Genomic DNA, 144,179 nt, shown 5'->3' with positions numbered 1-144,179 from the left:
TAGGCTGCCTTTCCCGTGACCCTCGCGTTGTACGCATTTTGGCCAACACCGATTACTTGTTGTTTACCCTTCTCGACCCCCGCTACAAAGAGAACTTCTTATCTCGCCTTCCTCTGGTGGAGAGGACGAGCAAAATGGTGCAATACCAGAAGATCCTTGTGGAAAAATAGGTCCAAATATTTCCAGCTGACAACGCTGCAGAGTACATAGTTCCTTGGCCAACTGAGGAGGGGAGATGAGGGGAACACCCAGCAGTTCCACCATAGGCAGGGCAACACTCTCCAAGGCCTGGGATAGTTTTATGACACCCCGCCAGCACCCTCAACCTGATGCGTGACCTAGTGTCAAAAGGAGGGAAAACATTTTGGAAGATGGTGAAGGAGTATGTAGCAGACCGTGTCAGTGTCCTCAGTGATCCCTGTGTGCCTTAGAACTATTGAGTGTCCAAGCTGGACATGTGGCATGAACGCCTTGGAGGTGCTGGCCTGCTCCACTGCCAGCGTTTTGTCAGAGAGTGTATTTAGTGCTGCTGGGGGCATAACCTGTCAACTGAAAATGCTGACCGGTTGACTCTTATAATAATGAACAAGGCCTGGATTGCCCCTGACGTCTCTACTCCACCAGAGGAAAGTGACTTAAGACAAAGGCATGCTAAATGTGGCTTTTATGGTGTATTCAATACACTGTATTCCCATGCATCCCTTCAACCACTAAAAAGGGTATATGGTTCAATCTCCCTTTTCTCGTCCTCCTCCTCCTCCATCATATCAACATGCTTATTAGCCTGCCCTCGCACCTAATGTTTTAGAGGGTCACCTCAGCAGCGGGCCCTCACCCATAATGTTTTAGAGGGTCAGCTCAGCAGCAGACCCTCACGCCAAAATTTTTAGATGGTCAGCTCGGCAGCAGGCCTTTAACCACAAAATTATTTTTGATGGTCAGCTTGGCAGCGGACCCTCACCCCTAATGTTTTATGGTCAGATCAGCAGCAGGCCCTTGCCCGTAATGTTTTTGAGGGTCACCAGCAGGCCAGCAATCATAATTTTTCATGGGTGTGTATGATGCCCTCCTTTATGTGTAATAAAGGGTGTATTGGAGTGCCGGTTCCTTGTATTTTTTGGCAGCCCTTTCCCTTAGTGCATAGACTTTATGAGTGTAGGAGTCCCACTACCTGAACAATTGTACCACAATGTGAATGAGGCCCTCTTTTATGTGATATACAGGTTGTATCGGAGTGCCTCTTCCTTGTAATTTTTGGTAGCACTTGCACTTTATATACAAGCAAATATACAGGAAAGAATGTTTCCTAACAATTTTCCCTCTAAAATTGATTTTATCTTCAGTTTGCTGCGTATTATTGTCAGTCTGTAAAAGTGGCGTACTGCTCGGACAACATCGTTCCCAGCAGCGTCCCGTGAGTCCAAGATGCATCCAGACATCCTCCCAATGCTGTTCCCGAACCATTTCAGTGGTGTTACCATCAATTTCTGACCTTTTACTATGAACCAGGCACCCTCCCCTCTTCAGAGCAGGGATTCTCCCTTTGACTTCCATTGTGCTCGGGTGCTCGGTAGAGTACCCGAGCATCCTGATGTGTTCTACTTGAGCACCCGAGCACTTTGGTGCTTGACCAACACTAGATATGACAAACTTTATTATAGGGGTTCCAAATGAGAAATGGTTCAAACTGTAATGACAGTCAATCCAGAGAAATGGGGTCTCTAAAAACAATGGCCAGCCTAATAGGAAAGTTAGTAATGATGAAGCCAGCTGTCAAAACCGCACTTTTATTGTGTTGCAAGATGCCAATTTTGTTAGCCAATCATCTGAAACACAAGAAAAAGTGGACCTGGAAGGTACACTTAATTCCTATGATAAGGAGAGAAATAGAAGAATTATTACATCTTACCATTCCAAACTCTTGTCCTATCAGGCAAGACACAGAAGACATCACTACAACCTCGGATCCCCTAAAACAGTGGGGAGCCTTTTTGCAACCGACAGTAGTGATGAGCGGCAGGGGCAACATTCGAATTTGCGATATTTTGCCAATATTTTGAAGAATATTTTTCATATATTTGCGAATTCGCTATTTTCTTGATTGCGAAAATCAGCAATGTAATATTCTCGTAATGCGCACGCAATGCATGCGTGGGTCACCTTTTGCTTTATTTCCCAAGCTGCTAGAAGTTTCCTGAGACTGGAGAAAATGGTTGGCATGGCAGAACATAAAAAATGGCCTTACATGAAGATAGAGTGCTCCAATATATTTGCGATTGCGCAATTTGGCACTAATGATGCGAATATTTTGGTGCAATACGCGAAACTTCACATTTTAGCAGGTCTGACTACATATTACTGATTGGTGCACTATGTATTGTTGTGACATCACAGCACTATGTCTGTAGCATGTATGTATGGACAGCAGAACCTATCAGCTACACTATATCAGGATATAACCTACACTGACTATATCCCACTAACTATCTGTAATATATATATATATATATATATAAGCTATCTAACTATCTATCTAATGTAATGAGTGGAAAACACAGAGCACAGCAATGACACTGCTGTCTCTCTCAAAACTTTAAAAAAAAACTGTAGAAAATGGCTGCTGGGGAGGTTCTTATATAGTAAGGGGGTAGGCAACTTTCCTATTGGTTGCTAGGGATGTTGCTAAGCTCAGACAAATACATTGCAGCCTTCTCATTGGCCCCCAAGCAAGAAGCAGGGACGGATTGTAAGAGGGTAAAACATCCACTATTGCTTAAATACTATTTCTAATTCTGTTGATGTGAATTTTTTACTTGTTAGTTGTCATTGTGCAGTTTTAACCACTAGAGGCTGCTGTTCCTCCACACAGTTAAGTTTTGCTAAGTGATTGAATATGCTTAAGAGGTGGAGCTGATGACTCATGCTGGTGCTGCTAGAAGAAGAACCAGGAAGTGTGAGAGAGAGAGAGCTAACATGCTGGAAGGATTTTTTGTGTGAGAATGAATGTCCTGGAGTGATTGGGGACGCAGTGGAGGGGGACTAGTCGTCCCTCACCTAGATCCGTCCCTTAGGAAGAGGGATTGTTTTAGGAGGACTGCTACAGTGTTTGGACAGAAGTCTATCTACCAAGCAAGGCCGCGTGTGCTATAAGGGACTGGTGGCCATCTCGGTTAAGAGACATTCTCTGACACAGAATGGACGCATGTCAGTAAATCCGTTTACTCATCGCTAAGAAATGGGGGTCATTCTAGATAAAAGTGGTACAATACCGACTATAAATGAGTAATGGAAGCTCTTAGCGCACATACGTGTCGGGCCCATCTACCAGGCATCAAGGTGGCTTCCGCAGATGGGTCCCTAACACTAAATATACTGCCTCACTTTGAACTTACTTAAGCCTACAATATTCAGGGCAGTGTAGGAACCAGTTACAAACGTACTCTGCTCAGAAGTCCCAGGTAGATGGGCGTGTTCAGTCTGCAGAAGCCACCTTGACGCCTGGTAGATGGGCCCGACACGTATGTGCGCTAAGAGCTTCCATTACTCATTTATAGTCCGTATTGTACCACTTTTATCCAGAATGACACCATTTCTTAGCTCTATTGTTTGTATATATAATGGTGTGCAGCCATTTTGTTTTTTGTAATTATGTTTGCTTCATGGATATGCACCTGTGATTCTGAAGGTTCTAGTCTAAATTTTCTTGCAATATATTGAGGGTAGCACCTCTTTTAGACTGAACACGCCCATCTACCTGGGACTTCTGAGCAGAGTACGTTTGTAGCTGGGTCCTACACTGCCCTGAATATTGTAGGCTTAAAGGGTTTCTACCACCACATTTTCACCTATTTAGCTGTCAGACACTAGCGATCTGCTAGTGTCTGCTCTACCTAACCATGCTATTGTAATCCCTTTCTGTGCAGCGGTTACCCTAAAAAAGTAGTATTATTGGTATGCTAATGAGCCTCTAGATGCTATGGGGGCGTCTTTTCAGCACCTAGAGGCTCCGTCCACTCACTATTTCCACCGCCCAGCGCGCTCCAGCCCGCTCCTCTCCTCTAGATTGACAGCCCACTCGCGCCTGCGCCGTGTGCTTCTGTATTTGGCGCAGTGACTGTTGGACTGCTCCCTGCGCCGTAATCGGCGCAGGCGCAGTGAAGATGCTGGCGCAGGGAGACAGTCACTGCGCCTGCGCCGAATACAGAAGCACACGGCGCAGGCGCGAGAATTCGGCCGAGATGCAGAGAAGTAGGCTGTCAATCTAGAGGAGAGGGGCGGGCTGGAGCGCGCTGGGCGGCAGAAATGGTGAGTGGACGGAGCCTCTAGGTGCTGAAAAGATTCCCCCATAGCACCTAGAGGCTCATTAGCATACCAATAAAACTATGTTTTTTAGGGTAACCGCTGCACAGAAAGGGATTACAATAGCATGGTTAGGTAGAGCAGACACTAGCAGATCGCTAGTGTCTGACAGCTAAATAGGTGAAAATGTGGTGGTAGTAAGTCCAAAGTGAGGCAGTATATTTAGTATTAGGGACCCATCTGCGGAAGCCACCTTGACGCCTGGTATAAGGGCCTGACACGTATGTGCGCTAAGAGCTTCCATTACTCATTTATAGTCGGTATTGTACCACTTTTATCTAGAATGACCCCCATTTCTTAGCTCTATTGTTTGTATATATAACGGTGTGCAGCCATTTTGTATTTTGTAATTATGTTTGCTTCATGGATATGCACCTGTGATTCTGAAGGTTCTAGTCTAAATTTTCTTGCCTTAATTGATGTCTGACATTATTTTTTCCTGGGCATGGAGATGCACTGACAGGTCTCCTTCACTCATCTTACACATCCACTGGAGGATTTCCTAAATCTGTCCATTCAGGTGTGGGTGTCATTGGGAGGACAGCCCTTTAGCACTGATGTGTAGTGATTGGCCAGGGGGGATGTGAGCACCTCCCATCTGGGTCTCAGCATATAGGGCAAGCATGTTCAGGTATACGGATTAGGTTCCAGCATCACTTCAGGGGTCACCATTCTCAGGGGGCGGGTGCTCCGCTTATGTCTGGCCATACGGCTTAGAAAATCAACTGCAATCCACAGCTAAGGATGTTATATTGACCCCGTTATGGTGCTATTTAAGGAACAATATTTAAACTCTTGTTCACTAATCCATTCTGGAACCACGCATGTTTATGACTTTAGTTTTATCATAAAGTTCAGTTTTTATCTTAATAACAATAAACATTATGGGAGTCATTTACTAATCTGAAATATGCCGAAATAAGACACAGATGGCGACACCATGGTTAGTTGCGCTGCTATCTGTGACTTTTCCCTGCCCATGCCAGGTCTAAAATTGTGGACGTGGCATGGGCAGGGAAGGGGATGGACCGGCAAGCCTGTCTCAGTCATCATTTTAGGCGTAGAAAATTGTATATATGTAAGACAGCAAGAACTGGCGCTGGATTTGCCGACGTTATGGAGAGGCATGCACCTCTTCATAACTAGTGATGAGCGGCAGGGGCAATATTCGAATTTGCGATATTTCGCAAATATTTGGTAGAATATTCGTCATATATTCGAGAATTCGCGAGATTATTTTCTTGATCGTGAAAAATCGGCAATGTAATGCGCTCGAAATACATGCTCTCCAATCGGCAATGTAATGCGCTCAAAATAGCTGCTAGAAGTTTCCTGAGACTGGAGAAAATGATTGGCACGGCAGAACATTACAATAGCTTTATATGCAGATAGAGTGCACCAATATATTCGCGATTGCAAAATCGGCGCTAATGATGCGAATATTTTGGCGCAATATGTGCAACTTCACATTTTAACAGGTCTGACTACTTATTAGTGATTGGTGCACTAAGTATTGTTGTGAACATAGGACATCACAGCACTATGTATGTATGTATGCAGCATGTATGTATGGACAGCAGAACTTATCAGCTACACTATATCACTATCTAACCTACACTGACTATCTCCCACTAACTATCTGTTATATATATATATATATATATATATATATATATATATATATATAAAAGCTAACTATCTAATGTAATGACACAGGAAAGCACAGCACTGACACTGCTGTCTCTCTCAGATCTGCAAAATACTGCATACAAGGGCTGCTGGGGATGTTCTTATATAGTAAGGGGTAGGCAACTTTCCTATTGATAATGCAAATAAAATATATATAAAATATATATATAAAAAGCCTTAGGTACGTTGCCTTTCTTTTAGTGCGTCGCGAGTCCAGTAGTGAAGTGGGCAAAGTTCACATCTATAGACATGTTTTCTTTGAATGGACCGCGCTGCACCCGGACAGAGCTGACAAATCCTCCCTTCCAGACCTCACAGGAATTTTCGGGATATGGGTAAGCGTTCAGTTCACTTGTGTTCACCTTTCCTCCAGGTAACCTTGTGAGAAATCAAGGTGCCACCAATAGTGAAGTACAATCACACGAGGTTCCAACTGCAAGGTTTTTATTATACTTACAAGATGGATAAAATCACATGCGGTGTATACAAATCAAATCACCCAACCCGGGTTTCGCTTTGTGAAGCTTCGTCAGGGGTGATACCACAGGGTCCATTCTGTAATCAGAATGCTATTATTTTCCCTTATAACCATGTTATAAGGGAAAATAATACAGTGTATAGACAGTCACCTAGCAACCGTGCGTGAAAATCGCACCGCATCCGCACTTGCTTGCGGATGCATGCGATTTTCACGCAACCCCATTCACTTCTATGGGGCCTGCGTTGCGTGAAAAACGCAGAATATAGAGCATGCTGCGATTTTCACGCAACGCATAAGTGATGCGTGAAAATCATCGCTCATCTGAACAGCCCCATTGAAATGAATGGGTCCAGATTCAGTGCGGGTGCAATGCGTTCACCTACCGCATTGCACCCGCGCGGAAATCTCGCCCGTGTGAACGCAGCCTTACTCTACTTTCCCAGATTATCTGAAACATACAAGAGGATACACTATAACAAATGGTGATGATCTACCCAGTATGACCTTGCAAGCCATGTTGTCCACTACTACAGATTGATAAAAGGCCAGAAAAATATGTTGGGAATAAGTACCTCTTACTACAGCTTCCACAATTAATGTAGATGGCAGCTCAAGTTGGCTCATCTCATTCTCATACCTCTCTAAACACACAACCTAGCTTATTAATCACTCCTTAAAACCTAAAACTAGGATAAGATATAAGCTAATCATCTCAGAGTTTTAAAAAAAGTGATACTCTAATAAAAGATCTTGTTTAGGATACCTTCCAGAAATGGAAGTGGCCTTAGAATTGCTGTCAGAAAAATGTCATTCAGGAATGACTTCCAGTACCATTTTGAACCTAATTATTCCAAACTTTACTGATAACAAAGTTTACCTGACATTGCAGCACTGGCTTCTGAGACCAATTCAACTAAAATATTCCACAACATGGGATAGATCTCCCATGGAGCATATAATATTATTTTAAAAGGCAGAACATAGAACATCTTCCAAGTGAACTAGATTTAGTTAAAGACCCCAATGAACCCCTTGTGTGTTTAGTAAACACAATAAGCATATACTTAGAAAAATCGGAATCATACAGAGAAGGAATCTCTAACCTATTTATATCATTCAGAGTAACCTATCGTAAAGCTTTGGCTAGCACTATGGGGGGGGGGGGAGAGTCTTTTCAGCATTAAAAAGCTTTGCTGGAAAAGGTGTTCCTCTAGAGATAATATTAAAGGCAGCAATATGATCTTCAGAACACACAAATGTATTAAGTTCTATTGGCATGAGAGATACAGTCCTGATCAAAAGTTTAAGACCACTTGAAAAATGGCAAAAAATCATATTTAGCATGGCTGGATCTTAACAAGGTTCCAAGTAGAGCTTCAATATGCAACAAGAAGAAATGGGAGTGAGACAAAACATTTTTTGAGCATTCAATTTAATGAAAACAACAAATAAACTAAGGCTACTTTCACACTAGCGTTCGGAGCGGGTCCGTTTGATGTTTCATCAGACGGATCCGCTCCTATAATGCAAACGCTTGCATCCGTTCAGAACGGATCCGTTTGCATAACTGTTTATTTCAGATCTGATTTTTCACTTCGGAAAACTCAGATCCGACAGTATATTCTAAACACAGAAGCGTTCCCATGGTGATGGGGACGCTTCAAGTTAGAATATACTGAGAACTGTGTACATGACTGCCCCCTGCTGCCTGGCAGATGCTGCCAGGCAGCAGGGGGCAGACCCCCCCCCCTCTTGTATTTAACTTATTGGTGGCCAGTGCGGCCCCCCCTCTCTCCCCAGTATTAATTGTAACCAGTGCGGCCCCCCTCCCTCTATATTCATCGGTGGCCAGTGCGGATATTAAATATGACCAGTGCGGTCTCCCCCTCCCTCCCTCCCCAGTATTAAATATGAGCAGTGCGGTCTCCCCCTCCCTCCCTCCCCAGTATTAAATATGAGCAGTGCGGTCTCCCCCTCCCTCCCTCCCCAGTATTAAATATGAGCAGTGCGGCCTCCCCCTCCCTCTATTCATTGGTGGCCAGTGCGGATTCAAAGTATTGTGATCAGTGCGGCCTCTCCTCTCTCCCCCCCCCTCCCCATCATTGGTGGCAGCGGAGAGTACTGATCGGAGTCCCAGTTTAAATCGCTGGGGCTCCGATCGGTTACCATGGCAGCCAAGACGCTATTGCAGTCTTGGCTGCCATGGTTACTTAGCAACAAATAGAATCATTATACTTACCTGAAGAGCTGCGATGTCTGTGTCCGGCCGGGAGCTCCTCCTACTGGTAAAGTGACAGGTCTGTGCGGCGCATTGCCTATAGACCTGTCACTTACCAGTAGGAGGAGCTCCCGGACGGTCACATAGATCGCAGCTCTTCAGGTAAGTATAATGCTGCTATTTGTTGCTAAGTAACCATGGCAGCCAAGACTGCAATAGCGTCTTGGCTGCCATGGTAACCGATCGGAGCCCAAGCAATTTAAACTGGGACTCCGATCGGTACTCTCCGCTGCCACCAATGATGGGGAGGGGGGGGTCGAGAGGAGAGGCCACACTGATCACAATACTTTGAATCCGCACTGGCCACCAATGAATAGAGGGAGGGGGAGGCCGCACTGCTCATATTTAATACTGGGGAGGGAGGGAGGGGGAGGCCGCACTGCTCATATTTAATACTGGGGAGGGAGGGAGGGGGAGGCCGCACTGCTCATATTTAATACTGGGGAGGGAGGGAGGGGGAGACCGCACTGGTCATATTTAATATCCGCACTGGCCACCGATGAATATAGAGGGAGGGGGGCCGCACTGGTTACAATTAATACTGGGGAGGGAGGGGGGGCCCGCACTGGCCACCAATAAGTTAAATACAGGAGGGGGGGGTGTCTACCCCCTGCTGCCTGGCAGCACCTGCCAGGCAGCAGGGGGCAGTCATGTACACAGTTCTCAGAATATTCTAACTTGAAGCGTCCCCATCACCATGGGAACGCCTCTGTGTTAGAATATACTGTCGGATTTGAGTTTCACGATGTAACTCAAATCCGATGGTATATTCTAACATAGAGGCGTTCCCATGGTGATGGGGACGCTTCAAGTTAAAATATACCATCGGATTGGAGAAAACTCCGATCTGATTGGAGAAAACTCCTAATCCTGACTTTACATTGAAAGTCAATGGGGGACGGATCCGTTTGAAATTGCACCATATTGTGTCAATGTCAAACGGATCCGTCCCCATTGACTTGCATTGTAAGTCTGGACGGATCCGTTTGGCTCCGCACGGCCAGGCGGACACGAAAACGCTGCAAGCTGCGTTCAGGTGTCCGCCTGCTGAGCGGAGAGGAGGCCAAACGGTGCCAAACTGATGCATTCTGAGCGGATCCGCATCCACTCAGAATGCATTGGGGCAGTACGGATCCGTTCGGGGCCACTTGTGAGAGCCTTCAAACGGAACTCACAAGCGGAGCCCCGAACGCTAGTGTGAAAGTAGCCTGAAACAGGCTGTTTTTCAGCTGATCAAAAGTTTAGGACCACACCTCCAAAAAAAAACTAAACCCCCCCAAAACAGAAATCCAACTTCCAAACATGAACTCAGTAATGAGTAGCTCCGCCGTTATTGTTTATCACTTCAAAAATTTGTTTCGGCATGCTTGATGCAAGCGTTTCCATGAGGTGAGTGGGAACATTTCTCCAAGTGGTGAAGACGGCCGCACGAAGGCCATCTACTGTCTGGAACTGTTGTCCATTTTTGTAAACTTCCCTTGCCATCCATCCCCAAAGGTTCTCAATTGGATTTAAAAGACAACGGACGGCTAGCCTAACTCAGCTGGTGCACGTGTGTATGTTGTCCGCTCTCTACCAGGAATAAAGGAAACTTTTCTGCAAGCATTGGTGTGTGCCGTCCGTTGTCTTTTTTATGTGCAAGATTATTGAAGCAGTAACTGCCTGGTTACATGTTGGACAGAGCACCACCAGCAGCAGTGATGTCGCATATATACTCCCGCTAAGTACCCTGGTGACGATCGTGTCAATACAAGGGATTCACTTCGATCAAGTGCAGTGCCACTCTTTCTTTACTACAACCGCATCTCAATTGGATTTAGATCAGGGGAATACGCAGGATGGGCCAAAAGAGTGATGTTATTCTCCTGGAAGAAGTCCCTTGTCCTGCGGACATTGTGTACTGTAACGTTGTCCTGTTGAAAAACCCAGTCGTTACCACACAGACGAGGGCCCTCAGTCATGAGGAATGCTCTCTGCAACATCTGGACATAGCCAGCGGCCGTTTGACGCCCCTGCACTTCTTGAAGCTCCATTGTTCCACTGAAGGAAAAAGCACCACAGACCATTATGGTGCCCCCTCCACTGTGGCGCGTAGAAAACATCTCAGGTGGGATCTGCTTGTCATGCCAGTAACGTTGGAAACCATCAGGACCATCAAGGTAAAAAAAATTCTCATCAGAGAATAAATCTTTCTTCCACCTTTTGAATGTCCCATGTTTGGTGCTCTCTTGCAAAGTCCAAATGAGCAGTTCTGTGGCGTTCAAGGAGACGAGGTCTTTGAAGACGTTTTTTGTTTTTGACTGCGTCCCACCTCAGCAGCGATGGCGCACTGTGAGAGACCCTGCTTATGCAGTTCAACAACAGACCACGTTCAAAAAGGGAGAGGTTTTTTGCCTTTGCCATCCCAACATGTGACTACCTGACAGAAAATGACAATGAATCCACATCTTTGCACAGATTTGGCATTTTAAAGGCATGTGGTACTAAACTTTTGATCAGCTGAAAAACAGCCTGTTTCAGTTTATTCGTTGTTTTCATTAAATTGAATGCTCAAAAAATGTTTTGTCTCACTCCCATTTCTTCTTGTTGCATGTTGAAGCTCTACTTGGAACCTTGTTAAGATCTAGCCATGCTAAATATGATTTTTTGCCATTTTTCAAGTGGTCTTAAACTTTTGATCAGGACTGTACCATCGTGTGTGCTACTCTACCTAATAGCTCGTGCAAAGTTGCTGCCTCCTGAAGAAGAAAGCACAGTTTACAGGAATCTACAATTTGCTTACTATGATTTTAGGTTGTCGAGGAGAAAGGAAAAGCCACCACACCTCTAAGGGAAAAAAAATTAAGGGAAATTCTCTCGCAAGACATTCCTGTGAGATCTTGCTTGAACGTTTGAACTCTCACCACTCTTCTTCCCAACGGCAGAGACAGGCAGCTGCCTACATGTAATTGTTGTTGCTAGGTGGCTGTCCTTTTCCCTAAAACATAAATCGTTTGCAGATCATAGATTCCCGCAAACTGTGTTTTCTATTCAGACCAGTATATCAGCTTCTATTTAAAAAAATGTGTGTGTGTCCGTGTGACAATGCTTTTAACTGGGCACTAGGAATGATAATATATTAATGATCCCTTCATGTAACACTTGATGGTAGAATAAATCTTTAGTTATTTTTTTCTTATTTTACTTTTGCCTACGTACCTTTTTACATTTTAGACAGGTAACCAATACATAAAAGCTACCTATTTTTTTAACTAAGACAACACTTTTCTTCTGTAAATTAAATAGCTATTCTGGAAGGAAAGAACTTCTGTAACTCTTGTACATGCAGAGCAGTGCATCGTCCCACTAGTGTACGTGGGCACTGCAAAATCTTATTGTATCACATGTTATATCATGCAATATTTTATCCTTATGTGAAATCCCTGTTACCAGGCTGTCGGGTGCACTACACACATTCCACCACTAGATGGGGACAGCACCACAGTATATATAGCACAGTTCAGGCCTAGTTTAGTGAGTGTTCAGAGTGTGGGAGTTGAAGAAGGAGATGGAGTGAGGAGCTAGGGGGAAGGAGAGGTCCCTTCTCCTCTCAGTTCTCTCTTGGGCTCCACGGCCTAGAGGAGCCAACTTGTATCTCAGTGTCAAGACAGGAAAATAGGCAGAGGTGAAGTTTGTATTCTACCATTCACTCTTCCGGAGTAGCAAGTGGATTTTGTAAAGTTTATTGTGGATAAAGACAATGGAAGGACAAAGCCATTATTCTAGGCTCTAGTCGCCTTTGTATCTAGGTGAAGGATTTATTAGCTTCCGGCAGCCTCACTGTTATTTTAAGGACAGATAAGATTTCTGTTGCATCACTTGTGTAGAAGAAAAAAGACTTGAACTACCTCTAATGAGACTGTAGTGAGGCAAAGAGCTGAAATATCAGTGAGTACACAATTACCTACTATAGCCTGAGGCATAACTACATGTACAGCCTGTTACTGGGATTCATCACATCCAACTTGCTTGTGTATCAGAGACTTATATAACTGGATACAAATTGTTATCAAGAACCTGGTTAAAGTAAAGTTCTCAGTTGGATTTAAACCTGCCTCTTCTAACTCCATACTACTACCACTCTCAACATTTTGCACCATCAAGGTGCTGGCGTCACAACATTACCTAAGTTAGGGGCCCAGCCGCACAAGCACTCAGAAACCCAATCACCATCAAGGGCCCCTCAATCACCACCTGGCCGGTGTCCCCTGTTAGAGTGTGCCCCGGAGGATCCAGTGCTGTTCTACCCTTTACTGCATTGCTGGCCCCGGGAGGCATCTGCTAAACTGCGAGTAACCGATGAACTGTTTGTACACTTCAGCCCACCATAAACCTCACGTGTTCTACCCCTGTGGACTGGCACGTTGCAGCAGGAGAAGAGGGAGATTGGAAGGAAGAATAATCCCTGCATAAGAATGTGCATTAGAGATGAGTAAATTGCTTCTACGAATTTGGAATTAATCCCAAATTTCATTTTTGGCAAAAAAAATATGTCTTTACTTCCAAAAGAAAAGAACACTAAGCTTATCTGATGCCAGCAGATGTAATATCTGCTAATTTACATATACTGTATATTTTCCAGAAACACAGAGCAGCATTTGCTAGACTACAATATCCCTCATGTATACTAGATGGTCTCCCTAATAAGAAAGAAAACCACCAAGGCCATTCAGCTAACCATGGTAATTTTCTCATGAGACACTCACTACTCCTTTCCTTTCCGAAAGATAGCTGACTTGCATGTATCTCTCAGAGAAGTGTAATTCTGGGATATTTAGTACTCTTGTCCTTTTGTAAAGAGAACTGGCTTGCACATTTCACACAGAGAAGTAGTATGTGTGGGTAATTTTCCTCTCTTCTAGGACTTATTTTTCTTTCAGGTTTTTGAGTGAAAAATAATACTAAGAGAACTAAGAGTGCTGCATATATTTTATACAGCAAGATGGCTCAGCACAGGTGTTTTGTAGCATTTGTGTCATGGGTTTTAATCCAATCAAGATAAACTTGTGCATGAAGTTTGTATGTATTGCTGTTTTTAAAGGCATTGTCTAAATATGGCTGCATTTTTTTCAAAGCCAACACCACGCTTGTTCACAGGTTTTAGGAGGTATTGCATACTTCAATGAAGCTGAGCAGCAAAACCAGGCACAACTTATGGACACGTGTAGTACTCTTTCTAGAAGAAAGCAGCAATGTTTTTTTTTTTTTAATCCTGGACAACCCCTTAAAGTGGGCTTCTACCAGGTACTCTGGTTTAGTTTTATTGCTTCAGTTGTCCCTATGTGTTTGAAATATGGAAATTAGATTGTGAGCCTCTTTGGGACAGGGAATGATGTGAATGGAGACCAACAACCCCTGTAGGATAGCTAATACTAGCATTTGTCACTTTTGGAAATCCAACATCGATTAAAACAAAATAGCTGAAGAATGGCTGTGTAGAATGTGGGAGAAATGCTCTTGTATGATAAGTAGGCCGCATAAAAAATGGCAGTTGTGACAAAATTTGGTGCAGGGAGATGATAAATCTCCTATTAGATGTGCTTCTTTTTGGACAGATTTTTTTGTGCATACAATAGTAAATCTGGACTAGTGTCTTTATCTTGAATATGGCCATGAATGTTTTTCTTCATACATTATACAGTGCATTCGGATAGTTTTCAGACCTTTTCCCCTTTTTCATATTTTATGCTGCGGCCTTGTGCTAAATAATAATAATAATAATAATAATAATAATAATAATAAAAAATAAAAAAAATGTTTTCCCATCAATCTGCACTCAGTCCCCTTGAATGATAAAGGGTGCAATGACACCTAAAATTTAGCTCTGGGGGCTTCTCATTTCTCTTGATAATCTTTGAGATGGTTCTACACCTTGACTGGCCATGATTTGAAAAGACACACCTCTCTATATAAGGTCTCACAGCTGACAATGCATATCAGAGCAAAAACAAAGCCACCAGAAAGAAAGATCTGCCTGTAGAGCCCTGAGACATGATTGTGTGGAGGCGCAGATCTGAAGAAGGGTACAAAAAACGTTCTGCTGGACTGAAAGTTCCCAAGAGCACAGTGGCCTCCATGATTCTTAAATGGAATAAGTTTGAAAGAACCAGGACTCTTCTTAGAGCTGGCTGGCCCACCAAATTAAGTAATTGGGGGAAAAATAGCTTTGTTAGAGAGGTAACCAAGAACCCAACAGTTACTCTGACTAAGCTCCAAAGATACTATGTGCAAATTGGAGAAATTTCTATAAGGTAAATCATCATTGCAGAACTCCACCAATCTGAGCTTTATGGCAGAGTGGCCAGAAAGAAGCCTCTCCTCATTAAAAGACACATGGAAGTTTGCAAAAAAGCATCTAAAAGACACTCAGGCTTTACACACCCCAGAAATTACATCTCATTTACCCAAATTGTGATTCTAAGTGCTGGAGGTGTCTTAATGCAGAAGGCTCCCTGCTACATATATGGTGGACATGCCCTACTATATCTGAGTACTGGAAACAGGTCTGCTCAATATGCTCACAGATCAGTAGTGTACAGATTACGCCCTCAGCTAAAGGATGTTTATTAGGATTGATAGAAAAAGTTAAAGGAAACAGATATATTACCTCCTTACTAGGCCAACTACTCGCGGCTGCGAGAGTTCTGATAGCATTCAAGTGGAAAAGTCGTAGGGCCCCGTCCATTTCCCAGTGGATTGCAAAGTGTGATGCACTTTATAGATTGGAACAAATTGCAGGGTGGGAGTCTAAAAGAACACAGGTGTTCGAAGCCACATGGTCCCCGTGGAAAAAATATAGAGATTTCTCCTCATAAGATGGATAAGTTTGTGTTTCAAGTGATATAGAGAAGTAGGACCCCCCCCCTCCCCACCTTCCTTCCCACTCCCTTCTCTTCTTTTCCTTTATTTTCTCCTCTCCCCCCCCCCTTCCTCATTATTGCTGGTACTTGAATATGTTTGTATCTCAAACTGAATGATATGGAAATAAGTACCCTATTGTGGGGTTGATGTATCTTTTGTATTTTCTGCTTAAGATTCACAATAAAGTATTTTAAAAATCAAAAAAAAAAAAAAAACACTCAGGCTCAATCATGGTTTCCTTAGACCAACCAATCTTGATTCTCACAGTCTATTGGCCTCAAATCTAAGTATTATACTTGGAGGAAATCAGACACTGTCCAATACCATCCCTACAGTGAATCATAGTGGTGGCATGTTGCGATTGTGCTTTTTAGCATGTCCTTGATGGACTAGCCAGTGCCCTGACTTGAACTCAGAACATCTGTGGAGAGACCTGAAAATGGCTGTTGCAGCGAGCCCCTGAGGGCTCGATGTGACCTTGATGAGGTGGTGTATCATGGTGTACTCTCCCTCGGTGCAGTCAAAAGGTAGTTTGAAAAACAAGGCCAGAAGTAAATGTATAAAAGTCTCTTTTTACTTAGTGCAAAATATAACTTGTTGCTCATCCTGCAGTATTAAATACAAAATGCAGATTGTGACACCAAATGAGAATGTATGGTGGCTGGTTGTATGGCAAGGGATTAGCACTAGCAGGCACTTCTGAAGGTAGGTGTCCACTGTGATACAGGCTTAAAGGGGTTGTCCGAGTTATAAAAAAAAATATATATATAGCACTGAAAATCTGATGCAATATATAACTAAGCTAAGCAAGTTTTATGCAAAAAAAAAATATATTTCCTCATTTCCCTGGTTATTTTCTGGCCCTTTGTTTACATGCAATAAAAACAATCTCTGCCCCTCCCCCTGCTCTGCTAAGGGAGTGGCTACAAGAGCTGCCCTGAGTGACATGTCTGCCTGCTGGGAGAATCAGCAGCATGTTGTATGGGTAGAACTACAAGTCCCAGCTGTATAATGACACTGCTAAGGGAGTGGATACAAGAGCTGCACTGAGTGCTGGGAGAATCAACAGCAACTTTTAAGTGTAGAACTACAAGTCCCAGCTGTATAATGACACTGCTAATACACACAGGATCTTCCCCCTACCTTCTTGTGCAATGCTTTCTCTAGTCTGTCAGCTCCTGTGCCTAGAATTGTCACTGCCTGCAGCTATCCAGTCTGTGCAGCTGAAGGGGTTAAGAATCCTAGGAGAGAGCAGACAGCCTGGCAGTGAAGGGGGGCGTGGCCAGCACAGTGACGTCTCGTTTACAGGCTTGTAAACTAACTTTATCAGAGCAGGGAGAGAAGCTGAAATCACAGGTCATGTGACCCTCAGTCAAATCTGATAAACCAGGCACTGCAGATAAAGTTAGTTCATTGTAAAGTTGTTATATTTGCCTTGTTAGGAACATAGAAAGAAAAAAAATAACTCGGACAATCCCTTTAAAGTTAGTCTGGACTAGTGTTTTCTTAAGTAGGTGATAGTGTGTGAGCTGTAGTCATCACCTTGCAGCAGTTTCTGTCAAGTTGTAATTTTGCTGTCTTGACCAACTGATGCTTTCTGGACTCTGCAGATCTCTCTGGAGTTTTGGTCCCATGGGAGGACTACATCTGAATTATGAATGTCTTTCTCTGGAGTATTGGTTTCACAAGAGAACTGATATGGTTCCTAGGAGCAGGAGCTCTACATGTGCTTCCTAACTTCTTGCTGTCTGAACTGAAACTCTCCCTCCTGGCAGGAAGCCGGACCGGCCCACTCCTCCCAAGAGGAGATGAACAGGGCAGTTAGCCAGGTTCTTGCCAACCATTGCCAATCATACCTTCTCTTGCTGGACTACAGGCATAAGCATGAAAATACATAACATTACAATACAAAACTATATACATTTGCAGATACTCCCAGATCTGGGGTACTGCACAGTCCACTGATGGCCCCAACCAACCTGATATGCAAACCTTGTGGCATCATACCAGAGAAGACTGGTGGCTGTAATCACTGCCAAAGGAGCTTCAATTAAGTATTGAGTAAAGGGTCTGTATCTGAGTACTTAAGTCAATGCAATATTTAAATAAATACTCATGGCACTCTCTGTTATATTGGCTGCTGCTTATGGTTCGAAACATGTTGATCTAACAGGAGGTATCGGGAGGTTACGTTTGTTGCGAGTGCTATGGAATAAAGACGAAGCAATCTTTTATTTTCGATACGTGCTGGAGAAGTTTTTTCTTTCAAAGTTTACTGCACATAGCTGGCCTGGGCTTGTCCGTTGCACGGTGGAGATTTGGTGAGCTGGGCTTTTTTATTTTTCCTTTTGTGTTTGGAGTATTGAGTAAAGGGTCTGAATCTGAGTAATTATGTCAATGCAATATTTAAAGAAATACTAATGGCACTCTCTGTTATATTGGCTGGTGCTTGGAATAGGGTTCCCACCCAAAAAATTCATAAGTGGAGAGATTCCAGCACTCCAAAGGATGTAAATGCAAATAGTGATTTATTTGAATGCGGATATGCAAGTGACATTTCAGTCTTAGTAGACCTTTATCAAGGTATTAAAAGATCTGCTCTAGAAGAGATGTGCATTCCTCTTCTGAATCCACATTTCTTCTAGCTCTGTTCTTTTGCTCTACTTTTCTCAAGCGGCAATAGTTTGATAAAGGTCTATTGAGACCGAAATGTTGCATGTCTAGCCGCATTAAAATAAATCACTATTTCCAATGTCATCCTTTGGAGTGCTTGCATTTTTTTCACTTTATGAATCCAATATTTAGTTTTTTGTTTTCAGTAAATTAACAAAGATGTCGAGGAGGCGTGGCTTGACCGGGAATATGAGCGGCAGTGGAACAAGTTAGCTCTCGCCACCTTACTCCATAAGCCTGCTTTGTGGGCTTACCTGAGCCTTCCTGGGGCTGACCACAGCACCTCCATTTCGGCGTTTGTAGCCCAGTGTCGCTCTGGAGGGGTTCCTTGGCCGGAGGCGCCGCCAAAAAGAGCAGGGAGACTGTGGGAGGTGCTGAACGCGATGCGCAAGATGGCGCCGGCGCGCTCCTCACTGTGAGGAAGCAAAGCAGATCTTGAGGTGTGACGGCACAGAGTATGATGAGCTGCAGGGCACCACAGAAGATGCCAGAGCTGAAGAGGCCTTATATGGCAGAGGATTTGGAGGTGGAGGAGACGATTCCTACTGAGGAGAAGACTACTGTAGGAGGAGCCCAAGATGAAAATATGGAGGTTGGTGCAGCAGGGGCTGAGGAGGCAGTTGTGGCAGAGGAGGAGGGGTCCATATCCCCCCAGAGTGCAGAGCCAACCTTAAAAGATGTCTTCAGGGCAGTTACCTAGTGTGGAGTGGCCCTGACAGCGTTACAACAGCAAATGGGGTCCCCGAAGCATGGGTCCCTGGGTTCTCCTTTATTCGCCATGACTTGCAGAAAGTTAATGAACAAATTGTAGAGGTGGAGGGCCGTGTAAGTGAGGTGGAAGATAAGTTGCCCCCTCAAACTAGGGCATCCCGCACTCATGAACAGCAGATCTCAGCATTAGGCTACTTTCACACTTGCGTTAGGTGCGGATCCGTCTGGTATCTGCACAGACGGATCCGCACCTATAATGCAAACGCTTGCATCCATTCAGAACGGATCCGTCTGCATAACAGCTTTTTCAGATCTGAGTTTTCACAATAAAAAAACCTCAGATCCGACAGTATATTCTAACACAGAGTCGTTCCCATGGTGATGGGGACGCTTCAAGTTAGAATATACTAAGAACTGTGTACATAACTGCCCCCTGCTGCCTGGCAGCACCCGATCTCATACAGTGGGCTGTGATCCACACAATTAACCCCTCAGGTGCCGCACCTGAGGGGTTAATTGTGTGGATCTCAGCCCCCTGATCGGGTGCTGCCAGGCAGCAGGGGCCAGACCCCCCTCCCTCCCCAGTATTAAAGGCATTGGTGGCCAGTGCGGCCCCCCTCCCTCCCTCCCCAGTATTAAAGGCATTGGTGGCCAGTGCGGCCTCCCCCTCCCTCCCTCCCCCTCCAGTATTAAAAGCATTGGTGGCAGTGGCCACAGGCTAACAACCCCCCCCCATCATTGGTGGCAGCGGAGTGGCATTTCCGATCGGAGTCCCAGTTTTATCGCTGGAGCTCTGATCGGTTACCAATGGCAGCCAGGACGCTACTGCAGTCCTGGCTGCCATGGTTACTTAGCTTATACTTACCTGCGCTGTCTGTGGCCGGCCGGCGCTCCTTCTACTGGTAAGTGACAGGTCTGTGCGGCACATCGCACAGACCTGTCACTTACCAGTAGGAAGAGCACCCGGCCAGCCACAGACAGCGCAGGTAAGTATAAGCTGGAAATGCCGCTTATCCATTCAGAATGCATTGGGGATGAACGGATCCGTTCGGGGCCGCTTGTGAGAGCCCTCAAACGGATCTCACAAGCGGAACCCCAAACGCAAGTGTGAAAGTAGCCTTAATCGCCAAGACTGACGATCTAGAGAAGCGCCTTAGACGCAACAATGTACGACTTCTGGAGATCCTACATCCTACTTTGAAAGCTGGCTTAAAGAAGTTTTCGGCAATCAGGTACTTTCCCCACTATATGCGGTGGAAAAGGCGCATCGAGTCCCAACCAGACCGCTGCCACCGGGATCGCCTCCACGATCCGTTCTGATTAAATTACTTCACTACAGAGACCGGGATGCCATTTTACGGGCAGCCAGAAATCGCCTTGACATCACCATTAATGGGCAAACAATTGCGTTTTTTCAGGACTTTACCTCAGAGGTCCAACAAAAGCGGAGCCAGTTCTTGGATATCAAGCGGTGACTTCGTTCCTTGCAAGTGTCCTATTTTATGATGTACCCGGCATGTCTGCGGGTGGCTGCTCTGGGATCTTTTTATTTCTTCAGTACACTGAAAGATGCGGCCTCGTGGATTGACCAGCATGGACGGCAGCTGCGACAGGAGGAGAGATGATGGACGTCCGTTTATTTCAAGTTTGTACCCTCGGTTAATACTGAGCGACCTGTTAGGAGGTTACCCTTCTAATGTTCTACTACTGAACTGCCCACGGAGAACGTGTATCCTTTTATGGCGGGGGACAATCTCGCTCAGCAGCAGTAGAGAGTTTGAAACGTTGCTTATACCGTATGTCTGTATGTTTCAAGGAGGACTTGTGCTTCGACCTGTTGGATGCTATGATGCAGGCACGATTTTTTGGTTTTGTTTTTTGTTTTTGTTACTCTCTTTTAAAGGGGACTTTTTATAGCATGTCCATATTGATGCTCTGTATTTGTGATATCATGCCTGCTTATTTGTACTGCACCGCCATTGTATTGCTTCCATCTACAATGCTCCTATTATGTTATGTTATCAGCTGGGTCATAGTTCTGATGTCTAAGTATGGCTAATGTATTTAATATTGTGAGCTGGAATGTGCGTGGCTTGGGTGACCCATCAAAACGATATGTCACTGCTTTACAGGGGGTGGATGGAACGAAAATTATGGATAGCCAGGCAATAGTGTCTGTCTTTGGCTCCTTTTATGCCCATTTGTACCAGTTACGTATAGGTTGTAATAGGGATGACATAGCATCATATTTACTGTGGGCAGTCTAAGGCATACCTGTGCAATATTCATGCTGTCTAATCAGCACCTTGATATGCCACACCTGTGAGGTGGAATGGATTATCTCGACAAAGGAGAAGTTCTCACTAACACAGATTTAGACAGATTTGTGAACAATATTTGAGAGTAATGGGTCTTTTGTGTATGTAGAAAATGTTTCAGATCTTTAAGTTCAGCTCATGCAAAATAGGAGCAAAACCGAAAGTGTTGCGTTTATATTTTTGTTCAGTGTAGTTGTTCTCCCTAAGCCAGGAAAATACCCTCTCCTCACGGATTCATACCAACCTATATCATTGTTGCCCACAGACATAAAGATATTGGCTAAGGTGCTGGCTATGCGCCTCTCTAAGGTCATATCCTCTATTATACTTATGGATCAGACAGTTTTTTTGCCATATAGGTCCACGACGGTTAATATCAGACGTCTATATCTTAATATGCAGATTCCAGTGGACAACCCAGGGGATAGGGTCATGTGTTCCATGGATGCCGCTAAGGCATCCGATAGCATATTGAGTGGGAGTATCTGTGGGAGGTACTAGAGAGGTTTGGGTTGGGGGATAGTTTCATAGCTTGGGTGCAGCAGTTATATGGCAAGCCTACAGCGCAGGTATGGGTAAACGGATGTCTATCAGAGGGATTCTGGCTATACAGGGGAACCAGGCAAGGTTGCCCTTTATCTCCGCTACTGTTTGCCCTGGCAATCAAGCCATTGGCAGCTATTATCAGGAGTCATAACGGGATTACAGGGTTTAGCCGAGGCAGGTCACAGGAGAAAATTGCATTATATGCGGACGATGCCTTGCTGTTCCTGGCTGAGGCTAGATCGGGGACTCAGATTTATTTTGTCTATAGGGCATGCCGTGTAATATTTTGTTTTGGAATGTGAGAGGGCTGGGAGACAGAGTTAAGAGGACAGTGGTGTTTGACTGTGTGGTTCGTCATCTGTCGGCAATTGTGGTCCTATTAGAGACCCATGCAACACTAGATAGGATCTATACATTGAAAAGGAAATGGGCTTCCCTTGAGTACCACGCTTGCTACTCTTCATATGCAAGAGGTGTCAGTGTATATATTCATCGTGGGATAGAGTTTCAACCTCTAGATAGTCTGATTGATAAAGAAGGGAGATACGTATTCCTTTACGGGTATTGGAAACGGCAGGAGATGATATTGGCGTTTATTTATATTCCTCCACCATTTAAATCAATGATTTTCTCACACTTAGCTAAATATATAGCCACAAAAAATCAATGTGCATTATTAGTGGCTGGTGATTTTAATGCAGTACCTGACCCTGAGCTCGATCGGTTCTCTTCGCTTTCTGGGCACGGTCGGACTGGATCCCCTTCGATTACTATTTGCCAGGAGCTGGCGCTAGTTGATATCTGGCGCCACCTCTATGGCAATAAGAAAATTTTCTCCTGTTTTATCCAGTCATATCGATCAATGTCCCGCATTGATATGGCTTTTGCAACTCGGGATCTGTGCCATTGTGTTCTGAGAATGAAGTATGAACCTCATGGAATCTCAGATCATTCCCCAGTCTTGATCGTGTTTGTGGAGGCTCAATCCTCAGGTAGAACCTTTAAACTGAACCCGCATTGGCTGGATGTGATAGGGGAGCAATCCCAAATAGACCAGGATATACAGGAATTCTGGGGCTTCAATTTGGGCTCAACACATATTCATTATGTGTGGGACGCCTTGAAGGCCCATATAAGAGGTTTATATTTTAACAAAATTAATAGGTTTAGAGTTGAATTGCGGCGAAGGGAACAACAACTGATGGAGTCAATAAGGAGTATACGCGCTGCTTTAGCTGCCTGCTATAAGGATCAATATATTAATCAGTTAAAGGAGGTTAATTTACAACTTAATACACTCTTGTATAGAAAAGCACAACATAAGCTCTTATTCCAAGGCCAAAATCGCTTTTGTGAATCTGGTAAAACGGGCAGGTTCTTGGCACGCTTGGTGGCCAATCAGAGAGAGGCTACCACTATAAGGGAAATTAGGAATGCACAAGGAAATAGGGTGGGTACTGCAGAGGAAATTAGGGAGGAATTTGTGAATTATTATTCTACGCTTTATAAGTCTGACACTTTGTTTAGTTGAACTGATATGGATCAATATCTTCAACAATTGGAGCTCCCCCAGCTATCTGTACAAGATAGAGAGATGCTGGACTCCCCTATTTTATTGGAGGAGTTGCAAGCGATACTCCCACTTCTAAAGTATAACTCATCCCCTGGCCCAGATGGATTGCCGTTTGAAGTGTATAGGTATCATGCTAATTCACTCCTTCCGATCCTTCTTCTAGTTTTGAATGAATCCTGTGCATTTGGCTCTCTACCTCCATCATTTAGAGAGGTAGTGATTATCCTGGTGTTAAAAAAGGAGAAGGATCCATGCGATATGGGGTCATATAGACCGATATCGCTCCTTAATACGGATTATAAGATCCTTGCAAAAATTTTGGCGAACCGTTTGAAGAGGGTTATAGCTTCTCTGGTACACCCCAACCAGACTGGTTTTATTCCGGGCCGCCAAATACAGATGAGTTTATATAGGGTCTATCTGAACCTTTCGGTTGGGGGTAGTATAGACCACTCCATCCTGTCTTTAGATGCCGCAAAGGCGTTTGACAGGATGGAGTGGCCTTTTTTGTTGGCTACTATGTCTCAGTTTGGCCTGGGGAACTCATTTTTGGAAATGACACAAAAGCTGTATGAACAGCCGGCTGCAAGTATTAATATTAACGGCATTAGTTCTCCGCCTGTTATGATGCGGAGGGGGATGAGACAAGGCTGTCCTTTGTCCCCCCTCCTCTTCGCCCTCTTTATTGAACCGTTAGCTTGTAGGATCCGTGCAGATAGCCGTATAGACGGCTTCGGGGTAGCGGGAGTGAGCGATAAAATAAGCTTATATGCCGATGATGTGATTTTGTTCCTGGATCAGGGATGGAAAATTCTTCCTTATGTGATAGAGGTAATAGAGAATTATGGTAAATTATCAGGTTATATGATTAATTGGTCAAAGTCATCGCTCCTCCCGCTGAACCGGAAGGCTGTAGATGAAGGGAGGGGAGTTCGTGTTCTGATCCCTAAAGATACTTTGGAATATTTGGGGGTTAAGATTGGGGTTCCCATAAATAGGTTTTATGAGCTCAACCTGGCCCCGGTACTGAACAAAGTTAAGATCAAGATAAGCGCTTGGCAGAAATTGATGTTGGCACAGACAGATCGAATAGCATTGATTAAGATGATTATTTTGCCTATTGTCTTGTTCCCGATCTGTGCTTCCCCTATTTGGATCGACAATATCTTTTTTCACAGATTGGAGACTCTGATCAACGATCTAATTTGGGGAAGGAAGAGGGTGCGTATAAAGCAGAGATATCTCTGGTTGGCGGAGGCAGATGGTGGGCTGTCACTTCCCTTTTTTCAAGGTTATTTTTTATGCGCACAGATACAGCGTTGTTGCTATTTGAAAGAGAGTTCACTTTTACGGTATTTGATTAAAGTTTTGGATAAACCAATAGACAATATTTTTGCATGTTTGGAGACCGGGTATATGGGATTGAGGAAGTCTTTGCTGATCCCTTGGTCACTACAGAGGGTATGGAATAAGCTGAAGGAGATTCTTAAAGTCTCCAGTCCTTTCGCTTTTACCCCTCTGTGGCAGAACAGGGGGTTGGTGGAATTTTTTTAAATCACAGATTTTGGTTATTGGTCACGTAGGGGTATCAATAAGGTGTCTCACCTTTTATATAGGGGCCATTTTAAATCGCTTGGAGAATTTGGTATTATTTATAGTTCACCATTAGATCTGTTCATGTATACACGTTTAAAACACACATTTGAAGCATCTAGGAATAGGGGCTGTTTTTTTCCACAAGAGAATTTATTTTTTGATTATTGTGACGCTCAGAAGAATGAGAAGGTGAAGATATCTAGATTATATGCTAAACTTCGATCTGCATTGGCAACTGTAACTCCTTTTAAAAGCCCAAGTAAGTGGGAGCAGGAGTTGAACTGCTCTCCACTACAGTGGTCCACTATCTATAGGAACGTGAGAAAGGCGACAGTTTCCAATGCTCATAGATTAATTCAATTCAAGATCCTGCATCGATTGTACTATACCCCAAAGTTACAAGGAAAATTCCTACAAAATAAAGCTCGGGACTGTGGTTGCCCTAAATGTGGATATGTCAATGCGGACTATGCCCATTTGCTTTGGGGTTGTAGTAAAATAAAAAAATATTGGGACCAGGTCTTTTCTACCTTACAAAAGGAGTCCGCGACGAATTATAACCCGGGGATCTCGACAGTGATCTTGGGAGATTATTCGTCAGAAACAGAAACCCCGCTCCGGGTTAGATTGATCTGGATGAGGGGTCTGATGGTGGCTAAAGCTATGCTGATCAGGCATTGGGGTTCTGTCTCCCCGCCCTCGATAAGTGAGTGGTGTTCATATCTCCAGCAAATTAGAATATATGAGGACATGGAAAGAAGGAAAAAGGAAAAAAAAAAAAAATGGAGGGTGGCACGCAAGACTACCTAGCTATACTTAATGTTGTTAATAGTCTATAGTTGATGGATTGGAGTAGACGGCAGCCAAAGGGGGGGGGGAAGGGGGGAGGTGATGATTGTATTTAATATTATATTAGGCGTGGACCTATACTGATCTGTATAACCTAGTTATAATGATGTTTATAAATGTCATGGTACTTTGATTTGATCAATATCGGATCATGTATTAATTTGTGATTTATAAAATAAAAATAAATATTTATTTAAAAAAATATTGTGAGCTGGAATGTGAGTGGCTTGGGTGACCCATCAAAACGATATGTCACTGCTTTACAGGGGGTGGATGGAATGAAAATTATGGATAGCCAGGCAATAGTGTCTGTCTTTGGCTCCTTTTATGCCCATTTGTACCAGTTACGTATAGGTTGTAATAGGGATGACATAGCATCATATTTACTGTGGGCAGTCTAAGGCATACCTGTGCAATATTCATGCTGTCTAATCAGCACCTTGATATGCCACACCTGTGAGGTGGGATGAATTATCTCGGCAAAGGAGAAGTTCTCACTAACACAGATTTAGACAGATTTTTGAACAAAATTTGAGAGTAATGGGTCTTTTGTGTATGTAGAAAATGTTTCAGATCTTTAAGTTCAGCTCATGCAAAATAGGAGCAAAACCGAAAGTGTTGCGTTTATATTTTTGTTCAGTGTAGTTGTTCTCCCTAAGCCAGGAAAATACCCTCTCCTCCCGGATTCATACCAACCTATATCTTTGTTGCCCACAGACATAAAGATATTGGCTAAGGTGCTGGCTATGCGCCTCTCTAAGGTCATATCCTCTATTATACTTATGGATCAGACAGTTTTTTTGCCATATAGGTCCACGACAGTTAATATCAGACGTCTATATCTTAATATGCAGATTCCAGTGGACAACCCAGGGGATAGGGTCATGTGTTCCCTGGATGCCGCTAAGGCATCCAATAGCATATTGAGTGGGAGTATCTGTGGGAGGTACTAGAGAGGTTTGGGTTGGGGGATAGTTTCATAGCTTGGGTGCAGCAGTTATATGGCAAGCCTACAGCGCAGGTATGGGTAAACGGATGTCTATCAGAGGGATTCTGGCTATACAGGGGAACCAGGCAAGGTTGCCCTTTATCTCCGCTACTGTTTGCCCTGGCAATCAAGCCATTGGCAGCTATTATCAGGAGTCATAACGGGATTACAGGGTTTAGCCGAGTCAGGTCACAGGAGAAAATTGCATTATATGCGGGCGATGCCTTGCTGTTCCTGGCTGAGGCTAGGGAGTACCTACCGGAGGTTATGGAGGTGATTGGTGCTTTTTGGCACTACTCCAGCTTGGTTATAAATTTGGGCAAATTGTCCCTCCGCCCTATAGATAATGTGGATGATTCTGTGACTTATACTCAGACAGGACTGCAAGTGGTAAGTGAATTTAAGTATTTGGGGGTGGTGGTGTCTAGGAGACACACGAAATATGAGAAGCTGAATTTATCCACCCTCATAGGCAGATTTAAACAGAAAATGCATGTATGGTCCAAGCTACTGCTGTCAGTGGTAGAACGAATAAATCATATTAAGATGATCTGGATGCCACAGCTACTTTATCTGCTACATAATTCCCCCATATGGTTACCTCTCAGGTTTTTTCACTCAATAAATAAATTATTTAGGGAGCTATGGAAAGGGGGCTTGGCGCTGGAGACACTGCGAAGGAGTAAAACCGATGGGGGATTGGCTCTTCCAAATTCATGGGTGTACTTTCTAGCCTCTCAACTTCAGCATATGCAGGGTTGGGAAAGGGGGGAGGGAGATACCCAAAATAGGTTACTAAGAGGATTCCTGGCGGTACCAAACCTGAACAAAGCATTAGGGGCAGATAAGCTGAAAATGTCAGGTCTGGCACTCCCTACGCTACTCCTCCTACATAAGACGTGGCAGAAAGTGAGGGACATGCAAGGCATAAGGGCATCACACAGTATACTTCCATATGGGACACTCTGTGGTTGCCACATCTAGGTTCCCTACAGGTTATGGGGGGTGGCGTCATAGGGGTATTACCAGAGTACATCAACTTCTTGATCAAAGTGATCTTAAAACTTATGAGTAACTTCAGAGGGAAACTGGTTTTATAGGTACTTACAGTTGCGCCATGCGTACCAGGCTGACCATGATGTCGGGATGTTGAGCTCTGTACATCAAAAAATTATTGCCCTGGTAGACCGGAGGAATTCTTCGTCTGGAGTTATTTCCCTGCTCTATCAGGCTATCTATATTGAACCGATTTCTGCAAGAATACCCAATGAACAGTAGGACAAAGTGGGAAGTAGAGATGGGGCCATTAGAGGAAAACCAGAGGCAGGAGATATTGGAGAGGGCTCCACAGCTCTCACTCTGTGAAGTCCACAGGTTGTCACAATTATACCTGATCCATGGGGTTTATAAAACCCCCGAGTTTCTGTTTAATATAGGACTTTGTTTGGACTCCAAATTTCCTCCATGTGGGGAGGAGGATGCAGGCAAATTACACATGCTGTGGTCGTGCTCGGCCCTGGAAGGCTTTTGCTATGCTGTGCTGCATCTTATTGATTCTCTATATGAAGTTACATTGGATGTGACCCTATTTGTTTGTGTGTTGGGATACGTGGAAGACCTGCCAATCACTGAGCCTAGAAAAGTAGCTGTGGCCAGAATGTTATATATGGCTCGTAAACTGATTACCCAGCATTGTCTGGACGAGTGTAGTCCTAGTAGAACGGAATATATAGCCAAGATTATTTGGCTAGTCAATTTGAAATGTGGGGTTTATAGGAAAAGGGGTGCGCTTACCAAATTTGAAAAGCTCTGGGCTACCTGGATTGATGCCCCAGGGCTTGCGTCCAGGAAACTTCAGAGATAACGCTTTGGACTGGTGTGAGGGTACTAATGCCTAATGTGTGTATTTGGCTCCGTGATTGGCGGCCTCTTGCGGGGCTTAGGGAATGTCAATACACTTTTTAATTAAGAGAAGACGGGTCGGATAACAAAAGTACTCTTATCAATAAGACCAATGTTTTCATTCAAGTGTATTGATGGGAGCTGTGGAGGGGAGGAGCATGTATTTGGCATGCTGAAATGATGGTGTGGTTGGGAGGTGAGGGGTGTGGCGGATGGAGAGCATCTTCAGGATATTATGTGGGGGAGGGAAAGGGGACGTTGGGGTTTTCTGTATGTAACATAAATAATTTGTTAATAAAAACGACTTTAAAAAGTTAGCAAAGATGTCCAACATTTTGTTTTGACTTTGTCATTATGGAGGATGCAGTTTGATGGTGAAAAATGTTAGCTTTTACTGCACTGTTTATTAGAAAAAAAAATGTTATGCATTTGTATGTGCCTTAGTTCTTGCTACTGGAAATGTTGGATTCCAAAGTAAATTTTTTCTTAGAATTTCATGAAACTAGAGCCCTGCAAGGATAAATACTGTATATGCAATGATAAAATTTGTTCTGGTAGGAATACAGGGGAGGGGGTATATAAGTTTGGTTTATGTGGTGTTTTATGTCCTCTAAATTACTATTGAGACGCTCTGGTCCTATATACAGTACTGCTGGGGAGAAAATCGGTGCTGACAGAGAACATCAGTGGGAGGGAAAGAATGACAGGCCTCTAAAAGTCCATTAGAGACAAGAAGCCATCTTCCTCCAGAGTGTGGTTTATCCATCAGGTACAATTGAGGACAACAGTGCCTGCAATTTTCAAACTTTCACTCCCAATCATATACGTAAGATTTCTGCACTCAAAGGGATGGTAGAGTAATTGTATCCCTAAGGTATTAGACTGACAACATGCACACTAATATGTCTGTGCTCTTTTTTACTTTCTACCTGATTGTTATAAATGATAAGCATGGATGGCACCATGGTATGGGACTGTGGGGGCAGATACTTTTTTGCTGAATGTTTTGCTATTGATTCCTGCTATTGACATAGCAGGATTCTTTAGAGTTAAATTCACCTGTTTTTTGCTTCCATTGTATTTTAAATAAAAATAAACTAACTTTCAATCACATTCCTACATCTCTTGTTCCTCCAGGTTTTCTCAGTGTAAGTAGACAATCTGCAGCCTATTTGACTTTTTGACTGTGCTAATCTTAAAGGAGTCAGTTTGCCAGATAAAAAGTTGTTTGGTGCTGGAAATAAAATTGATTCCACTTACTAATATACTTTCTATACCATAATGGTTCTACTGTTAGTGCCGATCCTGCATCACTTCCAGTTTAGACCCCACAGATTAGACACTTATCCCTTATCCTGTAGATAGGGGATATGTTTCAATCTTGGGACAAACCCTTTAAATCGCCTTGCTGCTAGGTGCTATGGTGTGTGACACACTGCTGAAGATTAGTGATGGAAGAACATTGGCCGGGACGGTTCGCGAACGCGATCAAATGTTTGCGAACCGTAAGTTTGCGGCGAACCCCATTTACTTTAATAGCAGGCGAACCTGAAAAACCTTCAGGTCAGATTTGCAGTCACCAAATACTTAGCAGAAGTGCACAAATAGTCCTACAACATGGAGAGTGACATTCCAGAGGGGGATCATTGGCAAAAATTCCCACAAAAAATATGTATTTTAATCAAGGGCCATTTTTATGCGTCTTAAAGGGAAATTCTCAAAAATGTGCCCTGCTGGAGCCTAGAAATTTTTTATTTCCTATCGGTTTGATGTATACAAATGTGCAGCACTCCACGTTTTTGTACCCTGCACTGTATCCTGAGTCTATTTTAAAAAATGCATACGTTAACGTAAATTTAATTTCTACCATGGAACTGTATGGTGAACGGACGCCACTGTACGGCATCAGTCTGATGCATCTGTTAACGCATACATTTTTGCTATGCATTAAATGGATAACAAAAATAGGATGTGAACCCAGTTCTAGTGTCAGAATAAGCACCAGTACACAGCGAAGCAGCGTGGCAGAGAGGGGAGGCCACCATGTACTGACAGAGCGCTAACTGGTCCTGGTGGTCAGGGATGAGGACTGTGTTTCCCAAGAATCATTTTCTACTGGGAAATACAGGGCACAGTATAATACACTAGTATCTATATAATATAAAGATATTATCCCTACCCCCGAATGATAATACAATTAGGTGATCATTTATTATATAGAAATACATCTATGTTAGGCGTATTTCTGACACAGATTGTGGCGCACAGGTCCTTAGCACCACAATCTGCATAATTTTCCCGCTCATGCCAGGTCTAAAATAGGATGTCGTGGGCAGGGAAAGGGATACAGTTATGGCCATCCAGATATTGGATACTACCGCCATACATTGACTGGAAAACACCTCTGCATAGTGACCGGATAACACCGCCATACCGTGACGGGATAAAAGAGTATAAGAGGGCACAGTACAGGGAATGACTAGGGGCACTGCACAGGGTGTGGTAAGAGGGCACAATGCAGGGTATAAGGGGGCACAGTACGGGATGAGGGGCACAGTACAGGGTGGGGGGCACAGTCACATGACCCTGTGATATTAGAAGGTCCTTATGGTGAATGTGGTTCATATGCCACCATAATAAGAGACAGAGGAGTGAGACAAGGGTGTGATTATGTGACTAGAGATAAAAAATGTAATTGTCAGCCAGTACAGGCCCCAAAAAATTAGCCAATAGGCATTCACCTGACAGCAAATAACTTTGGATTCTGTGGCTGGAGATACATTTGGCAGTCACAGGATAAAAATGTAACTGTTGGCCAGTACAGGCCCAAAAAATTTGTCAATAGGCATTCACCTGACAGCAAAGAACTTTGGATTCTGTGGCTGGAAGTAGGGGTGGGCGATATAGATGATATGCGATATAAACTAAATAAATCTGGCCAACGATAGAGATTTTGTTTATATCGCCATATCGCAGATCGCAGTAGAACATGGCATGCGCAGCTCTCGGCACTCACCATGTTCTCCTGAGCCGGCACAGTGGAGAAGGAGAGAGTCCCTCCCTCCCCACTGTGTGCGGCTGCCGCTGACCAACAATGAGAACAGACTAAGAGGAGGAGGGGAGGGACTGTGGCCACTGCACCACCAATGAGAACAGAGAGGAGGAGGAGGGGAGGGATTGTGGCCACTGCGCCAACAATGAGAACAGAGAGGAGGGGAGGGACTGAATACAAACGTACCCTGCATATGCCGGCCATATCCCATACCCGGCCTCTATTACTGCACACAGGTCCTGAGGTGTTAATTGCGGCTGATCACGGTGCGCAGTAATAGATGCCAGGTATGGGATATGGCCGGCACATGCAGGCTACGTTTGTATTCGGGCATATTAACTATATTCATTGGTGGCGCAGTGGCCACAGCCCCTCCCTTATACTCCCCCTCTTCGAAGTATTATATTAATTGCGCCCCCCCTCCACACGATTAAATCATTGGTGGAAGTGGCCCCAGGGTGGCAGCTTCTGATCGTAGCCCCAGCAGTGTAATTGCGGGGCTCCGATTGGTTACCATGGCAGCCAGGACGCTACCGAAGCCCTGGCTGCCATAGTCGGCTCCCTGCTGCTGTGTGTACTATGCACAGAGCAGCAGGGAGAGTGTGAGATCCTAGTCACCCTAATAGAGATCTATTAGGGTGAATAGGACAAGGGTTCTAGCCCCTAAGGAGGCTAATAGTTATTTAATAAAAAGTTTTAAAAAAATAAAGTTTAACCCCCCCGAAATATAGAATATATTGCGATATATATATCGCATATCGCACATGCTTAAAATTATATTGCAATATAGAATTTAGGCCATATGGCCCATCCCTAGCTGGAGGTACATTAGGCGGTCACAGGATAAAAATGTAACTGTCGGCCAGTACAGGCCCCAAAAATTAGCCAATAGGCATTCACCTGACAGCAAAGAACTTTGGATTCTGTGGCTGAAGGTACATTAGGTGGTCACTGGATTAAAATGTAACTGTCGGCCAGTACAGGCCCCAAAAATGATCCAATAGGCATTCACCTGACAGCAAAGAACTTTGGATTCTGTGGCTGGAGGTACATTAGGCGGTCACAGGATAAATATGTGACTGTCGGCCAGTACAGGCCACAAAAATTAGGCATTCAACAGACATAAAAGGCCTTTTATGCCGCTGTATTTATCTAAGACAGGGACCATGATTTGTTCTGGGTGGTGGCGGTTATTTGTGGGCTGTCATGAGGAAATTCAATCAAACGTGGTCGACTCGTCACATATGTTGAATTTCTCCAAGATCCATGCCTCATTCATTTTTATAAATGTGAGGTAGTCCACACTGTTGTGAGCTAGGTGAGTGCGCTTATCGGTCATGATCACCCCTGCTCCGTTGAACGTATTTTCGGACAGGACACTGGACAAGGGGCAAGCCAACAGTTCCATGGCAAATTGTGCCAGCTTTGGCCACAGGTCAAGCCTGCACACCCAGTAGTCCAGAGGTTCATCGCTTCTCAGAGCGTCCACATCGGCCGTTAACCCAATGTAGTTGGACACCTGTCTGTCTAGGCGTTCCCTGAGGCTGGATCCGGAGAACAGCTGTCGATGGGTTGGCTGCAAGAATGATCTCATATCCGAAGTCACCAACACATCTTCAAAACGCCCTCTTCTTGCATGCGCTTTTGGATTGGTACCCGCAACTGTTTCTCTGTGAGTGGAAATTCCTCTGCCAGTGCCCTCAAAAGCAGGACTGGGCTCATTACCCTGCCCTAAATTATCATATTTATGTATATGATTAAAGGGATTCTGTCACCACCTATAAGCCCTGTGAGCTAAACATATGCTCATGTCCAGGGTAGCATTCTGATTTCTAAGGTGGCCTTATAAAAGCTATTTGTGGCTTTATTCTGCAGAAAAACAGGTTTTACTAACCTGTCAATCATTGAATTAAGGTGCCCAGCAGGGGAGGTCTGTGGATGCATGGTGCCCGGCCGCACGCATCGCCGTTCGTGCCCAGCGCCGCCTTCTACTCCTCAGTGCTGCCTCTCCCTCCCTCCCCCTCCTCCCGCTTTGAGATCCCGCGCGTGCGCACAGGCTCAGCCTGATGCGCCGTTGCGGACTGCTTGCATCGGCTTCTTCTTGCACTGTGCGCACGCACCGAGAAGGGGACACTGTTACAGGTTGCCGGAAAGGTTTACTGCGAGTAAACTAGAGATGGGAAGTTCAGATCTTTCACATGAATCGGTTCATTTGAATCAGTTCATTCAAATGAACCGATTCATGAATCGAATCTTCGGTTCATTCACTGAGCTGACAAGAAGCAAGTGAACCGAAGCTTAGGATGCGCAATGCGCATGCGCGGATGCTTCGATTCACTTGCTGACTCGCTTAGTCAGGAAGTTTATTCTTTAAAACCCTGTGTGTAATTATTTACCCCACTGTAGGAAAAAAACAAGCATCCAGGGGGGGTGAATTTAACACTGGGGTAAATAATATAATTAAAATGGAGGGTTAAATGTGTAAATGTATTTTTTTTTTAAATACATCTCTCTCAATAGTTATATAGCTATTGAATGAGACAGAAGAAGGGATGCCTTTAACATATACAGTACAGACCAAAAGTTTGGACACACCTTCTCATTCAAAGAGTTTTCTTTATTTTCATGACTATGAAAATTGTAGATTCACACTGAAGGCTTCAAAACTATGAATTAACACATGTGGAATTATATACATAACAAACAAGTGTGAAACAACTGAAAATATGTCATATTCTAGGTTCTTCAAAGTAGCCACCTTTTGCTTTGATTACTGCTTTGAACACTCTTGGCATTCTCTTGATGAGCTTCAAGAGGTAGTCCCCTGAAATGGTTTTCACTTCACAGGTGTGCCCTGTCAGGTTTAATAAGTGGGATTTCTTGCCTTATAAATGGGGTTGGGACCATCAGTTGCGTTGAGGAGAAGTCAGGTGGATACACAGCTGATAGTCCTACTGAATAGACTGTTAGAATTGGTATTATGGCAAGAAAAAAGCAGCTAAGTAAAGAAAAACGAGTGGCCATCATTACTTTAAGAAATGAAGGTCAGTCAATCAGCCGAAAAATTGGGAAAACTTTGAAAGTAAGGGCTATTTGACCATGAAGAAGAGTGATGGGGTGCTGCGCCAGATGACCTGGCCTCCACAGTCACCGGACCTGAACCCAATCGAGATGGTTTGGGGTGAGCTTGACCGCAGAGTGAAGGCAAAAGGGCCAACAAGTGCTAAGCATCTCTGGGAACTCCTTCAAGACTGTTGGAAGACCATTTCAGGGGACTACCTCTTGAAGCTCATCAAGAGAATGCCAAGAGTGTGCAAAGCAGTAATCAAAGCAAAAGGTGGCTACTTTGAAGAACCTAGAATATGGCATATTTTCAGTTGTTTCACACTTTTTATGTATATAATTCCACATGTGTTATTTCATAGTTTTGATGCCTTCATAGTCATGAAAATAAAGAAAACTCTTTGAATGAGAAGGTGTGTCCAAACTTTTTGTCTGTATTGTATATCTCCTTGAGAAGCCAATTTGACCCTAAAGCGTTAATTCAACCTGTAATCTAAACTCTGTGTCCTGTCACTTCTCTTATCTCTCTGCTCTGCTATCAGTAAACCTTTCCGGGATATATTGTTTCACATGCGGGTGTCAGGGAGCCGCTATCTAATAGCGGGAGACTCCCTGAACGTCCGGGAGACTTGAGATCCCTGCTCTCCCTACACAGGCAAAAGACTGAATGTAAAATGGTGCCCAGATCAGGTTTATTTATGAGGTCCATGTGCTGAAACGTCTCAATTGGCTGTCCTGTACCACCTGATGGATGTGTCATGGGTCAAAGTTCTTCACAATGTAAAAGAATATGGTGGGCGCGAATATCGCCATATGTTTGCCCATTCGGCGAACAGCGAACGAGCAAAGTTCGCCGCGAAACGACCGCCGGGCGAACCGCAAGGCCATCTCTACTGACGATACTATGTACCAGGACCACAAGGGCATAACTTTTCCTCTCATGCTGCTGGGCTCTGGCTCTGACTAAGCACATACGGTATGAAGTCTCTGCACATGTGTGCACAGACTTGGCCAACTTTCCTTTTCCATTTTCTGTCGGGGATAAATTTATTTCCCTGCCGCTCTGACCAAGGATCTGGCACCCTCAGGGCTGAATTAACATGTTACAGCAAAATCTGACCGTTCCTTAATTGTTGAACAAACACTTGTAAACACCTTAAAGACTGGTCAAATTTTCACTTTTGTGCTTTCACTTTTTCATTTCAGCTTTCCAAGAGCCATAACTACTTAAATTTTCTGTACACATAGCCATAACATTGAAAAAAAGGTGGGGGGTTGAGTCAGCACAACCTGCCTGCAGGTGCAGATCACTCTGGCGAAATACATATACAAACAGAAAATGCAAATGTGATCGCACACTACATCCAGCACTCTGCCCTCCATGCTGGATGAGACATTGGTTTATATTTTGGCCAAAGCATAGTAAGCCACTCACTGCGTCAAGGTCGTCTCAATTGAGTGGTCCCTAACTCTTGTTCCTACCTGTTCATGGGCCATGACAGCCACATAAAATCCAGGGAATGTAGGTCAGCATGCAAGCCAAGTACACTTTGCTTGTAACCCCGTCCGGTGCCATTACAGCTTTCATCGGATCCAGAGATGCAAGTACCAACATGCATGCTGAACCCACCATATACTTCTCCTGGAGCCAGATGGCTAATGGTAGGTTCTATATAAGCAGACTCAGTTTTATACTGACTTTAAAACCAGCCTCCAGGACAGATTGACTGGTCAGGTGTGCTTGTCTGTACTGTATATCTCCTTGAGAAGCCAATTTGACCCTAAAGCGTTAATTCAACCTGTAATCTAAACTCTGTGTCCTGTCACTTCTCTTATCTCTCTGCTCTGCTATCAGTAAACCTTTCCGGGATATATTGTTTCACATGCGGGTGTCAGGGAGCCGCTATCTAATAGCGGGAGACTCCCTGAACGTCCGGGAGACTTGAGATCCCTGCTCTCCCTACACAGGCAAAAGACTGAATGTAAAATGGTGCCCAGATCAGGTTTATTTATGAGGTCCATGTGCTGAAACGTCTCAATTGGCTGTCCTGTACCACCTGATGGATGTGTCATGGGTCAAAGTTCTTCACAATGTAAAAGAATATGGTGGGCGCGAATATCGCCATATGTTTGCCCATTCGGCGAACAGCGAACGAGCAAAGTTCGCCGCGAAACGACCGCCGGGCGAACCGCAAGGCCATCTCTACTGACGATACTATGTACCAGGACCACAAGGGCATAACTTTTCCTCTCATGCTGCTGGGCTCTGGCTCTGACTAAGCACATACGGTATGAAGTCTCTGCACATGTGTGCACAGACTTGGCCAACTTTCCTTTTCCATTTTCTGTCGGGGATAAATTTATTTCCCTGCCGCTCTGACCAAGGATCTGGCACCCTCAGGGCTGAATTAACATGTTACAGCAAAATCTGACCATTCCTTAATTGTTGAACAAACACTTGTTCAACACCTTAAAGACTGGTCAAATTTTCACTTTTGTGCTTTCACTTTTTCATTTCAGCTTTCCAAGAGCCATAACTTTTTTAATTTTCTGTACACATAGCCATAACATTGCACATTTGTTGCAGGACAAGTTTTATTTTTTAATTGCACCATTTAATTTACCATAGCATGTATTGGAAATGGGAAAAAAATTCTCTGTGGGGTGAAATTGAAAAAAAAATATACAATTCCACCATATTTTTCAGATTTTGTCACTGAGGCTCCGATATAATGCCAGAGGGTGCCAAGGTCACTATTCACGACTGTATCTGAGGGTTTTAAATGACTGGGATGAGAGTAATCTCCAATCCCAGTTATTGCCAGTGGAGGTCTGCGGCAGCTGGTGAGCCAACTCCATGCATCCCTTTAATGCAAATGATGTACATAGTAAGCTCCGCAGCGGTAGCCCATGGGTTAAATCACCATGTCTTCATGCCGAGGCAAGGTAATTAAGTCTGCAGGGGTGTTTTTTTCCTACAGTCACAGCTCTGTCCGTTTTGTGTGCTGGTCGCCCCCCCCCCCCCCTATCACTCTTCCCCCTCCCCCCTCCTCTTCCTTCTGGTGCAATTTAGATGGGTGCCTCCTATCCCTCCCCTAGAGTTAATAAATAGAAGGGCTTACCCCTTTTGTTCCCTCTTTCACCGACACCTTTACCAGGAATGTTCACTCCTGCAGGTATGGCCAACGAAAAAGCTGTTTTGGCAGCTATTTCTGCCAAACTTCAAGCTGAGGGTCCGGGATTCATATCCCTCTTGTTGGCTGACTTGCAGGAGCCCCCTCCTGCTCCGCCAGCATCTTCCTCATTGGGGGCAGGTGGACTGCACAGTGCACCCGCCCTCCATGTCGCCTAAGCCCCAGCCACACTCCCTCTTCCTCCTCCATTAATAGGTTAACTCGTGCTGGTAAGTGGGGGGGTGCTGTGTCCAGCACGCCTGCCGGGACCTCTGCTGGCCTCCCGGCAGCGCTTTCTGTGCCCCTGCCCCCCGCTCCTGCCTCGCGCGCTCCAGCTACTGCCCCTAGGAAATCGAAAACTGCGCTCAACCGTATACTATTTGTTCACACTTACCATCCCACCACCAAAAAAATACTAAATAGTATTAGAAATCATTGGTCCATCCTACAGAAAGCCTTTCCCCTGGTACAAGAATTTAAAAACTCCATTCTAGCATGCACCCGCAGACCCAAGAACCTAAGAGATCTTTTGGTCAAAGCAGACATCGGCCCATTACACAATATTCCCAAACAGAGATTTCTCACAACACAAAAGACAGGGACTTTTCCATGTATTCATTGCCAACAATGCAGTAATGTCCTCAAGGGCACCCATTTCCACCACCCCCAGTCAGGAAAAAGTTTTCCCATAAAGGGCTTTTTTACATGCGAGTCATCTTTTGTTGTTTATTTGTTAAAATGCCCATGTGGCAAAATCTATATAAGAGAAACGACCCAAAAAATCTGTGATCGCATATGCCAGCACAAATCATCAATTAGGCGCAAAAACCTCCTATTTCCAATACCGGCCCACTTTGAAACAGCTGGTCATAATTTATCGCAACTCAAATACCAGGTTATCGAACAAATCTTACCCCACAGAAGGGGATACGATCGGATCACGCAATTAAAAAAACGTGAAGCTTTCTGGATTCACAAAATGGACTGTTTGGAACCAAAGGGGCTCAATAGGGACTATGAAATACAGTGTTCTACATAACTCCCTTGTATAATATGGACTTGTTACAATGAATAATATTAATATTTTGATCATATGTACATATACTACCATGCATCTGTTATAATATACCTTTCCCTTTCTCTCCCTAGGTTGTATAATGAGTATCGGGCTGTTTGATTACGGTTTGATATCCTTTTTATAGCTGTAGATTCATTCTATTATAACTATAGATGTCATATATTACCTTCTCGATTCTTGTGTAAAAACATACTCCCGTCATATAGTCTCCCCATATATCCGGCCATATATACCCTTTAGATTCTTGGATCATCTCCATAATACATATTGCCATACAGATCTCCCTTTATATAGGCCCTCTGTAGATTCGGCCAGATCCTCACCCCCCTTTTTCCACTTATATCTAAATATTAGCACCATTCACCTTACATGTCAGTACTACTGCTGGCATCTCCGCTTTGGAACGCAAGTGGTGGAACGCACCACTTCCGGTTTCCAATGGAACGCATAGGACTTCCGGCCTTGCATTACATCACATCCGCTCTAGTCTGGTGATGCGTGACACGCAGACGGTGGAGCGCATCACCTCTAAACCGGAAGAGAGCCTCTTGGCTTCCGTTTTGGGATCTACACGCCCCCCCCCACGCTACATATAGGCGGGCATTTCAAAGACACCACAGCGCATCCCCATTCAAGCGTGTGGACACACGCTACTATCTGATAGCGCAGCACTTCCGGGCGCACTTCCGGACAGCGGCATTAGGTAAGCTCCTTTATGGACATATAGATCCTGATCTAGCTAGAGCGCTTTGCTCAGTACATTTTGTTATATATATCCACCATGGCCCAGAGTTCTTTCAGTACTACAACACCAGATAATCTTGGACTTCAGGAACTTTGTAGATGTCTTCTCCCCACTACCCCTGACCTGACTTAGAAAGTAGGCGGTATTATGCACTATATACAGTGTTGTCCTTAACTGTTATATATCATTTCACCTTCTCAGGTTCTCTTGATATTTATGACTCATATATACTCTCACCACTGGGAATATCGACTTGAATTTTTCTTTTTCTTCGCTTTCCTTTAATGTGCTTTTTCCTTCTTTTTTCATGATGTTTTTCCAAAATAATGCTCCAGACTGTAATATTTGAAATTGATTTGTGGGATATATGTGTCCTCTATTATCCTATATTTACCATATGTATATTGTTACACCATGTGTTGGATACTTTGCATGACTGTAATTGTCACCCCTTTTTATTTTTTCGTTACATAGTTTGATAAAGGCCAATGTGGCCGAAACGTCACATCACGACGCCGCATCTCTAACAAACAAAAAATAAATACTAAATTTTGAAGCACAGTGCTGGAGTTTTCAATTTTGTTTACAGTAACACTCCATATGTGGTTGTAAACTGCTGTATGGGCACACGGCATTGCGCAGAAGGAAAGGAACGCCATATGGTTTTTGGAAGGCAGATTTTGCTGAACTGTTTTTTTGACACCATGTCCCATTTGAAGCCCCCCTGATGCGCCCCTAGAGTAGAAACTCCAAAAAAGTTACCCCATTTTGGAAACTACGGGATAAGGTGACAGTTTTGTTGGTACTATTTTAGGGTACATATGATTTTTGGTTGCTCTATATTACACAAGAAATAGCTGTTTTGGCACAGTTTTTTTTATGGTATTCACCTGAGGGGTTAGGTCATGTGATATTTTTATAGAGCAGGTTATTATGGACGCGTCAATACCAAATATGTCAACTTTTTTTATTTATGTAAGTTTTACACAGATATCATTTTCGAAACAAAAGAAAAATCATGTTTTAGTGTCTCCATAGTCTGAGAGCCATAGTTTTTTCAGTTTTTGGGCAATTGTCTTAGGTAGGTTATCACTTTTGCGGGATGAGATGACGGTTTGATTGGCACTATTTTGGGGTACCTATGACTTTTTAATCGCTTGCTATTACACTTTTTGTGATGTAAGGTGACAAAAAATTGCTTTTTTGACACCGTTTATTATAAAAAAAATAATTACGGTATTCACCTGAGGGGTCAGGTCATGTGATATTTTTATAGAGAAAGTTATTACAGATGCGCCGATACCTAATATGTCTACTTTTTTTATTTAGGTAAGTTTTACACAATGATATCATTTTTTAAACAAAAAAAATCATATTTTAGTGTCTCCATAGTCTGAGAGCCATAGTTTTTTCAGTTTTTGGGCGATTGTCTTAGGTAGGGTATGATTTTTGTGGGATGAGATGACGGTTTGATTGGCACTATTTTGGGATGCGTATGACTTTTTGATCGCTTACTATTACACTTTTTGTGATTTAAGGTGACAAAAAAATGGCTTTTTTGAGACGTTTTATTATTATTTTTTCACGTTGGTTACCTGAGGGGTTTGGTCATGTGATATTTTTATAGAGCAGGTTGTTACAGATGCGGCAATACCTAATATGTATACTTTTTTTATTTATTTAAGTTTCATACAATAACAGCATTTTTTTAACCAAAAAAAACATGTTTTAGTGTCTCCATATTCTGAGCCATAGTTCTTTTATTTTTTGGGCGATTGTCTTAGGTAGGGGCTAGTTTTTGCGGGATGAGGTTGCGGTTAGATCGGTACTATTTTGGAGGGGTATACTCCTTTTTGATCACTTGGTGTTGCACTTTTAGACTAATAGTGATGTAAGGTGACCCAATTTTTTTTTATTTAGCACAGTTTTTATTGAATTTTTTTGACAGTGTTGACCTGAGGGATTAGGTCATGGGATAGTTTTATAGAGCCGGACGATACGGATGCGGCGATACCCAATATGTGTACTTCAGTTTTTTCCCCTATTTTTTTTTTTTAAAATTCCCTTTATTTTGGCAAAAGGATATTATATTTTTTTTTTTACTTGAAACTTTTGATTTTTGGGGGAAAACTTAATTTTTTTCCACTTTATTTTTTGTCCCACTCTGGGACTTCAACTTTTTGGGGTCTGATCCCCTTTACAATGCATGACAATACTTCTGTATTGTCATGCATTGGCTGTAAGTGTATTACACAGTGTAATACACTTACAGCTTCCTGCCTGTGAGATCCAGGGGGCTGGATCTCACAGGCTCTCCCGGAAGGCAGCCACAATGCCTAAGGAAGGCATCGTGCTGCCCTCCATGCCATTGGGTCCCCATCAAAGCAGCTGGGACCCGATGGCTGCTTTCTCCCTGCACGGACATCGCACGTGCCGAGGTCAGCGCTGACCGTAGCTGTGCAGGGGTTAATGCACCGGCATCGGTGATTTCACCGATGCCGGCGCATGCAGCAGGGGTCCGGCTATTAGTGACTGCCGGACCCTGCCGCTGATCGGGCGAGCGTAGCTCCTGCACCCGCCCGATCAGCATGCCGTACCTGTACTGCGCTGGGATTTCTGTCCCGCATTTCTGCACCATACATGTACGGCGTTGGTATCCTAAGGGTTAAAGGTCTGGGCTATGATGCAGGAGCTGTGAGTTCAAATCCTGTTATAAACTTTTTCAGAAATAGAGGTTAAATTAGATTAATATATTGTATCGTTTTTTTTAGTAATTGTAAAAAATTTATGGCACAAAATAAATGTGTAATTACTAGAAAAAAACCGATATATATATATATATAGATTAAATCATACTTCTGATATATATATAAATGCATAATATGTGGGAAACTACTACTGATGTTTTAGCCATAATATATTTACTTATATTATAATATATTATATATTCTAAATATATAATATGTGTAAATATATTATAGCTAAAAACATACATATATATATTTAACCCCTTAGGGACGCATGACGTACCGGTACGGCATGTTTCCCGAGTCCTTAAGGACCCATGACGTATAGGTACGTCCTGGGTTTAAACCGCGGCGGGGGTTAATTGGAACAGGATGCCCGCTGAACACCGTAAAAAATAAAAACTGTGCTAAATAAACCATTTTTTGTCACCTTACATCACAAAAAGTGTAATAGAAAGCGATCAAAAAGTCTTATGCACCCCAAAATTAAGCCAATCAAGCCATCATCTCATCCCGCAAAAAATGAGACCCTAGCTAAGATAATCGCCCAAAAACTGAAAAAACTATGGCTCTCAGAATATAGAGACACTAAAACATGATTTTTTTTTTGTTTCAAAAATTATATTATTGTGTAAAACTTACATAAATAAATAAAAAGTATACATATTAGGTATCTCCGCGTCCGTATCGACCGGCTCTATAAAAATATCATATGAACTAACCCCTCAGATGAACACCGTAAAAATTTTTAAATAAAAACTGTGCTAAATAAACCATTTTTTGTCACCTAACATCACAAAAAGTGTAATAGCAAGCAATCAAAAAGTCACACACACCCCAAAATAGTGCCAATAAAACCGTCATCTCATCTCGCAAAAATCAAACCCTACCCAAGGTAATCGCCCAAAAACTGAAAAAATTATGGCTCTCAGACTATGGAAACACTACATATGATTTTTTTTGCTTCAAAAATGAAATCATTGTGTAAAACTTAAATAAATTTAAAAAGTATACATATTTGGTATCGCCGCATCCGTGACAACCTGGTCTATAAAAATATCACATGACCTAACCTGTCAGATGAATGTTGTAAATCACAAAAAATAAAAACGGTGCCAAAACAGTTATTTCTTGTTATCTTGCCTCACAAAAAGTGTAATATAGAGCAACCAAAAATCATATGTACACTAAACTAGTACCAACAATACTGCCACCCTATCACGTAGTTTCTAAAATGGGGCCACTTTTTTGGAGTTTCTACTCTAGGGGTGCATCAGGGGGGCTTCAAATGGGACATGGTGTCAAAAAAAACAGTCCAGCAAAATCTGCCTTCCAAAAACCGTATGGCATTCCTTTCCTTCTGCGCCCTGCCGTGTGCCCGTACAGCTGTTTACGACCAAATATGGGGTGTTTCTGTAAACTACAGAATCAGGGCCATAAATATTGAGTTTGGTTTGGCTGTTAACCCTTGCTTTGTTAACCACTTCAGCCCCCAGTGCTTAAACACCCTGAAAGACCAGGCCACTTTTTACACTTCTGACCTACACTACTTTCACCATTTATTGCTCGGTCATGCAACTTACCACCCAAATGAATTTTACCTCCTTTTCTTCTCACTAATAGAGCTTTCATTTGGTGGTATTTCATTGCTGCTGACATTTTTACTTTTTTTGTTAATTTGTTATTAATCGAAATTTAACGATTTTTTTGCAAAAAAATGACATTTTTCACTTTCAGTTGTAAAATTTTGCAAAAAAAACGAGATCCATATAGAAATTTTGCTCTAAATTTATTGTTCTACATGTCTTTGATAAAAAAAAAATGTTTTGGGTAAAAAAAAAAATGGTTTGGGTAAAAGTTATAGCGTTTACAAACTATGGTACAAAAATGTGAATTTCCGCTTTTTGAAGCAGCTCTGACTTTCTGAGCACCTGTCATGTTTCCTGAGGTTCTACAATGGCCAGACAGTACAAACACCCCACAAATGACCCCATTTCGGAAAGTACACACCCTAAGGTATTCGCTGATGGGCATAGTGAGTTCATAGAACTTTTTATTTTTTGTCACAAGTTAGCGGAAAATGATGATTTTTTTTTTTTTTTTCTTACAAAGTCTCATATTCCACTAACTTGTGACAAAAAATAAAAACTTCTATGAACTCACTATGCCCATCACGAAATACCTTGGGGTCTCTTCTTTCCAAAATGGGGTCACTTGTGGGGTAGTTATACTGCCCTGGCATTCTAGGGGCCCAAATGTGTGGTAAGGAGTTTGAAATCAAATTCTGTAAAAAATGACCTGTGAAATCCGAAAGGTGCTCTTTGGAATATGGGCCCCTTTGCCCACCGAGGCTGCAAAAAAGTGTCACACATCTGGTATCTCTGTATTCAGGAGAAGTTGAGGAATGTGTTTTGGGGTGTCTTTTTACATATACCCATGCTGGGTGAGATAAATATCTTGGTCAAATGCCAACTTTGTATAAAAAAATGGGAAAAGTTGTCTTTTGCCAAGATATTTCTCTCACCCAGCATGGGTATATGTAAAATGACACCCCAAAACACATTCCCCACCTTCTCCTGAGTACGGCAATACCAGATGTGTGACACTTTTTTGCAGCCTAGGTGGGCAAAGGGGCCCATATTCCAAAGAGTACCTTTCGGATTTCACAGGTCATTTTTTACAGAATTTGATTTCAAACTCCTTACCACACATTTGGGCCCCTAGAATGCCAGGGCAGTATAACTACCCCACAAGTGACCCCATTTTGGAAAGAAGAGACCCCAAGGTATTCGCTGATGGGCATAGTGAGTTCATGGAAGTTTTTATTTTTTGTCACAAGTTAGTGGAATATGAGACTTTGTATGAAAAAAAAAAAAAAAAAAATCTGCATTTTCCACTAACTTGTGACAAAAATAAAAAATTCTAGGAACTCGCCATGCCCCTCACGGAATACCTTGGGGTGTCTTCTTTCCAAAATGGGGTCACTTGTGGGGTAGTTATACTGCCCTGGCATTTTCCAGGGGCCCTAATGTGTGGTAAGTAGGTAAATGACCTGTGAAATCCTAAAGGTGCTCTTTGGAATATGGGCCCCTTTGCCCACCTAGGCTGCAAAAAAGTGTCACACATATGGTATCGCCGTATTCAGGAGAAGTTGGGGAATGTGTTTTGGGGTGTCATTTTACATATACCCTTGCTGGGTGAGAGAAATATCTTGGCAAAAGACAACTTTTCCCATTTTTTTATACAAAGTTGGCATTTGACCAAGATATTTCTCTCACCCAGCATGGGTATATGTAAAATGACACCCCAAAACACATTCCCCAACTTCTCCTGAGTACGGCGATACCAGATGTGTGACACTTTTTTGCAGCCTAGATGCGCAAAGGTGCCCAAATTCCTTTTAGGAGGGCATTTTTAGACATTCGGATACCAGACTTCTTCTCACGCTTTGGGGCCCCTAGAATGCCAGGGCAGTATAAATACCTCATTTTGGAAAGAAGACACCCCAAGGTATTCAATGAGGGGCATGGCGAGTTCATAGAAATTTTTTTTTTTTGGCACAAGTTAGCGGAAATTGATATTTTTAATTTTTTTCTCACAAAGTCTCCCGTTCCGCTAACTTGGGACAAAAATTTCAATCTTTCATGGACTCAATATGCCCCTCACGGAATACCTGGGGGTGTCTTCTTTCCAAAATGGGGTCACATGTGGGGTATTTATACTGCCCTGGCATTCTAGGGGCCCTAAAGCGTGAGAAGAAGTCTGGAATATAAATGTCTAAAAAATTTTATGCATTTGGATTCCGTGAGGGGTATGGTGAGTTCATGTGAGATTTTATTTTTTGACACAAGTTAGTGGAATATGAGACTTTGTAAGAAAAAAAAATAATAATTCCGCTAAGGCTACTTTCACACCTGCGTTCAGGTGTCCGCTCGTGAGCTCCGTTTGAAGGAGCTCACGAGCGGTCCTGAACGCAGCCGCCCGGCCGCAATGCATTCTCAATGGAGGCGGATCCACTGAGAATGCATCCGCCTGCCAGCGCTCAGCCTCCGCTCCGCTCAGTGAGCGGACACCTGAACGCTGCTTGCAGCGTTCGGGTGTCCGCCTGGCCGTGCGGAGGCGAGCGGATCCGTCCAGACTTAAATGTAAGTCAATGGGGACGGATCCGCTTGAAGATGACACCAAATGGCTCAATCTTCAATCGGATCCGTTCCCCATTGACTTACAATGTAAAGTCTGAACGGATCCGCTCAGGCTACTTTCATACTTAGAAAATTTTCTAAGTTTTAATGCAGACGCATCCGTTCTGAACGGATGCGAACGTCTGCATTATCGGAGCGGATCCGTCTGATGAAACATCAGACGGATCCGCTCCGAACGCTAGTGTGAAAGTAGCCTAACTTGGGCCAAAAAAATGTCTGAATGGAGCCTTACAGAGGGTGATCAATGACAGGGGGGTGATCAATGACAGGGGGGGTGATCAATGACAGGGGGTTGATCAATGACAGGGGGGTGATCAATGACAGGGGGGTGATCAGGGAGTCTATATGGGGTGATAACCACAGTCATTGATCACGCCCGTGTAAGGCTTCATTCAGACGTCCGTATGCGTTTTGCGGATCCGATCCATCTATCAGTGCATCCGTAAAAATCATGCGGACATCTGAATGGAGCTTTACAGGGGGGTAATCAATGACAGGGGGGTGATCAGGGAGTCTATATGGGGTGATCACCACAGTCATTGATCATGCCCCTGTAAGGCTTTATTCAGACGTCCGGATGCGTTTTGCGGATCCGATCCATCTATCAGTGGATCCGTAAAAATCATGCGGACGTCTGAATGGAGCTTTACAGGGGGGTAATCAATGACAGGGGGGTAATCAATGACAGGGGGGTGATCAGGGAGTCTATATGGGGTGATCACCACAGTCATTGATCACGCCCCTGTAAGGCTTCATTCAGACGTCCGGATGCGTTTTGCGGATCCGATCCATCTATCAGTGCATCCGTAAAAATCATGCGGACATCTGAATGGAGCTTTACAGGGGGGTAATCAATGACAGGGGGGTGATCACCACAGTCATTGATCATGCCCCTGTAAGGCTTCATTCAGACGTCCAGGTGCGTTTTGCGGATCCGATCCATCTATCAGTGCATCCGTAAAAATCATGCGGACATCTGAATGGAGCTTTACAGGGGGGTGATCAGGGAGTCTATATGGGGTGATCACCACAGTCATTGATCATGCCCCTGTAAGGCTTCATTCAGACGTCCGGATGCGTTTTGCGGATCCGATCCATCTATCAGTGCATCCGTAAAAATCATGCGGACATCTGAATGGAGTTTTACAGGGGGGTGATCAGGGAGTCTATATGGGGTGATCACCACAGTCATTGATCATGCCCCTGTAAGGCTTCATTCAGACGTCCGGATGCGTTTTGCGGATCCGATCCATCTATCAGTGGATCCGTAAAAATCATGCGGACGTCTGAATGGAGCTTTACAGGGGGGTAATCAATGACAGGGGGGTAATCAATGACAGGGGGGTGATCAGGGAGTTTATATGGGGTGATCACCACAGTCATTGTTCACGCCCCTGTAAGGCTTCATTCAGACGTCCGGATGCGTTTTGCGGATCCGATCCATCTATCAGTGGATCCGTAAAAATCATGCGGACGTCTGAATGGAGCTTTACAGGGGTTGATCAATGACAGGGGGGTAATCAATGACAGGGGGGTGATCAGGGAGTCTATATGGGGTGATCAGGGGTGATCAGGGGCTAATAAGGGGTTAATAAGTGACGGGGGGGTGTAGTGTAGTGTAGTGGTGCTTGGTGCTACTTTACTGAGCTACCTGTGTCCTCTGGTTGTCGATCCAAACAAAGGGGACCACCAGAGGACCAGGTAGCAGGTATATTAGACGCTGTTATCATAACAGCGTCTAATATACCTGTTAGGGGTTAAAAAAAACACATCTCCAGCCTGCCAGCGAACGATCGCCGCTGGCAGGCTGGAGATCAACTCTCTTACCTTCCGTTCCTGTGAGCGCGCGCGCCTGTGTGCGCGCGTTCACAGGAAATCTCGCGTCTCGCGAGATGACGCATATATGCGTGACTCTGCGCAGGGCTGCCACCTCCGGAACGCGATCCTGCGTTAGGCGGTCCGGAGGTGGTTAATGGGAAAAATGGATTAAAATGGAAAATTTGGCTAAAAATTTAGATTCTGAAATTTCATCTCCATATGCCAATGTAAAATCAGTTTTGAATACCTTGAGGGGTGTAGTTTCTTTGATGGGGTCACTTTTATGGAGTTTCTACTCTAGGGTTGCATCAGGGGGGCTTCAAATGGGACATGGTGTCAAAAAAACTAGTCCAGCAAAACCTGCCTTCCAAAAACCGTATGGCATTCCTTTCCTTCTGCGCCTTGCCATGTGCCTGTACAGCGGTTTACGACCACAAATGGGGTGTTTCTGTAAACTACAGAATCAGGGCCATAAATATTGAGTTTGGGTTGGCTGTTAACCCTTGATTTGTAACCGGAAAAAAATTATTTAAATGGAAAATCTGCCAAAAAAGTTAAATTTTGAAATTGTATGTCTATTTTCCATTAATTCTCGTAAAACACCTAAAGGGTTAACGACATTTGTAAAATCAGTTTTGAATACCTTGAGGGGTGTAGTTTCTTAAATGGGGTCACTTTTATGGAGTTTCTACTCTAGGGGTGCATCAGTGGGCTTCAAATGGGACATGGTGTCCAAAAAAAAGTCCAGCAAAACCTGCCTTCCAAAAACTGTATGGCATTCCTTTCCTTCTGCGCTCTGCCGTGTGCCCGTACAGCGGTTTACGACCACATATGGGGTGTTTCTGTAAGCTACAGAATCAGGGCCATATATATTGAGTTTGGTTTGGCTGTTAACCCTTGCTTTGTAACTGGAAAAAAATTATTAAAATAGAAAATCTGCCAAAAATGTGAAATTTTGATATTGTATCTCTATTTTCCATCTATTCTTGTGGAACACCTAAAGGGTTAACAAAGTTAGTAAAATCAGTTTTGTATACCTTGAGGGGTGTAGTTTATAGAATGGGGTCATTTTTGGGTGGTTTCTATTATGTAAGCCTCGCAAAGTGACTTCAGACCTGAACTGGTCCCTAAAAATTGGGTTTTTGAAAATTTCTGAAAAGATTTGCTTCTAAACTTCTAAGCCTTGTAACATCCCCAAAAAATAAAATATCATTCCCAAAATGATCCAAACATGAAGTAGACATATGGGGAATGTAAAGTAATAACTATTTTTGGAGGTATTACTATGTATTATAGAAGTAGAGAAATTGAAACTTGGAAATTTGCAATTTTTTTAAATATTTGGATAAATTTGGTATTTTTTTATAAATAAAAATTATTATTTTTTACTTCATTTTACCATTGTCAGGAAGTACAATATGTGACGAAAAAACAATCTCAGAATGGCCTGGATAAGTCAAAGCGTTTTAAAGTTATCAGCACTTAAAGTGAAACTGGTCAGATTTGCAAAAAATGGCCTGGTCCTTAAGGTGAAATAGGGCTGAGTACTTAAGGGGTTAAATTAAGTTTAGCCTCTATTTCTGAATAAGTTTGTGACAGGATTTGAACTCACAGCTTCTACATCACAGACCAGAACTTTAACTACTACTCTATATAGTACTAGTAGTAAGTATTCCTCTACAGTAGAAGTCAAATTTTATTTTATTTTTTTAAAGTGAATGGCTATGTAGCTATATAGTGTAGTGGTTAATGTTTTGGGCTGTGATGCAGAAGCTGTGAGTTCAAATCCCATCACAAACTTTTTCAGAAATAGAGGTTAAATTAGATTTATATATTTTATATTTTTTTTTTGTAATTGTAAAAAATGTATGGCACAAAATAAATGTGTAATTACAAAAAAATATATATTTTTTAAATTATAATATATATCTCAAGGCTTGAGAAAGGCTCTAGTGCAGATCCGAAACGTCGCCATTGCCACTGAGGTGAATAAAGAGTGTTCTTAATTTTTATTTTTTGGAGTGCTGCCTTTTTCTACCTATAATTGTAGGATTGGCTTTTTCCCAGCGGGCTGTGCACCCATATTTTAATTTAGGCTGTGCTCCCTTATATATTTTGTTACAACAGGCATCTCAAACTCGCGGCCCTCCAGCTGTTGCAAAACTACAGCTCCCAGCATGCCCGGACAGCCTACAGGTATCAGCCTACAGCAGGGCATTGTGGGAGTTGTAGTTTTACAACAGCTGGAGGGCCGCGAGTTTGAGATGCCTGCCTTACAACCTTGAATTAAAATGGATTTTAATTTAGATTTTATGTCAGGCCACTTTCACACAGTTAGTGATTGTCAGAAGTGATTGTGAGCCAAAACCAGGAGGGGATGCTACACAGAGATAAGGTACAATGGAAAGATTTAAAGGGAACCTGGCATCAACTTTATGATGCCCATACTAACGACAGCATTAAGTAGACAGGTGAGTTGATTTCAGCTGTCTGTCATTTAAAAGTAAAAAGTAAGTGGTTGCAGAGAACCAACATCACAATCATTGCAGACTGGGCCTGGAAAAGAGTCACGGCCACCATGGAGTCATGGTTATTCATGAATTCCTGCTCTCCCTGCCCACCTGCTGATGACTGACAGTCTTCTACCTAGTTTTATCCCTTTTTCTCTAGGAGACAACTGCCAATCATCAGCAGGTGGGCGGGAGAGCAGGAGATTATGAATAAACATGACTGTTCTCAGGTAGATTTGACTCTTTTCCAGGCCTGTGCTGCAATGATTATGATGCTGGTTCTCGGCAACCACTTACCTTTAGCTCGTGAGTGACAGGCCGCTGAAATCAACATTTCTGTCACTATTTTATGCTGCCCTCAGTGAGGTAAGCTTAAAGTTGATGGCAGGTCCCCTTTAAACCTGTTCTCTGTTTCTGAGCCATTTTTGCTGATTAAATCACTGATCAAACATTTACCAAATATTGACTGTGTCAAAGTGGTCTAATGGATCTAAAAATAGTCCAAATTGTAGCAGAGAAATAAAAAAAAATATGTTTAAAAATAAATAAAAACGGAAAAATTATAAGTGCCTAATCATAGATTCAACAAACATACCAACGATAATACTGAAGGAGCTCTAAAAATCCCCAGGAGAGATGGATCTCTCCAAGGGACCACTACAAGCTATAAGGTTCACGTTTTCAGCAGGACACTGGCCCTAAACATATGGGTGAAGCTATACTGGAGGGGTTTAAGGAGAAATATTTAAATGCCTTGGTATGGCCTAGTCAAAACCTAGACCTCAATCTTATTGAGAATCTGTTGCATGACTTGAAGACTACTGTACACCCTGTTACACTAGTGTAACCCATCTAACTTGAAGGAGTTGGGAGCAGTTTTGCCTGGAGAATAAAGACATACACCCAAAAATCCCCCCAGAATTTGAATTTCAGATTTTAATGCAACAAAACAAGAAAACACCAATGGGATGAATATTTTCACAAGGCACTGAAGTTCTTTGAAAACTATGTATTACTTCTTATATAAAAGTATACCAGTCTGTCATATAAAAGATACATGTTAAAGCCACATTTTTGCTTTACTATCACAAGGCTTAAAATAGGAGAAAACACCAGTTGCTTATGGTGATCTGCATGCTTAGAGCAACACATTTGAATCCACTTTAACAATGAAATGATTAAGCAGGGGTTGTCTGGCTCAGAGTGGCTTAATTAAAAAAAATACACTAAATAATTTATACTCGCCTCTACCAATACTCTCCAATTCATTCTCAGGCTCCACTATTCCCCACTGGTCTTTGCTTCCTGATGCCTCTCAACTCACAGGAAATGCTCACTTAGTCAATTGCTGGCTGAGTGAGCATTTCCTGTATGTTGAGAAGTTGAGACCAAAAGAAACCCAGGGGGCATCTGAATGGGAACAGCAAGGGATCAGTGGAGGAGAGTATAACCTATTTGTCTTTTCTTGCCCCTCTAAGTATATAGAAAAATAATTATCAGCTAGACAACCCCTTTAAGTTACTGCCTTTATGATAGCATGGGCTATTGTTTTGGGACATGATGTTCAATATTTATAGCTGGCTAAGGTTATTGGCAGTGATCATCTCTCTGACAGAAACCTGTTGATTACTGACACATCCAATGTCCATGCTCTGTAAGAACCACCTCCTTCCCAGTTGGCCATGGTCCAGTCACAGAACAGTAGAAAGATGGGAGCTGCAAACAGAGGTTCGATGATGAAATGAAGGACTTCCTTCTTCAGCTGAATCTTTGCGATTTCGATTGGCCAAGATCAAAGTGCTCTTCTGGGGAACAAGCACTGGCACAGGAAGTTTGGGCGTCCAGTGTTTGAAGAGAGGTGGTAGAAAGTTTTGGAATGCAGAACGAAAGCGTCTGGAGAGAAGGTTGTATATCAAGGGGTTTACAGCCGAGCTCAGATAGAAGAAAACTCCTAGAAGATGAAGAAATGATAAAGAAAAAGTTAATGCTATCATCTGTTGAGAACATTTTTGGGTCCATTCTTGGATTGTACTCTTTATGGCTTGAACATACAGTACAGACCAAAAGTTTGGACACACCTTCTCATTCAAAGAGTTTTCTTTATTTTCATGACTATGAAGGCATCAAAACTATGAATTAACACATGTGGAAATATATACATGACAAACAAGTGTGAAGCAACTGAAAATATGTCATATTCTAGGTTCTTCAAAGTAGCCACCTTTTGCTTTGATTACTGCTTTGCACACTCTTGGCATTCTCTTGATGAGCTTCAAGAGGTAGTCCCCTGAAATGGTCTTCCAACAGTCTTGAAGGAGTTCCCAGAGATGCTTAGCACTTGTTGGCCCTTTTGCCTTCACTCTGCGGTCCAGCTCACCCCAAACCATCTCGATTGGGTTCAGGACCGGTGACTGTGGAGGCCAGGTCATCTGGCGCAGCACCCCATCACTCTCCTTCATGGTCAAATAGCCCTTACTTTCAAAGTTTTCCCAATTTTTCGGCTGACTGACTGACCTTCATTTCTTAAAGTAATGATGGCCACTCGTTTTTCTTTACTTAGCTGCTTTTTTCTTGCCATAATACCAATTCTAACAGTCTATTCAGTAGGACTATCAGCTGTGTATCCACCTGACTTCTCCTCAACGCAACTGATGGTCCCAACCCCATTTATAAGGCAAGAAATCCCACTTATTAAACCTGACAGGGCACACCTGTGAAGTGAAAACCATTTCAGGGGACTACCTCTTGAAGCTCATCAAGAGAATGCCAAGAGTGTGCAAAGCAGTAATCAAAGCAAAAGGTGGCTACTTTGAAGAACCTAGAATATGACATATTTTCAGTTGTTTCACTCTTGTTTGTAATGTATATAATTCCACGTGTTAATTCATAGTTTTGATGCCTTCAGTGTGAATCTACAATTTTCATAGTCATGAAAATAAAGAAAACTCTTTGAATGAGAAGGTGTGTCCAAACTTTTGGTCTGTACTGTACATCTCTATATATAAAGAACGACATATATATGTATGTTCCACGATCACTCAAAAACGCAACCATCGATTTCAATGAAACATGGTATTCACATCCCTTGCTAAATAGAAAGAAATCTTGTGGGGGGTCACAGCTCTCTACGATGTACCGTTCCTGAGATTTTCCCCCAAAAATGACCTGCATTAGCCAATATAAGCCTGCAAGTCTTTCGCTTCATATCCCAACTGCCATACACACGGTCACATGTCCCTTATCAGCCAATAGAAGCTCACAGACCCTTAGTCTCCACATACACACAGTTTTACTCCAGGTTTCCATAACAACCCAGCCATTTTTCTTCACTGCTGTAGGTCAGCTTTAGGCTAGGACTACACTACGACATGTGTCGTGCGACAATAAGTCACATGACACATAGGGCACAACTACACTGCTACATGTGTCGCGAGACATTGATGTCGCACCAACGTTGCTCGTCAATTTTTATAATGATTGCCTATGATGTTGCACTGCGACATGTGACATGCTGCGACTGCGACGCGACAGTCCCAGAAAAATCGCAGTGCAAAACCATAGCCTATCATTATGCAAATTGTTGAGACAAAATGTTTGCGCGTAGCCCTAGCATTAAAGGGGTAGGGCGCTGTGGAGGTCACTGTTAAAGGGGCGGGCACTGTGGAGGTCACAGTTAAAGAGGCGTTCACTGTTGATTTTACTTCTATGGGGGCAGGCCGCTGTGGAGGTCACTGTTAAGGGGTCAGGGGCCACTATTAAAGGGGCAACTGCTGTGGCGGTCACTGTTAAGGCAGCAGGGTACTGTGGAGGTCAAAGTAAAGGGGATGGGTTGCTGTGGAGTTCACTGTTAAAGGGGCCAGGTGCTGTAGAGGTCACTGTTATGGGGGATACTGTCAATATCTTTTAACGACACACACAAACATTAAATTAAATAGATGAAATGTATCGGTGCAAAGTCGGGTCCTTCTGCTAGTATGTAATAATTATGTAGAACAGTTTATATAACTTCTGTACAATCTAAAGGAAAGAAAAGAACTGTCTACTGGAGAATGGACTGCATAAGTTATGGATCTCAGCAGGTGATGGTATTTTTTGCGGAGAGTTCTTATTACTGTTTTTAATGTACCGTAGAGTATTTATGGTTGTTCTGGATAAATCAAATATAGGCATCATACTTATACTGTTTGAGTAAATTTGAGCACATTTTTTTCACTTGTATATCTACTGCAGTGGAGTCAGACTGTGAAAAGTAAACCCATTAAGTTGCTATGAAAAATATAAATTTCATAGTAGTATTTTATACGCACATTATGGCATGTAATATGTCATGTGTCTAAAAGTATCAGTTTCTCATATAGTGAGTGCATCACTAAATGCCATCTAAAGCCTAATGGTTTTCCATTGAAATTTTGACATTATGCATTTCTGACATTTTTTTCATTAAGTCATAACAACAGCTCCATGTGTAGAGTGACATCTGCAATGAGATGATATTGAACTAGCAGATACAGGAAGACAGACATATTTTCCACGTCAGTGCAGTTCTGTTGAAATGATGAGCACGTCTCTGGATCTCTGGATACTGGAAGCGTCTGGGTACAATGGATGCTTTAAAATTAGTTACATCTGTGCCTGCCTGGAAGAAGCAGAATTATAATGATGACCGTATACTGTATGTGTTGTGTTAGGACTACAACCAATCAAGCCCCACTTACACGTACAGTATATATTAAAACATATAGATTAATAATACAAACAATTCAGTTCAATTTATCTTAATGATGGAAGATGTAGTACATTCATCTGACTATGAATATTGTATCAATGGTACAGTGAATTGGGATATTCTCAATAATTAATATATATATAATAGTTTTTTATTTTTTAAAACTATTGTATGTCTTAATAAGGAAATCATACAGTTAATAGGAAACCATACAGTTTTCAAATATACGTATATATGTATTTATTTTTTGTACAGGCCTTTCTTATTTCGGACAGATGACCCATATCTGCACAGTAAAATGATATAACCAATGGATAGGGCTTGTGTAGGACATCAGTGACCTATCAAAAACATGTCGTCGGTCATGTGACAACCTTCACATCATGTGACCCCTGATATTCAGTAAAGCAACAGTGTTACATGAGATATATGAGCTGGGTCAGCACACAGGACACATTCATAGGATAACTGCAGAGCACTAATGGTGGAAACCATTGCGGCTATTTACAACAACTACTTCACTTTGTGTGTGTTTCTAGGTAATTTGTAAAATGTTGCCCGTCTGTGGATGATGTTGTCCTCATATTAATAAAGTTAACTGTAAAAAATACAAGCACAATACAGAGGCGAGACAGGAAGAGCAATGTTATATCTGCTTCTATACACAAGCACATCTAATATTATGATTATTGTTGGGTGAATCGAAGTGAAACAAATTGACTTTGACCTGAATTTCATGAAAAATTTGATTCGCAATCAATACAAATTTCGTTGCGCTTCATGGTAGCGAGTAGTTTTTTTCATAAAATGGTCAGAAGCCCGGGAATACAATATGACCTAAAATACCGTACAGCCAGCCAATCAGCAGATAGCGATCCCTGTGATATCACAGCCCTATAAAAGCTTTATCCTGAGCGGTCGTTGCCATTTCACTTTGAATTGAGCATAAGGAGAGATGTAGCAAGCACTAGGGACAGTGTTTTAGCAAGTTTTTATTTGTAGAATATTGGATAGGGACAGTGTAGGAAGATCGCTGGGTGAGTTTTTAGACACTGTAGGGAGAGCATAGGGAGACTGCAGGGACAGTTCAGGCTCAGTGTAATCGCCCTGTGCATCTTGTTTACCAACTGCGCCATTCATTCTTAATCTGTTCTGTTATGCATAGACTTACTGTGCTTCAGACTCATTGTCAACAGGAGGTTTAATATATAGCTGTGTTTATCTAGTTCACTTGCTGTTCCATTAATACTTAATCTGTTCTCAGGGGCGTAACTACCATAGCTGCAGACTATGCAACTCCTATGGGGCCCAGGGCAAGAGGGGGCCCAGTCTTAGTTGGGATCATCACCTCTTCTACTGGAGGTGAAAACTTGGTCAGGACTCTACACTCTAAATGACCGACTTTTAGCAAATAAGGCAGTAGAAAATGGCCCAAGGATCATTGAAAAGGGTTTAAGCAGAAACCCTTCTGTCCTATGTGGGGGGGTCTGGTTTGATCCTTGCTATGGAGCCCCCCCTTATCTATGTATGCCACTGTCTGTTCTGTTATAGATAGACACATTGATTAATAGATGACCAATTCTATTAAGCCCTGATTCACAAATTGGGGTGATAAGCCTGTCTCATTCTACTGTTTGTGGCGTGTCCACATTGATATTTAGCCAGTTAATGTGATTTGGTGTTACAGAGCGGTCTTATTTTACACCATGTGGGCAGTGCAAATAAATTTATTCTTCACACAGCAGAGTTGCCCACGAGCTGATCGTCATTTTTTAGTCGGAAAGATTATTCTTTTATCTGAAATTTTTTTCTTTTAGTGAAAACATTACTCTTGTAGCAAAAAAAAAAGACTTTTAGTAAATAAATTTGTTGTTTACCAAATAAATTAGTCGTTTTCCAAATAAGTTAGCCTGCTCCAGTATTACAATTAGAGATGAGCGAAGTATTCAAAAATTTAATTTGTTGCTTCGCTGAATTTGTCATAAAAATTTGCTTTGTTACAAGTTACTTTGTCACGAAGCACATTTCTTTGTAAGTAGTGGGTGTCATTGTATCCCTCAGATGCTGCATTCATAGCTGATTGCAGCATCTGACAATAATAACACAGTGTAAAATGAAATAAAAATAAAAAAATCATACTTACCTCATCCATTTGCTCGCCACCATCTTGTTTGAAGATCTAGCATGAAATCTTGTGCGGCCTGTGAATTCATACATCACTTCGCACAAGATTTCATGCAAGATCTTCAATCAAGATGGTGGTGGCCGGCCGTTGGGAGCAAATGGATAAGGTAAGTATGATTTTTTTTTTTACTGCCATTCAGGGAAAATGAATTTGCTACAACGAAGCACTAGGAAATTCAGCTTTGTGGCAAACCAAATTTTCTTTGAAATTTGGATCGAAGTCCAAGAAGTCAACACCAATTACAATCCCCGATCCTGACAAACGACCGTGGGCAGGTGACTCGCACCTGTTGGCAAAGGGTAGACACACGGCGATCCCTTCAGTGCAGCACAAAGCAGTTAGTGCTAAACACTTCTTGGCCCTCCAGGAAGTTGGACACGGAAAGTCTGGGGTCAAATAACTTCTTGTATTATCAGATGGGCCGAAGTTGCTGGATGGATGAAACCTGGCAGGATTATCGCAATACGTGAGGTGTGTCGTTGGTTATCGGAATGAACCACACAAATCATTCCACCAACTGAACCCAAATTCATTGTAGCTAATAAGTTATTTTAGCGAAAAAAATAGTCTGCGTCATTATTGCAATTGTTTATGGTTGGAACTACGATGGGTTTACCAGGCAAATCACTCCACCAACTAGACAATATTCATCATTCCTAGCTACCACATTATGTTATGGAAAATTTTGTTCCACATAAATCTGACAACCATGAAAAATTTTAAACAAATTCTACGTTGCCGTGTAGTGCAACAAAATTTTAGCCCTTGTGAATCCCTCCATGAACTTAATGTTATTTTGCTTTTAACATGTATTACGGTTGAAATCTGATGGGATGAACTTACTGGATGGATCAAACATGGCAGCTGGATTATTGCTGTATGGGAGGAGTGTCATTGGTTACTGGAAGGAACAATACAAATCACTCCACCAACTCGACCTAAATCATCGTAGCCAATACTTTCTTTCAGTTGTTGTTTTGCATCAGCATTTGATCAAAATTTGTAAGCTGAGCAGGAGTGGGTCCAAAACACAGATCAGATGCAAATATTTCCATTACATTTTATCTCTGTTTTGGACCCACTCCTGTTTTTGGCTTACAATTACTGATCAAATACTGATGCAAAACATTGACAAAATGGATGCTCAAAACACAGGATTTTTTGGGGGTTTTTAGGTTCTTCCGACGTATCATCACATAAACAGTGATGTTAACACAGCCTTACTGCCACTGCTGCTGCCCCTTCTCCCCACTCTGTCATAGGGCCACTTTTGTCATGGCTACTGCCACTGCTACTGCTGCCACCACTGTCCCCACTTTGTCACAGGACCACTGTTGTCACGGTTACTATCACTGTTAGTGCTGCTGCTGCCACCGTCCCTACTCTTTAGTGGGACCACAATTGTCACGGTTACTGTTACTGCTGCTACTGCTCATACCGTCCCTGACCCCCTTACAAACTAAAAGTTCTATCCATTTCTGGAATACTTGTATTGTACAACCAACCATCTCTCCACTGTTCATACATCAGAAGAGGGGACTACATTTTTTACATAACCCTACATTTCCCATATGTGTATAAGCATGTTTAATAAGCATGTTTAATAGGACTCATCCATAAGTCAGAACCAAAACCAGATATACATCTCAGAGTTCTGTAGGCACATAACATTTTTGGACTCATCTTAAATCATATATGGCAATAAAATGTTTTTCTTCCCCCATGTTCTTCTCTAGCAGGGGCATAGCTAAAGGCCCTGGTGCAAGAGTTAAGCTTAGGCCCCCCTTCCCTCTGTGCTTTGTGGCAAGGAGCCTTGAGAAAGGCTCTGGTATTGAGCTGAAACATCACATCCACATGGATGAATAAATGTTTTTTCATCCATTACTTTTTTGAGTGTGCTGCCTTTTTGCAATTTTAGATAGATAGAAATAGATATTCCATTTTCTTCTTTCTCTAGATTTATATCTGTCTCCATGTATAATAAAATTCATATAGGCATATACAGGTTTGTATCCCTGGCAAACAAAAGCAGCATACTATGGATCATATTGGAATTTAAATGTATTTTTCTCTACTTAAATCATTATAAAAAAAAGGTACATCTCTAGGACAATCTTGGCTGTTTGCTTGAAAACCAATCTAATAGACCAGGTGTGGAACCAGCAGGAGTGACAAATGCAGAATCCTTCACTATCTGAAAATATTTAGGTACTGTTCATTGCCAAAACCCTGTTCTCCTAGAAGGCATAGATAAAGGGCAAAGTGATGATTTTTAGCCACAGTTCAGAAATGATCCACATCTAGATACTGTACCTTTTTGTATCAATGGAGGCCAAAATTTAGCAGGTGTCAGAACATTTTTTATTACGAGAAATGCCAGGCAATTCATCACATCTCAGACATTTAATCAAGACACGCTCCATATGAAGACCCCAGAGGGTTTCATGCTTTGGAACTATCTTGCGGATTTGCCAAAAAGCTGAAAACAGTGCCTGCATATATGCAACTGGATAAAATGTAGTTACATTTTGATGGCTTTGGAAAGTATATGACATGAAAAAGACAATAAAAAAAAGTCTGTGCCTATATGCAACCATAAAAGAAAAGTGCACGATGAAGGAAAAATTGAACAGTTATGTGGGAATGAGAGAAGGATGTCCAGAGAGCAGTGGCGTAGCTACGGTATAAGGGTCGCAGCAGTCCCAACTGTGCCGATCCCCTGCGCCAGGGCGGCCCACAGGACCTCCTTGTCAGTGGCGCACCATGATTATGTATCGCCATCAACAGGATGGTGATATAGTTAGATACTGTTGTGGGGCAAGGAAACTATGTCTCCCTGCCCCGCTGTTACCTCCGATAGGCTTCAGGCCTATGGAGCATCTACTGGGTGCACTAAATAGGTGTATTTTGTACTGGCACATATAAGGGGGCGTGTTCTTGTATTGGCACACATTATGGGGGGCACTATGTGGACATTGGCTCTACTGGGAGCACTAAGAAGGGTAATTTTTTGTACTGGCACACATTAAAAGGAGGTATTTTTTGCACCGAAGATGATGGAAAAGTAGGAAACTAAGATGTCTGTGTGTCAAAACCTGCAGAAATAAGAAATGGCTGAAAGAGATCATCATGGTGGTCTGAATGGAGAAGATGAGGAACATCAGAGGAGACGTCACTGGGCCTGTGCACACATGGCGTTTTAACCTCCTTGTGCGGTACCTTCTTTTGCCTTCTGGTGCTTTCCAGCATATAAGACCCACACAACACATATGTAACATTATTTATCCAACAAAGTACAGTATATCATATATTTATGCAAGACAGGTGACACTTTCCAGTGTGGAGAGGTGTCTCAAACATAGCACAATATGTTGGCATAATTATGCAGCCTTCAGTCTTATATTAGTACAGCAGTTCCAGGTAAGTGGAGTGACCACTGCAACAGAGTCAAATGGTAACCCATGGCAGCAGTGCCAAACCTAGTGGATATGCCTCTTCTTTGGAAGAGTGGGCGTACTTGACTTCAGTCCTCTTTCAAGCTTGATTCTGATGGCAGTATAACACACTTTAATGGTTTACATTTAGGGATGAGCGAATCTTCCAAGATTCTGTTAGTTTCGGATTTGCCAATTTTTTCAAAAGTTTGGCTCGGGTCTGAATCTATTCATTCCAAACCAAAGCTCCAATTGCCCCGGAAATTGGTATATAACCCCCGCTAGTCCTCTAAAACACAGTTTTTTTTTATGAAAAGCTCCTATCTCATTTAGTTACGTTTTTACAAATATTTTCATTCTCTCTCACCTGTGCCCTTGGTCTGACACAGCGTCAGATGTAACTGTTTATACTTTTATCATTGCCACCACAAACTGTGGTTATTGCTTGGCCACATCTGACTGCAATTACCTCCTGCCTGGTGGTGGCAAAACACTATCGATTGCTTAAGCGCTGTGCGCCGTTTGACAAGATTCATCCGAATTAAACCAGAAAAGGCTCGGGTTAGTTTCAGAGGCTTAAAAAATTAGAGATTCGGAACAATTGTCAGAATCTACAAATAAATTCGTTCATCTCTAGTTACATTCCTTGGTGTCCATACTTATGATTTTCAGCAGAAGTCAATCAGTACTTTTTCTCCTGCTAACTCGCTTTGTCAATTTGTACCTCGGTGTCCAGCTGATAACCTTGCCTATCCCTAACTATAGTACTATTTTCAGTTCTGTGCTATGTGGAACTGCCTACTGATCGTTACATTTCTCTGACTAATCATATCACCCCTATTCCCGCTTAGATACTTGTAGACGATGTTAGGGTATAAGTCTCAGGAAAACCACCTTGCGCCAGAATAATACTGTCAACCCAAGTCTATATTAGAAGATCCAGATTATGAGCCAATTTCAATTAACATATAACACCATGTATACATATACATTTTTATTCCATAAATCAGTTAAAATACTTATAACATACCAGAAATAACATGGATGAGGTTAAAGACATTGGCAAGGGGTTCAGTCCAATCCACAACAAAACTGAAGAAAAGTCGGTCCACATGGAAGGGGGCCCAGCAGATAGCAAAGGCCATGACTAAGACAACTGAAAACAAAAATAATATTAATATGTAAAGAAATATTAATGTTATGCTTCAGGTTAAACTGGATTGTTCCAGAAAATTACACATTCTGAGAAATAATGGACATTCCTAGTGACAGTGGAAGATTATTTATTTCATATGCCAGAAAGGTATGTAGCTATCTTGGTGCATTAATAGTCTACATTTCTTTTCTTTAGAAGTAATAAATATGTATGACTTGGTTATATTAAATTTGTTCCTGCTATGTCTATTGAAAAGGATCAGGTTATCAGCAGAATATATCACAACTGATATAAAGACATTCACCTACCTTATTAAATCAGCTACCAATACACTGTCTAAATTCTTTTATTATTCAATTATTGAGCAGCATTGGGGAATGGGTGAAACAGATTATAGCATGGGCAAAAAGGGGCAATTGCTTCTGGGTCTGTATTATATTGCTCCATCCTAAAGCTGAAATCATGGTTTCTGCTGTGGTATTATTTAGTAACTCTAAGAATTACAAAGCGCTGTTATTTTGGAACTGTCTATCATTGTATGTGTTCATCTCAAAGTATTATGTTATATATTACATTTTATTGTATTGTAATCTGGCATAATGCAAGCTCATAACTTTTCATTTTGGTAGTATTCAACTGGCGAAATAAAAATGGCAGCCGTTCAAAATAAAAAAGACAGTCTTGGGTGGATATTAGGTTGGGTTTGCATCACGTTTTTATCTTACATATACAAAAAACATATACTTTAAATGTGCAGCCGCCGTCCATTCATTTCTATGGGGCCGCTGAAAATAGCCGAGCTGGCTCGGCTATTTCTGACGGCCCCATAGAAATTAATGGGAGCAGTGGCCACGCAAGCGCGGTGCGCTCCCATTCACTTGTATGGGGAGAGCGCTTGGCGGTGGCTGCTCCAGCCACCACTCTCCCCGTTCCTCAGACCGATGCCATACAGTGGCATCTGTCACCATAGAGTTTTATTGTAAAGAAAAATCATACGTCAACATCTAAGGCTTCTTTCATACGGGCGTCCCGGATTTGCTCCGGATGTGTCGCGTGTGCATTGCGGGAAAACCACGTGAGTAGGCACGCAATTGCAATCAGTTTTGACTGCGATTGCGTTCCGATGTTCAGTTTTTTCTGCGCTAGTGCAATGCGTTTTGCACCCGCGTGAGAAAAAACTGAATGTGATACCCAGATCCGAACCTGGACTTCTTCACTGAAGTTCGGGTTTGGGTTAGGTGTTCTATTCATTTTATTATTTTCCCTTATAACATGGTTATAAAGGAAAATAATAGCATTCTTAATACAGAATGCTTAGTAAAATGTTGCTTGAGGGGTTACAAAATAAAAAAAAATTAACTCACCTCATCCTCTTGTTTGCGCTACCGTAATCGTCTTCTTTCAGGTCCTGCAAAAGGACCTATGATAACGTAATCGTGCTCACCACGTGGTGAGAGCGGTGATGTCAGCACAGGTCCTGCTGAATGAAGATAGAAGATCCTTCTATTTTCATTCACCAGGACCTGTACTGTTGTCACCACGCTCACCACCTGGCAAGCGCGATTAGGTCATCATAGGTCCTTTTGCAGGTCCTGAAAGATGAAGAAAGAAGAAGATGCCGGCTGCACGAACAAGAGGATGACGTGAGTAAATTATTTTTTATTTTTTAACCCCTCAAGCAACATTTTAGTAAGCATTCTGTATTAAGAATGCTATTATTTTCCTTTATAGCCATGTTATAATACAGAGAAAATAATACAGTAAATTGACTTTTATTAATTTACTAACGTCATCTCCTAGCAACCATGCATAAAAATCACATTTCATCCGCAGTTGCTTGCAGATGCTTGTGATTTTCACGCATTCCCTTTAATTTCTATGGGGTCTGCGTTGCGTGAAAAACGCAGAATATATAACATCCTGTGATTTTCACTCAACGCACAAGTGATGCGTAGAAATCATCGCTCATCTGCACAGCCCTATTGAAGTGAATGGGTCCGGATTCAGTGCGGGTGCAATGCGTTCACCTCACGCATTGCACACGCACGGAATTCTGGCCCATGTTAAAGGGACCTACGTTTTTTTTACCTAGACTTGTTAAACATAGGGCAAAAATGTGATGTGAACCCAGCATTAGTTTTCGAATTTCTGAAATACTATACACTGATGTGTAATGCCATTTGCAACTGTAAGGCCCCTTTCACACGAGCAAGTTTTCAGCGTGGGTTCAATGCGTGACTTGAATGCATAGCACCAGCACTGAATCCTGACCCATTCATTTCTATGGGACTGTGTACATGAGCGTTTTGTTTTCACGCATCAGTTCTGCGTTGCGTAAAAAACACAGCAAGTTCTATATTCTGCTTTTTTCACGCAGCCCTGGCCCTATAGAGGTGAATGGGGCTTCAGTGAAAAACACCTCACCTGCTGATGGTTGCTAAGAGATGTTGTTTGTAAACCTCCAGTTTTTATCATGCGCGTGAAAAACGCTTAAACGCATTGCACCCACTCGGAAAAAAATGAACAACTGAACGCAATCGCAGACAAAACTGACTGAACTTGCTTGAAAAATGGTGCGAGTTTCACTGAACGCACCCTGAATGCATCCGGAGCCAATCTGTCACATTCGTGTGAAAGAGGCATAAGGCTGAGTACACACGGGCGTTGCGGGAAAAAGGTGCGGGTGCGTTGCGGGAACATGTGCGATTTTTCCGCGCGAGTGCAAAACATTGTAATGCGTTTTGCAGTCGTGTGAGAAAAATCATGCATGTTTGGTACCCAAACCCGAACTTCTTCACAGAAGTTCGGGCTTGGGATCGGTGTTCTGTAGATTGTATTATTTTCCCTTATAACATGGTTAGATCTCTTCTGTATTCATCTTAGCTGTGTGCAGGAAAAGGACCTGTGGTGACGTCACTCCGGTCATCACATGGTCCGTCACATGAGCTTTTACTATGGTGATGGATCATGTGATGACCGGAGTGACGTTACCACAGGTCCTTTTCCTGCACACAGCTAAGATGAAGACAGAAGAGATGCCGGGCTGCGCGAGCAAGTGGATTAAGGTGAGTTAAATTATTTTATTTATTTTTTTAACCCCTCCAGCGCTTTTTTACTAAGCATTCTGTATTCAGAATGCTATTATTTTCCCTTATAGCCATGTTATAAGGGAAAATAATTATGATCGGGTCTCCATCCCGATCGTCTCCTAGCAACCGTGCGCGAAAATCGCACCGCATCCGCACTTGCTTGCGGATGCTTGCGATTTTCACGCAACCCCATTCATTTCTATGGGGCCTGCGTTGCGTGGAAAACGCGCAATATAGAGCATGCTGCGATTTTCACGCAACGCATAAGTGATGCGTGAAAATCCCAGCTCATGTGCACAGCCCCATAGAAATGAATGGGTCCAGATTCAGTGCGGGTGCAATGCGTTCACCTCCCGCCCGTGTGAACTCAGCCTTAAAGGGACACTGACAGGGCCAAAAAGCATATTTAGGTATATATATGACATTACAGGTCTTATAAAGTGTATTAGAATCATCTAAGTATCCCCCCTGTCCACCTTATAAATACAGTAAAATGAAGTTTTATAACCTGCTTGAATCGTGTTCAATCTGCCCAAGGGGCGGCGTTTCATCTCAACTTGCGCCCAGCCAGCCTCGCCACAACTGCCGTTTGAAGCGCCGCACAGCTCATCAATATTCACTTCGCTGGGCGGCTACTAGTGTCCCCGACAATGAGCCGGAGGCCGATGCCCATAGGATTGTACTGAGCATGCGCCGGATCTTGCGTCGGGGACACTAGTAGCCGCCCAGCGAAGTGAATATTGATGAGCTGGGCGGTGCTTCAAACGGCAGTTGGGGCGGCTGGCTGGGCGCAAGTTGAGATGAAACGCCGCCCCTTGGGCAGATTGAAGACGATTCAAGCAGGTTATAAAACTTCAGTTTACTGTATTTATAAGGTGGACAGGGGGGATACTTAGATGATTCTAATACACTTTATAAGACCTGTAATATCATATATATACCTAAATATGCTTTTTGGACCTGTCAGTGTCCCTTTAAAGTGCCATTTGCACCGTTGCACGCCTTCCAAGTTTCCCTCTTTTGGGGGGACAGTCCCTCTTTTTGACCCAAGTCCCTCTGTCTCTCTTTTATCCTTAAAGGGGTATTAACATCACAGACAATGGGGGCATATCGCTAGGATATGTTCTCATTTTCAGATAGGTGCGGGTCCTAAACAAAGAATGGAGCGGGGAGAGTGGTGGCTGGAGGACCCTGGCTTTCCCGGGGTCCGGACACCGGCAAGCGCTCTCCCCTACAAGTGAATGGTAGTGCACCGCGCTTGCGCGGCCACTACTCCTTTAATTTCTATGGGGCTGACAGAAATAGCCGAGCCAGCGCTCGGCTATTTTAAGTGGCCCCATAGAAATGAATGGAGGGTGGCTGCACATGCGCAGTGCGCCCTCTGCCACTCTCTCCGCTCCGTTCTTGGTGTAAGTGCGGTAAGTACCAAGGGTGGGACCTGCACCTACCAGACAATGGGGGCGTAGCCTAACGATATGCCCCCATTATCTGCGATGGGAATACCCCTTTACATGTCCCTCTTTCTGATCTGGGGAATTAATGCATAAATGTGCATTAATAAATTTACTAAATTGCTCTTTACTAAAGTGTCAGAAGGGTTTCTATTTCTAACGATATATTAGACCATAACTCCATTATTTGGTGCAATATGGAACTTAAAATATCTTTAATCTCATGATTTATATGTACTAATAAATGGATACTGAAGCGCAAGAAAAGAATTGTCCCATGGGCTCCACTTGCTGTTAAAAACTAAAGGACCTTATACTCACCCAACCGATCGCCAGCTGCTGCAGAGTCAGTAATTATGCTTTTGTTGGAGTGAAGCCTCATTCACACATCAGTGTGTCATGGACGTGTGCTTACATGTTCTCCACGGACAGCACACGTCCCCATTCATTTTAATGTGTGTATTCACACATCAGTGTCTTAGCACGGTCCGTGGGTCCGTTTTTTTAGCACGGATGCATGCTCTATTTTGTCCGTGTTCATGGATCCATCACGTCCATTATAGTCTATGGGTCCGTGAAAACCACGGATGCAACACAGATGCCATCCGTGTTGCATCCGTGTTTTACGGATCATTAAGAAGAGATGCTTTGAAAATTAATTTTCAGCTGTTCAGTGTCAGCGAAACACGGATGCAATACGGACAGCAAAAAAACAGACACACAGACCCAACACGGATCCTTCACAGACAGGTTCACAGATGCATGACTGACCACCTGCTCACGGATTTGAGCACGGACATGGATGTGTGAATGAGGCTTTAGAGCTGTGGCCTGGAATGAAAAAAATTGAAGCGATGCGCGCCGCACATATTGTCCCTCTTTGCAATTTTAAAAAGTTGGGAGGCATGCAATTGTTTACTCCAATGTGCCCATAGAAATCCCACGCTGCCCTTGGGTGTGGCATGTAACCCGACCACCACATACATGGCTTCCAAAATGATTTATCTGAACTAACCTGAAAGCATGCAGTAAAGACGCAGAAGTATTTTGTTTTGGTGTGGAAAAACAGGATGGCTGCCTGTTGGTATCTAAGAGAGGCTCTTTTTCCTGCTGTGGTTTGCATTGCTACAATTCAGTTTGCTGTCCCCAGATGAGTGGCCCATACCTAATTTTATTATAGGGTTGCATGAATTCTATTTACTTCCATGCAAAACAAAACACAAAGGAGTGAGCTTCCTACATTAAATATAAGAGATGCGTTCTCATATAGTTCTCAATAAGAATTGCAACAGGGTGTGCAGACTTGTCCTAATTTCTGTCTTTAGAGCAGGCATCCTCAACCTGCAGCCCTCCAGCTGTTGTAAAACTACAACTCCCATAATGCCCTGCTGTAGGCTGATACCAGTAGGCTGTTCGGGCATGCTGGGAGTTGAAGTTTTGCAACAGCTGGAGGGCCGCAGTTTGAGGATGCCTGCTTTAGAGCATCATTTCATTGACCATTAGTGAGATCTCATATCGAAAGAATTCCCAATGAGTTGCCACTCTTGTGATTTCATTGGTACTTTAAGGCCTCATGCGCACAAACGTTTTTTTTTTCTGTTTGCTTTCCGTTTTTTGCGTTCCGTATAAGAAATCGTTCATTTCAATGGGTCCGCAAAAAAACGGAATGTACTCCGTATGCATTCCGTTTCCGTATTTCCGTTTTTCCGTTCCGTTCAAAGATAGAACATGTCCTATTATTGTCCGCATAACGGACAAGGATAGTACTGTTCTATTAGGGGCCAGATGTTCCGTTCCACAAAAAACAGAATGCACACGGGTGTCATCCGTATTTTTTGCGGATCCATTTTTTGCGGACCCAAAAACACTGAAAAAGCCATACTGTCGTGTGCAATAGGCCTAAGGGCATCTGTAAGCAGCATCAACCCTATCAAACCAGGCATATCGTCTACTGATTAAAGCCATACCTTTCTTTTCCTCAATCCGTTGCAGCATTTAGCCATGCAGTAAGAACATATGGCTGAGAGCATAAATGAAAGGGCAGACAAGCCTTAGGACAAGATGTAGGAGTGCCTGAGACTGAGTATTAGGGCTCATGCACACAACCGTTGTTGTTTTGCAGTTCGTTTTTCACAGATCCGTTGTTCCGTATCTGAAGTTTTTTTTTCTCTGATTTAAGTCCTCTTCCTTTTCGTTATTCCACAAAATATATCCATATGGTTTCCGTATGCGATTTGTTTTTTGCGGATTGGAAACGGAAACAGTAACTTACTAATCACCAAACGCATGAGCAATATGGGCTGGGCATAGCATTTCTACAGTATGGATCCGCAAAATATGGATGAAATACATGTGTTCCATGTGCGTTCCGTATTTTTTGCGGACCCATTGACTTGACCTCGGACCGTGATTTGCGGACAATAATAGGACATGCACTACTTTTTTGCAGAACAGAAATACGGAAATACAGAAACGGAATGCACATGGGGTACCTTTTTTTGGGGACCCATTGAAGTGAATGGTTCCGCATACGGTCAGCAAAAAAAAAAAAAATGAACGGAAGAGGAAAGAAAATACATTTGTGTGCATGAGCCCTTAGTTAGAAGAAGGTGCAGATTCCTGTGTGTAGTTAGCTAGCAGTGGATGTTAGTGATACTAGCTATAAAGCTGCACCATCTCACAGCCTAGGTAAGAGCAAAGGAGCTAAGGTGCACTTTTCACTTAATTTGCATATTGTCTAAACACTGATTTCTTCTAAATTACATAATGGATAGGGTACAAAAGGTATGGCTTTAATAAGCTGGGAAAGCCCTACCAGCCATTATGTCTGGCTTAGGCCTCATGCACAACGTCCGTGCGGAGTCCAAGACGGATCGAGACCCATTCAACCTGAAAGGGTCCGTGATCCGTCCGCACCACAAAAAATAGAACATGTTCTATTTTTTTGCAGTCCAGACGCATGGACAGAAACACCATGGAAGCACTCCGTAGTGCTTCCGTGGGGTTCCGTGCCTCCTTTCCGCACCGCAGCTCCGGATTGCAGACCCATTCAAGTGAATGGGTCCGCATCCGTGATGCGGGGAGCAAACGGACGGTGTGCATGAGGCCTTAATAGGGTTAATCCCGCTGGCTGTTGACTGTTGCCCTATAATTGTGCGCTTTGTGTCAGGGCTTTCATTTGAAATTTTTAAGCAGGGCCAAAGTGGTTTGTGCGAAAAAGACAAATGGGAAATTTATGAAAAGAAGTACTATCTATGTTGCCGATAGCAACAACTAACAGAGCAACTTTCATTTGTTATAGCGCTCTTGAAAAAAAAAAAGCTGTGCTATGATTGGTTGCTATGGGCAACAAAGACATTTTTACACAGTTTTAATAAATCTGACCATTGACTATAAAATGGTTAAAGTTGTTGCTTGGGACATTTGAAAAGAGTGTGCCGCCAGGCACAATGCCTTTTAGGGCTACCTCAAATAAATGTAATGATACCTTTCACTTAGGCCTCATGCACACAACCGTTTTTCGGGTCCGCATCCGAGGCACAGTTTTTGCGGCTCCGGTGCGGACCCATTCCCTTCAATGGGGCCGCAAAAGATGCGGACAGCACTCCGTGTGCTGTCCGCATCCGTTGCTCCGTTCCGAGGCCCCGCAAAAAAAAATATAGCATGTCCTATTCTTGTCCGTTTTGCTGATCAAATAACGGAAGTGTGAACTCAGCCTAAGGCCTCATGCACACGACCGCAAAAAACGGAACGGTCGTGTGCATGAGGCCTTAGGCTGAGTTCACACTTCCATTATTTGATCAGTTATTTCCATCAGTTATTGTGAGCCAAAGCCAGTAGTGAAGCCTCCACAGAGATCAGCGATAATGGAAAGATCTGCACATGTTCTTTGTATTTGACCCGCACCTGGTTTTGCTTCACAATAACTGATGGAAATAACTGATCAAATAACGGTAGTGTGAACTCAGCCTTAGTGATCCATTTCTTCTGGAGAAAAAGTTCTTATGATCTATATGTAATGGGCAGTTAAGTGCATCGAGGGCGTATCCAAGCCACTCTGTGCATGCTTACTCCTCCTCTTTCCTTTGCCGGCTACTTCCTCTCCATCTTGATTGGCAGGGACGGGTGAGATAATATCTATGCAGGAACGTGGCCCTGTCAATCAAGAAGGAGAGAGCGAGGCTGGCGGAGGAAGCAGGAGTAGTAAGGGTGCACAGAGTGGCTTAGGCATGCCCTTAGTGCACTTAACTGCTCATTTGCAAGTGGATTAAAAATACATTTTCCCCAGAATGAAACAATGGATCAGTAAGTGAAATATTACATTACATTCAGCTGAGCACATTTTCAGTGTGTTTAAGACACCTGCACATGGCTGCGCATTTACAGACAGAATATCAGCGCAGATTTTCATGCAGATTTCTCTCTGTTTCTGCATCAATTATGCACCAAAATCCGCATGTATTTCCTTTGATGTGATTTTTCCCCTATCTCAGCCTTTGCACTGCAAAGGGTGAAATCTGCACTTGTGATTACATTGCATTTTTTCCACAATGATCTTCACACAAAAAACACAGCGTAATACAGTTCCAGCAACGTATACGAGATTAGATACCATTTGTATTGTAAATTCGTACCGTGGATTTAGAAACCTGCAGTATATCAATTGCTTGTGTGATTTTTTTTTTTGTATGAATGCATTGCAAAAGGTGAGCTCTGTGGCAGATCCATAGCAAATCCACGACAACAACGGCAAGTAACGCATGCGGATTTGGTGAGGAAAAATAGAAATCCACCTGAAAATCCATATGAATATTCTATTTTTAAACTGTACCTGTGTTTACAAAAGTAAAAAATCCACACGGTAGGTAATTTCCCTATTGGAAAAAAATAAAAAAGAAAGTGTACAGAGATTTTTCAAATCCAATCCACTTTGCATGTACTGTATTACCAGCATAATGTACAATGTGTGCAGGTAGCCTAACATTGAAATTCCTCTGGAAAGTCTCCCTTTAACCCCTTCAACCCCGGGCCTGTTTTCCCCTTCCTGCCTAGGCCATTTTTTGCAAATCTGACATGTGTCACTTTATGTGGTGATAACTTTAAAACACTTTTACTTATACAGTCCATTCTCGTCACATATTGTACTTCATGACAGTTTTATTCATAAAAAAATACCAAATTTACCCCAAATTTGCAAATTTCTATTTCTCTACTTTTATAATAGATAGTAAATACCTTAAATTTTTTTAAATTATTTTACATTGCCCATATGTCTACTTCATGTTTGGATCATTTTGAAAATGTCATTTTATTTTTTGGGGACGTTAGAAGGCTTAGAGGTATGGAAGCAAATCTTGAAATCTTTCAGAAAATTTCCAAAACCCACTTTTTAAGGACCAGTTCAGGTCTGAAGTCACTTTCTGAGGCTTACATCATAGAAACCACCCTAAAATTACCCCATTTTAGAAACTACACCCCTCAAGGTATACAAAACTGATTTTACAAACTTTATTAACCCTTTAGGAGTTCCACAAGAATTGATGGAAAATGGAGATGAAATTTCAGACAGATTTTACATTTTAATCCATTTTTTACAGTAGCAAAGCAAGGGTTAACAACCAAATAAAACTCAATATATATTACCCTGATTCTGCGGTTTACAGAAACACCCCACATGTGATCGTAAACTGCTGTATGGGCACACGGCAGGGCACAGAAGGAAAGGAACGCCATATGGTTTTTGGAAGGCAAATTTAGCTGAACTGGTTTTTAGATGCCATGTCCCATTTGAAACCCCCCTGATGCACTCCTACAGTAGAAACTCAAAAAAGTGACCACATTTTGGAAACTACGGGATAAGGTGCCAGTTTTGGGGTACTATTTTGGGTGTACATATGATTTTTTTTTGCTCTATTATACATCTGTAAAGAATAAATCAAGGCAACTAGACTTAATGTGAGTACTACAGTAAGTCCAGTTGCCTTGATTTATTCCTTACAGATATACCATGACCTGGATAAATGAGAACCTTCACAGACATATGCTCTATTATATGTTTTTTGTGAGGCAAGGTAACAAAAAAATGTATGTTTTGGCACCGTTTTTATTTTTACAGCGTTTAACCGAGAGATTAGGTCATGTGACTTTTTTATAGAGCAGATCGTTACGCACGTGGCAATACCTAATATGTATACTTTTTTATTTTTTTTCACTTTAGCACAATAATAGCAGTTTTGAAGCAAAAAATAATCATATTTTAGTGTCTCATAGTCTGAGAGCCATAGCTTTTTTATTTTTTGACCGATTCTCTCAGGTAGGGTAGTCTGATTGCTTCTATTTTGGGGGGCATACGCCTTTTTGATCACTTGCTGTTTCAATTTTTGTGATGTAATGTGACAAAAATGGCTTTTTTGACACTTTTTTTTTTTACGGTGTTCACCTTAGTGGTTAGGTCATGTGATATTTTTATAGAGCTGTTTGTTACGGATATGGCAATACCTAATATGTATACTTTTTTTTATTTTTTTCACTTTAGCACAATAATAGCAGTTTGGAAGCAAAAAATAATCATATTTTAGTGTCTCATAGTCTGAGAGCCATAGCTTTTTTATTTTTTGACCGATTCTCACAGGTAGGGTAGTCTGATTGCTTCTATTTTGGGGGGCATACGCCTTTTTGATCACTTGCTGTTTCAATTTTTGTGATGTAATGTGACAAAAATGGCTTTTTTGACACTTTTTTTTTTTACGGTGTTCACCTTAGTGGTTAGGTCATGTGATATTTTTATAGAGCTGTTTGTTACGGATATGGCAATACCTAATATGTATACTTTTTTTTATTTTTTTCACTTTAGCACAATAATAGCAGTTTGGAAGCAAAAAATAATCATATTTTAGTGTCTCATAGTCTGAGAGCCATAGCTTTTTTATTTTTTGACCGATTCTCACAGGTAGGGTAGTCTGATTGCTTCTATTTTGGGGGGCATACGCCTTTTTGATCACTTGCTGTTTCAATTTTTGTGATGTAATGTGACAAAAATGGCTTTTTTGAAATTTTGTTTTTTTTACGGTGTTCACCTTAGTGGTTAGGTCATGTGATATTTTTATAGAGCTGTTTGTTACGGATATGGCAATACCTAATATGTCTACTTTTTTTTTTTTTTCACTTTAGCACAATAATAGCAGTTTGGAAGCAAAAAATAATCATATTTTAGTGTCTCATAGTCTGAGAGCCATAGCTTTTTTATTTTTTGACCGATTCTCTCAGGTAGGGTCTCATTTTTTGCGGGATGTGGTGACAGTCTGATTGGTACTATTTTGGGGGGCATATGCCTTATTTGATCTCTTGCTGTTGCAATTTTTGTGATGTAACATGACAAAAATGGCTTTCTTTTACACAGTTTTTTTTATTAGTTTTTTTTTACGGTGTTCACCTGAGTGGTTAGGTCATGTGATATTTTTATAGAGGTGTTTGTTACGGATGTGGCGATACCTAATATGTATATATATATTTTTTTTTTTTTCACTTTAGCACAATAATAGCAGTTTTGACACAAAAAAATGATGTTTTAGGCTGAGTTCACATGGGCGAGATTTCCGCGTGGGTGCAATGCGTGAGGTGAACGCATTGCACCCGCACTAAATCCAGATCCATTCATTTCTATGGGGCTGTGCACATGAGCTGTGATTTTCACGCATTACTTATGCGCTGTGTGAAAATCGCAGCATGCTCTATATTGTGCGTTTATCAACCAATGCAGGCCCCATAGAAGTGAATGGGGCTGAGTGAAAATTGCAAGCATCCGCAAGCAAGTTCGGATGCGGTGCGATTTTCACGCATGGTTGCTAAGATGACAGTCTATTCACTGTATTATTTTCCCTTATAACATAATTATAAGGGAAAATAATAGCATTCTTTAATACAGAATGCTTAGTAGAAAGTCAATTGAGGGTTAAATAAAAAAAAATATTAACTCACCTCCTCCTCTTGATCGCGTAGTTGCCGATCTCTTCTTACTTCTTTAATCATGAGCTGCCGGCTAAAGGACCTGTGGTGACGTCCAATCACATGGTGATGAGCTCAGTGATGTCACCACAGGTCCTTTGACAGGTCCTGAAGAAAGAACAGGAGATCGGCAGCTACGGGATCATTTATTTTTATTTGAGGTGAGTTCATTTATTTTTATTTTTTAACCCTCAATTGACCTTGTACTAAGCATTCTGTATTAAATAATGCTATTATTTTCCCTTAAACCATGTTATAAGGGAAAATAATTACATCTACACACCACCTAACCCAAACCTGAACTTCTGTGAAGAAGTTCGGGTCTGGGTACCACATTCAGTTTTTTATCACGCGCGTGCAAAACGCATTGCACCCGAGCAATAAAAACGGAACAACTGAACGCAATCGCAGTCAAAACTGACTAAAATTGCATACCTACTTGCGCGGGTTTGCCGCAATGCACCCGGGACACATCCTGAACAAATCTGTCACGCCCATGTGAACCCAGCCTTAGTGTCTCCATGTTCCCAAAAAGTTTTTATTTTTTTTGAGCCGATTGTCTTAGGGAGGGGCACATTTTTTGCGGGATGAGGTGACGGTTTTATTGATACCATTTTGGGGGCATACGCCTTTTTGATCGCTTGGTGTTGCACTTTTTGTGATGTAAGGTGACAAAACTAGCTTTTTTTTACACATTATTTTTTTATGGTGTTTATCGGACAGGATGGATCATGTGATATATTTATAGAGCCGGTCATTACGGACGCGTCAATACCTAATATGTGTGTTTTTTGTTTTTTTTCAGTTTTTTTATTAAATTTTTACTTTTTTTACTTTACTCTATTTATGACATTCATTTTTGGGGGGTCATACACTAACAGGTTGCCTAGGAGACCCAGCCTGATGCTGGATCTCCTCGGCTCCCGTAGAAGGCAGTTCCCGATGCCATTCAAGGCATTGGGCAGCCTCTGCACGGCATCGGGCTGCCTTGTGTCGCATCGGGTCCCCGCCACAGCAGCGCGGGGACTCGATGCTCTCCCTCACCCGACACAAACCTCTTCTATGTCGCGGTCAGCGCGGACCGCAGCATAGAAGGGGTTAATCCGCTGGCATCGGCTTTTACAGGGGCCTGGCTACTACGGACTGCCGGGCCCCTGCAGTGATCGCGCGCGCACCGCTCCAGTGCCCGCGCGATCACTATGACGTACTATTACGTCAAATTGCGGGAACTCAGTGGTTCCCATGACGTAACAGTACGTCAAAGGTCGGGAAGGGGTTAAAGATACCTGCATACGGGTGTTAGTGAAAGCGCAGAAGATTCACAAGTATTTTTGTGATGATTTCTGCATCCAAACCGCACCATAACACACTATTTCTAAGTGCATTTTTTGTTGCAGATTTGATGCTTTGAAGAGTCCACAGCTAAAACCACAAACATAATTGGCATGCTGCAGATTTAGAAATCCGCACGGCAGGTCAATTTCCATGCAGAACAAATCTGCAAAGTGTTCATGAGAATTGTATATTCTATTCTCATATACTTTGCTGGTACTGTCTTAAACTGGAATCCACTCTGAAAAACCGCAATCAAACTGTAGCTTGTGTTGGCACTCTTAGGCCTCTTTTACATGGGCGTCACGGGCGATTTTTCCGCGCAAGTGCAAAACATTGTAATGCGTTTTGCACGCACGTGAGAAAAATCTGCATGTTTGGTACCCAGACCCGAACCAGGACTTCTTCACAGAAGTTCCGGTTTGGGTTAGGTGTTGTGTAGATTTTATTATTTTCCCTTATAACATGGTTATAAGGGAAAATAATAGCATTCTTAATACAGAATGCTAAGTAAAATAGTGATGGAGGGGTTAAAAAAATTTATAAAAAATTTAACTCACCATATCCACTTGTTCGCGCATCCCGGCTTCTCTTCTTTCTTCTTCTTCGAGGAAAAGGACCTGTGGTTACGTTACTGCGCTCATCACATGGTCCGTCATATGATCCATCACCATGGTGATGGGCCGTGTGACAGACCATGTGATGAGCGCAGTGACGTCACCACAGGTCCTTTTCCTCACAGATCATAAAATAAGAAGACAGAAGAGAAGCTGTGCTGCGCGAACAAGTGGATGAGGTGAGTTAAATAAAATAAAAAAAATTAACCCCTCCATCCCTAATTTAGTAAGCATTCTGTAATAAGAATGCTATTATTCTCCCTTATAACCATGTTATAAGGTAAAATAATAATGATCGGGTACACATCCGGATCATCTCCTAGCAACTATGCGTGAAAATTGCACCGCATCCGCACTTGCTTGCGGATGCTTGCGATTTTCACTCAGCCACATTCACTTCTATGGGGCCTGCGTTTCGTGAAAAACGCACAAAATAGAGCATGCTGCAATTTTCACGCAATGCACAAGTGATGCGTGAAAATCACAGCCCATGTGCACAGCCCCATAGAAATGAATGGATCCGGATTTAGCGCAGGTGCAATGCTTTCACCTTCCTGCATTGCACCCGCGCGAAAAACTCGCCCATGTGAAAGAGTCCTTAGGGTACTTGCACATTAAAAATCCACACCAAAACTGTATAAATATATATGAATCCACACTATTTTCACAGTTTTAGGCCTCATGCGCATTAACGTTGTTTTGGTTCGTATCCGAGCCGCAGTTTTTGCGGCTTGGATGCGGACCCCTCTCATTTCAATGGGGCCGCAAAAGATGCGGACAGCACTCTGTGTGCTCTCCGCATCCGTTGCTCTGTTCCGTGGCCCGCAAATAAATATAACCCGTCCTATTCTTGTCCGTTTTGCGGACAAGAAAAGGCAGTTATATTAATGGCTGTCCGTGCATTTCCACAAATTGCGGAACGCACACAGACGCCATGCGTGTTTTGCGAATCCGGAATTTGTGGATCGCAAAACACACAACGGTCGTGTGCATGAGGCCTTAGTGTGTTTTTTTATGTCGTTTTTTTATAAGGATTTTGGTGCTGATTTTTTTTCTTTATCATTTGCCGAATCACACAAACACTTAACATGGTGGTTATTTTAATATCCATATGGCAGGTCAATTTCTGCACGGAAAATATATGCAAAGTGTACATGAGATTTGTAAAATCTCATTCATTTTGTGGTACTGTATTACGTTGCGCTTTTTTCCGCATGGACGTGAGTAATCCACAATATATGCAGGTAACTTAAAGGTTTTGCAGAATGCAGGGTATGTGATAAAATAGCTACATTTTTATTATTCACCTTGAAAATACCCCACCGCTCCTCTGTTGGTACCCTGCAGCAATAATATTGTGACTATCTGCAAATGATAACTGCAGCCAATCAGCGGACAGTGAATGGCTGCAGTGGTCATGTATCATGGACAATTCCTTTAATATAGTCAGTGGTCAACCATAATGTAGATCTATTTGCTTTGTCCCTTTAAGATGCTGCACTATTTGTATATTGAACATTGTAATGCAATATATTTTTTCAAGCACATTTTGGACACCTTTTTTTTATTGTTGGTTACATGCCAAAGAGATCATTCATCTCCACTGAACAGACTGCTCAATACTGAAGTTCATTTCATACTTACACAGCATCTTTGTGACTGATTTCCTTGATGGCCTCTGTATGTTAACAGACATTTTGCCAGCTTCCAGTGAATGATCTCCCCTGAGCTGAACAAGACAAAGTGATGAAATAAAAAAATCTGTGAAACAGTTGTACTCTTACATTTGTCTATAGAATCTCACTTCTCAGATAGAAGCCAACAGAAAATCAAATAAATCACCCCTTCAAGAACCTTTCTTATATAGCTTGCATAATAAGTGCTATACAGTATATTGTATACAATAAATACAATTTTAACAATGTCCTGCATGCAGAGATGACATAGTGTAGTTTTAGTTTTTTAGTGAATTTTAGATTTTTTAGGTACAACAATGAGATCTAAGAAGGAAGATATTACAGTTGCAGCCAAAAGTTTTGAGACTGACATATTAATTTTCACAAAGTTTGCTGGTTCAGTGTTTTTTTTTTTTTTGTAAATTCTTTATTTTCAGAGTTTTTCAAAACAAACAATGACCATTTGGCCATATATAGTAGTATACAAAGTTGATATCACAGGTCATATACATTACATATATTAACTATTTGATGTATCTTTATAGATCCATAAGTAATATCATGCGGTATAGCAATGATCTCAGTCCCCTATATGACTCCTAGAGGTGTTAAGTAAAGACCTAATAATTGGATAGCAAAGTATATCAAAGTATCAAGGGGGACCATGGTTGTCTGGACCATATGCCATTTATACATAAAAAAGATAAGATAGAAAAAGATATTGAAAAAGAAAGAAAGGGGGAGAGAGGAGATAGAAGGAGAAGAAAGATGAAGAAGAGGAGGGGGGTGGAGGGGGGGATAGATAGTAAGCGAGGTTTAAGCTATTTCAGTGCTCAGTAGAACTGTGTATGAGTTGAGGAACTAAGGAACTAAGCTCAAGATCTAGATCAGGGTGTCGGTTAGATGACTCTAGCTCATCAGTGGTTTGTTATGATATGGGGTTATCAGCTAATTTCACATCACTGCCCATCATTCCATGACCTCCAAGGGTGCCAGGTTTTCAGAAATTTCTCGTGGTTTCTGTTGATCCAACTTGTCATTTCTTCGAAACTACAAATTTGATTTACCTTGGTAATCCATTCCTTTATAGAGAGGGCGTTTGCGTCTCTCCAGTGGAGAGGTATGATAGATTTGGCAGCCTCTATAAGATGGGTTACAAAATTGCGTCTGGATGGTCTGTAAAGGTCAGTTGGAAGTGAGAAGAACACCATTTCAAGTGTGATCTTTAGTTCTATAGCCGAGACTGTATTTATTATCTTATTAACGCCTTCCCAGAATGGGGTGATTAGAGGGCATGACCACCATATATGGGATAAAGATCCCTCTCCAATGCCGCATCTCCAGCAAATCCGGTCACCTGACAAACCACATTTGTGTAAGAACTCTGGAGTTCTGTACCATCTGGTAAGAAGCTTGAAATGATTTTCTTGTAGTCGTATACATGGCGATGATCCATGCGAGAAAGCTAGAAGCTTTTTGAGTTCCTGGTCTGAGAAATTGATGTCAAGCTCTCTCTCCCAGTCTCTAATATATAATGTTTTTTTTTTTTCAATCTCTGTTCCTAATAAAGCGTATAATGCTGTAATTTTCCTCTGCTTGCGAAGTGGGGACAAAAGAGTTTTTTCAAATTCTGTCAGTTGTCTCACTGAGTCAGATCTCTCCCTCAACCCTCCGCACACAGCTCCTATATATGCTCTAGTCTGACTTGCTTTAATGACGACCAAACTTCCTGGTGGATATCTCTATTATTTCCTAGAAGTTCAGGTATGAGGTTTGCCGGTAATAAGGGCGACGGGTCGGGTGCTAACTTTTTGCTTAGTTCTTTTCATGTCTCTCTTATCCCTTTCAATAAGGGGTCTATATCTTTATTCTTAGTTTGACTTTTGTCAGTTAACCAGAGAAGTTGTTGTAGTGTGGGCCCTACACTATGTCGCTGGTTGTCTTTGAGGGTCTACTAGCTCCAGCCATCTATTTAGTTGTGTTGCTTGATAATACCTCGAGACGTCTGGGAGTTCCAGACCACCGTCTTTTCTACTCCTTGTCAGAAGATCATGAGCTAACCTGGGTTTCTTCCCATTCCATAGGAATCTCAGAAAAAGTCTCCTAATCTAATGTTTTTGGTAGGTATATCGGGACCAGTTGTATAACATATAGAATCTTGGGGAAGACGTATGTTTTTATCACATTTTTTCTGCCCATCCAAGACAGATAAGGTAAGTTGTACTTCAGTAGAAGTTGTGTGATGTCCTTTTTAAGGGGAATGTAGTTACATTTAAATAGGTCATCCAGTTTCTTAGTGATCTTTATTCCTAGGTATTTTATTGTTCCCTTGGTCCAGTGAAAAGGGAGGTTATTCTGTAGAGAGGTTGCTCTGGAGTCGGGAAGTGAGATATTTAATATTTCGGACTTGAAGTCTGATATCTGGCTAAATAGCTCGATCTTTTTGACCAGTTGATCTAGTCCTTTATCCGGGTTAGTCACCAGGAATAAAAGATCGTCTGCAAAAGCAGTGCATTTTAGTTCTCCCTTGTTATGTTTGACTCCTTCAATTTCTTGGGTCTGTCTGATCAGCTGGATTAATGTCTCTATCACTAGTATGAATAAAAAGGGTGACAATGGACACCCTTGTCTTGTTCCATTTGATATTTCGAAGACTGGGGATAGTGTTCCGTTGACTTTTAGTCTGGCATGCGGCTGTTGGTATAGTGTGAGAATTGAGTGTATGAAGGGCTCAGGAAAGGCAAATTTTTCTAAAGTTAGCTTCATGAAGTTCCAGTTGACCCTGTCAAACGCCTTCTCGGCATCTATGCTCAACAGGGCCAACGGGAACCTCTTTGTTTTGGCTGCTTGAATAGCATGGAAGATCCTGTGTGTGTTATCTTTCCCCTCTCTACCCTTAATAAACCCTGATTGTTCCGGGCCTATCAAATAAGGGAGTATTTTATTTAATCTTGTTGCGAGTATTTTGGCCCAGATTTTCAAATCTAAGTTCAAGAGGGAAATTGGCCTATAACTTCCACAGTTCTGGGGGTCCTTGCCATCTTTATGGATAAGAGTTACGTACGATTCCTGTGTCTGTCTAGGCAATGACCCTCCCTGTGGTTCAGTGTCTTTCAATCTTTTTGTCAGATGTTTCTACTGTATAGTACAATTATAAGGATTTCATAAATTTTTTTTCTTTTTTCTTTTATTGATGCATACATTATTTTTAGGCTCAATAGTTCTAGTGTTAACTTCTGCAGTTAACCCTGGCATACTGGATATTAACTTCTAGGCCAAATCCTTACTGATAGCAACCCATTCTTGTCTAATCAATCCTTGGAGTTGATCACAATTTCTGTGTTTTTGTTTGTCCGCTCGCTTTTTCAGGACTCACCACATGTTCTCAATGGGCATAAGATCTGGGAAGGTTCCTGGCCATGGACCCACAGTCTTATTGTTTTGTTCACCAAGCCACTTAGTTATCACTTTCGACTTGTGACATGGTAACACATCCATCAATCCAGTTCAACCTGTTATCCTGCAAGTTGGCAAAAAACCTTCATGAGGAAGAAGCCAATTTTCTTCATTTTAGGGGAAAAAAATCCTTCTCGACTCCAATCAGGCAATCAGAATAACTCCCTGGATCAACGACCCCTCTCTAGTAGCTATAACCTGTAATATAATTACACTCCAGAAATACATCCAGGCCCCTCTTGAACTCTTTTAGTGAATTCACCATCACCACCTCTTACAGCAGGGAGTTCAATAGTATGACTGCTCTTACCGTAAAGAATCCCCTTCTTCCCTCTAGACATAGATGATTTCCCATTGTCACAGTGCTGGGTATAAACAGATCATGGGTGATATCTCTGGACCCCTGATATATTTATACATAGTTATTAAATCTCTCCTCAGTCATCTATTTTCTAAACTGAATAACCCTAATTTTGATAATCTTTCAGGGTACTGTAGTTGCCCCATTCCCGTAATTACTTTAGTTTACCTCCTCTGTACCCTCTCCAGCTCTGCTATGTCTGCCTTGTTCACAGGAGCCCAGAATTGTGCACAGTACTCCATGTGTGGTCTGGCCAGTGATTTGTAAAGTAGCAGGACTATGTTCTCATCACATGCATCTATACCCTTATTGATGCAACCTATTATCCTTATGGCCTTTGCAGCAGTTGTCTGACACTTGTTTCTAGAGTTAAGTTTGCTGTCCACTAAAATTCCTAAGTCCTTTTCAGAGCCGGGACAAGGTATTTCGGCACCCTAGGCAGAGCAGGGAAATTGCGCCCCCCCCCCCCCCACCATCCCCTGAATCAATTAAAAGTGACATTACTTCCTAATAAAAAGATTAAAGCATATTTAAAAGAAGCAGTAAAGGTCAGATACAGTGACTTACAGGTGAGGTCGACACGGATTTCAGTTCTTCACTTGTGCCCAGTAATAATAAAGCATTAACAGTATCCCTGGTAGTAATACTGCCACCAGTTCCCCCAATATTTTTAATGCCCCTCCTGTAGTGCACCTTGTATTATATAGCTCCCCCATAGTTACAGTATATAATAATTTTCCACCCCTCCCTGTAGCACCAGTATATATATGCCCCTTGTAGTGCTCCCATATAATGCTCCTCTGCCCCATAGTGCCAGTATATATATGCCTCAATAGTGCCAGTATATATATATATATAATGTTCCCTGTAGTACCCATATATAATGCTCCTCCATCCCCTCTGTTGTTCCTGTATATAATGTTTCCCCCCTGTACAGTCAGTATATAATGCTACCCCCAATTGCCAGTATATAATGCTCCCCCAGAGTGCCAGTATTTAATGCTTCCCCAGTGGCAGTATATAATGCTTCCCCCTGTACATTATAATTATATAATGCTCCCCCAGTGCCAGTATATAATGGCCCCCACCCTAGTGTCTGTATATATATATGCCCCCATAGTGCTAGTAAATATGCATATAATGTCCCCCCCCATAGAACTAGCATATAATGCTCCTCCACCCCCTGTTATTCCTGTATATAATGCTCCCCCTTGTACAGCCAGTATATAATGTTTCCCTCCTGTACAGCTAGTATATAATGCTCCCCCCCAGTGCCAGTATATAATGCTTGGCCATTGCTCAGGGTAAAAAACAAACTCTTACCTCCACCACCGTCTGCGCTGCAGGCCACAAACATCTTCCAATCTGTGTCCCGTGTTCCTGTGTTGCTGCATTGTGACGCAGGTGATCCACATGACATTACCACTCCTCCTGCACCAGGTCTTGTATGATCACGTCATTGCACGAGACCCGACGCAAGACCTGTGATGTCATGTGGACCACCTGTGCTGGGTCATGCATGATGACATTATCACATGAGACGCGGTGCAGGAGGACACGGTGACATCATGGCAACTTCTTGCGCTGCTCTACTGCCTCATAGGCTTCAGGCTGAGAGACTGAATGGCCTCAGATGCGGTCATGAATGCGACCCAACTTCTGGGTAGCAAGGTGGTGCATTAGGCAGACTCCTACCCTCGCCTACCCATCGTCCCAGCCCTAGTCCTTTTCCATTTCAGTGTTACCCAGGGTTTTACCATTTAGTATGTACTGCTGTCTTGTAGCCTTGTATTTCTCTTTTCCATTTGCATAACCTTAAATGTATCAGTGTTAAACCTCATTTGTCACTTCTCTTGTACTCCATCATGCTGGAAAAAGCAATGTTCAAATGTTCATCACTAAATTGCTCCTAGATCGTTGGCAGAAGTTGCTCCTGGAGGATGTTTTGATATAATTCTTCATTCTTGGCAGTGTTGTTAGGCAGAATTGTGAGTGAACCTACTCCCTTGGATGAGAGGCCACCCAAGACATGAATGGTCTCAAGATGCTTCACTTTTGGCATGACACAGGACTCATGGTAGTGTTAACCTTTTCTTCTCTGGACAATCAGTTTTGCAGATGTCCCAAACAGTCTGAATCCGAGAAAATAACTTTATCCCCACCTCTGTGGTCTAATCCCTGTACTTCCTGCAGGATGTCAGTGTCACGGATGATATTGCAGATAGCTGGAAGTTATGGATAAACATCCGACTGGCTTGATCCCAAACTAAGGAGCATAAAGGTGACCCCTGGAAAACCCTAAAAGCTCACCCTGACTGCTAAGCTCATACAAAGGTCTCAGAGGTAGATGATTGCATGCCCTCGTACCTAGACTGTGTGACACCTGAAAACCCTATAATAGTGAGGGGACACAACCACCGGCTCCCTGCACTTAATACGGAGGGAGTCAGGGTCACCTAGAATCAAGCCAGCAAGTAAACACAATACAAGAAAATAATTATCTGAACAAGCAGTAACTGTCTCCAGCAGTGATCACTTCAATCCAGGAAGTAATATAAACCGCAAAGTGAGGCAGTATGGGAGGGAATATAAAGGGAGGCAATTAGTGTGAATAGGTGACAGCTGGGAGAAGGAAAGGAGATGACAAAGTGAAACCAAAACAAAGAACATCATGCAAGAGGTACAGAAGAACGTCTGCCAGACCTTCTCAGAGAGCTGGCATGACAGTACCCCTCCCTCTACGAGTGGGCTTCTCAGGATGGGACCTATGGAAAGCCCTGATGAGACGAGTGGCCTTAATGTCCGCCACTGGGACCCACATCCTCTCCTCAGGACCATAACCCTCCCAATGAACGAGGTACTGGAGAGAACCGCTGATAATGTGAGAATCCACAATCCTAGAGACCTGAAATTCAAGATTACCATCAACAACAATCGGAGGAGGAGGCAAAGATGAGGGTACAGTGGGTTGGACATAAGATTTTAATAGGGACCTGTGAAAAACATTATGGATCTTCCAAGTCTGAGGAAGATCAAGACGGAAGGCAATGGGATTGATGACGGACAAGATCTTGTAAGGGCTAATAAACTTAGGACCCAACTTCCAGGAGGGAACCTTCAGTTTGATATTCTTTGTAGAAAACCACACCAGATCACCCACATTCAGGTCCGGACCAGGCACGCGTCTCTTATCCACCACACTCTTATATCTCTCACTCATCCTCTTCAGATTACCCTGAATCTTTTGCCAAATAAATGACAAAGACAAGGAAAATCTCTCCTCATCAGGTAAACCAAAAGACCCCTCTCCAGAGAATGTCCCAAACTGCAGATGAAACCCATATGCACCCAAAAAATTGTGACTTATCAGAGGACTCCTGGCGACGGTTATTTAAAGCAAACTCAGCAAGGGACAAAAAAGAACACCAATCCTCCTGATTCTCTGCAACAAAACAGCGCAGATATGTCTCCAGATTCTGATTGACGCGTTCGGTCTGACCATTCGACTGCGGGTGAAAAGCAGAAGAGAACGACAACCGAACCCCCAAGCGAGAACAGAAGGCCTTCCAGAATCTGGAAACAAATTGCGTGCCCCTATCAGAAACGATGTCTGAAGGAATGCCATGCAATTTGACAATGTGATCAACAAATGCTTGCACCAGCGTCTTAGCATTGGGTAACCCAGGAAAGGGAATGAAATGTGCCATTTTGCTAAAACGGTCCACTACTACCAGAATCACAGTCTTCCCCGAGGAACGAAGCAGGTCCGTAATGAAGTCCATGGACAGATGCGTCCAAGGACGGGAAGGAATGGGTGATGGGAGGAGAGAACCCGATGGCCGTGAATGAGGGACCTTGGCACGAGCGCAGGTATCGCAGGCTGCCACAAAACCCTCAACCGTCTTACGAAGAGCCGGCCACCAGAATCTCCAAGCAATGAGATCCACTGTAGCTCTACTCCCCGGGTGCCCAGCAAGGACAGTATCGTGGTGCTCCTTAAAAACCTTGTGTCGTAAAGCGAGAGGCACAAACAACCTCCCAGGAGGACAAAGATCAGGAGCCTCTGCCTGGGCTGCCTGAACCTCTGCCTCCAAATCAGGATAAAGAGCAGAGACGACCACCCCTTCAGCCAAAATGGGACCCGGGTCTTCAAAGTTCCCCCCTCCCGGAAAACAACGTGACAGGGCATCAGCCTTCACATTTTTAACCCCAGGGCGGAACGTGACAACAAAATTAAATCTAGAAAAGAATAAAGACCATCTGGCCTGCCTTGGGTTCAGACGCTTGGCTGATTCCAAGTAGGCCAGATTCTTATGGTCGGTAAACACGGTAATAGGGTGTCTGGCTCCCTCTAGCCAATGGTGCCATTCCTCAAAAGCTAATTTGATGGCCAACAACTCCCCATCTCCCATTTCATAATTTCTCTCTGCGGAGGAGAGTTTCCTTGAGAAAAAGGCACACGGTCGCCATTTGGCAGGAGAGGGACCCTGAGATAAGACCGCACCCACACCCACCTCAGAAGCGTCCACCTCAACAATAAAAGGTAGAGACATCAGGTTGTACCAAAATGGGAGCGGAAGCAAAACTCTCCTTGATACTAGAAAAGGCCTTAAGCGTATCTACCCACCAGGAGGAAAAATCTACCCCCTTTTTAGTCATATTAGTGAGTGGCTTAACAACAGAGGAATAATTAAAAATGAACTTTCTGTAATAATTGGCAAAAACCGCATCAGCGCCTTCTGATTCTCAGGGAGCTACCAATCAAGCACAGCGCAGACTTTCTCAGGGTCCATGCGAAAACCAGAAGCGGAGAGAAGAAAACCAAGAAATTGAATCTACGGAACCGCAAACACACATTTTTCCAGTTTAGCGTACAATTTATTCTCCCACAGAATGAGCAAGACCTGACGTAGGTGGTCCCTATGAGTTTTGAAATCAGGAGAAAAAATCTAAATGTCATCTAGATACACCAGTACAAATTTCCCCATTACATGATAAAAAATGCTGTTCACAAAATGTTGGAAGATGGCTGGAGCATTCATCAAACCAAAGGGCATAACCAAATTCTCGAAATGACCCTCAGGGGTATTGAAGGCCGTCTTCCATTCGTCCCCTTCCCTGACCCTGACTAGATTGTATGCCCCTCTTAAATCCAACTTAGAAAAAACTTTAGCCCCAACAATCTGATTAAACAGATCCGGGATCAGAGGAAGCGGATATGGGTCACGAATTGTGATACAGTTCAGCTCCCTGATATCCAGACAAGGTCTTAAAGAACTATCTTTTTTCTTTAAAAAAAAACAAAACAGCGGCAACAGGTGACTTCGAGGGTCGGATGTGTCAGTTTCTCAGGCTCTCAGAGATATAAGTACGCATAGCGACTCTTTCAGGTTGGGAGAGATTGTATAAACGAGATTTTGGTAGCTTGGCGCCTGGGATAAGATTAATAGGGCAATCGTACTCTCGGTGAGGGGGCAGCTCCTGGACACCACTCTCGGAAAACACATCCAAAAATTCAGAGAGAAAAGATGGTACAGTCTTGGTAGAAACCTCTGAAAGAGACGCCGTGAGGCAATTCTCTCTGCAAAAGTCACTCCAACCATTTATTTGCCTTGCTTGCCAATCAATGGTGGGGTTATGTTTAGTGAGCCAGGGTAGCCCCAACACTAGAGGAGTAGGTAATCCGCTTAGGACGAAACATGACATATCCTCAACATGAGCATCACCCACAGTCAAAAGGATATTGTGAACTATGCCCTTTAACGATATTTGAGAAAGTGGAGCGGAATCGATAGCAAAAACAGGTATATCCTTTTCCAAAGTGCATACCTGGAAACCATGTGTTATAGCAAATTGATTATCAATGAGATTGACAGCTGCTCCACTATCTACAAAAATCTCACAAACAAACGGCAAAAAATCTCACAAACAAGGTAACGGCAAACCATCAATTTCCGCATCAACCTTGCCAATAGTAGCAAATGTAAAGTTTTTAGAGGGTTTTTTCTTTTTGTTTCTTTATTACCCTCAGAAAACTCCCTGAATCTCCTAGAGGGGCAAACATTAGCCAAATGATTTATTCCCCCACAAGAGAAACAAACCCTCCTCTGAGAGCTGAATCCTCTACTATCAGAGGCAAGCAAACCCAGCTGCATGGCCTCCTGCTCAGAGGGGATTGAGAGAGACTGAGGCCCCTGCGCACTAAATGAGACCGCCCCACTGTCCTTGGACTGAATATGACATGAAGGAGTGGTCTCTCCTCTCTCTCTAAGACGCCTGTCAATACGGACAGCAAGAGACATGGCAGAGTCCAACAAGGCAGGTCTCTCATAAAACGCAAATGCATCTTTCAATCCCTCCAAAAGACCATGGCAAAATTTACTTCGGAGTGCAGCATCATTCCAACCAGTATCAGCTGCCCATCTCCGAAATTCAGAACAATATATCTCTGCGGACTGTTTACCCTGGCATAAAAGACGCAGTTTAGATTCAGCCAGAGCAATACGATCCGGGTCATCATATATCTGCCCCAGGGCTACAAAAATCCCTGAGCAGCGAGATGATGATCCCCACCCTCTGCTCTTTATCACCAGAGGAATGGGGAAGTAGGCAAAAATGGAGTTTGCAAGCCTCTCTAAAGCGAACTAAATTCTCACTACCCCCGGAGAACGTATCCGGAAGCGAGATCTTAGGCTCTGAACAAACTCCATGAACGCAAGCAGAACCGGTCACCTGAAACTGAGACACAGTTTTACGGAGATATGCTACCTCCAGTGAAAGACCCTGCATGCGGTCAATCAAGGCTGAAACCGGATCCATGCTTAAGACGGTAATGGCGGTTTATAATGTCACGGATGATATTGCAGATAGCTGGAAGTTATGGATAAACATCTGACTGGCTTGATCCAAAACTAAGGAGCATAAAGGTGACCCCTGGAAAACCCTAAGAGCTCACCCTGACTGCTAAGCTCATACAAAGGTCTCAGAGGTAGACGATTGCATGCCCTCGTACCTAGACTGTGTGACACCTGAAAACCCTATAATAGTGAGGGGACACGACCACCGGCTCCATGCACTTAATACGGAGGGAGTTAGGGTCACCTAGAATCAAGCCAGCAAGTAAACACAATAAAAAGGACTTATCTGAACAAGCAGTAACAGAAGTCTCCAGCAGTGATCACTTCAATCCATGAAGTAATATAAACCGCAAAGTGAGGCAGTATGGGAGGGAATATAAAGGGAGGCAATTAGTGTGAATAGGTGACAGCTGAGAGAAGGAAAGGAGATGACAAAGTGAAAGCAAAACAAAGAACATCATGCAAGAGGTACAGAAGAACGTCTGCCAGACCTTCTCAGAGAGCTGGCGGTGACAGTCAGTTTGTCCTTGATGTTTTCCTTGGAGAGAAGTGGCTTCTTTGCTGCCCTTCTTGACACCAGGCCGTTCTCTAAAAGCCTTCGGCTTGCACTCACACCTGCCTGCTGCCATTCCAGGACAAGGTCTGCACTGCCGGTGACCCGATCCCATAGGTGAATGCTCTTTAGGAGACAGTCCTAGCACTTGCTGGACTTTTTTGGGTGCCATGAAGCCTTCTTCACAGCAATTGAACCTTGAAGTTCCTGATGATCCAATAAATGGTTGACTTAGGTGAAATCTTACATGAACAATGCCTTTTCCTGTGAAGCCCTTTTGATGCAAAGTAATGATGACTGCATGTGTTTCCTTGGGAGTAACAATGATTTTAAAGCAACCAGTCTGCTCTTCTAATTTAATCATCATGACAGAGTGATATCAGCTGCCATGTCCTTATTAAAGAAGATCTGTAACCGAAAAATGCAATGCAATCTGACAGCACCATGTTATAGAGCAGGAGAAGCTGAGCATATATATATATATATATATATATATATATATATATATTTAATTCAGCAAAACTTGTAATTTTTACATTTAGATCTGCAGCCCTTTGACGAGCTATCGGTACAGGAGGGAGGTGTTATCAGTGACTGACAGCTCTCTCTATGTACACTGATAACCCCTCCCTCATGTATTGATAGCAAATTACAGCGCTGCAGATGTAAATGTAAAAATTACAAGTGCTTATGTCCAAGTCAGCTCGACTAGTGAAGTGTAAGGAAGATTACTTTAAAGAAACATCTCTGCCTATTAAAGGGAACCTGTCACCTCAAAAAGGCATCTACACCTGCCAGCAGTACCTCATAGTAGCCCGCAGCCTGTTAATAATCATATATTTCATCCTGTTGTATGATGCTGCGTAAGTTAAAAAAAACGCAGTTTTATTCTCCATCAGCGCTATAGTGCCGGCCAGCTTGAATTCAAGGGGGCAGCGGCCTCCTTGCTTCAAGTCAAGGTAACCACGCCACCTTACCATCCCCTCTTGCCTGAGAGTGACAGCCTGCAGTGCGCCACAATTCTCCAAGTTTCATGCATGCGCATTGCGCCGCTGAAACCCGGCTAACAGGGGCAGCAGGAAATGGGATAGCGCATTACTACAGAACGCACCACGCATGCGCGAGACTTGGGGAATCGCGGCCGCACTGCAGGCTGTCTCTCTCAGGCAAGAGGGGACGGTTAGGGGGCGTGGTACCCTTGACTTCAAGCTGGCCGGCACTATAGCGCTGATGGAGAATAAAACCGAGTTTTTTGAACGCAGCATCGGACAACAGGATGAAACATATGATTATTAATAGGCTGTGGGCTACTATGAGGTACTGCTGGCAGGTGTAGATGCATTTTTGAGGTGAAAGGTTCCCTTTAACTACATTTGCAGCTGTGTCTCCTGTAAGAGCTTTGAAAAAGTGCATTTGTGTAACACCTGCCAGTCTATTGCATGCTGAGAACTGTTACTGATGGGCTTCAACTTAATTCTTCAGTAAAGAAATGTTCTGCTGTTAACTTGGCTTTGTTATTCCCTGTACCGCTACACTGCACTGACATCTACAGCTGTACAAAGGGACCCAGCCTTGCACCTTACCAAAAGCTTCAACATCACGGGTACCTCAATTGACAACAGGCATGTATTATTCCTTCCCATGTGCATAACCTTACATTTGTCAGTGTTAAACCTCATTTGCCACATTTTTGCCCAAGTCTCCAATGTATCCAGATCCATCTGCAGCAATATACTGTCCTCTTCCATGTTAATTACTTTACAGAGTTTAGCATCATCAGCAAAAAAATTTATTTTACTGTACTACCCCTCTACAAGATAATTAATAAATGGGAGACTCAATTACTAGTGGTACAGATAGGGCGGTCTGTCACAAAGACCGGGATGGTCAAACAGTGTGTTGTCTTCCTGGCACTCAAGATCGACATATCGTGGATCAGGTGGATAGATTACTGGGAGGGGCTGGCGAAGATCCAGCTGTCATGGTCCACATTGGAATCAATGACAAAGTTAGAGGTAGGTGGAGCACCCTTAAAAACTATTTCAGGGATTTAGGTCACAAGCTCAGAGCAAGGACCTCAAAGATAGTATTTTCCGAAATACTACCTCTACCATAAGCCACACCAGAAAGGTTGCGGGAGATTAGGCTCAAGAACTGGTGTAGGTAGGATGGGTTTGGGTTCCTGGAGAACTGGGCCGACTTTTCTGAAGGCTACAGGCTCTATCATAGGGATGGACTGCACCTCAATGGGGAAGGTGCAGCTGTTTTAGGGGTGAATATGACTAGAAGGTTGGAGGCGTGTTTAAACTAGGGACTGGGGGAGGGTAATTACATTAGAGGAGGGGAAGATTGTGTAGTCCTGGGGCGAGCTAATGAAACTGGGGGAGGAATAGAGGGAGGGACTAGAACAGTTGACAAGGAAAGGTGTAGGGTAAAGAATATCCCAAAATCTGTTAAGTTTATGTATACTGATGCCAGTAGCCAACTAATAAAAATGTTGAACTAAAAGAAGTAATCTGTGAGGAGGACTATGACATAGTGGGAATAGCTGAGACATGGCTGTATGTTAGCTATGACTAGGTGGTTAACGTACAGTTTTTTTTTTGAGGGTGCTTTCAATTTAATTAAGCAGCATATATACGTGATTAATGCAGGAATATCCATGGTGTGGCAGCAATCTACCTGTGTGTGTTAAGTTGAAATTGAGCATCAAGCCTTAGTCGTTAATTTATGTATATTCAGTTCAGTTTCCACACTGTTGAAATTGAGCTCACAAAATTGAGCGTCAAGTGCAATTGTTAAATGTAATAATATATATATATATATATATATATATGTATATATATATATATATATATATATATATATATATATATATATATACAAGTCACAAGGTAGGGCAGCAATCTACCTGTGAGTCATAACGAGAAATTGTCAATTTCCCTGAATTCTATTTCTACACAGTTGGAATTTAAACATTTTTATTGGACTTGTTCAATTTAATTAAATCAGCATATAGGTGATCAACACCAATACACAGGCCAGCACACAAAAGTATCTGGCCTAAATAAACTTTCCTATATTCACATGTTTTTAATCGTTTTTTTTGGGGTGGTTGGGAGGGGTCATTGATTATATTTTGACAAGCAGCACATATAAGTGATTACTACAACAATACACAGGATAGTGCACAATGTTATCTGAGAGGTCCAAAAATGTTCGGGTTACAGAAGGGTTCCAAAATAAAGACCCAGAGCCAAAATGTGGGTAGTAGCAGCACCAACTATCTGGCCAGAAGTAGTAGTAGACCACAGTTGTCCTTGCTGTCTTTGGAAAGGTGCACAATTATAGTTGAGCAGAAAGAGGATGAGATTGTGGAATGGATTGCTCACTCCCCCTCTTAGTCACAGCAAGATGACATGAAGTGACTTCAAAATCTGACAGATGCCGTGGAGCCAGGGGTCACAGTGTTCCTACAGCTCCTCCTCCTTGCAGCCCCAAAGAAGGCTTCCAGTGGAGTGCTCCCATCCTCTATTACCCCTTCCTAGAGGAGCGCCTTCCTTTTTCCTAAGAAGTGGCAAGAAAACTCCACCACAACCTACGGCAGATAGTCAAGAGAGTCTCCCTGTTGACGACTTGTAAGAGCGCCCTCAGCGTTTGGGCTGCCCTGAGGAGGAGATTGGGGAGGAGGCCTGTGACCCCATGTATACCTGTGTTGATGGTGCTTTTAATAGTGGCACCTGCAGCCACGGCATTGGGGTGGTGGCAACTACAGTGGCAGTAGGGGAAAACGCAGAGCAGGGGAGGGTGGCCCTGGAGCCCACTATGATATCTCACAGTCTGATAAAAACAGCAGGGAGGGTGAGGACTCCGATGATAACTGTGTGTTGGACCTGGGAGCTGGATTGGGGTGCTGAGGAGGAGGCAATATCAGTGGAAAAGTCGGTGGTGGCAGCAATAAAGAGCAGAGGCCACATACCTACCAAAGAACAGCCAGACCCATGTCTGCTTTGAGATTTGGTGATGCTGCTAATGCTGTGGGTGGGTTGGGCCCAAAATGTCCTAGAGCTAAGCCCAGCTCTGTGAGAGCAGAGCTCCTGTATAACGCTTTTTCTCCACATGGCGGGCACAAAAAAACAGAGTGGTGTGCAAGATCTGCAGGAGTAAAATAAGCAGTGGCCGTTTAAACACAATTATAGATACCAGAGGTCTATTGCAGCACATGAGGCAGCATCACCAGATCCTTTGGGAACATGCAACTGGCCAACATTCCCATTCAGAACAAGTCTGTCTTTCATTTTCTGGTCCTCTTTGTGGCAGCCAATCCGCATCTACAAGCAGTACGGTACTTTGGCATCATCATCATCGTCACTTTCTTCTTCTCCTTCTAAGACTCCTCCTTGTCCTCAGCTCCATCGTGAAACATCTAGAACGGAAAGTTTGGCCATGGAAAAAAATTATTCCACCAGCAATTAGCTTGTCTACAAGCTAAACCCCCACCTGCAGTTGCTGTAGTACCATTGTTGTAGAGTCTTGTACTCTCTAGTGGCAGAGAATGCGGGCCACTCTTTGAATTCTCGCTGTGCATAAAGCTGTACTCCATGGTGGACAACTTGAGCAGCTGTTACAGGCAGGGACAGTATATGTCTTTCACGGCCGACTGGATCAATGTTTTTTCCGCCAGTGGAGAGGCAGCACCCTGGCAACATGGCTAGGTCCTTTTGACCACCTCCCAACATATCATGGGGCTGGCTCCCATAACAGGCACCTATCTGCCTTCTCCACCTTCCCCTCCATGGACACGGTCCAGTCCCTAACAGCAACAGGGCACAAGGTTGCTTGCACTACCCATCCTTCCTATCACATGTGTCAGGTAAAGCATTGCCATGCTGTGTTGGAGCTGATTGGCCTGGTAGAGAGTAGCCACACCAGCGAGCAGTTGCTCAAGTACATTTAGCAGCAAACATCCCACTGGCTTTCACCCTGCCGAATCCAGCTGGGCAAGGAGATCAGCGACAATGGGTGCAATATCGTGGCTACCCTGAGCCTGGACGAAATAACACATGCTCCATTCATGGCAAACATCATCAACCTAGTGGTGCAGCGCTTTCTTAATAAGTAAACTGTCTTGTGCAAGGTGCTGGCAAAGTCCAGGATACTGTACAAGCACATCAGCAACTCTTACATGATGAGGAACACTCTCCTGGACCTGCAGCAACAGAACACCCTGGGGCTACACCAATTAATTAGCGCTGTGCCAAATCGCTGGAATTCAACATTGCACACACTTGAATGTCTGTACGAGCACCAGAAAGCCGTGAATGATTTTGTCATACACCAGACAGCCTCAGCAGTAGGGAGCATGTGTTGCTTCGAGATCAGGCAGTGGCAGCTCAATCGAGACTCCTATTGGGTGCTGAAGCCCTTCTAAGAGGACACAAATTTTGTCAGCAGGGACAACTGTGGCATGAACGACGTCATCCCTCTCATATTTATCTTACAACAGAGACTGACGATCATGTATCAGGGGACCACAGTGGAAGAAGATCAGCTGACACATCTTGCCATCCGCCCTATAGATGTTGGGGACACACAAAGTAATCTGTCATGGAGGATGAGGATGACCAAGAAGAACATGAAGAAGATGAAAATGAGGAGCTGCCACTGCAAATGGAGTCGGAGGAGTCGGAAGTGGAGGAGCAAAAGGACGGTGATGAGTATGGTACTGGCTAAGACACCCAATCATCTCAGTGGGGGGAGGAGCTGGAAAGAAGTGGCTCCACGGCCACGCTGGCCAGAATGACCACCTGTGTGCTGGCGTGCTTACTCAGTGACAGACGTATTGTTGACATCAAGCAGTCTAATGCTTACTGGGTAGCCATGCTTTTAGACCCTCGCTACCAAGGCAAAATGGGGGAATGTCCTGTTGTAGAAAGGGAGGACAAATTACATTACTACCAGGAAACACTGTACACCGCAGCTTACGGCAAACAGATGCCTTCCACCAGCGTGTCTGAAAGGGAGGCCCCCTCCACCCCCACAGAGTCACCCCCCTCCCGCCGCCGCAAGCAGCAGAAGCCGCAGCAGCCATTTCAGTCTCCTCAACATGATGGAGCAGTTTTTCCATGTGCCTCGCCAGGAAGAGGCCAGTCAGCAAGCCAACAGCTCCTGCCTCAATGTGTACTCACTTTCCACACATCTGATTTTTCTTTTTCTCTTTGAAGGGGTGAGGTGTCGACATTTTTTTATTTTTTTGTGGGGGAGATGGGTTAAATTTCATGAGGCGGCATATGTGCATGATTACTGTATTAATAGAGAAATTTTCTCACAGTCCAAGCAGGTTAAATGCAATCAATAGGCCTCTTCTTGCTGCCGGTGCCCCATGTTGCCACTCTGGCTGTTTGTCTGCCTACCTACCATCAAGTTTTTTACAGCTGCTGCTGTGGCCTACATCATGTCACTAATGCCACATGCCAACCATCATGTTCCCCAAAGACCCTTTTTTTAAATCTCATAACGCCGTGTGTATTTAAACAACATCTATCCCCGATAAGGGACAATGTTTGGAAGCTTTGGAATAAGAAAAAGACATGTGCCAGCGCGGTGTGGTTTTAAACATGTTGTATGATGATACCATCAAATTTGAGTTTACCCATAGCTATATATGTCCGTGTCACTCAAACATCATTTACTATTGCTGTCATTGCGTTCCAGAGCATGGGAAGGGGGAGGGAAAAAATTCATAAAAAAATAAATGAAGGGAGATTAGTGTTGATCGAGCACCAAAGTGTTCGGGTGCTCGAGTAGAACACCTCAGGATGCTCGGGTGCTCTACTGAGCACCCGAGCACAATGGAAGTCAATGGGAGAACCCAAGCATTAAAGCAGGCACCCCCTGCTCCGAAGAGGGGAGGGGGTCTGGTTTACATGAAAAGGTCAGTAATTGATGGAAACACCACTGAAATGGTTCGGGAACATCATGGGGAGGATGTCTGGATGCATCTTGGATACCAAGGTCGCTGCTGGGAACGATGTTGTCCGAGTAGTACGCCAATTTTACAGACTGACAATAATACGCACAAAACAGAAGATAAAATCGATTTTAGAGGAAAAATTGTTATGAAACATGTATATTTACTTGTATATAAATATACCTGTATATTTACTTGTATATAAGGTGCAAGTGCTGCCAAAAATTACAAGGAAGAGGCACTCCGATACAACCTGTATATCACATAAAGAAGGGCCCCATTCACATTGTTGTACAATTGTTCAGTTAGTGGGACTCCTACACTCATAAAGCCTCTGCACTAAGTGAAAGGGCTGCCAAAAATGACAAAGAATCGGCACTCCAATACACCCTTCACAAAAAAGTTTGAGTTTGGGACCCGAACCCGAAGCCCATTGAAATCAATGGGGACCTGAACTTTTGAACACTAAAATGGCTGTAAAAAAGTAATGGAAAGGGCTAGAGGGCTGCAAATGGCAGCAAAATGTGGTTAAGAACATGGTAAGTTCTCTGCAAACAAATGTGGATAGGAAAATGACTTAAAATAACATAAAATACGTAAAAAAAATAATATCTTGATCTTGGAGGACAAGGTCCATATGGAGTAGGAGGTTGAGGAGGCGGTGGATGTGGCGGTGTAGGTAGAAGCGTCGGTGGAGGAGGAGGTAGCCAACACTGTTTTTTGTTTTAGTTTTTTAGTTTTTATATATATATTTTTTAATTAGGGTACACCCCAAAACATTAGGAAATATAACCTGGTTTAATCCCCTCCAGCCGTGCTAAACAAACTTTCAGACAATACACTAGCTGCAGGGTAGGCCAGCACCTCCAAGGCATAAAGGGCAAGCTCAGGCCATATGCCCAATTTGGAGACCCATCAGTCAGTATGTGTAGGAGTGTGCACACATACTGCTCCACCATGTTGCACGTCCCCATGATGTCCACGATCCAATTGGATATCTGCTCTATCAACTTTCAATGTTCTTTTCTGCGCCTACCATGTTGATCACGGTTAGCAGCGAATCAGGGTTCCACGCCAGAGAGGGAGCGTGAGAAAGGGAGACCACATCCATGGGAGGATAGAGCAGGGGTATATCACAGACAAAAATTTGTGAATTTCACCAGACAATGTAACAGACAAATTAGTTAAATTTGTTTACCTGTCTACTAGGTAGAGCAGGGATACATCACAGCCAAAAATGTGTGAATTTCCCCGAAAATGTAACAGATAAATTAGTGAAATGACATAAAATAAAATAGATACAAATAAAAAAAAAAATAAGGTTGAGGAGGCGGTGGACGAAGCGGTGTAGGTGGAAGCGGCGGTGGAGGAGGACGAGGTAGCCAACACAGTTTTTTTTTTTTTTTTTAAATAAGTGTACACCCCAAAAGAGTGGGAAGTATCAAAAATACAACAATGATCAATTGCACTGTAGTATAACAATGGCTGGGTAAGGCCGGTATACATGTCTATTCTGCATAAGGTACAGACAAGTCCTGTGGGATCCATGCCTGCCTTGTTCATTTTAATGAATGTGAGCTTGTCCACATTGGCTGTGGACAGGCGGCTGCGCATGTCTGTAATAACGCCCACTGCCGTGCTAACCACACTTTCAGATAATACACTGGCTGCAGGGCAGGCCAGCACCTCCAAGGCGTAAAGGGCAAGCTCAGGCTATGTGCCCAATTTAGAGACCCAGAAGTTGAAGGGGGCAGACATGTCAATCAGTACATGTAGGCATGTGCACACATACTGCTCCACCATGTTGCTGAAATGCTGCCTCCTGCTAAGACGTTCCATATCAGCTGGTGGTGCTGGTTGTTATGGCGTGCTGACAAAGCTTTTCCACATTTTGGCCAAGCTAACCCTGTCTTCTGAGGTGCTGGTGGTGCCCCAGCTGCGTTTGCGACCTCTTCCTCCTCCTCTGCCTTCGCCTTTTGTTTCCACTGTGCCCCCGCTGTCAGGTGGGAATACCACCGGCTGCGCGTCTACCAGCCTGCGCTTGTACTCGCGCATCTTACGATCACGCTCCAGTGACTGAATTAAGGATGGTACGTTGTCCTTGTAACGGGGATCCAGCAGCGTGGCCACCCAGTAATCAGCACAAGTTAGAATGTGGCCAACTCGGCGGTCGTTGCAGAGACACAGCAGCATGTAATCGCTCATGTGTGCCAGGCTGCCCAGAGGCAACGACAAGCTGTCCTCTGTGGTAGGTGTATCGTCTGTGTCCTCTGTATCCCCCCAGCCACGCACCAGTGATGGCCAGGAGCTGGTTTGGGTGAGACCCTGCAGTGAACACGGTTCCTCCTCCTCCATCTCCTCCTCCTCATCCTCCACCTCATCATCCTCCAGAACTGTGTCCTAGCTGGACAATTGTGTACCAGGCGTTTGTGGGTGCAAGAACCCACCTCCGGAGCCACTTGTGAATGACTGGCCGGAAACCCTATGAAATGATCCCTCTTCCTCCTCCTCCTCCTGTGCCACATCCTCTTCCATCATCGCCAGAAGCGTTTTTTCAAGGAGGCATAGAAGTGGGATAGTAACGCTGAGAATGGCGTTATCGCCATTGGCCATGTTGGTGGAGTACTCGAAACAGCGCAAGAAGGAACACAGGTCTCGCATGGAGGCCCAGTCATTGGTGGTGAAGTGGTGCTGTTTCGCAGAGCGACTCACTTGTGCGTGCTGCAGCTGAAACTCCACTATCGCCTGCTGCTGCTCGCACAGTCTGGCCGGCATGTGCAAGGTGGAGTTCCACCTTGTGGTCATGTCGCATATGAGGCGGTGAGCAGTAAGGCCAAAGTTACACAGCAGCGCTGACAGGCGAGCAGCAGCAGGGTGAGAACGCCGAAAGCGCGCACAGACTTCCCGCACTTTCTGCAGCTCTGACATATCGGAACCTCTGCACCACCAAATTCAGCACATGTGCCAGGCAAGGGATGTGCGTCAAACCGGCTAGTCCCAGAATTGCTACGAGATTTCGCCCATTATCGCACACCACCAGGCCAGGCTTGAGGCTCACTGGCACCAACCACTCATCGGTCTGTTGCTCCATGCCCGTCCACATCTCTTGCGTGGTGTGGGGTTTGTTCCCCAAACAGATACATTTTAAAACTGCCTGCTGTCGTGTACCCCTGGCTGTGCTGAAGTTGGTGGTGAAGGTGTTACGCTGACCGGATGAGTAGGCGCTAGAGAATGAGGAAGCGGAGTAGGAGGAGGAAGCAACAGGAAGCAAAGAGAAGCGCCCTGCAATCCTCGGTGGTGGAAGGACATGCGCCAAACTGCTATCTGCCTCAGGCCCAGCCGCCACTGCATTTACCCAGTGTGCTGTTAGGGAGATATAACGTCCCTGACCGTGCTTACTGGTCCACGTATCCGTAGTTAGGTGGACCTTGCCACAGATAGCGTTGCGCAGTGCACACCTGATTTTGTTTCCCACTTAGTTGTGCAGGGAAGGGAAGGCACGCCTAGAAAAGTAGTGGCGGCTGGGCACAACGTACTGTGGGACAGCCACCACCATAAGGCTTTTAAAACTCTCTATCTCCACCAGACGGAATGACAGCATTTCAAAGTTCAGTAATTTTGAAATGCTGGCATTCAGGGCCAGGGATCGCGGGTGGGTAGGGGGGCACTACCTCTTCCGCTCCAGTGTTTGAGAGATGGAGAGCTGAACGCTTCCCTGGGACATTGTGGAGATGCTTGGTGACCCAGGTGGTGGTGTTGCTGGCAGATCCTCTGTTTGCGGGGTGGCAGGTGGCACTGTCACTCCAGAGGTGGATGATGAGGCAGAGACTGCAGCAGAAGAGGAAGCAGGAGGAGCCAGAGACCTTTCTTGGTTTTTGAGGTGTCTACTCCACTGCAGCTCGTGCCTTGCACTTAGATGCCTGGTCATGCAGGTTATGCTCAGGTTGAGATCGTTTATGCCTGATTGCACAGCGTGCAAACCACTCGTGTCTTGTCGTCAGCACATTGTCTGAAGAACTGCCACGCCAGGGAACTCCTTGAAGCTGGCTTTGGTGTGCTCAGTCTCTTGCTGCATTGGGCATTAGCAGGCATACTGTCTAGAGGATGGCCGCTCCGCTTTTGCACCCTGCTCCCTCTTCTGCTGTGTTGGTGGCTCTGTGCGAACCACTGCCTCTTCCTTCGAACTACATAGGTCACTCGCATGACCTTGATTCCATGTGGGGTCGAGGACCTCATCGTCTTCCACATCATCTTCCACCCAGTCTTCACCGCTGCCCTCCTTGTCTGTGTGCACACTGCAGAAAGCCACAGCAGTTGGCACCTGTGTTTCATCATCATCCAAGACGTGCTGCGGTGATCCTCCCATGTACTCATTTTGAAACATAAGTGGTTGGGCACTCAATCTCTTCCACTTCTGGGGCAGGGCTATGTGGATGTCCCTGGGAAACCCTGCTAGCAAAGTCATCAAAGAGCAGAAGAGACTGCTGCATGACTTGGGTCTCAGACTGCTTGGCTGATTTGCAAGGGGGTGAGGTGAAAGACTGATGGACATGGGCTGCAGGTGCAAACTCTGATCTTTTAGGAGGAGACTGGGTGGGAGACAATGTGAAGGAACTGTAGGCACTGTCAGCAACCCAATCTACTATCGCCTGTACTTGTTCTGACCTCACCATTCGTAGAGCCGCATTAGGCCCGACCAAATAACGCTGAAGGTTCTGTCGCCTACCGCACCTGAGGAAGGTGTTTCACTTGTGCGTGTAGCTGGCACAGATCGACCACGTCCTCTCCCTGCAATAGGAGCTCCACCAGCAGCAACACGACCGGGACCACGTCCCTTATTCGAAGCTCTCCTCATTCTCTAGATGCAGCAAAGGCTGAAAATTTAATATTTGCCCCAAAATGGGTGTTTTTTTAATAACAGAAAATAACAGCAGTATCTAACGTGTGTATTTCACACTGACAGATGCAGCAAAGGCCTCAAATTTATTATTTGGCCAAAAATAGGTGTTTTTTTTAATAACAGAATACAACAGCAGTATCTAAAGCGTGTATTTAACTCTGACAGATGCAGCAAAGGCTGGAAATGTAGTATTTTGCCCAGAATGGGTGGGTTTTTTTAATAACAGAAGATAACAGCAGTATCTAATGCGTATATTTCACACTGACAGATGCAGAAAAGGCAGCAAATTTAGTATTTTGGCCAAAAATTTTTATTTTTAAAACCCAGAAAATTATTGCTGTATTTCAAGCTTAAATTTCACACTGACAAATGCTGCATAGGCCCCAGATGTAGGGTATTGCCAAAAATGGATGCTTTTTTAAACCCAGAAAATTATTGCAGTATTTCAAGCTTGTATTTAACAATGACAGATGCAGCAAACACCGCAAATTTAGTATTTTGCCTAAAATGGGTGTTTTTTTAATAACAGAATATGACAGCAGTATCTAACGCTTGTATTTCACACTGACAGGTGCAGCAGATGCAGCAAGGGCTGTACAATTTAGTATTTTGCCCAAAAAAGGTGTTTTTTTAAAACCCAGAAAATTATTGCAGTATTTCAAGCTTAAATTTCACACTGACAAATGCTGCCTAGGCCCCAGATGGAGGGTATTGCCAAATATTGGTGCTTTTTTAAACTCAGAAAATTATTGCAGTATTTCAAGCTTCTATTTAACAATAACAGATGCAGCAAACGCCGCAAAATTCGGATTTTGCCCAAAATGGGTGTTTTTTTAAAAATAGAATATGACAGTAGTATCTAACGCTTATATTTCACACTGACAGATGCAGCAAGGGCTGTAAAATTTAGTATTTTGCCCAAAAGGGGTGTTTTTTAAAACCCAGAAAATTATTGCAGTATTTCAAGCTTAAATTTCACACTGATGAATGCTGCCTAGGCCCCAGATGGAGGGTATTGCCAAAAATGGGTGCTTTTTTAAACCCAGAAAATTATTGCAGTATTTCAAGCTTGGATTTCACACTGACAGATGCAGCAAGGGCTGTAAAATTTTGTATTTTGCCAAAAAAGGGTGTTTTTTAAAACACAGAAAATTATTGCTGTATTTCAAGTTGAAATTTCACACTGATAAATGCTGCCTAGGCCCCAGATGGAGGGTATTGCCAAAAATGGGTGCTTTTTTAAACCCAGAAAATTATTGCAGTAATTCAAGCTTTTATTTAACAATGACAGATGCAGCAAACACTGCAAAATTAGGATTTTGCCCAAAATGGGTGTTTTTTTTAATAACAGAATATGACAGAATCTAACACTTGTATTTCACACTGACAGATGCAGCAAGGGCTGTAAAATGTAGTATTTTGCCCAAAAAGGGTGTTTTTTAAAACCCAGAAAATTATTGCAGTATTTCAAGCTTAAATTTCACACTGACAAATGATGCATAGGCCCCAAATGTAGGGTATTGGCAAAAATGGGTGCTTTTTTAAACCCAGAAAATTATTGCAGTATTTCAAGCTTGTATTTAACAATGACAGATGCAGCAAATGCCGCAAATTTTGTATTTTGCCCAAAATGGGTGTTTTTTTAATAACAGAATATGACAGCAGTATCTAACGCTTGTATTTCACACTGACAGATGCAGCAAGGGCTGTAAAATTTTGTATTTTGCCTAAAATTATTGCAGTATTTCAAGCTTGTATTTAACAATGACAAATGCTGCAAAGGCCACAGATGTAGGGTCTTGCCAAAAATGGGTGATTTTTTTTTCTAGCTTCTTTTGACTGTCACAAATGCACATATGCTGTGCTGATGCACTGAACTTGCATAAAATGGCCGCCGCCGCCCACCTAACTAACAGCCTGATAAAAGTTATTTTTCTGTGTCATTGTGCTCAGGGCAGGGTAAAAAAAATTGTGCACTGCACCCACAAAACAAAATCTAATTAGATTGCTCTGATAAGAAGCACTTCAGATTAAAGATTCTTTCCTATTCTTTCCCTCACAGCAGCAGCATCCTATCCCTACACTAATCAGAGCAGAGTGACATGCAGCTCTACGTGACTCCAGCTTATATAGAGGCTGGGTCACATGCTGCACTGGCCAATCACAGCCATGCCATTAGTAGGCATGGCTGTGATGGCTTCTAAGGGCACACAAGTTAAACGCTTGTTGATTAATGGCGCTTCAAAAAGCGCCATTAAAATCGCTGAACACCGAACTCGAACCCAAACTTTTACTGAAATGTTCCAGTCCGGGGTCCAAAAATCCTAAAGTTCGAACTTTACAGTTCTGGTTCGCTCAACCTTATTTATTACACATAAAGGAGGGCATCATACACACCATTGAAAAATTATGATTGCTGGCCTGCTAGTGACCCTCAAAAACATTAGGAGTAAGGGCCGGCTGGTGACCCTATAAAATATTAGGGGTGAGGGCCTGCTGCTGATCTGAACATCTAAAACATTAGGGGTGAGGGCCTGCTGCTGAGCTGACCATCGAAAAAATTATGGTTGAGGGTCTGCTGGTGAGCTGACTCTCTAAAACATTAGGGGTGGGGGCCTGCTGCTGATCTGACCATGGAAAAAATTATGGGCAAGGGCCTGCTGCTGATCTGACCATCAAAGATTTATGGGAGAGGGCCTGCTGCTGACCATCAAAAAAATGATGGTTCAGGGTCTGCTAGTGAGCTGACCATCAAAAAAATTATGGTTGAGGACATGCTGCTGAGCTGACCATTGAAAAAATTATGGTTGAGGGCCTGATGCTGAGCTGACCATCGAAAAAATTATGGTTGAGGGTCTGCTGGTAAGCTGACTTTCTAAAACATTAGGGGCGAGTGCTTGCTGCTGATCTGACCATGGAAAAATTTATAAAGAAAAATTGGGGGTCAGTCAGCAAATCCAGTACACAGGTGAGCGTTGCCATGGCTGAAAGCACAAAGGCAAAAAAAAACATACAATGCAACAGCACTCTGCAAACCAAATAAAGTACAATAATGCCAAAATAATAGAAAATATTCTGGTGCTAATGTTGCGCTAATAAATTTGAGATGCTTGGCAAATTATGGCTACTTTCACACTAGCGTTCGGGGCTCCGCTTGTGAGTTCCGTTTGAAGGCTCTCACAAGCGGCCCCGAACGGATCCGTACTGCCCCAATGCATTCTGAGTGGATGCAGATCCGCTCAGAATGCATCAGTTTGGCACCGTTTGGCCTCCGCTCCGCTCAGCAGGCGGACACCCGAACGCAGCTTGCAGCGTTTTCGTGTCCGCCTGGCCGTGCGGAGCCAAACGGATCCGTCCAGACTTACAATGCAAGTCAATGGGGACGGATCCGTTTGACATTGACACAATATGGTGCAATTTCAAACGGATCCGTCCCCCATTGACTTTCAATGTAAAGTCAGGATTATACCATCAGATCGGAGTTTTCTCCAATCCGATGGTATATTTTAACTTGAAGCGTCCCCATCACCATGGGAACGCCTCTATGTTAGAATATACCATCGGATTTGAGTTACATCGTGAAACTCAAATCCGACAGTATATTCTAACACAGAGGCGTTCCCATGGTGATGGGGACGCTTCAAGTTAGAATATACTGAGAACTGTGTACATGACTGCCCCCTGCTGCCTGGCAGGTGCTGCCAGGCAGCAGGGGGCAGACCCCCCCCCCCTCCTGTATTTAACTTATTGGTGGCCAGTGCGGCCCCCCCTCCCTCCCCAGTATTAATTGTAACCAGTGCGGCCCCCCTCCCTCTATATTCATCGGTGGCCAGTGCGGATATTAAATATGACCAGTGCGGTCTCCCTCCCTCCCCAGTATTAAATATGAGCAGTGCGGTCTCCCCCTCCCTCCCTCCCCAGTATTAAATACGAGCATTGCGGCCTCCCCTCCCTCCCTCCCCAGTATTAAATATGAGCAGTGCGGCCTCCCCCTCCCTCTATTCATTGGTGGCCAGTACGGATTCAAAGTATTGTGATCAGTGCGGCCTCTCCTCTCCCCCCCCCATCATTGGTGGCAGCGGAGAGTACCGATCGGAGTCCCAGTTTAAATCGCTGGGGCTCCGATCGGTTACCATGGCAGCCAAGACGCTATTGCAGTCTTGGCTGCCATGGTTACTTAGCAACAAATAGCAGCATTATACTTACCTGAAGAGCTGCGATCTATGTGACCGGCCGGGAGCTCCTCCTACTGGTAAGTGACAGGTCTATAGGCAATGCGCCGCACAGACCTGTCACTTTACCAGTAGGAGGAGCTCCCGGCCGGTAACAGACATCGCAGCTCTTCAGGTAAGTATAATGATTCTATTTGTTGCTAAGTAACCATGGCAGCCAAGACTGCAATAGCGTCTTGGCTGCCATGGTAACCGATCGGAGCCCCAGCGATTTAAACTGGGACTCCGATCGGTACTCTCCGCTGCCACCAATGATGGGAAGGGGGGGAGAGGAGAGGCCGCACTGATCACAATACTTTGAATCCGCACTGGCCACCAATGAATAGAGGGAGGGGGAGGCCGCACTGCTCATAGTTAATACTGGGGAGGGAGGGGGAGACCGCACTGCTCATATTTAATACTGGGGAGGGAGGGAGGGGGAGACCGCACTGCTCATATTTAATACTGGGGAGGGAGGGAGGGGGAGACCGCACTGCTCATATTTAATACTGGGGAGGGAGGGAGGGGGAGACCGCACTGGTCATATTTAATATCCGCACTGGCCACCGATGAATATAGAGGGAGGGGGGCCGCACTGGTTACAATTAATACTGGGGAGGGAGGGGGGGCAGCACTGGCCACCAATAAGTTAAATACAGGAGGGGGGGGGGTCTGCCCCCTGCTGATGTACACAGTCATGTACACAGTTCTCAGTATATTCTAACTTGAAGCGTCCCCATCACCATGGGAACGCTTCTGTGTTTAGAATATACTGTCGGATCTGAGTTTTCCGAAGTGAAAAATCAGATCTGAAATAAACTGTTATGCAAACGGATCCGTTCTGAACGGATGCAAGCGTTTGCATTATAGGAGCGGATCCGTCTGATGAAACATCAGACGGATCCGCTCCGAACGCTAGTGTGAAAGTAGCCTATTTTGTACAAAATTATTTGGGCCCGTCTGTCAAACGTCAAGGCGATCTCAGTAAGACGGGAACCTAACAGTAAATACCACATTAACTGGTGCCATAATGGCCTCCATTACATTCAGGGAATGCAGGTTTCACATGCATGCTGAGCCTACATTATATTATGCCTCTTATGGTGCCAAAATGGCCTCCATTATATTCAGGGGATGCAGGTTCCTCATGCATACCTCTTTGGTGCGAGCCTCCATTTTGTTCAAGGAATGCAGGTTCCACTAGCATGGGGAGCCCACTCTGTATTCCACCTTATCTGGTGCCAAATGGCCTCCAATACATACAGGGAGAGTAGGCTACAGCTTTATAGCTATACTAATTAAAATCAGCCTATAGGGCAGACAGGTTAATCAGACACACCTCCAATACAAACTGCAAAGAAAAATTGGGGGTAAGCCAGCACATCCAGTGCGCAGGTGCGCGTTGCCATGGCTGAAAGCACAAAGGCAAAAAAAAAACATACAATGCAACAGCACTCTGCAAACCAAAAAAAGTACAATAATGCCATTATTTTATTTTGCCATTATTGTACTTTATTTGGTTTGCAGAGTGCAGTTGCATTGTATGTTTTTTTTTTTGCCTATGGACAAAATTATGGTTGAGGGCCTGCTGCTGATCTGACCATGGAAAAAATTATGGTTGAGGGCCAGCTGCTGAGCTGACCATCGAAAAAATTATGGTTGAGGGTCTGCTGCTGAGCTGACCATCGAAAAAATTATGGTTGAGGGCCTGCTGCTGAGCTGACCCTCTAAAACATTAGGAGCGAGGGCTGCCTAATAAGCATGTTGATTTGATGGAGGAGGAGGACGAGAAAAGGAAGATTGAACCATATACCCTATTTTGTGGTGGAAGGGGTGCATGGGAATACAGTGTATTCAATACATCATAAAAGCCACATTTAAAGTGCCTTTATGTTCAGCCGCTTTCCACTGGTGGAGTAGAGAAGTCAGGGGCAATCCAGGCCTTGTTAAATTTTTTATTTTTTAAAACAATTTTTATTGTTTTAAAATATCCGTACAATTGAATAATGTAAAAATAATACATCTTAGTGCAAAAACACTGTAAAGTTTTAGTTACAAACATTACATTTGTTTATAGACATATTGTTAATATCAATTACAGATATTTTTTGAGTAGAACAAAACCTGAGACTTGAATGCATGAACACCTGGATATAGAATATGAGGTATTAAGCAAAGTTTCTATACGCTTTCCATAAAGACCAAATAAAGGAGGAAGATATTTCTGGATTTTAGTTCCCAATGTGAGAGCTCTTCGAGGCGATAAAATTGGTCAACCTTAGATTTCCAATGGTCAATAGTGGGAATGTCAGGGTTACGCCAAAATGTGGGGATAAGTAGCCGTGCCGCTGAAATCAGGAAGGAAAAGAGTTTTTTTTTGTGAGTGTCTACCCCATGGATGCCGAAAGATAATAGGGCAATCTCGGGGGAGCTAGGGAAGTTGGTATTGCATATACTATTGCTTAAACTGAATATTTTCCTCCACCAGGGATTTAACAGAGGACATTCCCACCAGATATGGAAATAAGAGCCTTTATTCTTTTCACATCTCCAACATTTGTCTGGAACATTAGGATAGTACAAGGAGATCTTGTCTGGTGTTCTATACCATCTTGATAAAACCTTCTAACCGTTCTCTTGCACTCGGACACAGCGTGAGAGTTAGTGTGGAGTAATGAAAAGTTTGGTTATGTCCGATTGTGAGAATTGTCTTCCCAGGTCCTTTTCCCATAGTGCTATTACTGCCGGTTTGACACTCATAGGGGGAGGGTAAGTTTTTTATATAGAGCGGATATTAACTTAGAGGGGTAGTTAGTGGAATTCAGCAGATTCTCAAACCAGTCTGAGGGTTTCTGTATGTTTAGGGATTTGGCCCTAAAGGCGATTTCTTTTCTAATATAAGTGAGGAATAGGGTGGATATGAGATCATCATTAGGCACAGTCTCTGGTATGCCTCTGAACCGGAGGTTGTTCCTCCTGCTCCGATTTTCTTGATCCTCCATGGCTGCGTGCAGGTGATTTATATGTTGCTGGCAGGAGGAGAGGGATTGAGAAACAGCGGCGCTATGTTCCAGGGTGGCCTGATGGATATTTTCCAGTGACTCGACCCTGTGACCTATGTGGTCAATCTCCTGTGTAAGTCCTGAGATTTCTTGTTTAAGAGGTGAAAGGGCTTCAGCTAAGGCTTGTTTTATAAAACGGGAGCTTACAGACTCACCAACATCGCTTTCTCCCTCAGACATGCCTCCATCAGCGTCTGCTTCAGAGCGTGGCCAGCACCAACAGGATGTAGGGTGCCAGTTCATGCCACGTGTCCAGCTTGGACATCCAATAGTTGTAAGGCACACAGGGGTCACTGAGGACGCTGATACGGTCTGCTACATACTGATTCACCATATTCCAAAATTTTTCCCTCTTTGTGACACTAGGCATCCAAATAGCGCTGAGAAGACGAAATGAGGGTGGTCTGGCTATCACCCTATGTAATTTATTCCCCCATTTCCACCTCTTCCACATGCAAAGCGTCCGCCTTAATTGTGAGCAGCGAGCGTTTGAGTAGACACAGAAGTGGGATGCTTACACTGATAATAGCGTTATCGCCGCTCACCATTTGTGTTGATTCCTCAAAGTTGTGTAAAACCTCATAGAGGTCAGACATCAATGTCCACTCGTCGCTTGTGAATAGCGGAAGCAGGAGAGAGAGGACGTGATGACGTGATGGTGCAGCGTTGCGCTGCGCTCTCCCCCCCCCCCCTAATGCCGGCCAGAACATGTCCTGAGCGTCTCTTCGGTTCGCGGTTCTGAAAACTTCCACTGACCCCTACCGACTTCTGTATGCCTCCCGGACGCTGAGCTGCATTGCGGATGCCGATCGAAGCTTGTTTGCTTGTCCTGAAGGGGGTGAGAGCGCTGTGTTCTGGGCGTTCCCCCTGGATTTAAACTTCCATTGACCCCTACTGACCTGTGTATGCCTCACGGACGCTGAGCTGCATAGCGGACGCTGATTGAGGTTGGCTTGCTTGTCTTGGAGGGGGTGAGAGCGCTGTGTTCTGGGCACCCCCCCCCCCTCCCAATCTATCTGCTGTGGCGACACGCTTCATGTATCTGTGTGTGTTTGTGGCTCTTCCCTGCCTCCTGCTCTTGCCTCCTGTCCAGTCTCCCTGCTCCCTGCTGACATGGTGCTGTCCCCTTCTGGTTGAATGGATCACTCTGTTTGGATCTTCTGGACCCCTCTGTTTGGACACTATGTTTGGAACTCTTGTTTCCGCTGGTCTGAGGTCCTATGAAGATTGGAGCCAGAACTTGAAGATCTGGGCTTGGTAAGATCTATCTTTGTCCACCTCCCTTGTCTGGACTGGTACCTTTTTCCTTTCTGCCCTCTGGTGTTTGTGCTCCCTTTTGTTTTTTTCCCTTTTTTCTCCCCCTCTATTTAATACCAGTTTTTCATTTTCTCCACCCCCAACTAACTGTTAACTACCTACTGTTTTCTTTTTTTTTTTTTTTTACTGGAAAAGGGGGGAGGAAAAAAAAAAAACCCACAGCGTACTGAAAAAAAAAAAGTACACGGATAAGAAAAAAAAAAAAAAACACTACCTGAGGGGAAGAAAGAAAAAAAGAAGGAAAAAAAAAAAAAGGGAAGTGAGACACCAACTCCAAAAAAAAAAAAAAAAGGGGCGAAGAAGCTAATAATAAAAAGAACGGGAGGGGAAAACAAAAAAAATAAATAAAAAAAAAAGGGGGGAAAATGGCTCCTAAACAGAATAGATGATCAACGGATTCAGGGCAGAAACAAATAAAGTCTGCTAAAATTGATACATTTTTAAGGTTACCGAATTTAAGCACCAGGTCTGGCCAAAAGGGGAAGCAAGATATTAATGCTAAAAAAAAATATCGCTGAGTTTAGATCGGAGGATCCACACGAGGGGGATCTGGATAACGGAGATGGGGAGAAGCAGGTAAAAAACTCCTCTCCATTAGAGGAGATTTTACTGATTGTTAAAAATAATGGAAAAGTGATAGAAAATATTGCTATTCCATTGGGGTCAGTACAGTCAGATATACTTATTATAAAAGATGATCTGACAAAGATTCCCCATAGAACTAAGGAACTGGAAATCACAGTGAATAAACTGGAACAAGAAGTGAAAAGGTTAAAGGTTGAGAACAGTACAGTAAAAAAGGACTACAACTACCTGAGAAAAAAAATGGTGGACCTTGAGGATAGGTCAAGAAGATGTAATGTACAAATCTTGGCCTAACAGAAATTCCTGATAAAAAAAAAATTGGGCAGGAACGATACAATCCATAATTTTTGATAATTTCGGGAAGGAATATTTTTCAGCTTTGTTTCTAATTCAAAGGGCCCACCGAATTTCTGGTGGTAAATCGATCCCGGGAAAGCCAACAAGAACTGTAATAATTAAGATGCTTGGAGCTTGTGATAGATCCTAAGGCGTGCACGAGATGTATCTCCGATTTCCTACAACGGGTGTAAACTTTCTTTTTTTCCAGATTTTTCAAAAGAAGTTCAAGATAAGAGACGTACCTTCCTAGATGTCAAAAAACGCTTTCAGAGCAAGGACATTAAGTACTCTTTTTTGTACCCAGCCAAATTAAGGATCTTATATAAAGAAACAGTACTTTTTTTGGAGACTCCAGATATGGCCACTGACTGGTTAGATAGGAATGTTGACTGAAATACGTTTTCTTCCTTGAGATTTTCATATATTTTTTTTTTTTGGGATGGAGGTCCGGTTGGGGGAGTGGGGGAGGGATGGTCCTAGTTAAGAGGTCTGTTTTTTTTTTCTAATTCAGATCAAGGGGGATATGTAGTTTTTGGGTGGGGGGAGGGATTGGAGGGGAGGGTGTCCTGCGATGGGTCTAACATTGAAGTGGGGAACGGAGTAAAGCTTGAGGAGGATTGTACTTGGAGATTTTAGGATAAATTAATGATTACATGAATACTTACATGGATGTTCGGGCTTTAGGGAAGAAGGTAAAAAGGCAGGCGGTATTAGATCTGATAAGGAGACATCTGCCAGCTATTGTCTGTTTGGTTAAAATTCATTTCTCACAGGGGAAGATACCCCGACTTGGGGGGAGGTGGGCTACACAGGTGTATAACTCCACATATACTACTTACTCCAGAGGAGTCACGGTATTGATTCAAAAACAGATTAACTTTCTATGCCTAGCATCCTCTATGGATAAACAGGGGAGATATGTTTTTCTTTATGGTAGGCTTGATGGAAAGCTATGTATCTTGGAGTTTATCTATATCCCCCCTCCATTTTCCAGGCAGGTATTGAATTGTTTGTTGGCCTTTGTAGACCAGTGGCCTGATTGTTTGGTGATAGTCAATGGGGAATTCAATTGTGTGATGAATCCAGAGGTAGATAGGATCTCCGCTGGAGGGAATGGGTCCTCCCCGCTCCAGGGGTCCCTGCTCCAGGGGGCTCCTTTTTGCCAAGAGGTGGGCCTCGTGGATGTCTGGGAATATCTATTTAGAGAAAAGAGAGCTTTTTCCTGTGTTAGTAAATTTGGAAGCTCTATGTCTAGAATTGACCTGACCTTGATAAATAAAGGCTATCTAAATTGCGTTAAACATATGCAGTACGAGGCCAGATCCGTCTCAGACCATGTCCCCTTCTTAATAGAGCTATGTATGGCAGGGAATGATTGTAGAGTGAAACCCCCATTTAGACTGAATCCCCACTGGCTATTGATAATAGATAACCATAATCAGATAGAAAAGGAAATTATCTCTTTTTGGGATAGGAATTATGCCTCAGCTAAATCTCAGTATATTTGGGATGCGTTTAAAGCATTTATGAGAGGGATCTTTATTAGTACAATTGCAAATTTGAGCAAGCAGTATGCGATGAAGGAGAAAGAACTAGAGGAAGCAGCCGCTGAAGGAATGGCTAGGTATGCTAAGGGGAAAACGGACGAAGGTAGAGAGATTATGCAGAGGACAAGCCAGGCTTTTTCTGACTTCCTTCTGGATAAAGCACAACAGAAGCTGTTCTTTAGAGGACAAAAATATTTCGGGGGATCTGTTTGTTCGTTGTGGTAGCCTTGAGCCTGCTAGAGGCTCTGAGGGTTACCACAGCAGTGTCCCTGTGGCAGGGCTCTATAGCACCACACACTGGTATTCTCTCTGCCATTTTTCACCTTAAACACTTAAGGACCACAGGTTTATACCCCCCTAAAGACCAGGCCCTTTTTTACAAATCGGCACTCCACAACTTTAGCGGTTTATTGCTCGGTCATGCAACTTACCACCCAAATGAATTTTACCTCCTTTTCTTCTCACTAATAGAGCTTTCATTTGGTGGTATTTCATTGCTGCTGACATTTTTACTTTTTTTGTTATTAATCGAAATTTAACGATTTTTTTGCAAAAAAATGACATTTTTCACTTTCAGTTGTAAAATTTAGCAAAAAAAACGAGATCCATATATAAATTTTGCTCTAAATTTATTGTTCTACATGTCTTTGATAAAAAAAAAATGTTTGGGTAAAAAAAAAAAATGGTTTGGGTAAAAGTTATAGCGTTTACAAACTATGGTACAAAAATGTGAATTTCCGCTTTTTGAAGCAGCTCTGACTTTCTGAGCACCTGTCATGTTTCCTGAGGTTCTACAATGGCCAGACAGTACAAACACCCCACAAATGACCCCATTTCAGGAAGTAGACACCCTAAGGTATTCGCTGATGGGCATAGTGAGTTCATAGAACTTTTTATTTTTTGTAACAAGTTAGCGGAAAATGATGTTTTTTTTTTTTTTGTTTTTTTTTTCTTACAAAGTCTCATATTCCACTAACTTGTGACAAAAAATAAAAGCTTCCATGAACTCACTATGCCCATCAGCGAATACCTTGGGATGTCTTCTTTCCAAAATGGGGTCACTTGTGGGGTAGTTATACTGCCCTGGCATTCTAGGGGCCCAAATGTGTGGTAAGGAGTTTGAAATCAAATTCTGTAAAAAATGGCTGGTGAAATCCGAATGGTGCTCTTTGGAATGTGGGCCCCTTTGCCCACCTAGGCTGCAAAAAAGTGTCACACATGTGGTATCTCCGTATTCAGGAGAAGTTGGGGAATGTGTTTTGGGGTGTCATTTTACATATACCCATGCTGGGTGAGAGAAATATCTTGGCAAAAGACAACTTTGTATAAAAAAATTGTAAAAGTTGTCTTTTTCCAAGATATTTCTCTCACCCAGCATGGGTATATGTAAAATGACACCCCAAAACACATTCCCCAACTTCTCCTGAATACGGAGATACCACATGTGTGACACTTTTTTGCAGCCTAGGTGGGCAAAGGGGCCCATATTCCAAAGAGCACCTTTCGGATTTCACCAGCCATTTTTTACAGAATTTGATTTCAAACTCCTTACCACACATTTGGGCCCCTAGAATGCCAGGGCAGTATAACTACTCCCCAAGTGACCCCATTTTGGAAAGAAGACACCCCAAGGTATTCGCTGATGGGCATAGTGAGTTCATGGAAGTTTTTATTTTTTGTCACAAGTTAGTGGAATATGAGACTTTGTAAGAAAAAAAAAAAAAAATCATCATTTTCCACTAACTTGTGACAAAAAATAAAAAATTCTAGGAACTCGCCATGCCCCTCACGGAATACCTTGGGGTGTCTTCTTTCAAAAATGGGGTCACTTGTGGGGTAGTTATACTGCCCTGGCATTTTCCAGGGGCCCTAATGTGTGGTAAGTAGGTAAATGACCTGTGAAATCCTAAAGGTGCTCTTTGGAATATGGGCCCCTTTGCCCACCTGGGCTGCAAAAAAGTGTCACACATGTGGTATCGCCGTATTCAGGAGAAGTTGGGGAATGTGTTTTGGGGTGTCATTTTACATATACCATGCTGGGGGAGAGAAATATCTTGGCAAAAGACAACTTTTCCCATTTTATTATACAAAGTTGGCATTTGACCAAGATATTTCTCTCACCCAGCATAGGTATATGTAAAATGACACCCCAAAACACATTCCCCAACTTCTCCTGAGTACGGCGATACCAGATGTGTGACACTTTTTTTGCAGCCTAGATGCGCAAAGGTGCCCAAATTCCTTTTAGGAGGGCATGTTTAGACATTTGGATACCAGACTTCTTCTCACGCTTTGGGGCCCCTAGAATGCCAGGGCAGTATAAATACCCCACATGTGACCCCAATTTGGAAAGAAGACACCCCAAGGTATTCAATGAGGGGCATGGCGAGTTCATAGAATTTTTTTTTTTGGCACAAGTTAGCGGAAATTGATATTTTTTATTTTTTTCTCACAAAGTCTCCCTTTCCGCTAACTTGGGACAAAAATTTCAATCTTTCATGGACTCAATATGCCCCTCACGGAATACCTGGGGGTGTCTTCTTTCCGAAATGGGGTCACATGTGGGGTATTTATACTGCCCTGGCATTCTAGGGGCCCTAAAGCGTGAGAAGAAGTCTGGAATATAAATGTCTAAAAATTTTTACGCATTTGGATTCCGTGAGGGGTATGGTGAGTTCATGTGAGATTTAATTTTTTGACACAAGTTAGTGGAATATGAGACTTTGTAAGAAAAAAATAATAATTTCCGCTAACTTGGGCCAAAAAAATGTCTGAATGGAGCCTTACAGAGGGGTGATCAATGACAGGGGGGTGATCAATGACAGGGGGGGTGATCAATGACAGGGGGGTGATCAGGGAGTCTATATGGGGTGATCACCCCCCTGTCATTGATCACCCCCCTATAAGGCTCCATTCAGATGTCCGTATGTGTTTTGCGGATCCGATCCATGTATCCGTGGATCCGTAAAAATCATACGGACATCTGAATGCAGCCTGACAGGGGGGGTGATCAATGACAGGGGGGGTGATCAATGACAGGGGGGTGATCAGGGAGTCTATATGGGGTGATCACCCCCCCTGGAAGGCTCCAGGGAGACGCCTGTATGTGTTTTGCGGATCCGATCCATCTATCAGTGGATCCGTAAAAATCATGCGGACGTCTGAATGGAGCTTTACAGGGGGGTGATCAATGACAGGGGGGTAATCAATGACAGGGGGGTGATCAGGGAGTCTATATGGGGTGATCACCACAGTCATTGATCATGCCCCTGTAAGGCTCCATTCAGACGTCCGTATGCGTTTTGCGGATCCGATCCATCTATCAGTGGATCCGTAAAAATCATGCGGACGTCTGAATAGAGCTTTACAGGGGGTTATCAATGATAGGGGGGTAATCAATGACAGGGGGGTGATCAATGACAGGGGGGGTGATCAATGACAGGGGGGTGATCAGGGAGTCTATATGGGGTGATCACCCCCCTGTCATTGATCACCCCCCTATAAGGCTCCATTCAGATGTCCGTATGTGTTTTGCGGATCCGATCCATCTATCAGTGGATCCGTAAAAATCATGCGGACGTCTGAATGGAGCTTTACAGGGGTGTGATCAATGACAGGGGGGTGATGAGGGAGTCTATATGGGGTGATCACCACAGTCATTGATCACGCCCCTGTAAGGCTCCATTCAGACGTCCGTGTGCGTTTTGCGGATCCGATCCATCTATCAGTGGATCCGTAAAAATCATGCGGACGTCTGAATGGAGCTTTACAGGGGTGTGATCAATGACAGGGGGGTGATGAGGGAGTCTATATGGGGTGATCACCACAGTCATTGATCACGCCCCTGTAAGGCTCCATTCAGACGTCCGTGTGCGTTTTGCGGATCCGATCCATCAATCAGTGGATCCGTAAAAATCATGCGGACATCTGAATGGAGCTTTACAGGGGGTTGATCAATGACAGGGGTGTAATCAATGACAGGGGGGTGATCAGGGGGTCTATATGGGGTGATCACCACAGTCATTGATCACGCCCCTGTAAGGCTCCATTCAGACGTCCGTGTGCGTTTTGCGGATCCGATCCATCTATCAGTGGATCCGTAAAAATCATGCGGACGTCTGAATGGAGCTTTACAGGGGTGTGATCAATGACAGGGGGGTAATCAATGACAGGGGGGTGATCAGGGAGTCTATAAGGGGTGATCAGGGGTGATCAGGGGCTAATAAGGGGTTAATAAGTGACGGGGGGGGGTGTAGTGTAGTGTAGTGGTGCTTGGTGCTACTTTACTGAGCTACCTGTGTCCTCTGGTGGTCGATCCAAACAAAGGGGACCACCAGAGGACCAGGTAGCAGGTATATTAGACGCTGTTATCAAAACAGCGTCTAATATACCTGTTAGGGGTTAAAAAAATCACATCTCCAGCCTGCCAGCGAACGATCGCCGCTGGCAGGCTGGAGATCAACTCTCTTACCTTCCGTTCCTGTGAACGCGCGCGTTCACAGGAAATCTCGGCTCACGCGAGATGACGCCAATCGGCGTTAGCGTAGCCTGGGGGAGCCGCCGCGATGACGCCTTTCGGCGTTAGCGTAGCGGCAAGTGGTTAAGGAACAGGCAATTTTTTTCAAATCTGGCATGTGTCATTTTATGTGGTGAAAACTTTAAAACTCTTTTACTTATCCAAGCCATTGTTTTCTCATCACATATTGTACTTCATGACAGTGGTAAATTTGTTTCAAAATATTTCATTTTTATTTATACAAATTCGCAATTTTCAAAATTTCAATTTCTCTGCTTTTAAAACAGATAGTGATACCTCCTAAAATAGTTATTACTTTACATTTCCCATATGTCTACATGTTTTGATCATTTTGTAAATTATATTTTCTTTTTTGGGGACAGTAGAAGGCTTAGAAGTTTAGAAGCAAATCTTGAAATTTTTCAGAACATTTCCAAAACCCACTTTTTAAGGACCAGTCCAGGTTTGATGTCACTTTGTGAGGCTAACATACCATATTTTTCATCCTATAAGATGCACCAGCCCATAAGACGCACCTAGGTTTTTGAGGAGGATAATAATAAAAAAAATATTTTTAACCAAAAGGTGTGCTTTTGGTGAGTTTTGAACTAATAGTGGTCTCTGCATGACACTGCTATGGGGGATCTATGGATGGCACTGTTATGGGGGGGGGGTCTGTGGGTGGCACTGTTATGGGGGATCTGTGGATGGCACTGTTATGGGGGGATCTGTGGAAGGCACTGTTAAGGGGGATCTGTGGATGGCACTGTTATGGGGGTATCTGAGGGGGGCACTGTTATGGGGGGGGATCTGTGGATAGCACTGTTATGGGGGGGTGATCTGTGGATGGCACTGTTATGGGGGGTGATCTGTGGATGACACTGTTATGGGGGGGGTGATCTGTGGATGGCACTGTTATGGGGAGAGATCTGTGGATGGCACTGCTATATATGTGTCACCCACAGATCCCCCACCCCATAACAGTGCCATCCACATATCCCCCAACCCATTATAGTGGCATCCACAGATGCCCTAATATACTAGAGCTAAACCTGTGGGAAGGGCCGGTGGCATTCTCTTGATGAGCTTCAAGAGGTAGTCCCCTGAAATGGTTTTCACTTCACAGGTGTGCCCTGTCAAGTTTAATAAGTGGGATTTCTTGCCTTATAAATGGGGTTGGGACCATCAGTGGCGTTGAGGAGAAGTCAGGTGGATACACAGCTGATAGTCCTACTGAATAGACTGTTAGAATTTGTATTATGGCAAGAAAAAAGCAGCTAAGTAAAGAAAACGAGTGGCCATCATTACTTTAAGAAATGAAGGTCAGTCAGTCAGCCGAAAAATTGGGAAAACTTTGAAAGTAAGGGCTATTTGACCATGAAGGAGAGTGATGGGGTGCTGCGCCAGATGACCTGGCCTCCACAGTCACCGGACCTGAACCCAATCGAGATGGTTTGGGGTGAGCTGGACCGCAGAGTGAAGGCAAAAGGGCCAACAAGTGCTAAGCATCTCTGGGAACTCCTTCAAGACTGTTGGAAGACCATTTCAGGGGACTACCTCTTGAAGCTCATCGAGAGAATGCCAAGAGTGTGCAAAGCAGTAATCAAAGCAAAAGGTGGCTACTTTGAAGAACCTAGAATATGACATATTTTCAGTTGTTTCACACTTGTTTATGTATATAATTCCACATGTGTTAATTCATAGTTTTGATGCCTTCATAGTCATGAAAATAAAGAAAACTCTTTGAATGAGAAGGTGTGTCCAAACTTTTTGTCTGTACTGTATGACTTTTTAATCGCTAGGTATTATACTTTTTGTTAGAGATGGGACGGGGGATTCGTCGAATCCACGAATCCCTCGAATCTTGCTGGATTCGTGGGATTCGTGGACTCGAATCCAGACGTAATTTGCCTGAAACGAATCCGACGAATCTGGTGGGAGGGACTGGGAGGTGGAGCTGGGGGCCGGTGCGTTCACTGTGCTCCGGCCCCTCCGCTCCAGTAGTTATATAATGTGTAATTGTGATTAATAATCATGCTGCCCCCTCTGTGTGTAGTATTACATTCAATAAATCTTACTTACAGCCGGCTACTGCTATCGGAACAGGCCGGCCGGGCAGACGAGCGGCAGCGTCACTGACTGACGTCACCTGCTTGCGCCGCTTCATTCATAAAGCAGGCGGCTCAGGCAGGTGACGTCAGTCAGTGACGCTGCCACTCGTCTGCCCGGCCGGCCTGTTACGATAGCAGTAGCCGGCTGTAAGTAAGATTTATTGAATGTAATACTACACACTGAGGGGGCAGCATGATTATTAATCACAATTACACATTATATAACTACTGGAGCGGCAATGGGGGGGTCTGTGGATGGCACTGTTATAGGGTGGGGTGGTCTGTGGATGACACTGTTAAGGGGTGGGTGGTGGGTCTGTGGATGGCACTGTTATAGGGTGGGGGGTCTGTGGATGGCACTGTTATAGGATGGGGGGGTCTGTGGATGGCACTGTTATAGGATGGGGGGGTCTGTGGATGGCACTGTTATAGGATAGGGGGGTCTGTGGATGGCACTGTTATGGGGTGGGGGGGTCTGTGGATGGCACTGTTATGAGGTGTGGATGGCACTGTTATGGGGTGTGGATGGCACTGTTATGGGGTGTGGATGGCACTGTTATAGGATGGGGGGTCTGTGGATGGCACTGTTATGGGGTGGGGGGGTCTGTGGATGGCACTGTTATGGGGTGGGGGGGGTCTGTGGATGGGACTGTTATGGGGTGGGGGGTCTGTGGATGGCACTGTTATGGGGTGGGGGGGGTCTGTGGATGGCACTGTTATGGGGTGGGGTGGGGGGGGGGTCTGTGGATGGCACTGTTATGGGGTGGGGGGGGTCTGTGGATGGCACTGTTATGGGGTGGGGGGGGTCTGTGGATGGCACCGTTATGGGGTGGGGGGGTCTGTGAATGCCAGGGGGAGAGGTGAGAGGCACTATGATACTACTGGCACATTGGGGGGAGGCACTATGATACGGGCACATTATGGGGGGAGATGGCACTATGATACGGGCACATTATGGGGGGAGATGGCACTATGATACCGGCACATTATGGGGGGAGATGGCACTATGATACGGGCACATTATGGGGGGAGGTGGCACTATGATACGGGCACATTGGGGGGGAGATGGCACTATGATACCGGCACATGGGGGGAGGAGAGAGGCACTCCGCACTTGATACTGGCACATGATTAGGGGGGCATCTATGGGGACACTTACTGGCACATTATTGGGTGGCACTGTGGGGGCATCTACTGAGGCCACAAAGAAGGGGTATTTTATATGGGGGGCTCTGTGTGGTACTAGTATTATCAGGGGTAGTTTCTGCAGTATAGTATTGGGGAGCACAGCGGCACAGTATTGGGGGTGTTAGGATGATTTGTCCAGAAGATGGGAGGATGATGGAAAAGTAGTAAACTAAGATTTTTTTTTTTTGTCAAGCTGCAGAGACGAAAAATGGCTGAAAAATGGTGTCTGATCTGAAGGTCTGAAAGGAGAAGATGAGGAAAGAGAACATCTACAAGAGACGTCACTGGATGTAAGAGGTATGTGGCTGTATTACCCTGTATGTTTTGTAGTGATAGGAGCAGGGGTCATCGCGGTCATATAGGTTGCGACCGTGACTGGGAGGTGGAGGTTCAGACAAACTGACGCGGTCTGACTTTGTTTCTTACACCGTACGTTCACACAATTATGTACAGGATTCGTAGGATTCGAGATTCGAAAGATTCAATATATTCGAGAACCTTTTCGGATTCGGATTCGAAAAAAATTGGATTCGTCCCACCTCTACTTTTTGTGATGTAAGGTGACAAAAAATGGCTTTTTTGACACACTTTTTTGTTTTTTGTTTTACGGTGTTCATCTGAGGGGTTAGGTCATGTGATATTTTTATAATGCAGGTTCTTACGGACGTGGAAATACCTAATATGTTTACTTTTTAAATTTATTTGTTTTACACAATAACAGCATTTTTTGAACAAATAAAACCATGTTTTATTGTCTCCATATTCTTGCCTTCTTTTTTTTTTGTGCAATTGTACTAGGTAGGGTCTTATTTTTTGCGGGATGAGATGACGGTTTGATTGGTATGATTTTGAGTGCATATGACTTTTTGATCGACAAACGGCTGTTGCTTGATGCTGTGTTTGCACCCCATGCACCCGCCTCCTGCTTTGGATTAAAGCATACCTGTCTACAAATCGGTGAGTGCCGCTCGTTTTGTTTCTCTCCTTTGAAGATTATTTTGCATACGCACTGCTGCTACAGGCTGAGCACCACCGCAAGGCATCACTCCTTGGTTACTATTTCCCAAAGAACATAGGTTTGGTGTAGAGCCACTGATTTACCTTTTCTACAGTTTCACATGACTTTTTGATCGCTTGATATTACACTTTTTGTGATGTAAGGTGACAAAAAATTGCTTTTTTACACCATTTTTATTTTATCTTTCTAATGGTGTTCACCTGAGGGGTTAGTTCATGTGATATTTTATAGAGCAGGTTCTTACGGATGCGGTGATACCTAATATGTATACTTTTTTATTTATTTAAGTTTTACACAATAACAGCATTTTTTTTAAACAAAAAAAAACATGTTTTAGTGTCTCTATATTCTGAGAGCTATAGTTTTTTTTTTTTTTTGGGTGATTGTCTTAGTTTTTTTGAAGGATGAGATGTCGGTTTGATTGGTATGATTTTGGGGTGCGCATGACTTTTTGATAGCTTGGTATTACACTTTTTGTGATGTAAGGTGACAAAAAAATGTTTTTTGGACACCGTTTATATATATTTTTTTTTACGGTGTTCACCTGAGGGGTTAGGTCATGTGATGCTTTTATAGTTCAGGTCGTTACGGATGTGGCAATACTTAATATGTATACTTTTTTAAATTTATTTAAGTTTTAAACAATAATATAATTTTTGAAACAAAAAAAATCATGTTTTAGTGTCTCCATAGTCTGAGAGCAATAGTTTTTTTTGTTTGTTTTTTGGGCGATTGTATTAGGTAGGGTGTAATTTTTGCGGGATGAGATGATGGTTTGATTAGCACTACATTGGGGTATGACTTTTTGATCGCTTGTTATTACACTTTTTGTGATGTACGGTTTCAAAAAAATTAGCTTTTTTGACATCGTTTTCACATCTTTTTTATTTTTAATATTTTACTGTGTTCATCTGAGGGGTTAGGTCATGTGATACTCTTATAGAGGCGGTCGATACGGACGCGGCAAAAGCTAATATGTCTACTTTTCTTTTTTTCCCTATTTTTTTATTTTTTTAACTTTTTGGGGGGGAAAAGGATGCTTTTTTTTTACTTGAAACTTAAAATTTTTTGGGGAAAACTTTATTTTTTTAACTTCTTTTTTCACTTTATTTTTTGTCCTACTCTGGGACTTCAACTTTTGGTGGTCTGATCCCCTTTACAATGCATCACAATACTTCTGTATTATAATGCATTGGCTGTAAGTGTATTACACACTGTAAAACACTTCAGCCAGCTTGCCTGTGAGATACAGGGGGCTGGATCTCACAGGCTGTCACGGAAGGCAGCCACGATGCCTATGGAAGGCATCGGGCTGCCTTCTCTGCCATCAGGTCCCCGTCACAGCAGCGCGGGGACCCGATGGCCACCCCGCACCCGGCAGGATCCCGCACATGCCGCGGTTAGCGCTGACCGCGACAGTGCGAGGGTTAATGCGCCGGCATCAGTGTTTTCACCGATGCCGGCACATACAGCAGGGGTCCGACTGTCAGTGACGGCCGGACCCCTGCTGTGCCTGCCCTATCACCATGAAGTAAATGTATGTCACTGGTCTTTAAGTCCAGGCCAGATATGACGTACATGTATGTCATGGGACTTAAGGGGTTAGAATTTTTAAAAAATAAATAAAAATTCAATTCACTCCCCTTTTCTCATATTAAAAATAAATAAATAAATAATACGAAGATAAATGATCATACAGTCAGGTCCATAAATATTGGGACATCGACACAATAGTAACATTTTTGGCTCTATACACCACCACAATGGAGTTGAAATAAAAAGAACAAGATGTGCTTTAACTGCAGACTGTCAGCTTTAATTTGAGGGTATTCACTTCAAAATCAGGTGAACGATGTAGGAATTACAACAGTTTGCATATGTGCCTCCCACTTGTTATGGGACCAAAAGTAATGGGACAAATGGCTTCTCAGCTGTTCCATGGCCAGGTGTGTGTTATTCCCTCATTATTCCAATTACAATGAGCAGATAAAAGGTCCAGAGTTAATTTTAAGTGTGCTGTTTGCATTTGGAATCTGTTGCTGTCAACTCTCAAGATGAGATCCAAAGAGCTGTCACTATCAGTGAAGCAAGCCATCATTAGGCTGAAAAAAACAAAACAAACCCATCAGAGAGAAAGCAAAAACATTAGGCGTGGCCAAAACAACTGTTTGGAACATTCTTAAAAAGAAGGAACGCACCGGTAAGCTCAGCAACACCAAAAGACCCGGAAGACCATGGAAAACAACTGTGGTGGATGACCAAAGAATTCTTTCCCTGGTGAAGAAAACACCCTTCACAACAGTTGGCCAGATCAAGAACACTCTCAAGGAGGTAGGTGTATGCGTGTCAAAGTCAACAATCAAGAGAAGACTTCACCAGAGTGAATACAGAGGGTTCACCACAAGATGTAAACCATTGGTGAGCCTCAAAAACAGGAAGGCCAGATTAGAGTTTGCCAAACAACATCTAAAAAAGCCTTCACATTTCTTGAACAACATCCTATGGACAGATGAGACCAAGATCAACTTGTACCAGAGGGATGCGAAGAGAAGAGTATGGAGAAGGAAAGGAACTGCTCATGATCCTAACCATACCACCTTATCAGTGAAGCATGGTGGTGGTAGTGTCATGGCTTGGGCATGTATGGCTGCCAATGGAACTGGTTCTCTTGCATTTATTGATGATGTGACTGCTGACAAAAGCAGCAGGATGAATTCTGAAGTGTTTCGGGCAATATTATCTGCTCATATTCAGCCAAATGCTTCAGAACTCATTGGACGGCGCTTCACAGTGCAGATGGACAATGACCCAAAGCATACTGCAAAAGCAACCAAAGAGTTTTTTAAGGGAAAGAAGTGGAATGTTATGCAATGGCCAAGTCAATCACCTGACCTGAATCCGATTGAGCATGCATTTCACTTGCTGAAGACAAAACTGAAGGGAAAATGCCCCAAGAACAAGCAGGAACTGAAGACAGTTTAAGTAGAGGCCTAGCAGAGCATCACCAGGGATAAAACCCAGCGTCTGGTGATGTCTATGCGTTCCAGACTTCAGGCTGTAATTGACTGCAAAGGATTTGCAACCAAGTATTAAAAAGTGAAAGTTTGATTTATGGTTATTATTCTGTCCCATTACTTTTGGTTCCTTAACAAGTGGAAGGCACATAGGCAAACTGTTGTAATTCCTACACCGTTCACCTGATTTGGATGCAAATACCCTCACATTAAAGCTGACAGTCTGCAGTTAAAGCACATCTTGTCCGTTTCATTTCAAGTCCATTGTGGTGGTGTATAGAGCCAAAAATGTTAGAATTGTGTCGATGTCCCAACATTTATGGACCTGACTGTAGATATCACCACGTCCCAGATACCTGAAGTATTAAAAAAGAAACATATTTATCCCATATGGTGAACACCACAAAGAAAAAAAAATATCTATTTAAGTTCACCTTCCAAAAGTTTTTATAAAAAGTGATCAAAAAGTCATACACATCCAAAATGGTATCAATAAAAAGTACAGACCGCCTCACAAAAAATTAGCCCTTGCACAGCTCTATAGACATAACTATACAAAAAAAAAGTTTTGGTGGTCAAAATATGGAGATGAAAAGAAAAAAAAAATCAGTTTTTCAAAGTCTTTTTTTTATGTTTTAAAAGAATAAAAAACTATAAAAATGTGGTATTGCTATAATCATTCCAACCTAGAGCATGAAATTAACAGGTCTGTTTAATCGCATTGGAAATGCCATAAAAACAAAAAACATAAAATTGTGCCAGAATTGATTTTTGTTTTTCCAATTCCACACTATTTAGATTTTTTTTCCACCTTCCCATTACATTGTATACAATATTAAATGGTGCCATTGGAAAGTACGACATTGTCCTGCAAAAAACTAGCCCCCATATGTCTATGTGAAAGGAAAAAAAGTTATGGCTTTAGGGGGGCAGGAGAGTAAAAGATGAAAATGCAAAAACTGAAAATTATCAGGTCATGGTCATTCAGGGATTAATAGGAACCCCTTTAGGATATCTGGTGTACATGTACAGTGGATGTCTGGTCTTTAAATATGTTGTCTGCTAGCAAGGGCTGCGAGCCCAATAGCCTCCCAGTTTCTGCTGATTTTATTATTTTTCTACATAGAATACGGTAGGCATGGGGCTAATGTCTGTGATCACAGATAATGGAGTTCACAGACATTTAACACCTCAGATGCTGTAGTCAAAAGTTAACATGGCATCTGAGCAGTGAAAACACGGGAGACACGTCCTCCTGCACCAGTAATAGCCTCCTCCGACTGAGATTACAGAATCTGTGACACTACAGTGATGGGCTGGAGCCTGCTTCTGTGTAACAGAAAAAAAAAAAAAAGGGCAATTGACATTTTTTTTAGCACTTCACCTCCTCCCAAAAAATTTAATAAAAAGCGATAACAAAAGTCATACACACCAAAATAGCATCAATGAAAAGTACAGATTGAACTACAAAAAATGAGCCCTCACACAGCTCTATAGACACAAATGTAAAAAAGTTATGGAGGTCGAAATATGGCGATGAAAATAAAAAGATCTATTTTTTTCAAAGTTTGTATATTTTTTCAGTATTAGAACACAAGAAAAATGATACAGATGTGCCATCCTTATAATCATACTGACCCAGACAATGAGGGTAACAGGTCAGTTTTACCTTACAGGGAACACTGTAAAAACAAACCCCATAAGGCCTCATGCACACGACCGTTGTGTGCATCCGCGGCCGTTGTTCCGTTTTCCGTTTTTTTTCGTGGACCCATTGACTTTCAATGGGTCCGTGGAAAAATCGGAAAATGCACCGTTTTGCAGCCGCATCCGTGATCCGTGTTTCCTGTCCGTCCAAAAAATATGACCTGTCCTTTTTTTTTGACGGACAACGGTTCACGGACCCATTCAAGTCAATGGGTCCGTGAAGAAACACGGATGCACACAAGATTGCCATCCGCGTCCGTCATCCTTGTCCGTAGGCTACTTTCACACAGACGGATCCGCTGATCCATCTGCATAAAAGTTTTTTAGATCTGATTTTTCACTTCGTGAAAACTCAGATCCGACAGTATATTCTAACACAGAGGCGTTCCCATGGTGATGGGGACGCTTCAGGTTAGAATATACTAAAAGAACTGTGTACATGACTGCCCCCTGCTGCCAGACCCCCCTCCCCCCCCCCTGTATTTAACACATTGGTGGCCAGTGCGGCCAGCCCCCCTCCCTCCCCCCAATTAAAATGACCGACCCCCCATCATTGGTGGCAGTGAAGAGTTCCGATCGGAAGTCCCAGTTTAATCGCTGGGGCTCCGATCGGTTACCATGGCAGCCAAGACGCTACTGCAGTTTTTTTAGTATATTCTAACCTGAAGCCTCTTAATTTATGAATTGATTTACAATATTCCATTAGCATATGTTGAGCAAATTAAATTGCCCAATTAACGAGTCACTTTCAGCAAATTTAGTTGATTTTGATTGTATTTTACTGTCTGACTTATTGGCAGACTGACTGGGTCAATTTGCTAATCTCTAATGTGAACTATTGTTTGCAAAGGACACAGAGAATTATTTAGATGCTGATATGTAATCAATGCTCAGAACAGGTAATGAAAGACAGAGACACTGACGTGAGTCAGGAGGCAAAATCAGGGACCAATTTCTACAGGGTGGTCAAGACATGACATTCATCCGCGCTATAGATATCGGTAGCTGCAAACAAATAGTTAACTCCTGCATTTTCCAGCTCTTTACAAGAGACAACAGGTTTACAGCCTGGAGGCTGCCAGTGTTCCCATTAACGCTAGCAAAATGACTTTTACACAATCAGCCATTCACTAAATAACCTCGGATTATAAAGAGCAGTCTGGTCTGAAAGGCATCTCTGGCTATTTTTTGTCTACCTGCTATTTCTGAGTGATGGGGTAATGGCTGTTTATTTCAGGCAGCAGGATATCCTCATGCGGCACCAGACATGTCCTCCCTTACCTATGGAACATAGCACTGAGCCACGAGAAAGGCAAACTTTCACAATGTCAAAGTATTCGTTCTCCTAAAACAGATTTGTCTAGATTGCAGCAGGCACAGTAATACTGTAAACCTCTGAAAGTACATAATAAAGCTCCATTAAAAAGGACCTGCACCCAGGGGCATAGATATAGGGGGTGCAGAGGTAGCAGTTCCTGAGGGGATCCAAAGACCCTTGTGCCGCATAAGAAGACACCAGAAAGTGCAGGCAGGTCAAGTTACACCTCTGGTTGGAAGGTAGGGGTTAGGTTAAGAATTTGGCATGGGGGCGAATGCTGTTTCAATTTTTGCCTCTGGCAGCATGAAGGCTGGGTATGTGCCAGAGACTGGCCAGACTGTAGGTAGACCTGAACCTGGGCGTTAAGGCGGGGGCTGTCTGCTTGGTGACTGGCCTCAGCCTGGCGAGGCAAGTGGAAAAACTGCTCCATTATGTTGAGGAGACTGAACTGGCTGCAACTGCTGCTGCTTGTAGTGGCGGGAGTGGGGTGACTCTGCGGAGGGTGGAGAGGGGTCGTTCTTTCAGACATTCTAGTGGCAGGTGCTTGCTTGGCGTAAGCTGCAGGGCAAGCTGCTTACACAGTGTTTCCTGGTAATAAGGTAATTTGTACTCCCTTTCTTCAGCAGGAAAACATTCCCCTATTTTGCTTTGAAAGCGAGGGTCTAAAACCATAGCTATCCGGTAATCATCAGACTGCTGGATGACATAGATACACCTGTCACTGTGTTAGCAAGTGAACCTCCAGGTCACCATTCTGGCAAGCATGCCCAACAAGCCAGTTCTTTCCAACTCTGCCCCCAGTGAGATGATTGAGTCTTGTGACCGGTGTCATCATCATCATCATCCTCTTGCTCCTCCAACTCCAGCTCATCTTCCTCCTCCATTGGCAGCACCTTCTCATCCTTCCCCAGGGAACTTTATCATTGTGGGTCCCTAACAACCACAGGGCAGACAGCAAGGTACTTTAGTTGTTCTTCTTCCTTCTCCTTCATCGCCTCCTGTTGCATGTGCAGTAAGCCGGATTGGGACTGATGCACACTGGCGCAATATTAATAGTTTTTGTTTGTGACGCCAATTGCAATGTGAGCAGGTTATAGTCGCAGGGCCCTTTAAGATGATATAACTCACGTACCAGGTGAGGAATGCCAGAGTGGGGATAGTGTCTCTATGTAGTGTCAATGGTGTCTCCTACCTTGGTACGGCTGGACTCCTGGATCCTGGCTCACTTGCAATAAATTGAGTGTTGTTAGTAGGAGTAACTGAGGAACTTTGATAATAAGGAATGAGATCCAGACTGGTGATATAATCCAACTTGTCTTTACTTAATGGCAGCATAATCCATACGAGTACAGCAATAGTCTTGGGTCCCAGCAGGTATCAGCAATATGCGGCAGAAATCAATATATATTCTGCTTCTTATCATATGCCTAGTGAATCTGGCAGGTATCTATCTTCTGCTCTGTCTGTCTGCTTGGTGTGAGATTCTTCCTGGAGTTCTGTAGTTCTGGAGGTGCTGATTTCTTTCTTCCAGCACTGAGGCTGATGACTCAGTCTGGGAATGGAGATCTTTGGCCTCAGCCGAGGCTGGCTCCAAGGTTGGGATCCCTGTAACTGGGAGCTCCTACCAACACAGCCTTCCCCTAGCAGGGGGGGCTGGTACACTCACTAGAACTTTCCTTCCTCCCCATGAGACAGGACATGGGCCAGCCCACTTCTGCTCAAAGAGGGGAGAGCTAGACTGAAATGAACTATTCCAGTCTAGATATACTAAACTGGCTAAGGTCCTGCTACATACTGCTGCCACCTGCTGGTGCACATGGGAATTACAGCAAAATACATAAAACAGGCCTAGAAAATACATATACAGAAAGATGCAATGTTAGATTACACAAGATGACAATAAATGTACACCTAACATGTAGCGGGGAGAAAGAGTTTAGTGACATACTCCGGGATGTTGCACATGAGCCTCAGCATCTCTTCAAAAATACATATGAGGGGGATGAGGGACAACTGCAGCATGAATGGCATGAACTGCTACTATCCGACCTGGAAACAACACATGCTCCCTGCTGAGGCAGTTTGGTGCATGACAAAATTGTTCATGGCTTTGCGCTGCTTGTACAGATACTCAAACATGTGCAATGCTGAATTCTAGTTGGAACTTCGCGGATTAAGCGGTGTAGCTGCATACCGTTGTATCGCTGCAAGTTAAATGGCCATGCCGGGAGCATGTGTTATTTCCCCCAGGTTCAGGGAGGCCTGGATGTTCCCCTGAAAACTCACCTCTTCAGCCAAGCCTACAACCAGTGACCCAGCTGCTGCTATACCGCCATGACCAGCTTTACCCTCACCTATTGTGTCCTTCCTCCATACCTTGTAGATTGTAAGCCCTCATGGGCAGGGCCCTCTCTCTTTATGTACCAGTCTGTAACTCGTCTTGTTCATGCTTAGTGCAATTGTCTGTATTATGTATGTATACAGTGTCGGACTGGGGTGCCTAGGGCCCACCAGTAAAGTTTATTTCAGGGGGCCCCATACATTCAAATATTACTGCTCACACTGCAGCGAGATGCTACCAGATGATTGAGAAGGTAGGTCCTGGGGAAAAGAGGATACTGGCAGCTTTCCTGTATACTTAGAAGTCATCTCATCTCTGATCGTGTCCATAATAAGAAACTGTGAATTTCTTTAATAATCTATATGGACATAGGCTGGTTGAATTGCTGTTCATTGAATATATGTATGTAGTGCAGTAAGTCTACTGTGTTATGTGGCACTTGTGCAGGGGGTGGGAGACTAGGGGCCCACCTTGCTTAGGGGCCCCCTGGGGGATTCACCTGTACCCCTGTGGGCCAGTCCGAGCCTGTATGTATACCCCTTATTATATGTACAGTGCCATTGAATGAATGGCGCTTTATTATTATTAATAATAATAATAATAATAATAATAATAATAATAATACTACAATGGTACTGCAGTGACTACACCACGAGCAACGTGGCCAGGAGGGGGTTTAGCTTGTAGACAAACTATTTGCTGTTGGAGAAAAGTTTTTTTTCATAGTCAAAAATTCCGTTATATATGTCTCATGATGATAGAGCTGAGGTCAAGGAGGAGTCTTAGCAGGAGAAGAAGAAGGTGATGATGACAATGTTGCTGTATTGCTTGGGGATGAGGGTTGTCTGCTCTAAAGAGGACCAGGAGAAGGAGGACAGACTTGTTCTGATTGGGAAGGGTATTGCCGGAAGCTACCTCATTGCCGTTCAGCCCTATTGACTATAACTAGTCCATAACCGTCCGCAACTTGGCAAATAACCCACACAGCAGTTTAAAGGGAACCTGTTATGAACTTTATGATGCCCATACTAACGGCAGAATAAAGTAGAGACAGGGGAGTTGATTTCAGCGGTCTGTCATTTATAAGTTAAAAATAAGTGGTTGCCAAGAACCAACATCACAATCATTGCAGACTGGGCCTGAAAAAGAGTCATGGCCATCTGAGAACAGTCATGGTTATTCATGAATTCTTGTCTTCTATCTAGTTTTCTCCCTTTCTTTTTAGGAGAGAACTGCCAATCATCAGAATATGGGTCAGAGTTCAGGAGATTATGAATAACCATGAGTCTACTCAGGTAGATTTGACTCTTTTCAAGGCCTGGGATGCAATGATTATGATGCTGGTTCTCGGCAACCACTGACTTTTAGCTCATGAGTGACACACCGCTGAAATCAACATTTCTGTCACTAATTTATGCTGCCCTCAGTGAGGTCAGCATAAAGTTGATTACAGGTTCCCTTTATATCCGGCCAATTCTCAGCATGTTTACCAGATTGAGGCTGGATCTCCGCCAGGCCCCATTATAGTAAATGGGGCCGTTGGGTATAAGGTAGTGTCCAGCAGTGCCAGATCCACCCATCTCCGGCTGCTATCTGCCAGAGGTGTCTAACGCTAGTGTGAAATCAGCCTAACCTAATTTTTCTGCGCCAAAAAACATCCTCAAAATGTTTTTGTTTTTTTCTCTTTTCGTACCCTTTCCAGGGACCACATTCCCAGCATCATGCTAGGTAAAAGTACAGCTACAATGGGACAATCAGGATCTACCTTGTATGCGAATTGTGGACAATATCCAGCTCACCTGCTGCCTCTATCCCTTGGATAGACTTCCCTGATGCACGGAAACCCTGGTAAGACCGTGAACTTGTAGGAATGAAAAGATGAATCCAGCATCGAAGTTGAAAATATTGTGGGTTCCTTTATTCAATATAGTACAGATCCATACAGTGACTGCATCACCTCAGTGTTCCAAATGATTGTCTACGTGTTTCGAACAATCATGACCACTGTCATGATTAAGAACACGTTTGGTCGAAACGCGTAGACGATCACTTGGAACACTGAGGTGATGCTGTCACTGTATGGATCTGTACTATATTGAATAAAGGAACCCACAATATTTCAACTTCGATGCTGGATTCATCTTTTCATTATCTACCTTGTATGCCCTTGTTAATTATTATGAATTAGACCAATGGTTAGACAAATGACAGCTACGTACCTCTTCATGTCATGTCTTATCAAAAGCTAGTGATTCTAACCCTTGACATTGAGAAGGTGGTCTGGCTCATACATGAGAATCACAAGCAGGGAATCTTCTCCATGATGCTATACACACTATCTTAATAGGGCACATGCACAGAAGCGGTCTTAACCCCATTAAGAATTACTCAACTAAACTAATCGCAGAGCAGTTTTTACTGTGATTATTTGTCTTCCTTGTGTTTCTTCCAGGCTTCCTGCCAGAGACATGTCATTCTTATCGATGGGAAAACAGGGTTCTCCTGTCAGGGGTCAAGAATGGCTAGTTATGTGCACTGCAAAGGTATCCACAACTGAGTGGAGCATAGGGAGTATCTATCGCATAATGTGACAGTCGCCCCCTCGCTCCAGGGGAGACACCATGGAGTCACCCCCAAAATCCATGGGAGGACTCACCTTATAGTTCCCCATAAACAACCCCATTTCGGTACCATACAAATGTGCACAAGATGCCATTAATATGATTAAAAGTAATAAACGGAGAAAAAAAAATGTAATAAAATTTCTTGATGGGTCACTTTAGATCTTTATTCATTTGGACGCTTATCCATTACTTTTTTATATTTTCCAATAAATAAAATGGCGACTGAGGGTATCTGGTGCCTAGTGTGCCTGTGCATGTGCTGGTCTCCCTCTGCCCCAAAATATGGCTGTGTAAGGATCTAGGTGTGCATTGCGCATGTCATGCATGCGCAATGGATAATATGATCTCTCCACTTCCTCGGTGACAATCGAGATGCGCAGTCCCCTCTACTGAACGCCGCGCATGGTGCGCTAGTCTGATGGTTGTTGTGCCTATGGGGAATCCTCTCCCACTGTGTCATCTTAGGACAATTACTATATTCACATGAGGTACACAGGTGTCATGTATAATTCTAATAAGATTAATGGATGATATTATGAATTTTAACACTATTGTTTTTTGCACATATTTATTTAAAATCATGTATGATAATTATATGACATAATCATGTTCACTTATGTATTTTTGGCAAGCACTGTAAGCACTGTATATTTTTGTGTATGATTGCACTAATTAATTGTTTATGAGATGCACTTGCACTTTATGCTTATATATGTTATGTTCACTACCACCTGTTGCTTGAGAAAGGCTACAGTATAGAGAAGAAAAGTTGCGCTTCCTGCATAGGCGAATAAACGCTATTGTTCATTTTTCTAATTGAAAGTGCTGCCTGTTTCCATTTTTGTATTTTCGGGCGATTGTCTTGTCCCTTTGGGATTGCACTACTTTTTGCATATGCTTTCTTTTCATCTTGTGCTACCATTTTCTCCTTTTTGCATTTTCAACTTTAGTTATATCTTCCAAGCGTACCATCATATCTGCATTATATTAAAATAAGTTTAGAGAGTGACCAACTCAGCTCTGCTGCATCTGTCCATTCCAAAATAGATCCAGGCCAGAATATGTTACGTATTGGGACTTGGAAGTGCTACAGGTTGCCTATTCTATAGGTCCATAGAAACTGGCATTGCTTTGACTGGTCATACACAGGCTGGTCAAAGGACTAGATTCGGTTAGCAATGCCAAGGCAAGCACGGAAGAGTGACATGAATAAAGCCATACAAGTCATGATAAACCTTACCCTTCACTATGGAGCTTGTATGAGACTAGAACAAAATGGATAGTTTCGCAAGAAATGTCATCTGTCCATGGTCTGTTTCTGGCATTTCACATTAAAGTGACTGGAGATGAGCTGTAGTACCAGACACAGCCAATAGACAAGAGTGGTGCTGTTTCTGCAAGAAACCAACTATGTATATCAGGCTCATACAGTACATCCTTTTAGAGCTTGTGTCTGCCTCCAACTGCCAGGTCTAATAGATAACTGAAGCTAAAAGTTCTCACCCCAGGTTATAAATAGGGCACTAAATTGCTATAGGCTATAAAATCATCAGCACAGCGGTGGACGGATTATAAGTGGTAGTAGTTATTAATGCTTCCCTTTAACGGTGTGAATACACAAAGCTTCTGTGCCACAAGAAAACCTATCCATATTTCTCACTTGCTGTATTATAACACGGTTATTACATCCAGTAGATATTGAATTCAGTTCACACAGCTTAAGTGATTATCTTGAGATTGTGCAATGTTCAGAAAGCAGGAAACTACAACTAATGTGATTTGTGTTACATTATTAACTTCAAGCACAGAATATGAGCCAAATGAATTCTGTGACATAACAGGTAGTTTTTCCATCTTGCTGCGTCTAACTCTGGCAATAAATAACAGGAACCTCAAGCAACAGGGGGTTAGAAAAAGGAGGATTTAAGATTACACCGCTATACAGTACTTGAAAGCATTGCCTACATATCGACAGTATGCGCTGCAACCATTCTACATTTTCCAAGCTATGACAGATGTAGCAGAGCTGAGCTTGCTATTAGGCACGTCTTTGTGATATCACTCTTTTTCTGTGATATTCTGCATAGCTCCTCAGGTACATTTATCTACTGCATTTCTTAATGCAAAATAGCTGTATCAATATACGACAATATTTTTACTGATCATCACACAACTGGATTCACTTAACAATGCCAATGCAAGAGTGGAGTAGTAGCATGAACCACAACATCTGATATATCTTACCCTGTGCTGGCATTGTTAGTGTTATTTCTCATCTCCTTCAGTCCAGTCTAATAGACCACTAAAGTCAAAAGGGGGCTACAAAGGGTTAACCTAGAACTTCAACCTTGCTACATCTATATATATATATATATATATATATATATATTCTATATATATATATATTTTTTTTTTTTATGAAGATGCTATGGATGAAGTACCATAGATATTTGCTTAGTTATGGAATTCATGTATCCAATAAACGCAGTGCAGATGACATTAAAGTCTACCCCTACTGCATTCCCTTAATTGAAACAAACCTGTACAATAGAAGTGATGCCAAGCCGTTGGCAAACCCTTCTGCTTACTCTTTATCATGACATCATATCTCTCCTAGATGAATGCCATCTCCCAGCAGCTCAGTTGGTAGCTATGGACAAAACTAATATGGCCCTTCCTAGTATAATTTTTCAAAAATTGAGTTATGAGATATGAAGTTCCCACATGTACTGTATAACCTCCTAATCACATATTAATATAAGTACACGTGTGATATGTGATTACAACTGAATGACATCAAACTTACTTTAATGCCCATGAGACAGTAAAGGACACTGATGACTCCCATTGGCAGCACATAGAAGAGCAGAGATGTGACTTGGATGATACAGTTGTAAATCCACAAAGGTTGGACCACAGTACAAGTAGCAGAATCAGGAACAAGACTTCCATTAGGGAAGTACTGCAGTAGGATGCCATGCGTGCTGGTATTGGGAATGGAGAAAAGAATGGAGAAGATCCAAAGTGTGATGAGTATTCTAAGTGCCCTTCTTCTGGTGCTTTTGAGCTTGGCTTGAAAGGGGTGCATAATGGCCACGTATCTCTCCACACTGACTGTGGTCACACTAAGAATGGAGGCAAAACACACAGTTTCAAAAAGAACTGTCTTAAAATAACAGCCCCAAGCACCAAAAAGGAAAGGGTAGTTGCTCCACATTTCGTAGACTTCAAGAGGCATCCCAAGAAGAAGGACCAGAAGATCAGAAACAGCCAGACTGAACAGGTAATAGTTTGTCGGAGTCCTCATGTTATGGTTTTTCAAGATCACCAGGCATACCAGCATGTTGCCACTGACCCCCACCAAGAAGATCACTGCGTAAACTAGAGTCATTGGCATTGATAAGCGACTGCGTTTTGGCCCACACAAGTATGCCAAGTATTCTTCAGTGCTATTTAGATACCTCAGCAAAGAATAGTCAGAAGGAAAAATATGACCTAGCCATGTGGAATTGATGTTCTGCTGGTCATCCATGACTATAGCTTGATAAGATTAGGTGGATACAATCAGGTTCCTCGTAAGCAATGATGAGTATGTGAATCTGAATAAAAAAATCTTCAGGAAGCTGGGAAAGGATGATTAATGGTTAAACAGAACATAAATAACAAGAGGCAAATATGGCTAAAGATATACACAAAAGACACGTAAAGGAGAAGAATGCTATGAGAGAATGTGGTATAATAGTCAGATATCAGATGACGGTAATATGTAAAGAGGTGAATGGATATTTCAGGATAGAATATGAATGAAATAATAGTCAATCTAATGAAGAAAATAGAGAAATAAAGATATTTCAAAATATATGTATAAAAAAAAAGACAAAAAGCCTTCTTTCCAAGCACTTTCTGTATAAAGACTTGAGTCTTCGGATGGGAAAATGCTGCTTAACTCTCAGATTGTGCTGCTCTGATACTGTACACCAGTTGCCTTTCAAAGATCTGTGTTTTCAGTAGAATTTCTCCTCCCTTGAAGATGCTGATTGGGTGCTTGGGATTATTCAATATTCTCACAATGACTTGAAGCAGGCTTCATGACGGATCTGAGACGAGGAGACTGTAGTCTGGCTATTGCAGGTGATTTGCTTTTTAGTCCCATTGACTACAGTTTAGCATTGTCATGAATGAAATGGTTAAAACCTACCACATACGTTTTGTTCTAATTATGTTTCTAGTGGGAAATACTAACTATGGAAACTGGCAAAGGTTTAGTATCTTCACACAAGTATAGCTTGCCTTGTTAAAAAAAAACATAATGCAGTCAATATCTGTAAGCTTTATTAAGGAAATTTGCCATAAGCAAAAATTGTTTTTTTTAGTTGAAGGATTTAAAGATATATGGGGTTATTTATCAAACTGGTGTAAAGTAGGACTGGCTTAGTTACCCAGAGAAACTAATCAGATTCGACCTTTCATTTTCCAAATAAACAACCCGAATAGAGAATAAATTTGTAAACCATCCCAATCCTTTATGAATTGGAATCTTGCTGATTTTCATGATTAATGCTGTGATTTTAACCCCTTAAGGACTTAGGACGTACCGGTCCGCCCTGTTTCCCGAGTCCTTAAGGACCCAGGGCGTACCAGTACATCCTGTGTAGTGTTGATCACTGACGCATGGCCGGCAGTGATCGGAACAGGGTGCCTGTTGAAATCATTCAGCAGGCACCCTGTGACAATGCCTAGGGGGGTCCATTGCCGATCGCTACAAACCGCAGGTCAATTCGGACCTGCGGCTTTTAGCGCTTATGCAAGTTTCTGATCCCTGCGGTCCGTGACCGCAGGGATCAGAAACCTCAAAGTGCCCATATTTTTGAAAGTTAACCCCTCCCTGCAGCCCTCTGTGTTTTTGTGCCTGCCGGCGGAGCGGGGGGGAGGATTGCGGGCAGTGCGGGAGGCGTGCGGCAGTGTGGGGGGCGGGTGCACAGTCTTCCACCCGCCCCCAGTTTATTTTCAGGATGGCCGAGCGGTCGAATCAGAGTGTCAGCTCATTGCTGACACTCCGATTCAAACGGCTGACATCTGTGCAGATGTCCGCCGTTTTAGCCCTTTCCATGCCGCGGTCCGTAGGGACCGCTGTATGGAAGAGTTGAAGAGGGAGGGAGCTCCCTCCCTCTCCCATCGGGGGGCTGCTGTGCCTTTGCAGCCCCCGGACAGGATGGGGTGACAGAGGGAGCCCTCCTCCCTCCCCTTCCCCGTCTGCTCAGTTGTGGCAGACGGGGAAGGTTACCATGGCAACAGGACGCCTTCTCAGGCATCTTGCTGTCCACGGTGCTGAACAGATCTGTGCTAAAGGCTGTTCAGTCAAAGTGTGAGTAAAATTCAGTGCAGTACCCTATATAGTGTACTGTACTGTATTATACAGACATCAGACCCACTGGATCTTCAAGAACCAAGTGGGTCTGGGTAAAAAAAAAAAAAGATCCCTGATTAAAAAAATAAATAAAAATTCCTTACACATGTTATATATCACCGCGTCCGAAACGACTGGATCTATAAAACGGTCATGTTACATTCCCCGCACGGTGAACGCCATAAAAAATAAAAAATAAAAACTATGATGAAATTTAAATTTTGCTCACCTTAATTCCAAAAAAGGTAATAAAAGTGATCAAAAAAGTCGTATGTACGCCAAAATAGAACCATTCAAACCGTCATCTCATCCCACAAAAAATGAGCCCATACATGAGACAATGTCCCAAAAAATAAAAAACTATGGCTCTCAGACTATGGAGACACTAAAACAAGTTTTTTTGGTTTAAAAAATGATATTATTGTATAAAACCTTAATAAATAAAAAGGTACACATATTAGGTATTGCCGTGTCTGTAAGAACGTGCTCTATAAAAATATCACATGATCTAACCCCTCAGGTGAACAACGTAAAAATAAAAAATTAAAAATGGTGTAAAAAAGCCATAATTTTGTCACCTTACTTCCAAAAAAAAAGTGATCAAAAAAGTTGCATGTACCCCAAAATCTTACCATTAAAACAATCATCTCATCCTGCAAAAAATGAGACCCTAACTAAGACAATCGCCCAAAAAATTAAAAAACACTATGGCTCTCAGACTATGGAGACACTAAATTTTTTTTTTTGTTTCAAAAATGATATTATTGTGTAAAACTTAAATAAATTTAAAAAAGTAAACATATTAGGTATCCCTGCGTCCGTAACAACCTGCTCTATAAAAAAAATAGTACATGATCTAATCTGTCAGATTAACGTTGTAAATAATAAAAAATAAAAACTGCCCAAAACAGGCATTTTTGGGCAAATTTTCAATTTTAATCAATTTTTTCCCATAACAAAGCAAGGGTTAACAGCTAAACAAAACTCTATATTTATTGCCCTGATTCTTTAGTTTACAGAAACACCCCATATGTGGTCGTAAACCTCTGTACGGGCACACAGCAGGGCGCAGAAGGAAAGGAATGCCATATGGATTTCGGAAAGGCAGTTTTTGCTGGACTTGTTTTTTGACACCATTTCCCATTTAAAGCCCCTCTGATGCACCCCTAGAGTAGAAACTCAAAAAAGTGACCCCATTTAAGAAACTACACCCCTCAAGGTATTCAAAACTGCTTTTAAAAACTTTGTTAACCTTTTAAGTGTTCCACAAGAGTCAATGGCAAATGGAGATGAAATTTCAGAATTTCTATTTTTTGTTACTTTGCTTCACAAAAAGTGTAATATAGAGCAACCAAAAATCATATGTACCCTGAAATAGTACCAAAAAAACTGCCACCTTATCCCGGAGTTTCCAAAATGGGGTCACATTTTTGGAGTTTCTACTCTAGGTGTGCATCAGGGGGCTTCAAATGGGACATGGTGTAAATAAACCTGTCCAGCGAAATCTGCCTTCCAAAAACCACACGGCGTTCCTTTCCCTCTATGCCCTGACGTGGGGCCGTAGAGTAGTGTACGACCACATATCGGGTGTTTCTGTAAACCGCAGAGTCAGGGCAATAAATATAGAGTTTTGTTTGGCTGTTAACCCTTGCTTTGTTAGTGGAAAAAATGGATTAAAATGGAAAATTTGGCAAAAATTTTTAATTCTGAAATTTCATCTCCATTTGCCATCAACTCTTGGGGAACACCTAAAGGGTTAATAATGTTTGTAAAATCAGTTTTGAATACCTTGAGGGGTGTAGGTTCTAGAATGGGGTCACTTTTGGGTGGTTTCTATTATGTAAGCCTCACAAAGTGACTTCAGGCCTGAACTGGTCCCTAAAAAGTAGGTTTTTGAAAATTTCTGAAAATTTTCAAGATTTGCATCTAAACTTCTAAGCCTTGTAACGTCCCCAAAAAATAAAATGGCATTCCCAAAATGATCCAAACATGAAGTAGACATATGGGGAATGTAAACGAATAGCTATTTCTGGAGGTATTACTATGTATTATAGAAGTAGAGAAATTGAAACTTGGAAATTTGCAAATTGTTCCAAAATTTTTTGACTCCATTTTACCAGTGTTATGAAGTACAATATGTGATAAAAAAAAAACAGTCTCAGAATGGCCTGGATAAGTAAAAGCGTTTTAAAGTTATCACCACATAAAGTGACACCGGTCAAATTTGCAAAAAAGTCCTTAAGGTGAAATAAGGCTTAGTCCTTAAGGGGTTAAAGAGGTTGCCTATCGTGATGTGCAAATTTCTTAAAATTTGTTTTGTTTCTCGCGCGAGAGAGAGATAAATCTTAATATGAAAAAGCACTGATTGAACAGTTTGAGGCTACCACCAGGGGAATATGTTATTATGAAAAAGATAAGAAAGGTAATTATTTCTGATACCAGCTGATGTTAGACATGCTAATTTGCATATATTTTCCCAGAGACCAAGAGATGCGTTGCCTAGCCTACAATAGTTATCAAGTATAATAACTTTGATGTAGCCATTCTCTTTTCTCATCTTCTCCATTTGGAGATCAGACCATCTTGATAACTTCTTTCAGCCGCATCTTGTGTCTCCAGATTTTGTCACACAGACAACTCGGATTCCTCACTTTTCGATTATCCTCCTACTCCTGGTTCCATAACATCGCCATCCAGTTGCTAACCCAACACTGTGCCTGCTATGCTCCCCAATGACCCAAAATACTACACTGCAAAATTAATAGTGGACCACAGAAAGTTACCACCCATAGTAATAATGATCCCAGATAGCTCTCAAAATAGTAATAGTGCCTCCTACAGTATCCCCAATAGCAATCCTATTAGTAATGCCCTGCACATTGTGTTCAATAACAATATCCCCAATACTGTACCTGTTCTGCTCCCCAATGCCCCAGAATACTATACTGCAGAGATAACAATGCCAAACAGGTAGTCCCCTCCATAGTAACAGTGTATAATGCCTCCTGTATTTTAATGCACCAACTTGTAATGCCTCTTTGTAGTGCTATGTAGCTTGTGTAATGCTCTTAATTACACCCCCTGTAGTGATAGTATATAAAATGCTCTCTCCCCCTTCCTGTAGTGCCTCAGTATTAAAATGCCCCCCCACCCCCCTGTATTGGTAGTATGTATAATGGCCCCCTGCATGGGCGTAGCTATAGGGGCCCAGGAGCCTGAGGGGGCCCAAAGACCCTTGTGCCACATAAGAAGACACACAACGCACTGAGGGAAGGGGGGCCCAAGCTGAACTCTTGCACCAGGGCCCATGAGCCGTTAGCTACGCCCCCTGCAATGATAGTATATATAATGCTCAGTCCCCTTCCTGTAGTGCCTCAGTATTATAATTCCACCTCTGTATGGGCAGCATATATAATGCTCCCCTCCCCCCGTAGTGGTAGTACATATAATGCTCCCTCCTTTCCTCTAGTGCCCCAGTATTATAATGCCTCCTTTGTATTGAAAGTATGTGTAATGGTCCCATCTGTAGTATATATAATTGCCACCTTCTGTACTGTATATAATGTTCCCCTCTGTAGTATATATAATGTCACCACTGTATTATATGTAATGGTATCCCTTTGTAGTATATAGAGCTGAGACAATGGGTATGTGTCCACCAAGTTATAACTGGAAGGGCCATTAGAACTACAGGTTGCACTGCAGGACTAGCATTATAAATACTGAGGGCATCCTTTCCTCTCCAGACGACCTTCACTCTCCTGCAACTCCTTTCTTAGAGGATGTTATATTGCAGGTATAGATCCCCCCAGCAGGAACCTTTTGTATTATAAGTCTACACCTTATATTGGGGATTATGGGTTAAATTTATTTCCTGTTTTTGTGTGAGGTCATGAATCAGTAAAAGCACTTTTTTGAAACTACAATTGTGGTTGTGGGTGACCTTCACCCTTTACCTGTTATTAATTATTTTTGAGACTATCCTATTTATCAATGGTCTAAATAGACCAAATGTTAAAGAAAAGGAAAGTAAACAACTCTAATCCATGGAGATGTCACCTGTAAGCCAGTAAGGATCTGCCCTTGACTGCTTCTTTTAACAGGTTGCCGACCTAGGACGAGAATGCTCGTTCTAACTGGCTGGTACTTAACGCCTTAAGACAAGTATTCTCGTCCTAGGGTTAATCGGCTGCCCCACACGCACTGCCGCGATCAGCAGCAGGGACCAGGCTGTATTCGCCAGCATCAGTGAAAACATAAATGCCGGCGGATTAACCTGGCATACAAGGGGTTTGCGGCAGCTTGTACATCCCCATCAGGTCCCCGTGCTGTAGTGACGGGGAGCTGATGTTTGCTATGGCAGCCCCGATAACTTGAACAGGCATCGGGACTGCCAGCTTTGGAAGCCCAGGAGATCCAGCCCCAGGACTGGGTCTCCTATGCAACTGTCAGCGTCTTACACTGACAGTTCAATACAGCACAGGGAACAGACCCTGAAATGTTGAAGTCCCATAGTGGGACAAAAATAAAAAATAATATAAGTGAAATAAAAGTGTTTTTAACAATAAAAAAAAAAGTTATAATTTTAAAAAATATCCCCTTCCCCATAAAAAGAGACATATAAAATTGTAAAAATAGAAAGAAAGAAAAAACACACATATTAGGTAATGCCATCTGTAACAACCTGCTCTATAAATATATCCCATGATCCACCCCGTCTGGTCAATACCGTAAAATAAAATAAATAAAAACGGTGCTAAAAAAAGGCATTTTTGTCACCTTTCATCACAAAAAGCGTAATACCAAGTGGTCAAAAAGTACTGTAGTATGTACCCAAAAATTGTACCAATCAAACCGTCATCTCATCATGCAAAAAATGAGACCCTAACTAAGACAATCGCCCAAAAAATTTAAAAGATTTGGCTTTCTGAAAACGGAGACATAAAATCATGATTGTTTTTCTTTCAAAAATGCTTATTTTTTTGTGTAAAACCAAAATACATACCTGCCCCTACTCAGTGCTGTTGGTTGTTTAGCTTGGTCATAACTGCTGACATATTTCTTTGAAAATATGTCATATTCTAGGTTCTTCAAAGTAGCCACCTTTTGCTTTGATTACTGCCTTGCATACTCTTGGCATTCTCTTGATGAGCTTCAAGAGGTAGTCCCCTGAAATGGTTTTCACTTCACAGGTGTGCCCTGTCAGGTTTAATAAGTGGGATTTCTTGCCTTATAAATGGGGTTAGGACCATCAGTTGCGTTGAGGAGAAGTCAGGTGGATACACAGCTGATAGTCTTACTGAATAGACTTTTAGAATTTGTATTATGGCAAGAAAAAAGCAGCTAAGTAAAGAAAAATGAGTGACCATCATTACTTTAAGAAATTAAGGTCAGTCAGTCAGCCGAAAAATTGGGAGAACTTTGAAAGTAATGGCTATTTGACCATGAAGGAGAGTGATGGGGTGCTGCGCCAGATGACCTGGCCTCCACAGTCACCGGACCTGAACCCAATCGAGATGGTTTGGAGTGAGCTGGACCGCAGAGTGAAGGCAAAAGGGCCAACAAGTGCTAAGCATCTCTGGGAACTCCTTCAAGACTGTTGGAAGACCATTTCAGGGGACTACCTCTTGAAGCTCATCAAGAGAATGCCAAGAGTGTGCAAAGCAGTAATCAAAGCAATAGGTGGCTACTTTGAAGAACCTAGAATATGACATATTTTCAGTTGTTTCACACTTGTTTGTTATGTATATAATTCCACATGTGTTAATTCATAGTTTTGATGCCTTCATAGTCATGAAAATAAAGAAAACTCTTTGAATGAGAAGGTGTGTCCAAACTTTTGGTCTGTACTGTACA

The 144,179-nt window shown here is 43.1% G+C and overlaps 1 protein-coding gene across 1 annotated transcript; it reads right to left on the bottom strand.

Annotated features, from left to right (window-relative positions):
* Positions 1–52,235: 52,235 nt before the first annotated feature.
* NMUR2 (neuromedin U receptor 2) lies at positions 52,236–136,448 on the bottom strand. The gene is made up of 4 exons (XM_040436768.1): positions 135,723–136,448; positions 78,890–78,974; positions 62,627–62,752; positions 52,236–53,202 (listed from the first exon to the last, which is right to left on the bottom strand). The coding sequence occupies exons 1-4, from the start codon at positions 136,446–136,448 to the stop codon at positions 52,943–52,945; spliced, it is 1,197 nt and encodes a 398-aa protein (XP_040292702.1). The 3' UTR covers positions 52,236–52,942.
* Between the last annotated feature and the right edge of the window lie 7,731 nt (positions 136,449–144,179).

Source organism: Bufo bufo, chromosome 1, assembly GCF_905171765.1.
Source record: "Bufo bufo chromosome 1, aBufBuf1.1, whole genome shotgun sequence".
Taxonomy (NCBI): domain Eukaryota; kingdom Metazoa; phylum Chordata; class Amphibia; order Anura; family Bufonidae; genus Bufo; species Bufo bufo.
Note: the sequence above shows the minus strand (reverse complement) of the source record. Positions and strands in the feature narration are given on the sequence as shown.

Bases quoted from the DNA above. Each gene is read 5' to 3' on its own strand.
- NMUR2 (XM_040436768.1), bottom strand. From the start codon at position 136,448: ATGGATGACCAGCAGAACATCAATTCCACATGGCTAGGTCATATTTTT. The intron at 78,975-135,722 runs GTAAGTTTGATG...TGTCTTGTTCAG, and splicing joins ACTGTCTCATGGGCATTAAA to CTCAGGGGAGATCATTCACT. The intron at 53,203-62,626 runs GTATGTTATAAG...TTCATCTTCTAG, and splicing joins CCTCATCCATGTTATTTCTG to GAGTTTTCTTCTATCTGAGC.